Below are 121,896 nucleotides of genomic sequence, written 5' to 3'. Positions count from 1 at the left end.
GAGGATGTAGAAGGGGATGCAGATATAACTTTGCAGAAATACATTGTAATCTATGTCTGATTTTTTGATTTTTGTCATTTCTCTAAATATATTTTTGTATTACTGTCCATCCTGTTTGTGACACCACTTGTCTTGCTGTGCATACTGTTCATTGAACCCAGGGTAGGCAAGGGGCGAATTAAGAGGCTGGAAGGAAATTGGAAGAGCTGTAGGAACTGCAGACACGTTTATTCTCTTCTGGCTGGCACAAAAGCTGAGGTAGCAGACATACCACAACACAGCACAGCCACACACAACCTCTCTCCCGGCTGACGCAGCAGCCACGGCGGTATCCCCTCCCGGCCGACGCAGCAGCCACGGCGGTATCCCCTCCCGGCCGACGCAGCAGCCACGGCGGTATCCTCTCCCGGCCGACGCAGCAGCCACGGCGGTATCCTCTCCCGGCTGACGCAGCAGCCGTGGCGGTATCCTCTCCCGGCTGACGCAGCAGCCGTGGCGGTATCCTCTCCCGGCTGACGCAGCAGCCGTGGCGGTATCCTCTCCCGGCTGACGCAGCAGCCGTGGCGGTATCCCCTCCCGGCCGACGCAGCAGCCGTGGCGGTATCCTCTCCCGGCCGACGCAGCAGCCGTGGCGGTCTCCTCTCCCGGCCGACGCAGCAGCCGTGGCGGTCTCCTCTCCCGGCCGACGCAGCAGCCGTGGCGGTCTCCTCTCCCGGCCGACGCAGCAGCCGTGGCGGTCTCCTCTCCCGGCCGACGCAGCAGCCGTGGCGGTCTCCTCTCCCGGCCGACGCAGCAGCCGTGGCGGTCTCCTCTCCCGGCCGACGCAGCAGCCGTGGCGGTATCCTCTCCCGGCCGACGCAGCAGCCGTGGCGGTCTCCTCTCCCGGCCGACGCAGCAGCCTGAGCAGTAGACATCCTGCATTCTCTCCTCTCGGGGCTGACCCAGCGGACACGGCCCTGACACAGCAGTAATGCCACCGCTTTCTTAAGTGGAGCACATATATCCATACTGCCCACAAAAGCCGTGACCTAGTGCGTACCTCGTGATGCACATGCGCAGTGCTCTCCCAGTGGTTAAGATGAGTGATCTCAGCTGTTACATAATCATTATTTACAAAACGTGAGGCGGAGAGAGCCTGAATATGCCATCTTGGCTAATTTGTGGCTAATTTGTGGCTCTCTCCCCACAACTTCTCTACAGACTCCAATCCTTTTGGTGTTTGCTCTGGTTCATAGAAGGGTCCGTGTCATAGAAGTCAAAGGAGTCTAGGATAGTTGGAGCCATTCTGACAGACTGTCTGATGCCAGCTTGCTTCCCGGCAGGGCTTCTTCTACATCCTCCTCACCCTGTCTGGCACTGCTTTGCAAGAACTTACCTCTGTCCAGTCATCTTCTGTTAATTGCTCTGGTGTGATGTCTATTAGCTGTTGAATTTCTCCAAAATCCATATCTTGAAAGCCCTCCCTCTTTTTTTTTTTTTTTTTTTTGCCATGTGCATAAACTCTCTCATGACCTTGCTTGGCACTATCAGAAAATCCTGCGAAGTCATGTACAATATCTGAATATAGATTTCTCCAGCAGGAATTTGTTGTTTCAGACTCAAGGGTGTTCAGTTTTTACTGTAGCAACAATGGCATCTTCCACGGTGTAATCCTTCCTAGACTTCCACAATCGTCTATCAGAGTTCTCTTCTATAGTACTGAAAATCCTTTCCATAGATATTATAGCTATGGAAAATCCTTTCATAGATATCACAATGACCTTTACAGGTCATTATCACCCTCTGATCTAGGGCCTGAGCAAAGATACTGTTTTTAAGGGCAAGTAGGCAGCTTCAGTGCCTTCATTCTTGAACTCATGCAGTTTTGGGTGGCCAGAGACGTTGCCCAATATCAAAAGAACTTTAAAAATCAGTCCCTTTTGCTCAAGAGATATTTTCTGACTTTAGAGATAAAGCACCAATGGAACTACTTTAAAAAAAAAAGTGTTCCCATTGTCCTGACCTTCTTGTTGTCCAGGCTGAAGACTGCTGGCCGGTGTTTATCTTCTCCCTTAAAGGCTCAAGGATTAACAGCTTTATAGATAAGGGCTGAACTGATCATAAATCTTACTTCATTTGCACAAAGCAGTAAGTAAGTGTACGCCTTCCTGCCTCAAACCCTTCTCTCTTGCTTACTAATGAATCTCTTTTACGGCAATTTTTCCAGAAAAGGACAATTTTATCTGCATTAAAAACTTGTTCAGGCAGATACCCTTTCTTCTCAATAATTATCTTAATGTTATTTTGGAACTCATCAGCTGACTCTTGGTGTGCAGAAGTTTCTTCTGTTGAGTTTAGCTGCTCAGTCATGTCCGACTCTTTGTGACCCCATGGACTGCAGCACGTCAGGCTTCCCTATCCATCACCAACTCCTGGAGCTTGCTCAAACTCATGTCCATCTAGTCAGTGATGCCATCCAACCATCTCATCCTCTATCATCCCCTTCTCCTCCTGCCATCAATCTTTCCCAGCATCAGGGCCTTTTCCAATGAGTCAGTTCTTCACATCGGGTGGCCAAATATTGGAGTTTCAACTTCAACTGGGATCTTGCTCCTATTATCTTGACATTTTTAAAGGCAAACTTCTTTTCTAAAATTATCAAACCATCCTTTACTGGCATTAAATTAACCAGCTTTGGATCATTCATCTTTCTTTAGTTGTCATATAATGGCCTCATGTTAGTCTAGAGGTATGAATTTCTTATAGCAATCCTGTACCCACAAAAAAAAAGCTAATTTCATGGCTGCAGTCACTGTCTGTAGTGATTTTGGAGCCCAAGAAAATAAAACCTGTCACTGCTTCCACTTTTTTCCTATTTGTCATGAAGTGATGGGACCTAATGCCATGATTTTAGTTCTATGATGTAGTCCACCAGCAAGGACCATCAAAGAATGCTGACTAACAGTCAGAAGTGGGAAGAGACAAGGAGAATTCACAACTTTCACTGGGACACATTGATTTCACATTTTTAGTCTTCAGAACTGTCGGACAATAAGTTTCTGCTGTTTTAGGACACCCAGCTTGTGGTACTTTATTAAGACTTACTAGGAAATGAATACATCTATCTATATATTATACCATTACTATATAATTCACCTTTTATTATTCATATTGCTTACTAATGATCTATATCAGTCCACTGGTTCTCCCTCCCTCCTCACCAGAAGGCAAACATCAGACCAGAAGGGATCTTTCTCATTGCTGTATCCCAAATACCTAGAAGAGGTCTTGGTAGACAGCAGGTATTCCATAAATATCTGAATAGAATCATCCTCATACATGTTTCTTCATCAGTTAACAATTTTAGATGCTCTTTGTGCATTTGCCTTTGGGCTTTTGCTCTTTGGGCTTCCCTGGTGGCTCAGACAGTAAAGTGTCTGCCTCCAATGCAGGACACCTGGGTTCAATCCTGGATTGTGAAGATCCACTGGAGAAGGAAATGGCAACCTCTCCAGTACTCTTGCCTGGAAAATTCCATGGATGGAGGAACCTGGTAGGCTACAGTCCATGGGATCACAAAGAGTTGCACATGACTGAGCAACTTCACTTGTGCAGTCCTCAGCTCCCCCCACCCCCCATTTAGTGTTTTATTATCCACAATAATGGGCAACAGATCTAGCAGGAAAATTTAAATAATCATTAAAATTTAATTTACCATATTTTTCTTAATTGAATAATTTAAAATTATTGTTAAAATTTAGTGAGGGTGATGTTTCTAATTTCATCTCCATTTATTTTAGCCATGTTTTCTTTGTGGAGGTGTTAAAAAAGAGGCAATCAAGTCAAACACCAGGAGAGAAAAGGAAGAAAAGATAACCAACTCTTGAGCAATTGAGAGTAGACGGAGTAGTCTGACATCTGAGTTTATCTGAGATAAACTGAGTAGTTTATTTCACTAAGCAACTCTCCATGGAGGGAATTATTATTCACAATGCCTTCTAAAACCATTAATCCTCCTCTTAATGACTTCTATCTACTAATCCATTCAAACTTCTCAACTTTCAATTATTAAGAACATTCAGTCATTTCTGGTTAGGGAAGATAAATGGCTTCCTTAGAGTTCAATAGTTTAAGAGCTTCAATAGATTAAGATTAAATTAGTTAATCCTGTTTAACTAAACTCATCTATTAGGAACCATAAAATCTGTGGTTTGACTGATTATTGTACATTTGCTAAATAAGTTACTCTAACAGGATAAACCCACTCTTATGGCACAAAGTGAAGATGAACTAAAGAGTCTCTTGATGAAAGTGAAAGAGGAAAGTGAAAAAGTTGGCTTAAACTCAACATTCAGAAAACTAAGATCATGGCATCCTGGTCCATCACTTCATGGCAAATAGATGGGGAAACAGTGGAAACAGTGACAGACTTTATTTTCTTGGGCTCCAAAATCACTGCAGATGGTGACTGCAGCCATGAAATTAAAAGACGCTTGCTCCTTGGAAGAAAAGTTATGACCAACCTAGACAGCATATTAAAAAGCAGAGACATTGCCAACAAAGGTCCGTCTAGTCAAAGCTATGGTTTTTCCAGTAGTCATGTATGGATGTGAGAGTTGGACTATAAAGAAAGCTGAGAGCTGAAGAATTGATGTTTTTGAATTGTGGTGTTGGAGAAGATGTTTGAGAGTCCCTTGGACTGCAAGGAGATCCAACCAGTCCATCCTAAAGGAAATCAGTCCTGAATATTCATTGGAAGGACTGATGTTGAAGCTGAAACTCCAATACTTTGGCCACCTGATGTGAAGAACTGACTCATTGGAAAAGACCCTGATGCTGGGAAAGATTGAAGGTGGGAGGAGAAGGGGACAACAGAGGATGAGATGGCTGGATGGCATCACCGACTCAATGGACATGAGTTTGAATAAACTCCAGGAGTTGGTGATGGACAGGGAGGCCTGGCGTGCTGCAGTCCATGGGGTCGCAAAGAGTTGGACATGACTGAGTGACTGAACTGAACTGAACAGGATAAAATACTTTCCTATGTTTTTATGTTTGTCCTTATCAGTGAATTTTCCCCCTTTGGACACTAATGTTAAATTGATTGCCCTAATGAAAGTGAAAATAGCTATTTTTTTTAAATAAGAGGGCAGTCTTAAACTGAGACTTTTTGTTTTGGGTCTGGGGTGACAGTACAGTCTTGAATTTAGGCATTTAAAAGGGAAAGTGTTTTTTCTTTAATTTTTTAAAGATTTTTTTTAATGGCCATTTTTAAAATCTTTATTGAATATGTTACAATATTGCCTCCATTTTCTTGGCTTTTTTTGGTCACAAGGCACGTGGGATCTGAGGCTAGTGGTTGAACTCATACTCCCTCACTAGAAGGCAAAGTCTGCACCACTGGACCAATAGGGAAGTCCTGGGGGAAATATTTTAAATCACAAAAGCTTTCTTTTCCAAAAACAAACCTTGATATGCTGTACATAGTTTTACCACAAGCCCCGGAACACAGAAAAATGAAGATTTTGTTAGCAAGGGACATTCTTAGTAGGCAGAAAGAAGCAGAAGACTGTACAATAAGAAGGAGGAAAGAGAAAAGAAAAGTGAACCAAAGTTTTCTCTGCTATCATGTCAAAATTTAGGACAATCATATAACCCGAGAAAGATTAGAGGGAAGCTTAAAGGAGAAGGGCTTGTACCTAGTTTTGTGCTAGAAAACCTAGAAAGGAACTGAAAAGCAGATGTCTTTTGTCGCAACATGAGATGACATAACAGTGTGGATGGGGTGGCTTGTAGTGATTGACAGAGAATGCCCTGGAAACCCCAAGCTGCCTTGTTTCTAGGTGAGCTATGTGAGTGGTAGATTCAGCATCATAGTAATCCAAGTCCATGCCCCAACCACTAATGCTGAAGAAACTGAAGTAGAATGGCTCTGTGAAGACCTAAAATTCCATCTAGAACTAACCCCAAAAATAGGTGTCCTTTTCATTATAGGGGACTGGAATGCAAAAGGAGGAAGTCAAGAAGTATCTGGAGAAACAGGCAGGTTTGGCCTTATAGAACAAATGAAGCAGGGCAAAGGCTAACAGAGTTTTGCCAAGAGAATGCTCTGATCATAATATACATCCTCTTCCAACAACACAAGAGATAGCTCTACACATGGACATCACCAGATGTCAATGTTGAAATCAGATTGATTATATTCTTTGCAGCTGAAGATGGAGAAACTCTAAACAGTCAGAAGAACAAGACTGGAAGCTGACTGTGGCTCAGATCATGAACTCCTCATTGCAAAATTCAGATTTAAATTGAAGAAAGTAGGGAAAACCACTAGGAAGCATTACTATAAACAAGAGTAGTGGAGGTAATGGAATTCTAGCTGAGTTATTTAAAATCCTAAATGGTGATGCTATTGAAATGCTACACTCAATATGCCAGCAAATTTGGAAAAACTCAGCAGTGGCCACAGGACTACAAAAGGTCAGTTTTCATTCCAACCCCCAAAGAAGGGCAATACTAAGGAATATTCAAACTGCAGCACAACTGTGCTCATTTCACATGCTAGCAAGGTAATCCTTCAAGCTATGCTATAACAGTACATGAACTGAGAACTTCCAGATGTACAAATTGGACTTAGTAAAGGCAGAGAAGCCAGAAATCAAATTGCCAACATCTGCTGGATCACAGAAAAAGCAAGAGAAATCCAGAGAAACATTCTCTTTTGCTTCATTGACTATGTTAAAGCCTTTGACTGTGTGGATCACAACTGTGGAAAATTCTTAAAGAGATGGGAATATCAGACCACCTTACCTGCCTCCTGAGAAACCTGTATGCAGGTCAAAAAGCAACAGTTAGAAATATCAATAACCTCAGATAAGCAGATGATACCACCTTAGTGGCAGAAAGTAAAGAGGAACCTAAAGAGCTTCCTGATGGTGAAAGATAAAAGTGAAAAACCTGACTTAAAACCCAACATTAAAAAAACTATGATCATGGCATCAGTCCCATCACTTCATGGCAAATAGATGGGGAAACAATGGAAACATTGACAGACTTCATTTTCTTGGGCTCCAAAATCACTGCAGATGGTGACTGCAGCCATGAAATTAAAAGATGCTTGCTCCTTGGAAGAAAAACTGTGACAAACCTAGACAGGGTATTAAAAAGCAGAGACATTACTTTGCCAACAAAGGTCCATATAGTCAAAGCTATGGTTTTTGCAGTGGTCATATACACAAGTGAGAGTTGACCCATAAAGAAGGCTGAGTGCTAAAGAATTGATGCTTTCAAACTGTGGTGCTGGAGAAGACTTCTTGAGAGTCCCTTGGACAGCAGGAGTCAAACCAGTCAACCCTAAAGGAAATCAATCCTGAATACTCATTGGAAGGACTGATGCTGAAGCTGAACCATCAATACTTTGGACAACTGATACAAAAAGTCGACTCACTGGAAAAATGCAAAATAAGCACAACTCTTTCCCTGATGCTGGGAAAGATTGAGGGCAGGAGGAGAAGGGGTCAACAGAGGATGAGATGGTTGGATGGCATCATCGACTCAATGGACATGAGTTTGAGCAAACTCCAGGAGATAGTGAAGGACAGATAGCCTGGCATGCAGCAGTCTATGGGTTGCAAAGAGCTGGACACGACTTAGTGACTGAACAACAGCTAGGATAGTGAGGAATAAATTGATAACTTGAGCAATCATCAATTATAGGAAATAAATATTTTCCTGTCGAGGTTCCGAAACTGTACCCACTGTTGGCAATTAAATTTATGACTTAGGCCTATATCCAAGGGGGAATTCCTTAGTGACAAAGAATCCACCTGCCAATGCAGGAGATGGGGTTCCATCCATGGGTCGGGAAGGTCCCCTGGAGAATGAAATAGCAACCCATTCAGTATTCTTGTGTGGGAAATCCCATGGACAGAGGAGCATGTAGTCTCAAAGAGTCAGGCATGACTTAGTGACTAAACAAGAACAACAACATATATCTGTCATTTAGTTATGGTTTGTTGGGCATACTAAAACTTTTCTGTATTTTCAGAAGTAAAATATTAAGAAATCTGTGAAGTAAAGATTAAGACTAATAAATATTCCTTATATTTGAAATTAAATGTCTGAGGAAAAATAAGATTTTTTTTACCCAAAATTTTGAACAAAAAGCTATAATTTTTTTGTATGGTTAAATACAATTTTTATTTTAAGCAAGAACTAACAATTCATTGGTTTATAGACAAGCTGAAATGGAAGGTAATATAAATACTCTTTAAAATGAGATTACAGACTGGATTGACAATGACTTTATACAACTAAGTGGATTTATCTTATATAACACATTAAAATTATCTTCTATATATTATGAACTGACATCCTAATCCACAGCTCTTATACATAAAGTCCACATGTTAACAAAGTTTGTTGATTATAAATACATAGTTACTCTGAATATATTTTAGGTGATCACCACACTTTTTTTCTCCTTAGTAAACACTGAGAATTATGACAAATGCAGACAGTGTATAAGAGACCTTAAGTCAGCTTTGATCCCATTATTAAGAAATCCATACAGAATTGGATTAAGACAACAGGACATCATGCCTAGCAAGTGACATATGCAATACACCAACTTGAAATGTCTGTTTGAAATCAGGTTATCATTAAAATCGGTCACCACATGGAAAAGGTGTAGAGGCATCCAGCTCACTGCAAACACAATTATCAAGATAGTCAGTCTGTAGAAAACACTTCGAGATCTCTTTTTTATTCTCATGATAGACTGGTTTACTCTCATCTCATGAACATCTGAATTTTCTTCCGGTTTCACCTCAAAGCAGGTGGGCACCCCTGGTATGAACTTACTGGATGAAGGGAGCGGACTCTTCCTGGGGCCCGCGTGCTCCGGAAGCCTTCCGGGGTGGTTCTCCAGAGGCGGCCTAGCTGGGGCAGGCAGCACACAGGCTGTCTTCTTGCTGTACCGCCTTCTGTGCTTCCTGATGAAAGAGTAGCTCCACTTCTGGCTGCTGGGGAGCTTCACTTGGGGCCCACTCTTTTGGGAAGGATGGAGAGTTAAGTTGATCATCTCTTTTTCTTCCAGTTGGTTTTCTTTGTTGGACAATCCACAGCTTATACTCCTGCAGACACTAGTATGACTTACAGTTAGACAAACTAAGGGCAGAATATACTGAACAAGCAATAAAGAGATAGTGAAAGCAATTCGGTATGCATCAGATGGCCATGACTCGACACATAGATACCTGTTGCTCAGCAATGCCGAGCCAAAGGTCTCCTGAAGTTCCACGAGGCTGTGAAACACTGGGAGAGGAGAACACATTGCAAAACCCAGTGTCCAGACAGTGGCAATCAGGAAATAGCCATGGTTAGCCGTTAAATGATTAGATACAGGATGTTTTATCATATGATACCTGACAATGGCGATGGATATTAAAATTAAAGTGGAAACCAGAACCGTCACACATTGAAGGAAAGGCATAACGTGACACATGACCCTGCCAAACATCCACTGATCCAACAAGACCGAGGTCAGTGTGAAAGGTGAGCAGAATAGCACAACCAAGATATCGGAGAAGGCCAGGTTCCCTATGAGGAAGTTGACTGTAGTCTTCTGATTTCGCTTCCTCATGAGAGCCATCAAAATAAGTAGATTCCCCATAAAACCAAGAAGACTTACAAGTGTATAGAGTCCAATCAAAAAATACTGCAAGTCATCAACACTGCTTTTATAGTCATCCCAGACTGGGAAATCAGAATTCCGAATGGAAGCAGTATTGTTCTCACCAGCAAATGTCTTGTTATAATAATCCTTGAGCTCTGAATCCATATTATACTCCTGCTTGGAACAGAAAGACACTAGTTAGGAACTTAAAAAAAAAAAAAAGACAACTATAAATTAATCCATTGAGAAGGAAACAAATTTTACCATTTTCTCCTGTTATCTTATTAATTTACTAAGAAAGGTTAGTGAAGTCTTCACCTGGTACCAAGTACAGTGCAAATATCAGCCATAACAATTATAGTAGGTTTAAATCTGTCATCATCATTTCTATGATGTGCTGACTCATGTTAAAACAGTAGACCAAAAAAAAAAAAAAAAAAAGTAGGCCTTTTTTTTTCACTTCTGTAGGAAAAATGTAAGGGAAGGAAAAGGAAAATGTGGATAAGAACTTCAGGATATCTAGTTATAATAGCTAATTAATATTTTTGTCTAGTAGAGATACATGTTGTAGTCATATCTTAAACATTATCCTACATCATTCAAGTTCAAACTTAAATGTAACCTGCCTTAAACTATTCCTTGCTCTATTCAAATGGATATGATCTCCTTTGAATCCCCACATATTTCTGTTTAGAGTCTGATACTGTATGACACAATTTGCTTTGCACTGCAAGTATAATAAAAACCAGTTTATCTTATTTATGTATAAGCTATGGGGAGGCAGAACTGTCCTTTACTCACTGTGATATCGACCATAAAACATGGCACAGTAACTTCATCATGGCACTGTTAAGTAAATATATGTGGGAAAATGAAAAGTTCAAACCAGAATAATATCCCAAATATATCAAGTTCATAAAATCTTCAGATTTGAGCTTCTAAAGTGTAGATACACTATCTTAGGACTTACATGTACAGAGTAGGCACTCAATAAATGTTTATCATGTGATACTGTTGACTATGTGAACACAATCTTGACAGCAAAATCATCCTGTGATCAATTCTTAGTTCTCTGAGACCTGCAGATTATCATGAATTAAACCACTGACCAGCTAGCTGCTGGTATTTTTAAAAACAAAATTTACTTGCTTATTTTTAATTTAAAAATTGAAAATAGATTTCAACCTTAAAAAGACTGAATAACCTCATTTTGTTTAAGGAAGATATTACAGCATAAAGAAGTGATACTAATATAACATCCCATAAATTTTGTCACCACAAGGATATTAATAATATTAATACCACAATGATATTACTCATTTACTGTTACATATTACAGATTTGACATTATTGTCTAATGAAGTACACAATTGCCTATAATATATCAAGAAGAGGCAAAAGGAAAACCTTCCCCCCTTTAAAAAAGCAAGCACTTCCCATTTTTCTAAACAAGAATATCTTATAGAATACTCAGGATAGCAACAGTTCATTAATTCTGATGAGTATACCTTGTGACAGAAATCCTGATGTAGATAGATATAGACAGATGGATATATATTATATGGATATATATGGAGATACATGCCGGGAGAAATATCAATAACCTCAGATATGAAGATGACACCACCCTTATGGCAGAAAGTGAAGAGGAACTAAAAAGCCTCTTGATGACAGTGAAGGAGGAGAGTGAAAAAGTTGGCTTAAAGCTCAACATTCAGAAAACTAAGATCATGGCATCTGGTCCCATCACCTCATGGGAAATAGATGGGGAAACAGTGGAAACAGTGTCAGACTTTATTTTGGGGGGCTCCAAAATCACTGTGGATGGTGACTGCAGCCATGAAATTACAAGACACTTACTCCTTGGAAGGAAAGTCATGACCAACCTAGATAGTAAATTGAAAAGCAGAGACATTACTTTGCCAACAAAGTTCTGTCTAGTCAAGGCTATGGTTTTTCCAGTGGTCATGTATGGATGTGAGAGTTGGACTGTGAAGAAAGCTGAGCGCCGAAAAATTGATGCTTTTGAACTGTGGTGTTGGAGAAGACTCTTGAGAGTCCCTTGGACTATAAGGAGATCCAACCAGTCCATCCTAAAGGAGATCAGTCCTGGGTGTTCACTGGAAGGACTGATGCTGAAGCTGAAACTCCAATACTTTGGCCACCTCATGTGAAGAGTTGACTCATTGGAAAAGACCCTAATGCTGGGAAGGATTAGAGGCAGGAGGAGGAGGGGACAACAGAGGATTAGATGGCATCACCGGCTCGATGGACATGAGTTTGGGTGGACTCCGGGAGTTGGTGATGGACAGGGAGGCCTGCTGCAGTTCATGGGGTCACAAAGAGTCAGACATGACTGAGCGATTGAACTGAACTGAACTGAACTTATTTTAAAAAATCAGTGTATGTTTATCAATCTATTTCTAGATCTATAGTTGGGTAATTATGTTTAAAACTATAAAATACATACATATTTAAATTAATAGTAAACAATTATCTTCTATTTATAAGGGATATATAGATCCTGGGCCAGTAAATTTCCAAAGGACAAATCTTATTGTGCACATACCTTTGTCATAAATAACTTCTCAAGTAAACATACAACAATTTTAAAATAGCATGATATAAGCATTGTTGTACTATGAGAAATTTAAAAGTTTTTTTCACAACTTCTAAAACAGATTCTATATTATTAAATTTCTGAAGGCCAATTGCATTCCTTTAAAGATGTGTGAAAGTCACTCAGTCATGTCTGACTCTTTGTCCATGGAATTCTCCAGGCCAGAATACTGGAGTGGGTAGCCTTCCCTCCTCCAGGGTATCTTCCCAACCCAGGGATCAAACCCAGGTCTCCCACATTGCAGGCGATCCTTCACCAGCTGAGCCATCAGGGAAGCCCCTTTTAATGATAAATGAATTCAAATGTTCAGGATCTTATTCATTTATTCTTAGGTGTTAATCAATAATTTATGCTGATATTGTCTCAAGTTGAAAAAGATAACTGGTAGGTACGATAGTGACTCACCAGGCTTCCTGAATCATCCCACTCATCATATTCCCAGTCAGTGGCCTTCCTGCTGCTCCCCTGGACAGGTCCATGAGCTTCTAATCAATGAGCCTTCCTGCCTCATTTCCTGAGCTCCAGTGACCCCCTGGCTCTGTCTGGTTTCTTCACCATCCTATTTACACTCACAGTCTCTACAGGTTGCTTGTTACTATGAATCCTTTATACTCAGCTATTCGTCTCTGGATTCACTGTTTGAAAACAGTCCTTTTTAGCTGTGCATCAGTAGCTACTGATTGTCCCCCTTCGACCAAGGCAAGGGCAGAAGAGAAACTGGACAGTATACTCTACAAGGGCTTTGTGTTTTCTAGGGACATGTAATTGAAGGATAAAGCATCTGGAGAGTAACAATGACCGTCCCACATTTGAAGTAAGAGGAGAAGAAGCCCTACTGGTGATAACAGAAGAATGTGGTGTGAGTCTAAAATTCAGAGTGCCTCCAGTGATGGTCAGTTCTCTCTTTGCCACTCTGATGGTGAAAAGAGGAAATGTCTCAATTATTTTCATGATTTTAATGATGCTTAATAGAGTACGTTGTACATAGTCGATGCTAAATAAATATGCTACTTAATCAATTTACAAAAGTAGTTTAATTTTCTCAGCTTTAAAATAACAGAAATGAGTCATCCTGGGATTATGGGCAAATTTAGCATAGAGTATGACTATATGTGTATATATGTGTGCGCGTGTGTGCTTAGTCACGTCCAACTCTTTGCAACCCGGTGGACTGTAAACCGCCAGACTCCCCTGTCTGTGGAATTTTCCAGGCAAGAATACAGGAGTGGGTTGCCATTTTCTCTTCCACAGAATCTTCCTGCCTCAGGGATGGAACCTGGGTCTCCTGCATTGCAGGCAGATTCTTTACCATCTGAGCCACGCTTCTAGTATATGTGTATATGTAAACATACATACATACATATAGGGAATATATGTAAAAACATGTTGTATATATACAGTGTCTACAATAATATATGTATATATTCATGTATTAAATATATGCAGATATATTAATATATATTCATACATTGAATATTGAATGTCCATTTATATTCTATATTCATATATATTTACTATTCAATGTATGAATATATAGAACATTGAATATATATGCATGGATGTATGTATGTCTATTTACATATATACATATATCAGAACTACTGAAATTAGACAAGGTTTCAAAACGTCCCAAAATGAAATGAAGAGTACTTACATAGACAATTGTGATAATTTACCACGTTTCAACTTTAAAGTATGATCAGGCCTCATTATAAAATGAGTGCCTCACTTTATTTCACTTACAGTGTGTTTTTACAAATTAAAGGTTTGTGGCAACCCTGCATAGAGCAAGTGTATCAGCACCATTTTCCCAACAGCACACCCTTACTTTGTGTCTCTGTGTCACATCTGGTGATTCTCTTGATATTTTGAATTTTTCATGATTATTTGTTACGTTGATCTGTGATCAGTGACTGTTGATGTACTATTGTAATTGTTTTGGGACACCATGAACTGTATCCATATAAGATAACGACTTAATCCACACACATTGTGTCTGTTTTAATTGTTCCATTATCTGTTCCCCCATCTCTCTCCCTCTCCTCAGGCCTCCCTATTCTCTGAGACACAACAATATTGAAATTAGGCCAATTGTTAATTCTACAATGGCCTCTAAGCATTCAAGTGAAAGGAAGAGTTTCAAGTCTTTCACTTTAAATCTAAAGCTAGAAACCATGAAGCTTAGTAAACAAGGCATGCCAAAGGCCCAGATAGGCTGAAAGCTAGGCTTCTTATGCCAAATAGTTAGCCAATTTGTGAATGCAAAGGAAAAGTTCTTGAAGGAAATTAAAAGTGCTACTCCAGTTAAGACAGGAATGGTTAGTAAAGAAACTGCCTTATTGTAGATACAGAGGAAGTTTTAACGGATAAAAGATCAAACAAATGACATTCCCTTAAACCAAACCCTAATCCAGACCAAGGCTCTAACTCTCTTCAATTCTGTCAAGGCTCAGAGAGCTGAGGAAGCTGCAGAAGTGTCTAAAGCTCGCAGAGATGGTTTCATGAGGTTTAAGAAAAGAAACCTTCTCTATAACCTCAAAGTGCAAGGGGAAGCATCAAGTACTGATGTGGAAGCTGCAGCAAGTAACCCAGAAGAGCTAGCTCATATCAATAATGAAGGTGGTTGCACTCAACAGGTTTTCAATGTAGACAAAATAGTCTTATAGTGGAAGAAGATGCCATCTGGGACTTTCATAGCTAGAGAGGAGAAGTCAATGCCTGGCTTCAAAGCTTCAAAGGACAGGCTGACTCTCTTGTTAGGGGCTAATGCTCTAGTGACTTTAAATTGAGCCAATGCATGTTTATTATTCAGAGAATATTGGAGCCTTTAAGAATTCTGCTCATTCTACTCTATCTGTGCTTAATAAATGGAACAATAAAACATGTCTATTGACAACATGGCCTACCAGATTTTTTAAGCCTGCTGTTGAGATCTACTGCTCAGAAAAAAAAAAAAAAGTTCCTATCAAAATGTCACTGCACATTGACAATACAACTGGTCACCCAAAAGGTTGATGAGATGTAAGAGAATTCATGATGTTTCCATGCCTGCTAACATGACATCCATTCTGCAGCCCATGGATCAGAGTAATTTCAACTTTCAAGTCATTACTTAAGATAGAGAATTTTGTAAAGCTATAACTGCCATAGATAATGATTCCTCTGATGAATTTGGGCAAAGTCAATTGAAAAACTTCTAGAAGGTATTCACCATTTTAGATACCATTAAGAATATTTGTGATTTATGAGAAGAGTCGACATGTCAATATGAACAGGAGTTGGGAATAAGTTGATTTCAACCATCATGATGACTATGAGGAGTCGAGACTTCAGTGAAGGAGGTAACTGCAAATGTGGTGGAAATAGCAAGCAGAGCCTGAAGAACTAACTGAATTGTTATAATCTCATGATAAAACTTTAATGGGTGAGGAGTTGCTTCTTATGGATGAGCAAAGAAAGTGGTTTCTTCTGATGGAATCTACTCCTGGTGAAGATGCTGTGAAGATTGTTGAAATGACAACAAAGGATTTAGAATATTACATAAATTTAGTTGATAAAATAGCAGCAGGGTTGAGAGGACTGACTCCAACTTTGAAAGGAGTTCTACTGCAGGCAAAATACTATTAAACAGCATTGTTTGCCACAGAGAAATCACTCCTAAAAGATACAATTAATGGGGCAAATTTCATTGTGCCTTACTTTAAAAAACTGCCACAGTCACCCCAACCTTCTGCAACCATCAGTCCCCTGATCAGTCAGCAGCCACCAACACTGAGGTAAGACCCTTTACAGCAAAAAGTCTATGACTCACTGAAGGCTCAGATGATAGCATTTTTTTAAGCAATAGTGGATTTTTAATTAAGGTATGTACATTGTTTTGGGGCTCCCCAGATGATGCTAGTGGTAAAGACTTGCCTGCCAATATAGGAGACATAATAAGAGACACTGGGTTCAGAAGATTCCCTGGAGAAGGGCATGGCAACTCAGTCCAGTATTCTCTGTCCATGGGATGCTATCCATGGAAGTCTCCATGAGGCCCTTGGGATTCTGTTCATGGGATTCTCCATGGGGTTTAGAGAATCCCATGGACAGATGAGCCTGGTAGGCTATAGTCCATAGCCTTGCAAAGAGTTGGACACAACTGAAGCTACCTAGCATGCATGCATGCACATTATTTTATTAGATAAAATATTATTGCATGCTTAATAGACTACAGTGTAAACGTAAGTTTTATATACACTGGAAAATGAAACACTCATGTGACTTGCTTTGTTGTTATGGTCTGGAACCAAGTCTGCAATATGTCTGAGGTTTGCCCCAAAATATCTTCATTGATAAAGGCTATCATATAAGAACACAAAACTGAAAAGGTAAAAAATATTTACATTTTTACTTAAATGAAAAAGAAGTACATCAGGTTGTACAGTTGGTGGCTGGTACAATTCTATTATAATATATGCACATAAATATTGAACTCATTAAGGAAAAAACTAATGTCTCTGATTAGATGAAAGAAATGTCATCCTGAATATTCACTGGACATGACAAGACTGAAGGCAACACTTCTATCATTCTCTAAAAGACACTAATTTACACATAATTTAAAAGGAAGGCCTTTTTTGTTAATGAATAGCTAAGAAAGATCAGTTGTTCCTTTATTCATTCAATTAGCATTTATTGAACATCTAATATGCTAGGTGCTTTGCTAGGCTCCGGCAGAAGAAAGATAACTTATACAAGGTATGATGTGGAGAATATTCTGAGAGATTAATTAAAGATCTCTGATGAGTTGTTGGGAGAAGGCAATGGCAACCCTCTCCAGTACTCTTGCCTGGAAAATCCCATGGGTGGAGGAGCCTGGTAGGCTGCAGCCCATGGGATCGCGAAGAGTCAGACACGACTGAAGCGACTTAGCAGCAGCAGTAGCAGACGAGTTGTTGCAGACTACAGTTGTCTCATACATGAAAGACCCTCCATGAATGATGAATAAATGAAAGAAAGGCATTCTCCTGATGCCTTTTTTTCACTATAGCTTGAACACTTGTATTTCTGGGGAATCCTATGACTATTTGTACTTACTGATAAATTATCTTTTTTCCCTTATGCTTTCTCTCACCACACATTCATTCACTCATTTACCATTCATTTTTTTCATTTTATTTTGCTGTGACTATGTAGTTAAACCTTCTGTGCTCTTCCTGTAGCCCCACTCCACCCCAAGTACACACATAACACCTAAGATCACACTAGACACTAAAGGAACCTGATGTAAATGTTTTCTTGGATGGATAACTTCTCACAGCTAAATAATGGATATTGCAAATGAGAGACCGGGGCAAAGAGGGAATGTTAAACTGTTTCTTTCAAAGTGTCTCCTTGTAGTCTGGGAACATTTTGAACATCAGGAAAATTCTGTCTAATAAGATTCAAGTCTTCTGTTTCTTTACTTGAAAAATTTATAGTATAGGAATAACTTTAAAATGAAAGGTGAAAAAAAACATAGAGGGTTTCTTTCATTAAATTCATTCCCTAATTTCTCTTTCTTCCTGAAAAGCACAAGAAACAAGCCTATAATGGAAATGGAAATCTCTTTAAAAAGATCTGCTTTTCAACAAGTGTTGTAATGAATGTTGTACAATTTTATGCAGCATAAATGTTTTACAGATAATAAAAATATTAAATGTGAACTTCTCTTCATCTTAGATCACTAGAGAAATTATGAAATAAAGAATGTTTTTAAAATGAAATATTATGTTAGAAGATATCTGATTTTGACTGTGCGAAACCTTTTGTGGTGTCTAATTTTTGTTCACTCTTTTATACCTGGTTTTAACCCCCCTCCTCCGCTCAGAATTCCCAGGCTGAAACATCAAACTTTTATCCTCAGAGTAACAAGTGAAAGAAACAGAAGTTCCTGGTCTAACTGTGGTGACTTTTTTTAAAAAGCAGTATCTTGTAAAGACACTGCAACTTTGTTATATTGTAATTGTTTATAAAAATTGATCTATATGTGACACCAAGACAAATGGAATCTTGCGAATAGACTTTCAATATTTTAATACATAGTTCTTAAAAAGAATGGGAGGAGCTGCATGTAACTCAGAGGACATAGAAGGACTGAGCTTATACATTTAAATAAGGTTGCTTTGCTGTGATCTTTTCCTGCCTTATGGAAATACACATCTTTCTTCTCAAAAAGGTTACTAATCACACAAAAGAATAAAATACGTGCAATTTTTTCCCCTCTAGCAATGATAAAATATCACCTATTGCCTACTTTGCTGTGATCCTGGGACAATGGCTATATTTCACGTTCTCAAATATCCCCATGATCTACTTTTAAAGCCAGAATCTGCTAAAATGTGAATTGTAAAGAAATACTGTTCCGCTCAGCTGATAAACACGCAGGCACGAGCCACCCTCTCTCCCCATTTCTAATATCAGAGTTTCTTTTCTCTTGAGAAATCTGAAATTTAAAATTGCATCTGGGAGGCAAATTTCGCTGAGGGCGCCTTCGGTGATTTCCACGGTCTCCCAGCAAGTCTCTGGGCTTCCATCCAACAGGGTAGTTCGGTCCCTTTAAAAAGATAACTGAAAGGTCCGCAAGCTCCGGGATAAATTCCCAGCCTCGGAATTCGGGGCGCTGGGATGAGTTGGGATACCTGCCCCCTGAGCGCAGACCCGGGCGCGCCGCCTGGAGCCCTCCGGCACCCCAGCCCCGAATTTGCCTGGCTTCCCGGGCTCGCCCTCCCCCGAGCCGCGTCCTCCCTGCACCCGTGCCGGCGGGACCCTAGACACGCTCTGGCCGCTCAGCTCTGCTCACCCACGCCCCGGCCACCGGACTCGCACGCAACCGCTGCAGAATCCTCCCCTCTCCCTCCGCGCCCCAGAGGCGCTCGCTCCCAGCTCGGACCCCTGATCGCAACCCCGGCCCTACGGGCACCTCGGGGCGCCTCGGCTCCCAGGATCGCGGCCGTTCCTGCTCCCAGCGGCGGCAGGACTGGGGGCGCCAGAGGAAGCGACCGCTCCCGCCGAGCTCCCCGGCCCTGCTCCCCGAACACGCTCGGGGCGCCCCCTACCTTCGGATCGGCGGGGGAGAGGAGGCACCCCTGGGCACCCGGTCTCCGGGGTAGGGCCAGCCAAGGCCGTGCAGGGAGGTGGGGCTCGGGGCCGCCGTGGGCGCGGCAGCACCGTGGCTCGGGCTCCCCAGGAACTCTTCAAGGCCCAGGTTTTCTCCTTGCTAGAAAACAGGAAAATAATAAAAACCCAGAACAAGCAGAGCGCCGGTCTTTCTCGCACCTTCCAGAGTCAGGCGGGGAGGTGTCTGGGCGGGGGTCGCCTAACCTTCGCGGGCGCGGGGTTGCGGAGGCACCGGGCGGAGCAGGGCTGGCTTCTTCCCGGCGCAGCGCGGGCGACGCGTGGGCGCCAGGCGGGGAGGCTGCCGCCGAACCCTCGCTTCCACGGGCTGCGCCTGGCAGCTACAGACGACGCGGAGGGAAAGAGTTGTCACAGGTTAAAAAGACCAGACAAACAAAACTTGTCCTCCGTGTCTGCTCAACGTGATTTCCGTCCTCAAGATGTCCAAATCTGTATCCATCCAGTAGGTTTGCCTTATTTTTGGTTATCAGTTGTTAGGAGCCTACGGTTTCTCTGTGTGAGAGGGTGTGTGGGTGTGTGTGTGGGTGTGTGTGTGGGTGTGTGTGTGTGTGTGAGAGAGAGAGATTAGGGATGAACCGGTAATAAACCCTTGTGTTCCTATCCTTTGAAGTAAAAGTCATTTCTTTTAGGCTACCAGGTCTCCTCTGAGTTCTAAAGGCTGCTTCAGAGCTAATAATTACGAATGTGAAGATGTCGAAATAAAGAATCGCTGTTGGACTGGGGAATTGGTAACAATTTATTTATTTATTTTTTAACAATTTAGAATAAATGGACCACATGGCGGAATCACTAGGTCCCTGAAAGATACAGACAATAGGCTTGCCCATTCCTAGGTTGTTTTTATAGGAAGCAGATCCCCACCAGATGAAAATTTATGACCATAAGAATATAGACGCTGGACAGCTTGAAACCAGAAGGTTGATGATGCTTGAAACTTAATACTGATGGCAACCAATTCAAGAATCATGCATAAGCTGTTCACTCACCCAGCACCACTCCCTCTCACACTGCTTTTAAAACCCTCTCCCTGAAAGCCATCTAGAGTTTGATTTTGAGCTTCCCATTCTCCTTGCCCGGCACCCGCAATGAACACTGAACGTTCCTTCACTACAACCTCGTGTCGGTTGACTGGCGTCACTTGCGAGGGTGAGCAGAAGCAAGTTTTCTCTGTAACAGGGAGAGGGTCACATGCCTTTGACCACAGCTAGGTCTGAGAAGGGGTGTGCTTACTGCACATTTTAAAACTGAAAGCTGCTGTGTCCCAGTCACGGCATCCCATGTCTAGTGATGAGTGCAATCCCGTGGGAACGGCACTCTGAACTGGAGAGGACTGTATCCCCCGGGAGCAATGTTACTTGTAAATCTAATTTCTGGGGACAGTAAATATTAGTTATTACCCCAGAAGTTAGAGACAAAAATTCCAGTGCCCCCTTTCTGCTGACTTTTAGTATGTGATACTCAGGGGACCCCTACAGATTGTTGTTGCAGCATCCAGAGCCATCCAAGAGCTCAAGTATATAAACGTCCTGTTTCATTTGTCACTGTTTTAACACAACAGGCATTCTGAGAACACCCATAGGCCTGTGTGGTGAGTCAAAGGAAAGATGAAATTGTCAAGAAGCTATGCCTGGGGAGAAAAGAAAGGTTGGTTCTTAGACTTCCTTAACTCCAGCATCTATCTACACAGTATAGTGCCATAGCTGCCATATAAATTTCTACCCTTCTATCCTCTGTACAGTTACAGCACACGCCTACTTCTGGGGCACGTGGGCTTTAAAACAACTTCCAAATGAGGCCTCTTATGACTATTGTCTCGGAAGGGGGAATGTCCCCCCTCTCACTTTTGGAGTCCTTGTGGCTGGACTAATGATAAAATGGACACAAGCTGGATTAACAGGAGAAAAAGAAGCATATTTTAATTCATTTGCATGTTGCATGGAGAACTTGTAGAAATGAGACCTCAAAAGTGGCCAAAGCAGGCAGCTTTTACACTTTTTAGACAAACAATAAATTTGTGAGAAATTGACAGGACAAGGGAGTTTAGGCTTTGGGTGCTTAGTTAGTAAGCCATAAATAGAGTTTGCGCTTGGAGTAGTAAATACAAGAAATAAGGTGGTTTATTTATACAGGCCTCTCTGCCCAAATTTCTCACCTCTGGTGATAGAGGTGCCCTCCACAGGGAGGGGGAGGACCTGCCACAGGTGAGATTTAGTTCTTGCTTCCAGAGAGACAGAAAGAAGAGTCAGTGTCTCTCTCACACTGGTCATTTTTTTTTTTTAAGAATTTTTTTTGATGAGGACAATTTTTAAAGTCTATTGAATTTGTTATAATATTGCTTCTGTTTTATATTTTGGTTTTTTGACCAGGAGTCGTGCAGGATCCTAGCTCCCCCACCAGGGATCAAACCTGCACTCCCCTTAACCACTGGACCACCAGGGAAAGTCCCACATCAGTCATTCAAGTAACTTTAATCAGAGATAACAAGCATGCCATCTTGACATATTTTGAGGTGGCCCACCATAAGCCCTAACACTATCTTCTGAAAACAAATACATCTTGTCTATGCAATAAGCTTTTGTATTTTAAAAAGAAAATGGTATTTTGTTCTTTCCACAAATTTTGGTTTTTTCTTTTGATGATATGAACCTTTAGGTTGGAAGTAATTATTAGAATAAAAATAAAAGGGCAGCATGTCTTTGAGATTCAGATTGTGTTTAAGCCACCACTTCCGTTCTCACCACATGCACAAACATGCAAGCCTCAAAAAGAGAGTCAGAATTTCTTAGTTAAATACATATTTGCCATACATCATCAGAAATCTTTTCTTTTGAAGAAATCATCAATTTGTAAAATTTCAACAGTATGTTACATAAAGAAGAAAATATGAAGATAATTGTGTTTTATTTTCAAATTTCCCAGGAAGGATTCAAGATGAATCATTTTAATTCTGTAGAGTATAATAGTGTAATTTTGTTTCTATTTGATAGAGTGTTATTCAAACAGAGAAAGTATCAATACTACCCCTGGGAACAGATATAGTAATGCCCACCTCTGTTCCATGTATTTTTCCCACTCACCATTTGGAAAATGCTCATTTGGGAAATTAAGTTGGGTTTTATGTGTGTTACAAAATTAAACTGGCCATTTTCCAGTTCTCATGGTTCTTTATCAGTTATGGAAGGAAGCATATCTATAAAGGTAAAAGTTAAAATTGCTCGGGAACTCCTAAGACAAATTATTGAATAATAAAACACTCCAGACAATGCCTGGGGTAACTTTTCTCTGAGGAATGTCTGTTGTTTTTATCAAAGTTATTGCTGCTTTTTAATAACAACTACCATTTGTGGAGACTTGTTACTGAAGTGCTTTGATATAATCTCAAATGACATGTGATCTCAAACAGTTGTTACAGTGGAAGTAAATAAATGAAAGAAAATATTATTTTAGTTGTATTTTTTTCTCTGAGAATTTTTGTTATATTCATTAAGGGTAAATGTTTCTTTGTCCACTGTTTCTATCATGATAAATTTAAATCTTTAATTCTTAAAAAGGATGGAAAGGGCCATTTCTGTGTGTTAAAAAATGTTTTTATGACGCTTGCTGATGCATTGATTTCTTTGGAATCATAGTAGATTGTCATGTAATCAATATTCAGGACTTAAGATAAGGAACTAACTTGTAATTGTGAAATACATGCAATTTAACTAACGAAGACTAGTTTTTTTAAAGTTACTCCGAAGTATTTGCAAGCCTAGAGTCATTTTCTCGGGGAATTCAATTATAACTTTGACATGCTAAGAGGAAACTATAAACATTTCATAGTCTTCTGATGAGCACTGTGCTACTTAAGTAAGCAAAACTCTATCTTTCTTTTTGATGCCCTAATAATTAAAGCACTAAATATAAATCAGTGACTGATGCCAGTTTTTTTTCTTAAAGTAATCTTTCATGTTAAAAACACCTACATACTTACATATGACACACATTCATATAGTTATATAATCACATACCGCCTATGTATTTGTATACTCATTTGTCAAAATACCTGGATTGTAGCTAGGTTTACAGATTAATCATGTGGCTTTAAACATACAATTTTATCTTTTTAGTCTTTACTTTTTTTGTCTGTAAAACAAAATATTTTGACTAGCAGATCTGGAATTCCCTTTCATTAGGCAGGAAGTTAGCTAAGAGCAAGGCGAGGTGCCCCTTCAGCTAAACAGCTAAACATCCAATAGCCACCTAACTCCGCAGCCCCCGCCCCCCACCGAGCAATTTATTAGCCCTGCCCCTAAGATACCCCCATCAGTACTCCAAAATAGTCAGGAAGCTGGAAAAATTCCCCACAGGCCTTCTGGCAGGACTTTCCCTACTCTGGGACATGCCCACACTTCACACTATCATATACTAAAGTAACCTTCGGTGGCCATTGGATTTATTAACTGCTGATAAATATTCCATGAATATATACATCTAGTTATAACAGACTGAGTTATGGGAAGGACATGCTGCATATGCTGTTACATAACCTGCAGCTGTCAATCAAGACTGGATTAAGCAAACTGGCCATTGCCTTTAAATCTCTGTACCCCAGCTCTTCAGGGCCATTGCCTCCCTTGACGAGACCCAACTCGCTCTTGAGGTGTTCTTCTGTTCTTTCTTTCCTTATTGTCAATAAACTTTCTTGCAACAGGTAAGAACTTTGGTTTTTTGCATCCTTACGGAGAACCAAAGCCCATGGAGGAGGTCTCCACTAACACTTTGAGCCCTAAATACCTATGCCATTAACAAGCACACATTACAAATATATGGGTAGAAAAATAGCTTTTTTGGATCTGCAGAAAAATTTGATCATCATAAACATTATTTGTTTCCCCTTTATATTGGGTAAGGGGGAAGAAAAAGAAGAAAGAAATATTGTTGATAAAATTTCCTATTATTTTTGTACCTTCTCTACCCTGCAACTGGTAATAACTCTATAGTAATATTTAATTTATTCTTAAAAGTTGTGGTGTTTCTTAAAGCAAATTCTTCTATGTCTAATTACATTATTTAAGACTTTTATTACAAAAAATATAAAAAATGAGAACATGGATTCCTTTAGAGACAAAATATTCTATCAAGAAAATTCACAAATAGCTCATATATTCCTAGCTTTTGTAGGTTAAAATCCCTCACAAAAAGTGTTGATAAATATCACCTCAATATTATTTTAGAATAAATTTCCATTTCTTAGTGAATTTTCGTGGCTAAAATATTAAGTCTAGTTTTAAGTCTAAATATAGCTTTGTTATATTTAAGTGGAAATGAAAAGGAAATAGTTTATTTATTTATTTTTGGTATGTCAGTTTATTTTTAAGTCTTTAAAAAGGATGTTTAGAGAATGGTTCAAAGCATAAGCTCAGAATCAAAAGTGGACATGGTTGAATGATCTTCAAAAATGGATCTGTTACCATCTTCTTACTTTTATGCTCACGGATAATCCAGCTTTTAAAAGTATATTATTCAGCAAGTAGAAAAAGGTATGAGACATTTTTGTTACTAGACATTATATTCATTTTCAAAGCCAGCGAGGTCCGTTACTCAAGTCTACACTGCATGGGGAAAGCAGAATTCAACATTTAGGAAAATCAAAAAGTATAAGAAGAATCAAGAAGAGTCTAGTAATCATATGTAAAAAATGTATACATGTGTGGTTCATATGTATAAAAATGATAATAATCATCATAGGTACAAATGCTAAACATATTTTTTAATGTTTGAGATGAATAAATGGACTTGATTTGTGATGTTCATAATTTATATAGTCCTACCTACTTCTCATCCTTCAATTCCTCAACAAAACTGTTTTCAGTATCTTATGATACACCAGATATTATTCTAGACTCTAAGTTTTAAGAAGTGAAAAATAAAAAAGAGTTACTGCCTTCCAGAGATTACAGTATAGCTGTAGATCTGTGGAATATATAACTGTCTGCAATATATTGTGTTTGAAATAAACTCAGAGTGCAGTAGGAATAAAAATAGGAATATAAATACAAAATTCAGCCCAAGGGGGGAATCTGTAGAGATGGGAGATTGATCTAGGAGAGGGCTTTCTAGTCGAGAAGATACTTGAACTGAAGTTGAAGGAATTGGTGCAAGTTAAACCAGCAGATTCATGGGGTCTCAAAGAGTAGGACACGACTGAGTGACTGAACTGAACTGAATCGAACTGAAACCAGCAGAGGGAGGGGATGGGCAAGTAGGGAGTAGGGGAGAAAACAAAGGTGATAAACAGTGACAGAGACCTGAAGACAGCTCCGTTCAACCAAAGTTTGGGGAGGGGTCAGAGGATCACACTGAAAGTGTTTGTTCAAAAGAACACTGTTCGCACTTTTCTTGAAGGATCTGGAGAGCAACTAGATGATTTCAGCTGAGAAGTTTTATCACTGAACTGCTGTGACAGCAGCTGGTGGCAGAAGGACCATTCAGTAGAGAATTAACTAGAGTTTGATGGATATAAAAGAACACATTTGAGACACATCATGCTGTGAAATCAACAGCAATGTGCGACCAGTTGCCAACTGACCCATCGCGTTTGAGTCCAGTTGAATCTGAGTGTGGGTAAGAAAGGGAAATGCCAGGGATGACCCTCAGGTTCTGGCTTGAGGGGCAGAGATGATGGCACGGGTTTGGATCACGTCCACCAGCTGTGCAGCACGTCTGCCAAGGAGACCTGGGAGAGGTCTGCACTTTGCATGGAGGACAGGAGAGCCGTTGATGGCAGAGGGTATGATTATGCTTCAATGTGAAAAAATACAGATGAAGAGCTCTGTTAAATGTGGGCATTTCAGAGCTGGTCAGGGAGGAGACAGCAGCAGGGAAAGCATGGCGCACAAGTTTAATTTGGCTGGTCTTGAGCAGGCTTGCATGACAAGGAAGTTTCTCTCAGCAAGACACCTCCCAGGGATAGCAGTATAGACTACCACTCAGAAGGAGGATGGCACAAGGAGACCCCCAGGGAGAAGAAGAAAGTAGAGAGTGGTTTAGAGACATTTAGAAAATGCCACTTACTAGCAAGATGGGGAGACTTGGGTCAGAAAGCTCTGAAGGCAGCATCAGATGAGTGTGTTTCATCACCGCAGGATTGTCATTCATGTTTAGCAGATGTTGAGTGCAGTTTCTCAGAGCATATAAAGTAGGTAGGCTCTAAATAGCTAAAAATATATTTATTTGGACTCTATTAAAATAATTAGATGTGTGAGAATTTGAGATTGGTGCAGTCTGGCATTGCTGTCTTGGTCTGCTGTGAAGAAGTAAACAGTACGGGGACGATTTTAGGCTAATACTCAGGGGCCATCACTGGCTCATTGATATAACAGGATTCTAGGGAGAGAGACACCTAAGAAGGAGATGGAGATGCAAATCCTGGGGAAGAAGGATGACAAACAGCAAGTAAGGAAAGAGAACCACATGAAGTGTAGTTAGTAAAGTCAAAGGAGAATGAAAGTCCAGGACAGGATGGTCAAACGAGACAAATGCATCATAAAGAAAGTCTGAATTCGATCCCCTGGTGTAGTCATTGGTGACACAGGCAAAAGTAAGCTCCAGTGGGCCACTTGAGGCACAGTGAGAAGACTGGAGCGAAAGGCTTCATTCCTGGAGGAGTGGCCGAGACAGACAAGGCAGCTAGAGAATCTCTGACAAGGGCGGACAAGGGCGAGGAGTTGTCTTTGTTTTAAGCATTGACTCAAGAAAAGTGAGTTGCTGAACAAACTGGTGTTTTTGGTTATGCTACTGTTGTGTAACAAGCTTCTTAGAACTTAATAGGAAAACAACAACTCATGGGATCTATGCTCATGGATTAAGTCAGTCAGCATTCTCATCAGGAGAGGACATCAGCAATAGCTTGTCTGTGACATGGTATTTGGGGCATCATCTGGGAAAATTCAGTGGGTTGGTATGATTTAATGCCTGGAGTCTGGATCAACTAGGCTGGCCAACCCACTGCCAAAATAAGGGATGTGAAAGAGAATAAATACCCTATGGTAAACAGCATTATTTCCTTCTTTTTATGACTGAATCATATTGCCACCACATCTTTTTTATCCATTCATCTGTCAATGGGCATTTAGATTGCTTTTATGTCTTGGCTATTGTAAATGGTACTGCAATGAACATTGGGGTGCATGTATCTTTTTATATTAAGATTTTCTCCAGATACATGCCCAGGACTGAGATTGCAGGATCATCTGGTAACTCTATTTTTACAACATGGATGGACCTAGAGATGATTATACTAAGTGAAGAAAGGCAAACAGAGAAATCTGATGATACTACTTATATATGAATCTTAAAATTTATGCAGATGAATTTATTTAGAAATCAGAAATAGACTCACAGAAATAGAAAGTATATTTATGGTTACCAAAGGGGAAAGAGGAGGTAGGGACAAATTAGGAGTTTCAGATTAACATATACACACTATTTGACATAAAATAGATAATCCACAAGGATCTACCATATAGAACAAGGAACTATACTCAATGTTTTATAATAACCTGTAATGAAAAGAAGCTCTCTCTATGACTCTTTGCAACCCCATGGACTGTAGCCCGCCAGGCTCCTCTGTCCATGGGATTTCCCAGGCAAGAGTACTGGAGTGGGTTGCCATTTCCTTCTCCAGGGGATCTTCCTGACCCAGGGATTGAACCCAGGTCTCCTACATCTCCTGCACTGGCAGGCAAGTTCTTTACCACTAGTGCCACCTGGGAAGTGCTCATAAGGAAAATAATCTCTTTCTCTCTATATACACACATACATATAATTGAGGGCTTCCCTGACAGCTCAGTTGGTAAAGAATCCACCTGCAATACAGGAGATCCCGGTTTGATTCCTGGGTCGGGAAGATCCACTGGAGAAGGGATAGGTTACCCACTCCAGTATTCTTGGGCTTCCCTTGTGGCTCAGCTGGTAAAGAATCTGCCTGTAATGCGGGAGACCTGGGTTTGATCCCTGGGTTGAGACGATCCCCTGAAGAAGGGAAGGCTACCCACTCCAGTATCCTGGCCTGGCGAATTCCATGGACTGTATAATCCATGGGAGCGCAAAGAGTCAGACACGACTGAGTGGCTTTCACTTTCTTTTCTCCAACATATAACTGAATACTTTACTGTACACCTTAATCTAACACAACATAGTAAATCAACTCTACTTCAATTTGAAAATGGCCTAGTGGCTTTTACTCCCTTCAGAAAGAAGGGGGAGTCCGCTGAGGCTGAGGGTATGAGGTAGGAGGCTGGAGGAGACGGGTGATGAATTGAAATAGCTTCTAAGAGGAGAGGAATTGGGAGTACCCAAGCCTGAGAATTTCTGAGTATCATTTAAGGCTCAACTGAGATTTTGAACTTGTTGCAATGCTCTGCACAGTTGAGTTATTTCCTGCAATATACAATACTAGTGGAAAGTGGCAGCTATGCAATTTCCTAGGGTAAGAAGTGTTGGGTTATACCACAGACCATACTTGGATATTAATCTCATTCTAGATTTATTGATATGTGTACCTGAGGAAAGAAAAGCTATAGCTAGACCTTAACAAAGGGATGTATGAGGAATAGTTACCCTAGCAAAGTGATAGCCAGGAACATTTCATACCACCTCTGTGCCCATTTGTCATATTATTTAAATGCATATAAATGAATCTTTCTCCTATTTTGGGGAAAAACTGCCCAATCTCAAGATGGGAATTAGCTTTACTTCATGGGGCCAAGTCTGATCTTCTGATGTAATGTGTTGAGAAGGGGTCTAATGCCAAGCCTGAGGTTTCAGGGGTGGGGTGGGGTGCAGTGGTGTGGGTCGGGATAAACAGAGACCTTTGTCATGGACAATGGAAGGTCAGTGGTGGTGTTCATCCTAGCCCTTCTCTCTAGCTATACCTACTGCTGTTTGAAAGGAGATAGGAAGGGAGTGGTAGTAATTACAATAAAAAGTGATAGTAGTACAATGACAAAGCTCTTTTCATTATACCATGTAATACATACACAGCATTACACTTTTGTAAAATAACATTACACATTTGTTGAATGTTTAAAGAGTGTCTAACAGGACAAAATATGAAGAAGAATGTTCAAATATTTACTAAGTAATTTTAAGATCATTAAGATCATTGGCATATAGAGTCTATTCTGACAGAGTTTTATAACAAATGCTCTAAATTTGTAACCTACTTCCTTGAGTACATTCCCATTTCAAATCAAGAGCAAATCTATGACTAGTATTCGGTTTCTTCTATACTATGAAGAGAACTGAATTGTCTATATACTTGGATACTAACATTTTAATTAAATTAATTGTCACTTATTTCTGTTAATTCTCTCAAAAAAGTGATTGTATTGATCATTTGTACTAACCAATTTAGTCAAAGTTCTTTACCTACTATATTTTATTGGTTCAAAGATGAGGACTTTAAAAAATATTTTAATACTCTGAAATTTACAATTGATTATATGTCATTTCTTTACTAGAAGTGTTTTTTCTTTCTTGGTGGTCCATAAAATAGCATTGCAACTTACATTCTATGGCATCATAGATTCAAAGAAAAGCAGTAGGTAAGTCACAGAAAGAAGGAAAAAATGGCATCTAATAATTCATAGAATAATGAACTGATTCACCAACATACTTCATAGTAAATTCTATCCAAGTGGAATTTTTTTCTGAATGATGTTGTGATAATTCTCATGTATCAAGACCTAACAACATTTCAGGAACTTTAACCCTTATAGCCAAAATTCATCAAGCAGCCAATAAAGTAATTACAGTATATAAATTCCAGAGTGAATATAGTGACAGACTTTTATCCAGCCAAGGAGTGACTCATGGAATTTACAGCATCAGATCATAAAGCTCTTCCAATTTTTAAATGATAAAACCAAGATCTACAGAGGTTTAAGGTGTAGATCCTATGCTTCTGTTTAAATGGTAGAACAAGACTGGTGCCTGAGAGAACATGAGAATAAGTCACTAATTTAATTCTCCTAGTCATGATTTATAGATCTGGCTGCTGTGAAATTTCATAAGATGCAAAAAATTCTCTCTCTCTAGCACAGGTTAGTTTTACCTAGCTTTAATCTCAAGTAAGAAAGTATGCAATTGACAGTTCACTTAATAGTAGAAAGAAAAGAAGATCTTTGACACTCATGCTATTTAATCTTTTTGAGGAATTTAGATTGCTGTTTAACACATTTTCTGAGCAACTCATACTACTTTGCTTACTTCAGATCTTCTATAAGATTACATTATAAGAGGATCTTATTATACTGTGCTTATAAGTTTTTTATTTCACATATTGCAAAGAGTCTTTAGTAAATGATATTCCTAGAAAACTGTATAAGTCTGCCTTCATTCAGAGTTTCAAAACCTCCCTTTGTCTCACAAAATTTGAAGTGGAAAAAAGTCTTTGAGTCTAACAATTTTTCAAAGTTTGGTATTTGACATTAATGTCTCAAAAGTGCAGCTTTATAAATTGGCCTTGGTGGGGACACTTTATAAAAAAATTAAGAAGATGACTAAATACAATGCGCATTGTAATTTAGGCATTCTTGCTGACATGCTTTTATTAGTATTCCTGGAAAACATAGAAAAGAAAGTGTCTAATGACTCCAAATTATGTTCTTAAATCAAAAATATTTGCTGATATAGCAAATTGTTTACATAAAAATGTATTCTTTTTAGAGAATTAAATTATTTCATTTGTAATTCTTGCAGCAGAGTAAAAACAGCCAATTTTATGATAAGGAGCTGGGGTAAATTTGTTTCTGTGAACAGAATGTGGTTTAAGGGATGAAGTAAACAAGAGAGTGAATAGAAATCTAAATGAGTTATTTCTCTTTAAACAATTGAAACTCCTAAAGTGTCTTATATTTTCATCCTTAGCTTAGAAAAAAGAAAGTACATATGCCATTTCACTCTTCTTTAATCACTAGTGGGTGTTTAAAAAAAATATGATCACATGCATTGTTATAGTACATTTATTACCTGAGGGTGGTATTTAGATTCTTGGTCGTAACCCCTTTCCAACTTTATAAAAATACAGTGCTCAGTCATGTATGACTGCGCCCCATGGACTGTAGCTCACCAGGCTCCTCTATCCATGGAATTTTCCAGGCAAGATACTGGAGCAGGTTGCCATTTCCTACTTCAGGGGGTCTCAACCCAGGGATCTAACCCGTGTCCCTTCTCTCCTGCATTGGCAGGCGAATTCTTTACCATTAGGGCCACTTGAGAAGCCTCCTTATAAAACTATACCTAATTACAAATATTTTAGAAACCTTTTTTGAGTGGAAGGGACTACAGAGATTATGTACACTATTTATATAAATAATGAGATATAATTTCTATTGAACTTTAAATAGCATTTAATCAGTCTAACAACTAGAAAAATAAAACATTTTCCAACAAAGTTTAAGTAATTCCATTTGTCTTGGAATTTTGTTCTGTTTCTAGTTTGAAAGCAGACTGCAATCATAGTTGTTATAATAATAAAGCTTGTATGTATCTCCTAGGCAGCGTCCTGTATCTTTATTAGGAAGACTTTTTATTATTTAAAAGTTTGATTTGGAAGGAGTTGTAGCCATCTACATCAATAAACAGTGTGTGTGTGTGAGAGAGAGACAACTTTGGCTTTTCCAAGTCCACTAGAACTATGTAAAACACCTGAGATCATTGGATCACAATTAGCCTGAATCATCAGGTATCAGGATGGCTTTGCTCCATCAATGCACTCTATGTACATTCTATTATTTTACTCTTTCAGGGCGTTCCGCACGGTAGTAGCTTAAGTACCTAGGAAACTGCACTGACTGTTTCTGACCCGCAGGAGAATGTTTCATTTCTTATGCTCCCCGAAAGGAACAGCTCGATGCTGGGAACACATCTGACTCAACGCGTTATCCTAGCGGGAAAAAAAAAAAGAAAAAAAGAAAACCTTCAAAAAAGCCAGTCCATCTTATCTGAGATTTGGTACTTGTGCTTTTTAAAGGTCTTCTCTTTGTTCACTGTTAAAAAGGAAAAAAAAAAAAAAAAAAACACACTGGTCTGGCGTAAGAAACAGCCGAACATCACAAGGCGAGAGATACAGGAGCGGCTCAATCGGGATGGGCTTAGCGCCCGGAGCTGGGTTTCTCCCGGCTTCCCGCACAGCCTCAGCCGCGAGGTGGCACCGACCGCCAGCGACCGCGCGGGGCGAGACCTCAGCCCGGCACGGCGCCTCCCGGCCCGCCCCTCCGAGAGCGGAGCGCGCACCCCGGCCCGGGCGCGTGGACGGACAGTGCGCGCGGCTCTCCACGCTGCCTCTCGAATTCCCCGGGAGCCTCCGGCGAGACCGCGGAGAGGGTGCGGGGGGCTGCAGCGGACCCGGGCTGTCACGTGTCCGGCACTAGGTGGAGCTCAGCTTCAGGGGCGGCTCTTTGCTTCCCCACCGATCTTTAGGATTTGTGCCGGAGAATCACCCGCGATCTTTCCACTCCACTCCGCTCCCTTCCGCGGCCGTCCTTTTCGCTTTAATAAACGGGCCAAAAGACGGATCCAGCAGAGAGGGTAAGTTTCAAGTGTACACTTTTGAAGGGACTGACTTTTGAGAAATCTCTCACTGATGAGGTGAAGGACGAGAGAGGAAGGAAAGGCTTGCGAGTCCGAAATGGGGAGCCGCGGGCGCACACCTTCAGTTCGGTCCCGCGCAAGCGGGATGCTCCCTACCATCCGCTCCGTACCATCCGCCACCCGGGACCGCTGCGATGTGGGGCGGACGTCGGTGACCCAGGTTCTGTACGGGGTCCGCGTGCCCCTCCTGTGGCCGTGGTGAGACTGCGTCCCCCTTCCGTCGCTGTCTTTGACATCTTTCCCGAGCCTCCGCGGGGCGGCTACGCTGGGCTTTTGCGAAGGAACGCGGCGCTGGGACAGCAGGAGGAGGAGGGCTTGCGGGTCCGCCTCGGCCCCGCGTTCCGCTTCTGTCGGCGGGGAGCCGCCCCGGGCCGGGTGGGCGCCCACCGCGCTGCCTGGGTGGAGCCCTACCCCCCGGAGCCGCCTCTCGGGTCTGGCGCCGCACACTGAGAGACACCCTGTTCCCTACTTCCTAGTTTCTAGCATCCAACTCTTGAGCTCCTTTCACCCTGCTGGTGGTGGTGGAGCGCCACTGGGTAGGACATTGTGGATGAACTGGAGGTGGGGGTGGGCAAAGTGGTCCATTGGTCTCCAGGTAGACTGGAGAGGGGAGAATGTTTTAAGGACTGATGCCGGGTTCGATCTCTGGGTGGGTAAGATCGCCTGAGAAGGGAATGGCTGCTCACTCCTGTATTTTTGCCTGGAGAATTCAATGGACTGGGGAGCCTGGTGGGCTACAGTCCATGGGGTCGAAAAGAGTCGGATGGGACTGAACGACTGGCACTTCCACTTTTCACGCTGGGCCGGAGAGAACTGATTTGGACTCTGCTTCTTTGTTTCTGGTTGTTGTGGGCGTTTTCTGCTTCGCCAGTCTCATGGTTATTGGTAGAGACATCTCCAGACAAATGGATGGCGTGTGTTTGTGTGTGTGCGTGCATGCGTGTGTGTGTGTGAGTGTGGCAGAGAGGGAGGGGGTGGCAGTGTTAAGAACGAGGACAGTTTGGGGCAATTCACCTAGTTACACAATATGAGAAAGGTGGGCGCGTAAGCGTGTAGACAGGAATTTTGATTTAACACATCCCATTTGTTCTTTGATCTCTCCGGAAAATCTAGGGGAGGGGAAAGTGAGGGAATGTGTTTTGACATTCCTTTATTTTTTCTTTTTTAAAAATTTTCTTTTTTTAAAAGGCTTTCAGATTTGCCTTCCCACCAAGATCCCAGGGAAAGCATAACTTGCCAGGTGGCACACGGGCAGGGGAAGCCCAGAGCTTGCCTGGCTCTGCCTGAACGGAAAACCGCAGCAACAGTGTTGCTTCCCCGGTGAGAGGAGAGAGCTGTCTGCCGGGTTGCGTACCCATGACCAAAGACCTACTGCTTTTCGGTGGGTGACTACTGCTTTATTAGTCTTTCCTTATTGTTATAAGGCAGCTGTCTGTTGAGCAAGCCCTCCCAGAAAGGAATGAAGCAGAATTATGTAACTCATGTCCATGAACTAGCAGTAACTTTGGTTATTAACAAAGTTAATTGGGTAAGTAACAAGGCGGATTCTTCTTTTCCAGAAACTAGGGAGTTGAGCAGCCAGTTTTGAATAAATGATAAAATGTATCTGCAGCAGGTTATGACCAGAGAGCCGTTTTCTCAGGTTGTAACAGCTCTAGGAACAGCAAACTGTAAAGACCAGTACTCTAACTGGAATGGAGAAACATTTCCATTTGGAAAGGGGCTAATTTGCCAACTGGTAATATATGTAGTGTGTCTGTTTTGTCCCTAGGAGCACGACAGCTATATTGAGATTTAACAACCATTCATTTTTATTTTGCAGTGTCTTTAGGTCCCTACTTCATTTTAGAAGTGTATATTAGAATAATAAAGATTAAATCATTTTCTTTTTCAAAGACGATGTATGTAAATTCTCAATATTGTTATTTTTTGACAACTATCATCCTTGAGATTATGTTTAGGTAGGCTGAAAATACACATTTTATCTAATGCAGAACCATTTTACGCAAGTGCAATGACATGCACTTAGCCAAAGAGTCTTTTGAATACTCTAAAAAAATAGTTTTCATTTTCTATGTAGCTAAAGTAACTTCTACTTAATAAGAAAACTGCTATTCCTCAACAGGTATGTCTAGCAAATATAATTTCAAAGGGATATAAATTTTAAATATAAATTCAAAGATAATTTCAAAGGGATATAAATTTTAAATATAAATTCAAAGATAATTTCAAAGACTGGAGTTTCAGTAGATTTAGCCTAAATTCATCTGCAAGAAAGCTTTGTAGCCCATAAACTGTAATAATTTAATAAGTGTTTGCAGGAAGTCCCATATGTAGTGACTTTTGTCAAAGTCAAAATAAATTTTAACTTATATATAGATGTAAAATAGATATAAACTGTATTTTTCTTTGTTTTCACGGCAAACGTCTTGGTGCCTCCATTACCTGTTGCCTGGATTAATGCACTAGCCTCTAAATGAACCTACCTACTTCTTTCTCCTGCCTTAAGTCCTTGAAAACAACAGCTAGAGTAAGAATTTTAAAACACTATCATGGGACTTCATGTCTTTACCAGAGACTCTCCGGCGAGTCCTTCTCTCGTCTCAGAGACAAGCCGAAGACTGTCTGTGGAGACTCACTCTGCAGAGTCTGTTTCTCCTCTGCTTACCCTCCAACTACTGCCCCATAGTCCCTCACTTATTTGTCTCAATTCTCATCTACTCGCACCCACACACTCCGGTCATAAGGATTTTGGTTGTGTTTTCCACACAACCACACAATGGGCTGCCTCCCTGAGGCGTCTGCCTGGCTTCCTCCCTCACTGTGGAGTCTTGGCTCCTTTGCCAGTCAGACGCCTTCCAAGCCGCCCAGCAGCAATGCCCTCCCAACAGTCCCAGGTCCTCTGGTTTGCTGTTTTCTTCTCCACTGCACTTACTGCCATCTTGTGTACTATCTCCTTTACCGATTAATTTTTTCATGTCTTTCTCTGCCCATAAGACTAGAAACCCAGTAGGAAGCTCACTGTTGTTTCCATGAAAACCACGTCTGACACAGAATTGTGTCCAATAAATATTTCTTGGATGAATGAATTTTCTTTCAGAAACAATTCCTTTTTTTAATTTTTCACGAAGTGGGACATCCCCCACACCTGGCCTAGTAAAATGATTCTTTTAACTAGCATCCATTTTGCATATAAAAGGACTATGACAGTGTAGACAAGGAAGTCATCTCCATCTCAGCAAACAAAGAATCCTGGGCCGTCAAGCCACCAGCCCCTGCAGCTGCCCTGGACTGTGTGCTCTGAGGGTATTCACACAGGAAAGAACGGGACACTGACCCTAACAGTATTTCAGTGAGCCCAGACTCCTGTATCTTCCCATACATAGAAATGCATTAAATTCATTAACTTCAGATGTCTTATGTTCTTTAATTAACAGTAATATTTTGATGTTCCAACTACCTGGTTTTTGTTGCAAAAACTCTTATATATCCTGGCTCCTCCCTTACCTCTCTGGAGCAGTCCCTCAGAATGATCTGAGAGGGTGTCTACGGTGTGTCCACCAAATAAAACATAATTCTCAGCTTTTAGGTCATGCATTTTTTCCAGTCTACAATAGAATTCAGCTATTGATGTTAGTATTAACTCACATAAACGCTTACCATTCAAGTGTCTACTACTTCTTCAGTCATTTTTATTCTAAAGCTGATATTTGCAAGGTATTATGAAATACACATAATATCTACCTTCAAGAGATAATATCACAATTGAGAGCCACCAATTAAGATCCAAGGGTCTATACAGTGCTTTGAAAGGTGGGTAGATTTGGGAGGATGAAGAGGAGCAGCAGAGGCAACGATGCAGAAGCGATGGCGGGCCGGCGCCCTTGGCGGCTGTGAAGGGACTGTCCCTGCTGGGCAGGGCCTGCCCGGGGGGTTGTCAGGCCAGGAGTGAGGGGCAGGGCGTGCCCGGGGGGTTGTCAGGCCAGGAGTGAGGGGCAGGGCGTGCCCGGGGGGTTGTCAGGCCAGGAGTGAGGGTCAGGGCATGCCCCGTGGGGTTGTCAGGCCAGGAGTGAGGGTCAGGGTGTGCCTCATGGGGTTGTTAGACCAGCAGCGAGGGACAAGGCATGCCCCGGGGGGTTGTTAAACCAGGAGTGAGGGACAGGGCGTGCCCCGTGGGGTTGTCAGGCCAGGAGTGAGGGTCAGGGCGTGCCCCGTGGGGTTGTCAGGCCAGGAGTGAGGGTCAGGGCGTGCCCCGGGGGTTGTCAGGCCAGGAGTGAGGGTCAGGGTGTGCCCCGTGGGGTTTTCAGGCCAGCGATGAAGGACAGGGCGTGCCCCGTGGGGTTGTCAGGCCAGGAGTGAGGGTCAGGGCATGCCCCGTGGGGTTGTCAGGCCAGGAGTGAGGGTCAGGGTGTGCCTCATGGGGTTGTTAGACCAGCAGCGAGGGACAAGGCATGCCCCGGGGGGTTGTTAAACCAGGAGTGAGGGACAGGGCGTGCCCCGTGGGGTTGTCAGGCCAGGAGTGAGGGTCAGGGCATGCCCCGTGGGGTTGTCAGGCCAGGAGTGAGGGTCAGGGTGTGCCCCGTGGGGTTGTCAGGCCAGGAGTGAGGGTCAGGGTGTGCCCCGTGGGGTTTTCAGGCCATCGATGAAGGACAGGGCGTGCCCCGTGGGGTTGTCAGGCCAGGAGTGAGGGTCAGGGCATGCCCCGTGGGGTTTTCAGGCCAGGAGTGAGGGTCAGGGCATGCCCCGTGGGGTTTTCAGGCCAGGAGTGAGGGTCAGGGTGTGCCCCGTGGGATTGTTAGACCAGAGGTGAGGGGCGGGGTGGCAGTGTTCAGGTGTCTGGCCAGCCCAGGAAGCGCAGTGACCGCTGTGTCGCGTGTTTCACCGGGTCCTGTGTGCTGACAGGAGGCCGTGTGAAGTTAGCGGATGCAGTTTCCTGTCATGCTAGTTCTACCAGTAAAGAAAAATTCAGATAACTGAGCTGTAATGTTAGCTATCTTGCTAGCAACTTGACTCTGAAGTATGATGAGAGATTTCTTGAATTCCTAAGAGAGTAGCTTTGACGTGTATACACCACCATGTGTAAAACAGCTAATGGGAGGCTGCCCTATAGCACAGGGAGCTCAGCCTGCTGCTCTGTGATGATCTGGAGGTGTGGACGGGGCGGGGAGGCTCAAGGGGGCGAGAACATACGTATACATGTGACTGATTCACATTGTTGTGCGGCAGAAACCAGCTCAACATTGGAAAGCAATTATCCTCCAGTTAAAGCTTGTTTTTCTTGACTTCTTAAGTTCAGAATTTCCAAATAAGTTTTAGATTAGCACGTGCTTCCTCTCAGTTCATTTTCAGACACTGAGAGACACAGATATCCTCTCTCTTTGGTATACGTGAGAGAAAAGTGTGATACCAGGGAAGTTCAGGAGTCTTTCCAGGCTGCTGACAGAGGAGAGTTTCTATAACATTCACACTTTATATCATTCTACTGCCTTTCCTAGCCCTGATACTTTCATTCTCATTACATGGTAGCAACCTTTACTTTTACTCTTCCGTTTTATAAGCTGTGGTTTTATAACAGACAACACTTCATATTCTAGAAAGCAGAAGCACTCAAGGAAAGATTCAATAGTGGCACCACTTAAAAGGCAAAGGCATATTTTATTCATGAAATTTCTTATCTCCTTTTCAGTGGAAGTAAACCTGCATGATTTTCTTTATTGTTCTCACAGAAGAAAGAAAAGAACCACAATTCCCTTTCTTAACACAGGCACAATGACTTGTTAATTAACATAATAAACCCTATCTCCTATATTTACTTAGTAATCTAAGGGAAATCGGAGCTTTTTTTTTAAAAGGAGGTTTTATAAGGTCTACAAGACTGTGATTTGTTTTGTTGGTAAGAAAAGAGTATTCCTATTACAAAATGCTGTGAAAGATCAAAAGTACAACTAAAATTTACATCTTAGCCTTGTATCTGTATACAGTTTAGTGGGGAGGGAAGATATTTACATGAGTAGCACCTTAGAAATCCATAGAAAGCTTCTGACCTGTTAATAAAATTATTGAATCTTTAAGTCAGAAATAGCTTCAGACTTACCCCAGTTGAACCCCCTACACACCGTGAGAACTTTCCCAGCCTTTCTAGTAGCAATTACAAATTATGTGTGGGGAACAGTTTGCAGGCAGTTTGTTCCATTTGATTAAACTCTTGTTCCTCATAAAGATGTGAGATAGTTTTAATATAATCCACTTCCCTTTGTCCTACTTCTGACTTGAGTGGACATAACATTCTGAGCCAGAAGCCATGGACCCAATGCTGCCTATTCAGATGCGAGGAGATGTGTGTATGATTCCTAGGAAGTCTTTTCTGGATTAAACATCTTTTCTTTCAGCAGTCCTTCATAGGACAAACTTTCTTGGTGGCTCACTGAATTGATCATTTTCTTAAGGTACTTGTTCCAAAGAGTCCTCTCTAAAGAGCAGTTCAGTGTATGATGGGGCTATTGCTATTAATACAGTTTGATAAATTCTTTTTAGAATAAGAGAAAGAATTAGGTACAATTTTTTTGTTTTCTTTTGTTAGTTTCATATCTTTTTTATATGTTCTAACCTGTGCATTGTTCTTTTATACATTAATATTCCTACAATGTATAGGAATGCGCTGATGGTCCTTTATGTAAGACTTACAGGCAGGAGATTTATACATATTTTACTAACGTACAGGCCACTACATTTTCCTGAAACTCAATACGTAAGTACATTCAGTTAAAAGTATTAGTAGTTTTTTCAAATTGTTTGCACCATTTCTACTATTTAAAAAGATGCATATATAGAATACATTTTATTTCAGTGTCTTCACTTTAAATTTTACTACAAATGAGAACTTATTGCGACTGCCCTCAGTAAAATTAATAAAACAATTGGTCATTTTCTCTTTACAGATTGTTCAGTTCAAGGGAATGAAGAATTCAGAATAATTTTGATAAGTGGATTTTAATATAGAGAATAAAAATAAGTTGAGTCTTTGACCTGCTTTGAAGAAACATACTGTCCATTTGTCTAAAGTCATCTGTAACAGCCAAACCAGTCAAAATGAATTCAACATCATTTTCTCAGGTGGAAAATCATTCAATCTATTATAATTTTTCAGAGAAGAATTCCCGGTTTTTGGCTTTTGAAAATGATGATTGTCATCTGCCCTTGGCCATGATATTCACGTTAGCACTTGCTTATGGAGCTGTGATAATTCTTGGGGTCTCTGGAAACCTGGCTTTGATCATCATCATCTTGAAACAAAAAGAGATGAGAAATGTCACCAACATCCTGATTGTGAACCTTTCCTTCTCAGACTTGCTTGTGGCCATCATGTGTCTTCCCTTCACATTTGTCTACACGCTGATGGACCACTGGGTTTTTGGTGAGGCAATGTGCAAGTTGAACCCCTTTGTGCAGTGTGTTTCCATCACCGTGTCCATCTTCTCTCTGGTCCTTATTGCCGTGGAACGGCATCAGCTGATTATCAATCCTCGGGGTTGGAGACCAAGTAATAGACATGCATACGTAGGTATTGCTGTCATCTGGGTCCTTGCTGTGGCTTCTTCTCTGCCCTTCCTGATCTATCAAGTATTGACAGATGAGCCATTCCAAAATGTGACCCTTGATGCATTCAAGGACAAATACGTCTGCTTTGATAAATTTCCATCAGACTCTCACCGGCTGTCTTACACCACTCTCCTCTTGGTGCTGCAGTACTTTGGCCCACTCTGTTTTATATTTATTTGCTACTTCAAGGTAGGAAAACCCTTTCCCCTACCATTTTCATTTTTACCTTCTTTCCGCAGGAGTACTCATTCTATGAATGGTTCTATTTGAATTCTTTGTTTTTTCCCTCCTGTAGATATACGTACGCTTAAAAAGAAGAAACAGCATGATGGATAAGATGAGAGACAATAAGTACAGGTCCAGTGAAGCCAAAAGAATCAACATCATGCTGCTGTCTATAGTGGTGGCGTTTGCTGTCTGCTGGCTGCCTCTCACCATCTTCAACACTGTGTTTGACTGGAACCATCAGATCATTGCTACCTGCAACCATAATCTGTTGTTCCTTCTCTGCCACCTCACAGCCATGATCTCCACTTGTGTCAACCCCATATTTTATGGCTTCCTGAACAAAAATTTCCAGAGAGACCTGCAGTTCTTCTTTAACTTTTGTGATTTCCGGTCTCGGGATGACGACTATGAGACCATCGCCATGTCCACCATGCACACAGATGTTTCTAAGACATCTCTGAAGCAAGCAAGCCCAGTCACACTTAAGAAGATCCACACTGATGATAATGAAAAAATCTGAACCTGCCATAGCATTTGGTCCCAAATGATTGATATCTGCTTAAAAACAAGCACAACCCGAATGGACTTTGATTACCTGTTCTCTTTCGGAATGGGATTGAAATCATTTAAGAAGGCCAAGATTTTTTTGTGTTGCTTTTTACTGCTTTTGTAGTAGCTGTCATAGTTATATCTGGAACAAAATGTGTGGGCTTTAGAATCTTTTGGCAATAGCTTTGACCAGACATCTTTGAAGTGCTTTTTTGTAAACTTATGCATAGAGTAGAAAGGCTTTTATATTGTATTTATTAGAAAGAAATTTCTTTAATATGTTTGTATAAACTGACTTTAGAAGCACTGTACCCGATGTTCTCTCTCCACTGAGCCACTGGCTCTATGAGAGTGCTGATAGATCGGACAGTCCTGCTTAGATGAGATTGTCAATAGATTGGGCAGTCCTGTGTAGGATACACATCCCTTCAGGCTGTTACAGGTGACAGCTTGCAAAAGCAGCATTCAAGATGTGAATGCCTAGTCTGATGTCGTTCAGAAGTGACTTGCATTTTTTTTTGAAATTTTAAGACAGGATTTAGTTTGCTCCTAATTGATTATCACTTCAGATGAAAAAATGCATTTAAAAATACTCAGTGGTGAATATCATGGGTAGTTGGGTCAGCCACAAGAATTAAGTGGGAAACCAGTTTCCTAACCTCAAAACTATTTTGGTTCCTGACAACCAAAGGATTTTAGAGCTTAACAAGTAAATTAGTATTGCTGCATAGAGTTGAAATATATTTATTTGAATGAATAGTCAAGAGGCTTCCGTTCTTCATGGACTGTTCAGTGTTTGTCAAGCTTTCTGGCATAAATAAATATATATGTAACTTAAAAGCATTTATTTCCAGTTTATAATATAAATGACCACCAAGTGTATTTTCTATACATCAGTGCCTACATAGTTACTCATTTTTAATGTTCAATGGCCATATTTAAAAGGGCATCATGGTGTACAGTGTTGAAAGATTGTCCACCCTGTCTGGAAGGGGTAGATACCAGAAAACTGAGGCCACTTCCTGTAGCTTATGTTAACTTCTGTGAACTGTGTGCCTTGCGGAGTCTTACCAATCAGGCACTGTGTACCAAGGCTTTTTGTCACATAAATATATTGATACTTCATTTCATGTACCCTGTAAGCATGATTGAGCCTCAGAATCATTGGGAGGAGAGTTGTTTAAAAAAATAAGCGTATCTTTGATGTATTATACAAAATATTAAATGTCTCTGATTTTAGAAGGGCAGACATTTTCTTTACTAAAATTGTTTCTGCGTTTTCTGAATAGCCTCCTTTGTGTCTCCCTTTAGCTTCATTTCTTTTTCTTTTTTGGTCCCTTGTCTTCCCTCCTGTGAAGCATCCTCTATCTGCTTTTGCCAATAAAGCATTTTCTACCTTGTGGTATAACCCTTGGTGGTCCAGCCTCTCTCCCTGGCTTCCTGAAGCTTACTGAAGACAGTGACTGTTTTTATATGACTCTGAGTCCCAGTGTATTTAGCAAAGTGCAAGCAAGTACACAGAAGGTTTTTAAAAATTTTTCTGAAAAATGAATAAATAATGCTCCAAATCCTTCTTTCTCATTTATTATTGAATTGACTTTAACATGCTGAAATTTTACTGGACTCCTCCTAAGTTCATTTTTACCACGGAAGTGTTTTCTCTTTTATTATTATCATTTTCCTTTCTAAACTAACCAAAATGACATTTTAGAAACTTGCATGATTTGTCTTGAAAGACAAACATCAGCATTTTCATTGAATGTTAATATAATTATATAGTATTTATATAATATATAATTATATAATATAAAATATAAATATAGCCAAAGAATGACTTTTAGTTAACTGAAAAAAAATTCTAAAACCATCATTTAATGCATAATGAAAAGTATCATCTTTCCTTACCAAAACCTGGAATTTGAAACTAACTGGTGTTTTCTGCTTTGGGGTACAAATGGGAGATTTTGTCTTTGTCTACTTAGGTGCTATGGAAACAAATAGCTGCTTGAGACAGCCTGAATATGCAGGTGCTTTTTTGTTAGCACATTTGCTGAGATGCCATTTCTAGAATCTTCATTTAGCTATATAGGCTGCTCATTCTTTAGCTTTTCATAAATAATGAACTAAATACCAAATTCTTCTCTTTCATCCAAAGATGTCCATGAGCTAGCAGTAAAGTCTAGAATCAACCACAGATCCATTGTGATTCAAGAAGAAATAAACATTCACGTTAAATACAAAGCATTGAGTTTTCTTAAACTCAAGAACAAAAATCAATTGCTGGTTTAGTATAAGAACATAATTATAATGTAGCTTATAAAAATAGGAAGAAAATTATAATAACGAGGGTTTCAAACACTTAGCCTAAGCAACTGGTATATCAAGTACTTAAGTACCTGTGAGGTTGTGTGACTGGTGTGACCACTTCACAGAAGAGGCAACCGAAGCTCAAGTTGAAATATTTGAACCTCATCCACTGAGCAGCAGGTGCAGCAGGAGCCAGACTAAGGTCTGGCCAGTGCTATCAAACCCGTCAATGTGCTGAACCTATGATAGAGTTTTAGGAAGTGATTTCTCTTTCCCTCCTTACAAGCAACATTATTAAGGCATAACAATATCATTCACCTTCTTTCTTATTTCAGTTGCAGAAACGACTGACATGGAAGAGAGAAGAGAATATGGCCATGATGATTATTTGTATCCAGAATTCCCTTCTGAGAGAATTCCATTTAAAATAGAACTGGGTTATTCATACCACCTTTATTACTTTACTGTTGACTGGATACTGTCATTCCCTTCTCTACTCCACAAATTTCCAAGGATATATACATGCATGTACATTTTACCATACCTTCAAAATTTTATAGCCAAGTAAACATTTATTTTGACAAAGTATTTTTCCATGAACAGTAAAAGTGTCAGAAAGAAGTAAATTTAAGCTGGGGTCCCAGGGAAACTGGCCTTGTTCAGTGAGTTTAGAGGTAGTGCTAGGCCTTTTTTTTTTTTTACAGCCAGGATTACTTTTCTCAGAAATCAGAGATTCTCCTGGAATGTAGTTTCTCAGTGAAGCATGAATTCTTTCACAATCTCCCTATTTTCTTCATCTACTTATCCCTGTGGTCCATCAAACAACACATTACACATAAGACTTGGCGCCCAAGAGAGTGAGAGTATAGCTTTCTAGGGCAAATGGATTAGATTTCTCAAGTTTCATTTAATGATTCCTTTATTAATATATTTGTATGTGTGTACATGCAACACATTGTATGGATATGAATATATATATTAAACATAAATTTCTACAATGGGCTTATTTTCATTGCTATTTTTTAATTTCTAATAAAAATGATCACATACATAGCACTTATCACAAATCATTCTATAAAGTACCACTAATGCTTTCCGCACATATCTGAAGATAAAACTGAGGCATGGAGATGCTATGTAACTCATCAATGTTGCTCAGCTGGTAAATGACAGCCAGGATTCTAACCTAGGCAACTTGGCTTCTGACAGTGAGCCCTTGATCTACACCGAGGACGTTTCCCACATGCCAGATTCTGCGTGATTCCCCCACCTCTACATCCACTATCTTTCCATTCCTGACCTGTATCTCTAGTCCACACTGACCCTAATCCTAAACAACATCAGAAAGGTAAAAGTTAGATGTTTTCAAAGCCATCCTCTGAGAGCTCATACAAATTCCTAACTATGGTGATTCAAGCGCAGCTGCAGAGCTGACACAGCTCTCCCTCACCCAAGCATTATCAGTACAAACCTTCTTTCATTTTCTCCAGGTATTGCTCTCCTCTGCCCTCCTGAACGATACACCCCTAGTCTTCCTGGTCTCCCGGCTTGAGTCATCTTCTAGGATCATTTTATCAACAAGCAGGCCGAGTTGAAATTCAGCCTGACACCATCATATAGGGTCTCATGAGTGGAGTCTTGTGAGAAGGACTGTACCTACATGACTCCTTGATCTTGGATCTTGCCTGGGAGAGAATGTGAAGAACCGTCAATTAAAATCATTGACCAAGGGTGAACAGCATTTTATTAAACCTGTTTTTTTTTTTTATAAAATCCTCAATATTTTATACGGAAGCAGTTTTTTGATGGAACTTTACAACTGCTCCTTCACTAAGCAGAATTACATTATGAACTGTGACTTTTGACATATTTTTAGAGCACTTATATTTTATTATACTTTTATTCTTTTGTCAAAAGTAGCCTTGCCTAAAGTTCTGTTTGTTGTAGCATCAGAAATGAAAACTGTGAGGGTCATTTTGATTTCTGGGCAATCTTTCTCTTTATTGTTCATTGAGATATCATTGGCATACTATAAAATTAACTATTTAGAAGTACTTTCCAGTGGTCTTTTCTATATTCACAGAGTTGTGTAATCAATATCATTATATGATTCTAGTTTTTGTTCATCACTTCAAAAAGAAACCTTAACTTCTGGTCTCCAGCCTGGCAAGTAAGAAGCTTAAAAGTTGTCACCTCATCCTAAGAAGTAAAAAACCAAGCAAACTGAAAACCAGAAATTCTCTTTAGATCCATCAGAGAAGTGAGGTCACTGAACAGACTGCTGGACCCAAATTGAAGAGACAAGCAGATGCAGAGAATCACAAGTTACTGGAGAAGAAACTTCTATGGAAGCAGTACTGGGGCAAAAAATCTTGAACCCTAATGGAGACTTAGAGTGGACAGGCTTCCCTAGTAGTGGGCAGGGCTCAGCTGGTAAAGAATTTGCCTGCAATGTGGGAGACCTGGGTCCAATCCCAGGGTTGGGAAGATCCCCTGGAGAAGGGGATAGCCTTCTCTGGCCTGGAGAATTCCATGGGCTGTATAGTGCATGGGGTCACAGAGTCAGACACGACTGAGAAACTTTCACTTTAGATTGGACAAGTCTGAGGGTTAAAAACTCCATCTGGGAGGGGAGAGGTATGCTGTATTGTTTAGCTTCAGGAGCTTAACTGCATGCACCTTTACAGTGAATACTGGAGGAAAATCCTCTTGTGCTTCTAGCAGGAGGCAAGGAAGAGGAACCATTTTAAAATATGCCAGAGCATTCTATACTTCATAACAAGGCCTGCTCTTTAGGAGAATTATTTTATCAGAGCCTAACCTGCTGGACTTTTATCAGTCTAACTGGCCTGGGGGAAGGGTAACACACACTTCCAGTTACCTTTAGTCTCCCATAGTAGAGAAGGGATATATCCAACACCAGCCAAACGTAAGCACCTACCTCTCCTAAGAGGGGAAAACAACCTGAGATGAGCTCGTGAAGTCCACAGTTCAGAGACTCACTCAAAGAGTGAGACCTAATCTTAGGACAGTTGAGTACATTCCCTCTCCTCACAGTTTACCACTACATCATTAAAGGCTGTTTACCAGTTACTTTTACCCATAACGTCCAGTTGTTAAGAAAAAATTACGAAGCATACTCGAAGTCAAAAAACACAGTTTGAAGAGACAGTGCAAGCAACAGAGCCAGACTCAGACATGGCAAGAATATTGATATTGTCAGACTGGCATTCAAATTAACTTATTATGATGAATATACTAAGGGATCTAATGAATAAAATAGACATCATGCAAGAACAGATGGTCTATGTAAGCAGAGAGGTGGAAATTACAAGAAAGCTTAAAAAAGAATAGCCAGAGATCATTAACACTGTAGGAAAAATGAGGAACACCTTTAGAAGTTTCATTTCTAGACTGGACACAGCTGAGGAAAGCATCTCTAAGCTTGAGAGTACATCAATAGAAACGTCCAACATTGAAAAGCAAAGAGAAAAAAAGACAAAATAAGCAAGCAAACAAACCAAAAAATCAGAACAGAATATCCAGGAAATGTGGGACAATTACAAAAGGCATAACCTAAGTATAATGGAATACCCAAAACAGAACAAGAGAAAATGTAACAGAAGAAATATTTGGAACAATAATGAGGGAAAATTTCTTCAAAGTTAACGTCAGACACCAAACCACAGATCTGGGAACATGAAGAACACCAAGGAGGATAAATGGCAAGAAACACACACACGCACACAATACTATACCTAAGTACATCATATTCAAATTAAAAGTTCTTCCTGCTTTTAATTTGACTATGAGATAGGTCATAGAAAAAATGATATAGGTCATAAACTCAGGTCTGTATAAATAAAGGAAGATCAGCAGAGAAGTAGTAAGTGATTATAAAATAAAAGCCTTTGTTTTTCTTACTCTAACAAATAGCAGTTTGTTAAAAGTAGTAATAACAACAATAATAGCAATAATGTATATCTATATAAACATACAAAATCACTTACACAGTTGCAGTTATTATTTTATCTACATATGTAAACATACATGATTGAGTACATATCAATATATATCCTTATGCACAAACACATTTATGTATAAGTAAAGTGAGTGACAGCAATGTTACAAGGAACAGGAGGGAGGAATGAAGATTATTTTATTAACATCACATCAACAAAGGACCTAAAAAACACATGATCATTTCAATAGACGCCGGAAAGGTGTTTGATAAGATTCAACATCCATTCATGATAAAAAATTCTTACCAAACTGAATATGGAAGGAACATATCTCAACATAACAATAGCCAACGCAATATTCAATAGTGAAAAGCTGAAAGCCTTCTTGCTAAAATCTGGAACAAGACAAGGATACCAACTCTCACTACTTTTATTTAATATAGTACTGGAAGTGCTAGCCATAGCATTCAGACAAGAAAAAGAAATAAAGTTATCCAACTTGGAAGGGAAGAGGTAAAATTGTCATTATATGCTGATGGCATGATATTCAGAAAGACTTCAGGCTTTAGAAAACCCTAAAAACTTCACACAAAACTACTAGAACTGATAAATGAATTCAGCAAAGGTAGCAGGATACAAGATTAACATACAGAAATTGGTTATGGAACTTTATACCAACAATGAAATATCAGAAAGAGAAAGTAAAATGAAGATTGTTGTTATAAGATACTTGAGCTACTTACAAAGTGGATAGTGCTATTTGAGTGTGGACTTGGATTAGTTGTAAATGTATATTACAAACTCTAGGGCAATCATTTTGTAAAAGTTGTAAAATGTAGTATAAATAATACTCTAAGAAAAAAAGAGAAAACTGTCATACAGAATGCTAAATTAAATCCAGAAATGGCAGTAAAAGAGTGGAAGAATAAAATAAAGAATGAGAGAAGCAAATAGAAAACAGTAAAAAGTATATTAACTATATCAATAATCACTTTAAATGTCAGTGGTCTAAATATACTCATTAAAAAACAGAGATTGCTAGAACAAATGAAAAAAGAAAACAAGATCCAATTATATGTTTTCTACAAGAGACCAATTTTAAAAAGAAGGATAATTTAGGTTAAAAGTAAGAGAATGGTAACAAAAAACAAATGGGCTAAGGACTTGAATAGACATTTCTCTAAAGAGAAAATATCAACTAAAAATAATTAGCAATAAACACCTGAAAAGATGCTTATTATTACTAATCATTAGGAAAATATAAACCAAACCTGCAATAAATACTGCCTAATATCATTAGTATGGGTACTATAAAATAATAATGATAATAAAGTGCTGGCAAGCATGTGAAGAAATTGGAGTCCTTATGCACTATTAGTGAGAATATAAATAGCTGCTGTGGAAAACAGTGTGGTGGTTCCTAAACTAATTAGAAATAGAACTACTATATGATCCAGTATCCCATTAGTGGATATATACTCAAAAGAATTGAAAACAGGATCTAAAAAAAATTTGTACACTTATGTTTATAGCAGAATTACTCATAATAGCTAAATCATGGAAGCAATGCAAGTGTCCATTGACAGATGAATAGATAAGCAAAATGTGATACATATGTGTGTATGTGCGTGTGTGTGTGTATATATATATATGTATATAAAATGAACTATTATTCAACCTTGTAAAGGAAGGAAATTCTGACATGTGCTATGATATGTATGAACCTTGAAGACATAATGCTAAGTGAAATGAATCAGTCAAAAAGTACAAATACTGTGTGATTCCACTCATATGAGTTTAGAGTAATCAAAATCATAGACACAGAAAGTAGAATGGGCAGTTCCCTGGGCTGGGGGAGGAGGTAATTGGAAATTATCGTTTAATGGGTATAGAGTTTCAGTTTTGCAAGATGAAAAGAGTTCTGGTGATAGTGGTGAGGATTGCACAATAGTATGAGTGTACTTAATGGCATTAAACTGTACATGTAAAAGTGGCTCAGATGGTACATTTTATATTATGTGTATTTTATCACAATAAAAAAGTGGAGTAAAAGATGGAGGTGTGTACCATAAACCATACTGACACTAATCAAAAGAAAGCAGGCATAACTATATTAATTTCAAAACAGAGCATACATCAGAGTAAGGAAAGTTATGAGGGCTATGGAGAGGCATTTAATAATAATAATTATGCAACATGCATTTTACATAAAATAATACTATCTCCTAGAAGATCTAATGATCTTTGATGTTCACACACCTAACAAAGTATGTGAGGCAAAAATGTATAGAACTCCAAAGAGAAGCTATATATATTATTATAGTTGGATACTTAAAGACGCTTCTGTCAGCAATGGATAAATATGGTAGGCAAAAAATCATTTAGAACTTTGGTGAACTCAACAGCACCACCAGTCAACTGGATTAAATTGCCATCTATTAACTACTTTATCTAATAACAGCAGGCTACGCATTCTTTACAAGCTCACATAGAACATTCACCAAGATATACCACATTCTGCTGCTGCTGCTGCTAAATCGCTTCAGTCGTGTCCGACTCTGTGTGACCCCATTGACGGCAGCCCACCAGGCTCCACCGTCCCCGGGATTCTCCAGGCAAGAACACTGAAGTGAGTTGCCATTTCCTTCTCCAATGCATGAAAGTGAAAAGTGAAAAGTGAAAGTGAAGTCGCTCAGTCGTGTCCAACTCTTTGCGACCCCATGGACTGCAGCCCACTAGGCTCCTCTGTCCATGGAATTTTCCAGGCAAGAGTACTGGAGTGGGTTGCCATTACCTTCTCTGATACCACATTCTAGGCTATGCAAAAACAAGCAAAAAACCTTAGCAAATTTAAAACAACCGGAATTCATACAATGTCTGCTCTGAGATCAAAATAGAATTAAGCTAGACATCAACAGTAGAAACATAGCTGGAAAATTCCCAAATACTTGGAGGTTAAACAAAACAATTTGAAGTAACACACAAGTTAAAGAAGAAATATCAAAGAAAAAATATATGTATTGAAGTAAATGACAGTGAAAGTACAGCTTATCAAAATTTTTGGAATGCAGTAAAAGCAATGTTTACAGAAAAAAAATTATAACATTGAATGTATGTATTTAAAAAATAAGAAATATCTAAAATTAATAGTTTAAGCCTTCACCCTATGCAGTAGAAAAAGAAGGGAAAATAAATCCAAAATAAGCATAAGAACAAAAAATTAAAATTAGAGCAGAAATCAATGAAATTGAAAACAGGGAATCAATAGTGGAAGTAAATGAAGCTGAAAGTTCATTCTTTGAAAGCATTAATAAGGTTAGTAAGACTATAGTCAGGCTAAGTAAGAAAAAAAGAGAGGACACAAATTACTAATGTTAGAAATAAAAGAGATTGAATAGCTACAGATCTTACAGATGGTAAAAGGATAAAAAGAATATTATAAACAGTTCAATCCCACAAATTTGCTAACCTAGTTGAAATGGACAAATACTTGAAAAACACTATTAGTCAAAGCTCACCAAAGAAGAAATAGACAGTGTGAATATACCTATATCTATTAAAGAAATTGAATCAACAGTTAAAAATCTTTCAAAACAGAAAGGACCAGGCACAGATGAATTCACTAGTGAATTCTATTGAAAATTCAATTTAGAAATTACACTAAATCTATGCAATGTCTTTCAGAAGATAGGAGCAGAGAGAATCCCTTCTAATTAATTCTACAAAATTATCATTGTCAAATATCAAAATGAGACAAAGTCATTACAAGAAAAGAAAAGTACATATCAATATATCTTATGAAAATAGATTCAAAAATCTTAAAATATTTTAGCAAATTGAATCAAAGTATGAAAAGAACATTTCACCAGAATCAACTGGGTTTTACCACAAGTATGCAAGGCTGATTCAGTATTTAAAAATCAATTAATGTAATTTATTATCAATAGGATAAAAAAGTTAAGTATCATATCAATTGATATAGAAAAAGATATCTGACAATACCCAACACTTATTCACAATAAAAACTCAACAACTAGGAATAGAGATTTCTTCAGTTTAATAAAGAATATCTCATACAAACCTATAGTTAAAATCAAGCTTAATGATGAGAAACCTGAAGCCTTCTCATGTAGTTGTAGAAGAAGGCAAGGATGTTTCTTCTCACCACTTCTTTTTAACATAGTATTGGAAAAGAAAGTGCTAGTTGCTCAGTCGTGTCCCAGTCTTTGCAGCACCATGGACTATAGCCCACCAGGCTCATCTGTCCATGGGATTCTCCAGGCAAGAATACTACAGTGGGTTGACATTTCCTACTCTAGGGGCTCTCCTGACTCAGGGATTGAACACAGGTTTCTTGTATCTCCTGTATGGCAGGCAGATTCTTTACTGTCTGAGTTACAAGAGAAGACCCATTTATGTAGTATTGGAAGTCCTAGCTAAAGTGATAAGACAAGAAAAGGAAATTTATGGCATTATTGATTCAGTTCAGTTCAGTAGCTCAGTTGTGTTCGACTCTTTGTGACCCCATGGACTGTAGCAGACCAGGCCTCCCTGTCCATCACCAACTCCAGAGTTTACTCAAACTCATGTCCATTGAGTCGATGATGCCATTCAACCATCTCATCCTCTGTCATCTCCTTCTCCTCCTGCCCTCAATCTTTCCCAGCATCAGGGTCTTTTCCAATGAGTCAGTTCTTTGCATCAGGTAGCCAAAGTATTGGAGTTTCAGCTTCAGCATCAGTCCTTCCAATGAATATTCAGGACTGATTTCCTTTAGGATGGACTGATTGGATCTCCTTGCAGTATTGCGTTATTGATTGGGAAGGAAGAAATAGAGCTGTTTTTGTTTGCAGGTGATGTCATCATTTACATAGAAATACAAAAGAATCAATTAAAAAACCTTCGGAATCTAATAATCAGATGTGACAAGATTACAGTATATAAGGAAATGTACAAGTCAATTGCTTTCCTGTATATTAAGTTGGCCAAAAGAGATGTTCATTTTTTCCCATAAGATGGCTCTAGTAGTACATAGTTGTCTTTAAATTCAACAAAAAAAATTTTTGTTAGATTGTATTGTGACAACTATAATGCCAATATTAATTTTAAAAATCTTATCAAAAATGAGGAATTTTTGTGTGTTGTTGTTTTTCAGTTGCTCAGTTTTGTCTGACTATTTGAGACCCCATGAACTGCAGCACACCTGGCCTCCCTGTCCTTCACTACCTCCCAGAGTTTGCTCAGATTCATGTCCATTGAGTTGGTGATGCTATCTAATCATCTCATCCTCTGCCACTGTTCTCCTTTTGCCTTCAATCTTTCCCAGTATCAGGGTATTTTCTGAGGAGTCAGCTTTTCTCATCAAGTGGCCAAAGTATTGGAGCTTCAGCTTCAACATCAGTCCTTCCAATTAATATTCAGGGTTGATTTCCTTTACGGTTGACCACTTTGATCTCCTTACAGTCCAAGGAACTCTCAAGAGTCTTCTCCAGGACCACAATTTGGAAGAATCAGTTCTTTATGGTCTAATTCTCACATCCGTACATGACTACTGGAAAAACCATAGCTTTGACTATACAGACCTTTGCTGGCAAAGTGATGTCTCTGCTTTTCAACACACTGTCTAGGTTTTGTGATAGCTTTCCTTCCAAGGAGCAAGTGTTTTTTAATTTCATGGCTACAGTCACCATCTGCAGTGATTTTGGAGCCCAAGAAAAAAAATCTGTCACTGCTTCCACTTTTCCCCCTTCTGTTTGCCATAAAGTGATGGGACCACATGCTGTGATCTTAAGTTTTTTTGAATATTGCATTTTAAGCCAACTTTTTCACTCTCTTCTTTCACCCTCATCAAGAGGCTTTTTCATCAATTGAAAAGTTCCTCTTCATTTTCTGCCATGAGAGTGGTATCATCTGCAAATATAAGGCTGTTGATATTTCTCCCAGCAATCTTGATTCAAGCTTGTGCTTCATCCATCCCAGCATTTTGCATGATGTACTCTGCATATAAATTAAATAAGTAGGGTGACAATATACAGCCTTGATGTACTCCTTTCCCAATTTTGAACCAGTCAGTTGTTCCATGTAAGGTTCTAATTGTTGCTTCTTGACCCACATACAGATTTCTCAGGAGACAGGTAAGGTGGTCTGGTATTCCCATCTCTTTAAGAATTTTCCAAAAAAAAAAAAAAAAAAGAATTTTCCACAGTTTTTTGTGATCCACACAGTCAAAGGCTTTAGCATAGTCAATGAAGCAGAAGTAGATGTTTTTTTTCTGGAATTCTCTAGCTTTTTCTATGATCCATTGAATGTTAGCAATTTGATCTCTGGTTTCTCTGCCTTTTCTAAACCCACTTGTACATTTGGAAGTTCTTGGTTCAGGTACCACTGAAGCCTAGTTTGAAGGAATTCAAATATAGCTTTACAACTGTGAGAAATGAGTGCCATGGTAAGATAGTTTGTACATTGTTTGGCACTCCTCTTCTTTGGTATTGAAATGAAAACTGACTTTTTCCAGTCCTGTGGCCACTGTTGAGCTTTCCAAATTTGCTGGCATGTTGAGTGCAGCACTTTAATAGCATCATCTTTTAGGATTTTAAGCTCAGCTGGAATTCCATCACCTCCACTAGCTGTGTTTGTAGTGATGCTTCCTAAGCAGACATCACACTCTGGGATTTCTGGCTTTAGATGAGTGACCACACCGTAATGGCTATCTGTGTAATTAAAACCTTTTTTGTATAGTTCTTCTGTATGTTCTTGCTACCTCTTTTTAATCACTTCTGTTAGGTCCTTGCTGTTTCTGTCCTTTATTGTGCCCATCCTTGCATGAAATATTCCCTTGATATCTCCAATTTTCTTGAAGAGATCTCTAGTCTTTCCCATTCTATTGTTTTCCTTACTTCTTTATACTGTTCATTTAAGAAGTCTCTTATCTTTCCTTCCTATTCTTTGGAACTCTGCATTTAGTTGGATGTATCTTTCCCTTTCTCCCTTGCTTTTTGCTTCTCTTCTTTCTTCAGCTGTTTGTCAAGCCTATTCAGATAACCAGTTTTCCTTCTTACATTTCTTTTCATTTGTGTTGGCTTTGATCACCACCTCTTTTACAGTGTTACAAACCTCTGTTCATAGTTCTTCGCATACTCTCTCTACCTTTGAATCTGTTGATCACTTTCACTGTATAATCATGAGGGATTTTATTTAGGTCATACTTAAATGGCCTAGCATTTTTCCCTACTTTCTTCAATTTAAGCCTGAATTTTACAATTAGGAGCTGATTATCTGAATCACAGTCAGCTCCAGGTCTCATTTTTGCTAACTGTATATAGCTTCCATCTTTTGCTGCAAAGAATATAATCAGTCTGATTTTGGTATTGACCATTTGGTGATATCCATGTGTACAGCCATCTCTTCATTGTTGGAAAAGGGTGTTTGTTATGATGTGTGTTCTTTTGATGAAACTCTTTTATGTTTTGCCCTGCTTCATTTTGTACTCCAATGCCAAACTTGCCTACTACTCCAGGTATCTCTTGACTTCCCACTTTTGTATTCCAATCCCCTATGATGAAAAGAGGATCCAATCCTATTTGTATTCCAATCCCCTATATTAAAAAGCAGAGACATTACTTTGCCGACAAAGGTCCGTCTAGCCAAGGCTATGGTTTTTCCAGTTGTCTATGTATGGATGTGAGAGTTGGACTATAAAGAAAGCTGAGCACTGAAGAATTGATGCTTTTGAACTGTGGTGTTGGAGAAGACTCTTGAGAGTTTCTTGGACTGCAAGGAGATCAAACCAGTCCACCCTAAAGGAAATCAGTCCTGAATATTCATTGGAAGGACTGATGCTGAAGCTGAAACTCCAATACTTTGGCCACCTGATTCAAAGAGCTGACTCATTGGAAAAGACCCTGATGCCAGGAAAGATTGGAGGCAGGAGGAGAAGGGGATGACATAAGATGAGATTTTTGGATAGCATCACCGACTCAATGGACACGAGTTTGAGCAAACTCCGGGAGTTGGTGATGGACAGGGAAACCTAGAATGCTGCAGTCCATGGGGTCGCAAAGAGTTGGACATGTCTAAGCGATTGAGCTGAACTGACTGATGATGAAAAGGACATCTTATTTTTGGTGTTAGTTCTAAAAGGTCTTAGGTCTTCATAGAGTCATTCAACTTCAGCTTCTTCCTCATCAGTGGTTGGGGCATAGACTTGGATTACTGTGATGTTGAATGGTTTGCCTTGGAAATGAACCAAGATCATTCTGTCATTTTTGAGATTGTACCCAAGTACTGCATTTCAGACTCTTTTGTTGACTCCTGAGGGCTATATTTCTTCTGAGGGATTCTTGCCCATAGTAGCAGATATAAAGGTCATCTGAATTAATTTTGCCCATTTCTGTCCATTTTAGTTCACTGATTCCTGAGACATTGATGTGCATTCTTGCCATCTCTTGCTTGACCACATCCAATTTATCTTGATTCATGGGCCTAACATTCCAGGCTCCTATGCAATATTTTTATTTACAGCATTGGGCTTTACTTTCACTACCAGACACACCCACAACTCAGCATCATTTCTGCTTTGGCCCAGCCACTTCATTCTTTCTGGAGCTGTTAGTAATTGCCCTCCACTCATCCTCAGTAACATATTGGACACCTTCTGACCAGAGGTTCATCTTCCAGGGTCATATCCTTTTGCTTTTTCATACTGTTCATGGGGTTCAGCAGCAAGTGTACTGGAGTGGTTTGCCATTCCCTCCTCCAGTGGATCATGTTTTGTCAGAACTCTCCACTATGACCCATCTGTCTTGGGTGGTACACAAGTCCCTGTAATCCATGAAGGGGGAGTTTTTGTGCAGCCACTTTAATACTGAAGATGGAAGAAAAAAACAACATTTTTGCCATATTATGGTTTATTATTTCCAGAAATGTAAAAATGCAAGCTGAGACACAAAAAAATTTTATGTAGTATATAAAGATGGTGCTATGACTGATTGAACATGTCAAGAGTGGTTTGTGAAGTTTCATGCTGGTCATTTCTCATTGGACAATGCTCCACGGTCAAATAGACCAGAGGGAATTGATAGCAATCTAATCAAGACATTAACTGATAACAATCAGTTGGGAGATAGCTGATATACTCAAAATATCTAAATCGAGAGCTGAAATTAGCCCCAGCTTTTTTATGTTTCTCTCTTTGATGTTTGGGCTCCACATAAGTTAAGCAAAAACAGTTCTTCACTGTATTTCCACATGTGATTCTCTACTTAAATGTAGTGAAAACATTCTGTTTTTAAAACAAATTGTGATGGACAGTGAAAAGTGGATACTGTACAATAACAGAATGAAAGAGATCATGGGGCAAGCAAAATGAACCACCACCACCAACTCCACCAAAGGCTGGCTTTCATTCAAAGAAGGTGATGTTGTTTATATGCTGGAATTGGAAAGGAGTACTCTGGGAACCAAAGGGTTAGTTCCAACAAGTATTGCTCCCATTAGACCAACTGGAGGCAGCATTTGACAAAAAGCATCCAGAATTAGTCAACAGAAAATGGATAATCTTCCATTAGGAGACTGCAAGGCCTCGTGTTTCTTTGATGACCAGGCAAAAGTTGTTATAGTTTGGCTGGGAAGTTCTGATTCACTCACTGTATTCACCAGTCATTGAACCTTCAGATTTCCATTTATTTCAGTATTTACAAAATTCCCTCAATGGGAAAACATTTAATTCCATGGAACATAGTAAGAGAGACTGGGAACAGTTCTTTGCTCAAAAAAATAAAATGTTTTGGGAAGACAGCCATAAAGTTCTTCAGTAAGGTTCTTGGTGAATTTGAATATGAAAATTGTGTGTTTTATTTTTACTTAAAAAACTGAAGGAGCTTTCTGGCCAAATCTATATCCTATATAGGCTTTCCAGGTGGTGCAGTGGTAAAGAATATGCCTGCCAATGCAGAAGACATAAGAGAAGTGGGTTGGGAAGATCCCTTGGAGGAGGAAATGTCATCCCACTCCAGAATTCTTGCTGGGAGATTCCCATGGACTGAGGAGCCTGATGGGCTACAGTCTGTGGGGTCACAAAGAATCAGACAAAGCTGAGCGTCTGAGCAGCAGCAGTGTACCAGCAGTGAATAAGCAGAATTTGAAGTTAAAAACCCCATCCCCATTAGCTGTTGCTTCTTATGCCTTTATCCTCCTTCTTCTTTGGCAACCACTAGTTCAGTTTCTGTAAATATGAATTGCCAATTCCGGGCATTTCTTTAAATAAAATTATCCAATATGTGGTGTTTTTTTGACTTGACTAGCTTAGCATAATGTTTTCAAGGCTCATCCATGTTGCAACATATATCAATACTTTATTTCTTTTTTATTGCAAATAATATTCCAATATTTGGATATACCATATTTTGTTTACATATTCATATGTTGATGGACATTTGGGTTGTCTCCACTTCTTTGATTACTATGAATAATGCTGTTATGAACATGCATGTATAAGTTTTTGTGTATACATAAGTTTCCATTTTTTCTTGGATATGTACCTAAAGGTGAAATAGTTGGATCATCTGTTAACTCTATGTTTATCTTTTTGGGGAACTACCAAACTGTTTTCCAAAGCAGCTGCACATTTTACATCCCTACAGCAATGTATGAGTTTCCCAGTTTCTCCACTCTTGTCTGTCATTTTGATCATTGTCATGTAAAGTTTGTAAAGTGATGTCTCATTGTGATTTTGCTTTGTATTTTCTTAATGACTAATGTTGAGCATCTTTTCATGTGCTTAGTGAGAATTTATATTTCTTTCCTGAATGAAGGCTTATTCAAGTCTTTAGCCCATCTTTAAATTGAGTTATTTCTCTTTTTATCTTTGAGTTGTAAGAGTTCTTTATATATTCTGGATACTAGTCTTTTATCAGGTATTTGCTTTGCAAATATTTTCTCTCATTCTGTGAGTTGCTTTCTTAATTTAATAAAAAAAATGACATGAGTTACTTGAATTATCATCACAATCTTATTTCATTTTACAATAATTTCTTAAGGGGAGAAAAAGGTACAGAAAGCCAGAAGAGAGAAAATATTTGTGCACCTACTATGTTCCAAAAATTTTATATATGTTATCTCATTTGATCTTCACAAAATGTCTTCAAAGCAGCCTCTTTTATCCTTATTTCATAGATTAGGAACCTGAGGCTCAAAAAGATTAAATAACATTCCAAACTCACTTGAGTTCACAAAGAGCAATGCAGATATATAATTGCCTGTTTATCAATAACTCTAAGTCTTGTGCCAGTTCTAGTCTATCTGATTATCACCTCATTATCTAAAAATTTCTAAACTTGATCAGAAAAAAAATTATTCAGATGATTACCATTTGCCCTTAATGAGAAAATTTTGTACAATGCTTCAGTTATTACCAGTGAAAGCTTCAGTATTAATGTTCATATGCATTCACTTGACATCCCCTAGACACAGCGTCACAGATCTACAGTCTTGTACTGAAGTCAGCCTTTGCATTTGCATCTTATACTCCAAAGTGAGATAGAAGAGAAAAATTTGTTGATTAAAACTGTGTCCCTAGAGAATATTGCATTAAAATATGTATCAGATTCAGTCTTTTGTCACTCACTTTATTTGTACATGATCTGTGATATTATGGGTAAATGCATAAATTGATGTTCATAAAGATGATAGGATTGAAACCTATATTCATGTGATTGCAATGTTGATGGATTTTTCTTCCTTTCCATTCCTTTACATCAGTGAACAATTACTTTTTTCAATACAGTTTACTTATTTGCCCTGTTTTCCATGTAATTTTAGTTGAAAAATGAGTAAAAGCAATTAAGCAAAACATTGTGCTTTTCCCAAAAGACAAGCAAATAAAAGGTGTGACTGACTTGTTTTTCTTGATTTTGTTTTTATTTCTAAACTACATTTTACAGATTGTTGTGGTCCCTACTCCTTTATGTATATATATGTTCCTCTTGAGCCTTAGTATTCGATGACTTTTTTAAAAAAAATAATGAAATGACTGACCATCCATATCAAACATTTTCTCTAGTTCCATAAGTTTTGTTTTGTTTTGTCTCTTACTTCCTTTTGGAAGACTATTTTGGAGACTGCTTTATCTATCTATATATGCATTCCCCCTAAGTAATACCATATAAACTTTCATAATAATAGCTTCCAGATATGAAGCACTTATATGTTGGTTGGTTATCATAATTTATCTCTAACTCCTACTTCAGGTTTGTGTTATTGTTCCCATTAACACTGTTAGAGATTTCATGAACTAACCAAGGCCATGAGGCAGCAAGTGGTAAATTCTGATTTAGATACATCCAGATCCAAAGCCCATGAACTATGCTCTATAACATAACACAGTTTCCTTTTGGGGCATAGATTTTATCCCAAGACCTAACAGAGGGCAGGCGACAACCATAGAAATACAGCTTATGCAAAACTTCCAAGTCATCTCCTGCTATTGTCATTACCTACTGAAACAAGTACCACCTTTTTTTAAAATAAATTATTTTATTTATTATTGTCATTAGAGCTACACAATCAAAGTTGTCTTTTCACTGTCTGTGTTTTGTTAACATGAAATTAAACAGCAATTATAAGCAAAAGTTGGTTGCCTTGGGAACAATAATTGTATATTCAGTTTAACATAAATAAAAGAATATTTGACTTATGCAATTACATTATAAAAATTTTTTAGTTTCCAAAAGTGAAAATGATGTGTTCTATTTGAGCTTAAAGGGGGAATGTTTCAGTGCAACATCACTCCTTAAAGAAAAAGAGAAGTGATCTGGGATGTTTCTCCACTGCAACACCTGTTATAGGCAGTGCTTTGATAATTAGGTACACAAATTATATCAAAATCTTTTTATAGTGTTGATTTATTTTATTAGCACCAAAGCAACTTAGATTTTATAGACACATGGGATGTGCATAAAAAGTAATCTTTGCATTCAAGGAGTAATTTCTATTGAAATTTAATTCAGTTAAAAGAAAAGACAGGCAATGATTTTTGTGCACCAGTCTTTCTGGGCCTCTGAACTCTCATTTGCAAAATGAAGAGATTAGACTAAATAATATCTAAGATAGATACGTAAAAAAGTGAAAATCTATCGTTAAGTCGTGTCCTACTCTTTGTAACCCCATAGACAACAGTCCACCAAGGTTCTCTGTCCATGGGATTTCCCAGGCAAGAATACTGCAGTGGGTTGCCATTTCCTTCTCCAGGTGATCTTCCCAACCCAGGGATCAAACCCACATCTCCTGCTTGGCAGGCAAATTCTTTACCACTGAGCCACCAGGGAAGCCCCAAGTTAGACATAAACTCAAAAATTATGTGATCCCATTTAAATAAATCTATGAAAGGGTTAATAGAAAGGGAAGACCTGGTCAGGGACTGTTTGCAACACAATATTCTACCTGTAACAAACCCTATAAGAGGAGGTATCCTGAAAAATAAAGAGAGCAGAGTTTAGCAAAATAAGAGAGACAGCTGTGCTGTACATGAGCAGACTGTGAAGGATGAAGGGTGTGAGGCTGAAGTTGGCTGAGGGAGGCTGTGGTGGGGCTGATGAGGAGAATGCATCTATTCACAAAATACACAACAATTTTAAAGATCATTTACAGGATATTTTGCAACTGGGAACAGAATAAGACACTTAGAAATATATCTGGATATGGATGAAGTTGCTGAGAGGTAAGCAAGCTGACCCAACCATACTCAAGATGGAACTCAGAATTGATGGGTCTTATACGAAGCATAGGGTCACAGGAGCCAGGGACTGTGGTGAGGCTCAGGGAAATTGAGAAAATCTATGGCAAGTATTAAAAGGAAGATATGATCTGTCTTTCCAGTGAAAGACTTGAAATTTGAAAATATTCAATTATAAAGTAGTAATACAAAATGACAAAAAAAATAATAGCAATAAAATGATTTCATACTGAATGGAGGAAAATGGTTATGGACAAAGAAATCCTTTGTCATGAAGAGACTAGTAATAAAAGTTGTTTCATAGAGGCTACACCAATAGTTACCAATAGAGCATTTGTTGCCTCACAAGCCATAAATTAGATAATGTTACTATTTTACAGATGACAAAGCTGCAGTTCTCAGACTATAGAGCAACCCCCAAAGTCACAGTTAATAATTTGCAAAAGGTAAATTTAATTCCACATCTAGGTGACTCCAGAGCATGTTTACCAACACTGGATAACTACTTCTCATTCACAGCCAAATGGGAGTTTTTTAAAGTTACATACCTGGCTTTCAGCTTGAGCTCCTCCACACACAATGAGTCTCTTTCTTCTCAGTCTCAAGATATTATCGTTAGCCTGTATTTAACGCTGAATAAGAATACAAGAGAATTCAGAAAGAGAAAGACAAATACCATACAACATCCTTATCTGTAGAATCTAAAATATGACACAAATGAACTTACTTATGAAACAGAAACACACAGGCATAGAGAATAGACTTGAGGTTGCCAAGGGGCTGGGAGGGAAAGGAGGGGTGGACTGAGAGTTTGAGGTTTGCAGGTGCAAGCTCCTATGGATACAATGGATAAACACCTAGGCCCTACTTCACAGCACAGGGAACTATATTCAATACCCTGTCATAAACCAGAATGGAAAGGAATATGAGGAAGAATATATATGTGTAACAGACTTCTTGCTCAGTCGTGTCCGACTGTTTGCGACCCATGGACTGTAGCCCACCAGGCTCCTCCATCCATGAAATATTCTAGGCAAGAGTACTGAAGTGGGTTGCCATTTCCTTCTCCAGGGGATCTTCCTGATCCAAGGATCAAACCTGGGTCTCCCGCACTGCAGGCAGATGCTTTACTGTCTGAGTCACTGGGGAATCTATAAAAAAAAACTGAATCACTTTGTTGTATACCAGAACCTACCACAAGATTGTAAATCAACTCAACTTCAGTAAAATAAATTGAAAAAACAAGAGTACAAAACAATTTTGAAGAAAATGAAATATTTTTCAAGCAAATATCATCTTCCCTTTTATTTCTTTAGGGAAAATTGCACCTGAACATAATTAAATAATGTTTTAAAACTTTAAAAATCACATCTCAAAATTAGAATTTATAATAGCCATGATTAATACTCTAAATATGTCAGTATAAATAGAGTGCATTAGGAAAAAATCACCCAAATAAGAAAAATAGTAGGAAAATAAAATAAGCTAAAATTCCAGTAGCTGTATAATAGGGTTCACTTAATACACAATTGCACTCATCTCACATGCTAGTAAAGTAATGCTTAAAATTCTCCAAGCCAGGCTTCAGCAATACATGAACTGTGAACTTCCAGATGTTCAAGCTGGTTTTAGAAAAGGCAGAGGAACCAGAGATCAAATTGCCAATATCTGCTGGATCATCAAAAAAGCAAGAGAGTTCCAGAAAAACATCTATTTCTGCTTTATTGACTATACCAAAGCCTTTGACTGTGTGGATCACAATAAATTGTGGAAAATTCTGAGTGGGAATACCAGACCACCTGATCTGCCTCTTGAGAAACTTATACGCAGGTTAGGAAGCAACAGTTAGAACTGGACATGGAACAACAGACTGGTTCCAAATAGGAAAAGGAGTATGTCAAGGCTGTCTATTGTCACTCTGTTTATATAACTTCTATGCAGAATACATCATGAGAAACCCTGGGTTGAAAGAAGCACAAGCTGGAATCAATATTGCCTGGAGAAATGTCAATAACCTCAGAGATGCAGATGACTCTACCCTTATGGCAGAAAGTGAAGAGGAACTAAAAAGCCTCTTGATGAAAGTGAAAGAGGAGAGTGAAAAAGTTGGCCTAAAGCTCAACATTCAGAAAACTAAGATCATGGCATCTGGTCCCATCACTTCATGGGAAATAGATGGGGAAACAGTGGCTGACTTTATTTTGGGGGGCTCCAAAATCACTGCAGATGGTGATTGCAGTCATGAAATTAAAAGATGTTACTCCTTGGAAGGAAAGTTATGACCAACCTAGATAACATATTAAAAAATAGAGACATTACTTTGCCAGCAAAGGTCTGTCTAGTCAAGGCTATGGTTTTTCCAGCGGTCATGTATGGATGTGAGAGTTGGACTGTGAAGAAAGCTGAGCACTGAAAAATGGATGCTTTTGAACTGTGGTGTTGGAGAAGACTCTTGAGAGTTCCTTGGACTGCAAGGAGATCCAACCAGTCCATCCTAAAGGAGATCAGTCCTGGGTGTTCATTGGAAGGACTGATGTTGAAGCTGAAACTCCAATACTTTGGCCACCTCATGTGAAGAGTTGACTCATTGGAAAAGACCCTGATACTGGGAGGGATTGGGGGCAGGAGGAGAAGGGGATGACAGAGGATGAGATGGCTGGATGGCATCACCGACTCGATGGGCATGAGTTTGAGTAAACTCCGGGAATTGGTGATGGACAGGGAGGCCTGGCATGCTGCTATCATGGGGTCACAAAGAGTCGGACACGACTGAGTGACTGAACTGAACTGAATAGTTCTATTCACAATTTTCCTTTTGAGGAAATCACAAAGTTGGAGCTTTGAAAATATTTCAATTGCATTTGGTTTCTAAGTCATCTTAATGCTTCTTTTATTTATTTTTTATGCTTCCTGTAGTTTAGACATAATATTCTTTTGCAAGATAGCTTTACCTGAACAGTTTGACACAGTAGTAGTCTTGGCTGGAGACTGGGTAAGGAAGAAATAGCAGACTATGAAGTTAAGAATTTATATCCAACCTTTGTTTAGCAGAATACACTCATCTCACTATCAGTTTATCTGAGGAGCAAAAGACTGGATCTCAGAAGAAGATAGTAGCAGTTCAATACCATTCAAATGACATTTAATGAGTAGTCCCAATTATGCCAGGTTTTTTTTTTTCAGCTTTTTCCATTTATTTTTATTAGTTGGAGGCTAATTACTTTACATCATTACAGTAGTTTTTGTCATACATTGAAATGAAGGAAGATGCTGGCAATAAAACAAGACTGTCCTTATTCTTAACAGGCATTGAATTTGTGAGAGACATACCCAGAAATATATCTTTTTAACATGTAACAGATGGTGAGCATAAACCCAGATGTATTGTCATGGTTTTCTGGGAAGTACTTAAGTTAAAACTGAAGGAAGCTTCTTGAAGACACTTGAACCAAGCCTCAAAAGTGAGTTAGAGCAATAGCAGCATAAATCTGTCTACTGTGTGCCAGGAAGAATCACAAAGAATCTCCACTTGGCCAGGCTGTAGAGCATACAGCAAAATTATCAGGTACTTTTTGCTTCTTTTGCATATGCTAGGCATAATTTACTCACTTGAAAAAAGTTATCTTTATTTAACAATAAGAAGAATTATTTTAGTGGAGAAAGGAGTTAACATTAATCAAAAGACAAATCTAAATGAAGCCTAAGCTGTTTTTCACAGTACTGGAAAAATAACATATCCAAGAATCCTCTTTCTTTTGAATGTGCTAGTTCCGAGTCCAGTCATAGATGTGATGCTTCTTGGATACAGCTATCATCATGTGAGCAGCACTAGAACAGTGGTGGAGGATGAACCAAGTCTGAAGGTCTAATACATAATGTGGTAACTATAACTGAGAACACTGTAGTGAATAGTTAAACTTTGCTAAGAAAGAGGAGGTGATGGAATTGCAGCTGAGCTATTTCAAGTCTTAAAAGATGATGCTGTTAAAGCACTGCACTCAACAGGCCAGCAAATTGGGAAAACTCAGCAGTGGCCACAGGACTGGAAAACATCAGTTTTCATTCCAGTCCTAAAAAAGGCAATACCAAATAATGTTCAAACTACCACACAATTGCCTTCATCTCACACACTAGCGAAGTAATGCTCAAAATTCTCCAAGTGAGGCTTCAACAGTAGGTGAACTGAAAACTTTCAGATGTTCAAGCTGGATTTAGAAAAGGCAGAGGAACCAGAGATTCCAACAAATTGCCAACAAATTCCAACAAATTGCCAACACCTGTTGGATCATAGAAAAGCAAGAGAGTTCCAGAAAAACATCTACTTCTGCTTTATTGACTACGCCAAAGCCTTTGACTGTGTGGATCACAACAAATTGTGGAAAATTCTTAAAGAGATGGGAATACCAGACCACCTGACCTGCCTCCTGAGAAATCTGTATGCAGGTCAAGAAGCAGTAGTTAGAACTGGACATGAAACAATGGACTGATTCCAATTTGGGAAAGGAGTACATTGAGGTTGTGTACTGTCACCCTGTTTATTTAACTTATATGCAGAGTACGTAATGAGAAATGCTGGGCTGGATGAAGCAAAAGTTGGAATCAAGATTGCTGGGAGAAATATCAACCTCAGTTATGCACATAACACCACTCTTATGGCAGACAGTGATGAAGAACTAAAGAGCTTCTTGATGAAAGTGAAAGTGGAGAGGGGAAAAGCTGGCTTAAAATTCAACATTCAAAAAACTAACCTCATGGCATCGATTCCTATCACTTCCTGGCAAATAGATAGGAAAACAATGAAAACAAAGACAGACTTTGTTTACTTGGGCTCCAAAATCACTGCAGATGGTGACTGCAGCTGTGAAATTAAAAGATGCTTGTTCCTTGGAAGAAAAGCTAATGACAAACCTAAACAGCATATTAAAAAGCAGAGACATTACTTTGCCGACAATGGCCCGTCAAAGCTATGGTTTTTCCAGTAGTCATGTATGGAGGTGAGAGTTGGACCATAAAGAAAGCTGAGCACTAAAAAATTGATTCTTTTGAACTGTGGTGTTCGAGGAAACTCTTGAGAGTCACTTGGACAGCAAGGAAATCAAACCAATCAATTATAAAGGAAATTAATCCTGAATATTCATTGGAAGGACTGATGCTGAAGTTGAAGCTGAAGCTCCAACACTTTGGCCACCTGATGCAAAGAACTGACTCATTGGAAAAGACCCTGATGCTGGAAAAGATTGAGAGCAGGAGAAGGGGATGACAGAGGATGAGATGGTTGGATGGCATCACCAACTTGATGAACATGAGTTTGAGCAAGCCTCAGGAGATGATGAAGGACAGGGAAGCCTGGCGTGCTATAGTCCATATGGCCACAAAGAGTCGGACACAACTAAGTGACTGAACTGAACTGAAGAAAGTGGAACTTAAGTGTTCTGACAAGAAAAAAAGAAGAAAGTTAAATACGGGAGGTGATGGACGTGTAAGTTAATTTTATAGGGGATCTTCTCACAATGTGTACATATATCAAATCATCACATTGTACCATTTAAATATCTTAAACTTTGTCAACTATGCCTCATTAAAACTAGGGGGAGGTGTAGGGGACCCAAAGTGCTGATATCAAGATATTATATTAAAAATACTGTTAAGAACAGGGAAAACTTCTATAGAAAGATGGGCAAAATATTTAAACTTTACAAAAAAGGAAACTTAGTTATTACTAAATAAAATTCAGTGCCATTAGTAGTCAGGAAAATGTGAGTGAAAAGTACAATAGAATATCATTACACATCCATAAGATTGACTAATACGGGAATGGTGTGAGTTGTATACACTGCTGGCAGGACTGGAAATGGGTACAGCCACTTTGGAAAACTATTTGAGATTAGCTAATAAAGTTGAAAAACTGCATATTTGACCATCTTACAATTTTAGACTTCAGATAGAACGCTTGTGCATGTGGAGCAGAATACATTAGGTGTAAAAAGTGTCTGTAGCATCATTGCCCTTTAATTATCCAAACTAGAAGCAAACTGAATGTCCAATTAGAATGAATAATCTTAATATATTCATAGATCAGGACATTTTCTAGCAACAAAACTAGATAAGGTCTGTCTCCATTCCGAGTCTTTCCCAGGTAATACTGAATAAATGAAACTATTGTAGACAAGAAATCATACCTTTTGTATGGTTTCATCTGTATGAATATCAAAAAACCACAAAGTTAAACTACATTTTTAGGGCTGCACATATATTTGGGAAAACTATAAAACCAGGGCAATGGTTCTCAAATGGGCAGGAAAGCAGCAGACTCTGGAGAGGTACACAGTGACAGGGTGCAGAGTCCTTGGAGGCAGCACATTTCCTCATTCCGAGTGTCATCATTATAGTTATTCCTGATGCTTCTCAATTACAATTTCTATGGTGCAATTATGCTATATGTGTGTTCTATTTCACAATTTTGAAAAGACTTTCAAAAGACTGCTTAAGAAGAAATACCTCACACAAATGTCATCAAATTAAGCATAATAAGAATTTGGGATTAGGAATTGATAAGGAGAGAGCCTGTACTTGATTTACAGCTGAAATTATATACATATGTATAATTGTTAGCACCCATCAACAGCCTTACCTTTGTACTGCATGTAGTGGGATGTCGTTGGGGATTCTGGAGCTGCTTTTTTTCAGCTAAAATACAAATTTCAGACAATAATCTCTAGAAATCAGAGAATGACAATCAAGCGTTGCAGCTGCTGAAAGTAACAATGAGGCACCCACTGGCAAGACCAGGGGAGCAAGATTTTAATTAATGAGCATGTTTATCTAGATATGAATGATACTGCCACCACTTCCTGTGTCCAGAGTCTCTTATTAATATTTCTATGGGTAGTATATCTTTCTTCCAAGACCTCTCCTTTCTTTTTTTGTTGTCTTGGGTATTTAGAAAAGGACTGTGATTTACTTTATGACTGATTCTCACATGAATCTTTTCATAAGAGTCTGATAAAAAAGAATCAACCGATGGATTCTTATTAAAATGTAAAATATAAAAAACTATGGGCAACATGGCAACAGATTTGGTCATAAAACCAGGAGCACACAGTGTTAGGACTAAAGCATATTTACACATTAAATGAGAACATTATGAACGCACACGGAAAATAGAGCAATCATGACAATGTAAATGGAAACCACCCCTTATCTAATTTGACACTTACAAAATCCTTCACCCTTTACCATCTGGGAAAACAGAAAAGAACCAAATTGCAAACAAATAGGTGTGCTATTTCCCGCATGTTTAGGTTTTTTGTTTTACCAAGAGATGTACTATTCCCTTTCTAGTTCAGGTTCATGGGTTATGGTCCTAACAAACTAAACAGAAAATGATGACTTTTCTAAAATGAGAGCAGATTTTAGCTCTTTAACTGAGTGTAGCAGCCAACATCCATTTGTCATTTGACATCTGTCAAGTGTCTTACATATATTATTTCCTTTAATCCTCACAAAATTTTATAAGATAAGCAACACTACGCTCCCCACTTTATCAGGAAAGAAACTGAGGTTTAGAGATATTGAGTGTTTGGCACAAGGCAAGCCAATGCTCAGGGAAGCTGGAAGCTAATCCCAGAAGCCTGATTCCAGAGGCCACACTTTAAAGGTCATCACTGGGACAGTGCCCGGACAGCATCCTTAACAGCCTCAAGAAATGATGGCAGGTTTTAGAAGCACAAAATTTACTCAGAAGTTTATCCATGGAGAGTTTAGCATAGGCGATGAAGAATCAGAAACAGTTCTAGAAGTTTGCATTAACAGACTTTCCTTTGTAAATGCATCAAAAGCTTTATGTTGCCTTGTCTGTGACCCCCTTCCCCCACCGGCTATGTTCCCACATCTTGCTGTCACTGCACTTCTCACGTTATCTGGTCACATGATTATCTTTTACCTGTGTCTACTCGATCTTGAGAACAATTAAAGGAAGGAACTTTAAATTCTTATGTCCTCAGTACCTCACACAAGATCTGGAATATAGCAGACATGATAAGTAGTTCTAGAATCCAGCATTAAGCAATAATATACAGTAAATCCCCCATGCACAAATGATATTCATTCCAAGAGGGTGTTTGTTAAGTCCAACAAAGGTCGCTTAGGTATCCAACTGACACAGTCAGCTATATAAAACTGTATTGTCATAGGTTTATAATACTTTTCACACAATAATAATAAAAAGCAAACCAAAAAATTAAAGAAAACATATTTAATGCTACAGTACAGTACCCTGACAAGTACAGTAGTACAATACAATAGTGGGCACACTGGGGCTGGCACCCAGTGAACAGGCAAGAGAAGTTACTAACTGGAGGAGGTGGGAAATGGTAGAGCTGAAAGACCATCAACAATAGATGGAGGGCAAGCCGCAATTTTGCTCATGCCTGAAGCTGATGGGACACACATTTGCATCTTCAACAGCTTGCAACTTGAATGTTCATATGTAGAGGACTTACATTTGTTAAGCGCTATCGTGTGTCAGGGGCTATAAGGGATCATTCTTGTGTGTTATCTCATGTATTTCTCACAGAATTTAACAGGGTGAAATTCTTGTATTAGCCTTATCTTTAAGCAGTTAATTATAGGCTTAGATTTAACTATGAATAACTTGCTCAGGATCATATAGGTGATAAAAGTGAAGCCAGAATCCAGACTCAGAGCTGTCTAATTCTGGAGCCTTCCCTCTCAAACCCTGAACTGTCCTATTCTCATGTCTTAAAGTCAGTAGTATTTATTAGAAAAAAGTTAGTCATGCTCGTTACGTTCTCCGTTTTGTATGAGTTTATGGTAATCTTCTGGCTTCCCTTCTGACTCAGCTGGTAAAAAATCCACCTGCAATGCGGGAGACCTGGGTTCCATCCCTGGGTTGGGAAGATCCCCTGGAGAAGGAAAGGCTACCCACTCCAGTATTCTGGCCTGGAGAATTCCATGGAATGTATAGTCCATGGGGTCACAAAGAGTCAGACACGACTGAGTGACTTTCACTTTCACTTTCATGCTAATCTTCATTCTGAAGGTAAGTATGTAAAATATGCCTCTTGAAATATCTTTAATTTCCTGAATGGATGATTCCTTAAGAGTTAGACTCTTCAACCTGGTTGTAACCATCTTTTGTAATGGCATGTAGAAAGAAATTAGTGATGCTTCTTTCTAGAGGACAAAGATTGAAGAGCTGGTTGGTGAATGCACATCCCTGCTGACTGCACGTTAGATATACAAATGCAGTGGCACTGGATGACAGAAAACACAAATTATTCTTCTGAAATTCGATGCTTCACTTTTAGTAGTTCTGATTGTCCTCAAATACAATTTCAGCTTATTTAAAGAAACAAAGAATCATTCAAAGCACACTCTAATTTTTTAAAAAATAATACTACAGTTTGAGGAAAGAAGAAAATCTTCCCCATTAATCATCTGGAATATGATAAAACATTGAGAGGTCTGGTTTCATCTAAGACTGACCATATTTATTCAAGTTAATTTTTTCTATACAGTATGCTTTCTACTTTTTGTTAATGAGAAATTTAAGGAACATTATAAGAGCTGTGAGAACAATTTCACACTTCAAGCAAGAGCTTGGGGAAAACATCAAACCATGTATTTGAAATAGATACAAAAAAAGAAATCACTTGTCCTGGAACTTTTTCAAACTTCGGTCACAATAGTATGAAATTTTGAGAAATACAAAATAATTTTCTCTAAAGTGATACAATTCAAAAAACAATCCAAAGGAAATGTTCTCCAAGAATCGTATATCCATAGCAATTTATGGATTATGAGGTGCAATTATTCCTGCAAATAAAACCAGTGAAACTGTAAGGCTGTCAAACTACTAGGCCAAGATTTAATAAGAACTGCTGTTGTTTTTCCTTCCATTCTCCTTTATACTTCCCATTCAAACGACTGCAAGAAAATAGAACAAAATTAAAGACAGTCCTCAATTAGGAAGGATTAAATTAGGCAGGCAGAAAATTAAACCATGTACACTGGGAGGCGGTGAATCGCCTACGACTGGGATACTGAAGCAGAGCGCCAGCCCCCACGGACCAGGCCGTCAGGACAGGTGATGGTTACAGCCTTTTCCCAATCTATAGGTCTGTTTCTCATTCGCGCTCCTGGTTTGTGCCCTCCCTGTAGGAGATCCTCCTACCCTCCCTTGACTTTGTCTTTTAAAGGGCGGAATCTACTCTCGGGTCTTTGACTCCTTCTGGCCAGAAATCTCTCTGCTGGGTCCAGGAGCAACTCTGTCCAGAGGCAGTTTGACATAGAGCAGAGGATAAAGCCACCTTTGTACTTGTCCAGAGTTGGCCTACCCTGGTCTTTCTTCAGTCTCGATCCAGCTCTCTATTTATAGATGCAGCTGGTGAAAGTTGGGCTGGCATCCAAACCAAAGTCTGTCTCCAAACCTCATGTTTCTATTGCACCACACGTCAGCAATTATCCTAGATTTTCAGCAATCAGCAGCAGAATTTTAATTTATTTCTCCTGTCTCGGCATAGCTCAAAGCCTGAGGGGTACAAAGGTACAAAAGCCATGGCCAAGCCAGACTGTTATAGCCCAGAAGATTCTCTGATGCATCATCCAAGTTACCATGGATGCCCAAAAGTATCAGCTGTATCCTTTCAAAGAAATGAAACCGCATTCCTGCTGATAATATCCTGCACTATGGAATGCTGGCTGTGGAACTGAATTTGCATGCATCACCTGAATTGAAGACTCACAGAATTATTGAATTAAACAGAGAAAGTATCTTGGAAGATCTTGTACTTACAATTTACACTTTAAAGATGGAGACATGGAGGCTCAGCAGAGTCTGAGTTGGGTTGAGCTTGAGTTGGGTTTAGGGCTGCCGTGGGCCCTTCCTGCAATGTTATCCTTCACTCTAGGCTGTGGAGGGTTAGTAACCCTCTTTGTGTTGACAGGAACTGAGGCACCCCTTTTCCCAATGATAACAATAAGATGAATTTTCACAAAATCAGGGGTTACAGAGGAGAGTGCTCCAAGCAATCCTGAAGCAGATAAGATCACAGAGCACCTGCAGGAAAAAAGAATTGTAAATTGAGATTATGTAGAATTTGGAACACCTGTTCTGACTTTAGGACTAGTTCTACCATTTAAAAAATGTTTTAATTGAATTTCTAAATACTTTGCAGTAACTTTACCTATAAAAATAGGAGAAAATCTGACTGTTGGACAAATAAGGATATAACTTAGCTAGTGCTAAAAATACCTTCAGTTCAGTTCAGTTGCTCAGTTGTGTCTGACTCTTTGTGACCCCATGAATCACAGCACGCCAGGCCTCCCTGTCCATCACCAACTCCCGGAGTTTACTCAAACTCATGCCCATCAAGTCGGTGATGCCATCCAGCCATCTCATCCTCTGTTGTCCCCTTCTCCTCCTGCCCTCAATCTTTCCCCAGCATCAGGGTCTTTTCCAATGAGTCAACTCTTTGCATGAGGTGGCCAAAGTATTGGAGTTTGTGGCTTAGCTGGTAAAGAATCCACCTGCAATGTGGGAGACCTGGGTTCGATCCTGGGTTGGGAAGATCCCCTGGAGAAGGGAAAGGCTACCCACTCCAGCCCTCAATCAACATAGACAGTCTTTAAATGAATCAGTACACATGTTTTGAATGAATAATATCAGGCAAAGCAAAAGATCAACCCAATGTGGATGTTTAGGTACCTAAATGGTAAAAAAAAAAAAATGGCCTGAATTAATGAAAAAATATTTCTGACATATATTTAATTCACTTGTTTATGAAGTTTATATTGGAAATGAGTCAACATTGGATTCCTGATAGTGCTAAAAAAAAATAAGCATGTAGCAGCAGTGGCTCAGAGGTTAAAGGGTCTGCCTGCAATTGCAGGAGACCTGGGTTCGATCCCTGGGTTGGGAAGATCCCCTGGAGAAGGAAATGGCAGCCCACTCCAGTATTCTTGCCTGGAAAATCCCATGGACGGAGGAGCCTGGTGGGCTACAGTCCACGGTGTTGCAAAGAGTCGGACACGACTGAGCAACTTCACTTTCACTATGTTGATTGAATCATTTTGAGTGCTATAGAATGTGAGTAAAAATTTTTTCTTAATTGAAAAGGCAAAAGGCCTGATTTAAGAAATTTATAATTTTATAAAATCTAGCCTAAATAGATCATGATCCTTATGTCAAATCCGTAATGTTCATTTATTTAAGGACATTAGTATGTGCTTCTCATGGAACACTGGAGTTGGAAAAGACTATAGGAATTACCCAATTCATGCACCATACTAATAGATGACTGACTGAAGAGTGAATGATTTGCTCACTAAGGCCATCTTTATCATTGTAAACAATTCATAACCAGATTTGTTTTGACTGAGTTCAGAACTCAGTCCCACGTCTCACAGTCATGTGACTTTATTCTCTCTGTGCTTCAGTGTCTGTAACAAGAGGATCCTGACCGTGCAATTGTCAAGATTTTTCTGAGATATAATTATATTATAATTTTTTATTCTAAATATGCTAGATTTTAGATGAGATGGTTTTATACTTGAAAGTCTAGATATTCTTGGTTTATCAGTATTTCCCTGATGTGTCTTTTCTATGTTAGGAAACATTATTTAACATATTGTAACCAAACAGGACTCTATGAGGGTTTCCTGGGACAGGACTCCCAAACTATGTCCGTTGCCTGCCTCTTATCTGAAGAAAAACTTTAGCCTTCTGGGCCTTCCCTGAGTTCCAAACAGTGAATTTAATCAGAGAAGTGAGACAAGGTAGAAAGAAAGGAAAACAGTAAAGCAAAATAAAATTATAATGGTTTAACCATTAAACAAAGTCTTTAGTTCTCCCTCAAGGGCTGTAGATAATATTCTGGGCCGTGTCCTTTGAGCTGTTTTGTAGATACTGAAACTCCCACCAGATGTAAGTTAACTATATGCTGACCACAAGCACACGGACAGACTCCAGACTGGTTTGAACCAGAAGGGTTGATGATGGTGACTCCCAGTTACCTAACCAACAGACAATTAGAAAAATGTCCATGAGCTGATCACATACTCCACAGTCATCTTCCCTCACTGTCCTTAAAAACCTTTCCCTGAAAACCTTCAGGGAATTTAGCTTTATAAACACTAACACTGCCCCAGACTCCTTGCTTAGCACCTGCACCTAATTAGTTGCACTTTCATTCACCGCAACCTCGGTCAGTAGATTGGCTTTCCAGCACGTGGGCAAGTGGACCAAAGTTTGGCCTGGTAACAATAGGACACACCATTAACTCAAAATGGCATGTGTGTTGCAGTATTCATTGCTACAGCAGACACCCTGCTTCTATGTCTAGCATTCTCTCAGAAGCAATCTTCTCCTTGCTTTGGAGTGAGTTCATAACTTTTCCACAGAATTTTTATCCCCTCCAAGAGCTTCTAAAGTTCTTGCCCACCTGGAGGGGAAGGGCCCAAACCAGCTCCAGCCATTGCCCTTCTGAGGGTTCCAGTTAGCAGCTGTACTCAGGTAGCAGGAGAGTTGGCAGAGTCATCTCCACACTATAATCCTCATAGAATCTCCTAGTGATTTTGAAGAAGTGGGGAGGAAATTATTAATTCTTCAAATCCACTTTTCCTCTAGAAGACAGGAATTTAATCCTTACTCATCCAGTTGCTTAGAGGTCACACCTGACTCTTATTTTTTTCTCATCATATTTCAAATTCATCCTTATGGTCTATTACTTTACCTTTGTAAATCATCTCAAAGCTTACACTTTACCTTTCTGTCATTGTCTCTCTTCACCACTTTGTTGGGGCACCAGCCTCCGGGCAAGTTTTCCAGATTCTTTGTTGCTCTGGAATCTTCAATTTGTTTTCCACATAAGAGCTTGTAAGCATTTTTTACTTAAAAAAAAAAAAAAAACATCTCTCACATTTAGCCCCTATCTCTCTACAACCATATCTGGACACCTGGTGCAATTCCTCCTCACTCACTGTATTTTATTTGCGTGAATAAAACTGTCTAATTCAGTTTCTAGACCATTCGAAACTTTTCTCTTTCTCATCTAAGGGTTTCTGCTCATGCTGTTTCTTCCTTCTGGAGTGTTCTTCCCTAGGTTGTGATTATACTGGGTCTCTGCTCATTCACAGCTCTTGGTTGAATGTTTACCTGGGAAGGCCTTTTTTCATCATTCTAGGTTAGCCTTTTCTGCTAATTTTTAAACTGTTTCTTTCATAAAATTTTACATCTTGTGATTATTTCTTGGCTAATTTATTGTCTGTGTTTTGTTTGTTTATCTGTATGTTTTATGATAGCAAGGACCATGTATGCTTTGCTACCAAACACAGGATTAGTATTAATAAAGTTTTATTAAATAAGTAAATGTAGATTAAAAAAGATATTAAAAACACATACCGAACCCAAAGCATTAACCATCAGCAATAATTTCATTAAATACATTTACAACCCTCTTTTCTTTCCCTTCTTTCTCTGCCTCCCTCCAATGGGAGTGGTGGTAGAGGCGGTTTAGCTGCTAAGCTGTATCTGACTTAGGGTATTTGGGTATTTGGTCAGGGCTGGGTGCAAGATGTGGTAGTCTGGTCACCACCAGAGACCCAGACTGCCCCGATGCCTGTGTGAGCACCCACAGTGGCTGTCCCTACCCTGCTCAGACTCCCCCTCAGCTGTGAGCCAGCTGGGGTGAACACAGCGTGGTTCTGTCCTCAGCCGTGTGGAGTGCGATGTGGGGCAAGTGGGGCTGGAGCGTCCGCCCCGTTCAGGCTGGGCCATGGGCTGGGCAGTCGCAGGAAACCAGTCAGCCAGCCGTGTGGTTTCAACTTGCCCTCTCCCCCTGCCTCAGCTGCAGGCAAGCAAGCCTGTGCTCCTCACAGGTGGAGGCCAGGCCTCCCACAGACATCCTGCTCACCCAACCAACCAAGGATACTTGCCTTCCCGTGTTGGACCCCAGGGCTGGCAGGCCCAGTATGGCTTGAAACGCTCATGAGGGCCTCTGCGTAATCAATCTCAATTTCTTCCAAGTCCCCTCCCGGGGCACAGGTCCCGACCTAATCACTTCTCTTTCCTTTCTACCTGACTCTGTGTGTTCTACAGGAGTCTTTCTGTCAGTCTCCAGTTCATTTTCATTGAGAATTATCCCACCTTTTGATTTGTTTCTCAGGGGAGGTGCCCTCCATATCCTTCTATTCCACCATCACAATGTGAGTTTCCAACACTGACTATCTTAAAAGGAGAGAAATCATATGTAAATTTGGCTATAATATAAATAAATACCAACTACCATATGAAAGACATGTTAAATATCATGGAAATACAGACAGGATATGGAAATCTATGAAGGCAATATTAAAGACTATTTGATGTTTGAAGTGAAACTTAAGCTTGATATTCAGAGAAAGAGATGAAGGCATTTAAAAGCAAAAAATAGCTTTCACAGTAAAAGGTGATGAAAAAAATTCTATTAGGTGTATACAAGAGATAAAGCAGGTAGAACAATAGGATTAAAAGGGATATAAGGTAGTTCAGTTCAGTCAGTTCAGCCACTCAGTCGTGTCTGACTCTTTGTGACCCCATGGACTGCAGCACACCAGGCTTCCCTGTCCATCACCAATTCCCAGAGCTTGCTCAAACTCATGTCCATCAAGTCGGTGATGCCATCCAACCATCTCATCCTCTGTGTCCCCTTCTCCTCCTGCCTTCAGTCTTTCCCAGCATCAGGGTCTTTTTCAATTAGGCAGGTGGCCAAAATATTGGAGCTTCAGCATCAGTCCTTCCAATGAATATTCAGGACTGATTTCCTTTAGGATGGACTGGTTGGATCTCCTTGCTGTCCAAGGGACTCTCAAGAGTCTTCTCCAACACCACAGTTCAAAAGCATCAGTTTTTCCGTACTTAGCTTTCTTTATGGTCTGACTCTCACATCCATACATGACTACAGGAAAAGCCATAGCTTTGACTATATGAACCTTTGTCGGTAAAGTAACGTTCTGTTTTTCAATATGCTGTCTAGGTTTGTCATAGCTTTTCTTCCAAGGAGCAAGCATCTTTTAATTTCATGGCTGCAGTCACCATCTGCAGTGATTTTGGAGCCCAAGAAAATAAAGTCTGTCATTGTTTCCATTGTTTCCCCATCTACTTGCCATGAAGTGATGGGACTGATGCCATGATCTTAGTTTTCTGAATGTTGAGCTTTAAGCCAACTTTTTCACTCTCCTCTTTCACTTTCATCAAGAGGCTCTTTAGTTCTTCTTTGCTTTCTGATAAGAGTGGTGTTATGTGCATATCTGAGGTTATTGATATTTTTCCCTGCAATCTTGATTCCAGCTTGCACTTCATCCAGCCCAGCATTTCTTATGATGTACTCTGCATATAAGTTAAATAAGTAGGGTGACAATATACAGCCTTGATGTACTCCTTTCCCAGTTTTGAACCAGTTCATTGTTCCATGTCCAGTTCTAATTGTTGCTTCTTGACCTGCATACAGTTTCTCAGGAGGCAGGTGAGATGGTCTGTTTTTCCCATCTCCTTGAGAATTTTTCACAGTTTGTTGTGATCCACCCTGTCAGGGTTTGCACTTTGTTCGGTAGTTGAATCAAAACTATTTGTTGTTTTAATATGGATAGTAATATCTTCAACAAGAAGTATAAACCCCACAGGGGGAACTGGGCAAGAAAACATAGAATAGTAGTGTTATAAAATTGGCTTAAATTAGGATGGTGACAATGGGAATGGAAAATAATGGATGACAAATCTGGTCTTGAAATGATAAAGTCTGTGGAAATATCTCCAAGGATGCAGATGTCCCTGGCACCTCGTATGTAAATATTTTAGTGCAGGCAAAATTTTCGAGAAAGAGAGTCCATGGCTCTTATGAGAAATCTCAAAGGAGTCTCAAAGATGACAACTTTAAGGAGGCTAGCTTACTTACCCTAGTTCTCTCCTGTGGGACTACTTGGAAATACTTACCCACGGCTTTCATTTGTCTTTGATGCTTTGTCTGAATCATTCTGTAGAGTAAGACACTCAACCCAAATTAGCTACATTTTTAAAAAAGGTTTCTCAGCAAATGCAGTCCCAGGCTGTGTCATTTATATTCATTCATTTCCATTCAGAAGGGAGTACTTTTTCTCTTAGTAATCCTAGCTTTTGAATCTAAGGATAAGCATTCATATTCAGTGGATTAAATATACCCCCTCACCCTTTTAAACCAGCCTCCCTTTGACTAACAGAGATTTGTAAATTTTGTTCCAAGACTCTAAGAGAAGTTGCTTCTTAAAGGGCATATGCAAACACTGTTCACTCGTATACCCAGGTTATTTTTCTAATACCTAGATAGTAGATTCAAAGAGCAGGCTTACACACAAAGAAGTGCAGCACTTCAGATTTCTATTCTGAAGTGTATTTAACTCTTGTAGATTTTCAGGAATTGTTTCTTTTCCACTAAGTGGATTTAAGTTACTAGGACTTTCTTACCTTGTTTCCTAGGTGTGGATATTAACCATGAAGCCTGTTTTCTCACTCATGGAAGACATATTTTAGAAATGTGGGTATTGATTTGTTCTTGTAGGGTGTGCCAGACAGACAATTTCTCCTGCAAGACCCAAGCATGAATTCCCTTCAGCTTCTAGGAGCTGGTTGCTGACACATCTTGCCTTTGCAGATAACTGTTCCAGCCCTGCTCCACTTGTAGTGGAAGCAGATCACAGGCAAAGTGCCCTGCCCACATGGAGTCCTTGTCCCTCCTTCTACCACTCTCTGGGCACCCAGGACCTGGGAACCCCTGGTCAAACAGACTCAAGCTCGAATTCTTAGTAGACAGTTGGGTAATTATTATAATTATTCCATAAGTTTCTGCAACTGTGCTAGAAGAGGTATGAAAGTGTCCAGCAGCAAAACCAGTTGAGCTGTGGTTTAGGGTCCAGGCAACAAAAAGGCAATTAGTTTTTAGAAGAAACTCATTTATTATACTGAGACCAGTGAGGAATTTCTCTTAAGTTCCTCTTAAAAGCAACATGGTAAACCAGAAGAAACAATCATTATAACAACTTCCTTACAATTCCTTTAACAAGGAGCTCCCTAAGATTATTTCTTGCAGTGCTCCTCAATGAAAGTCAGGGGCACAGTGCAAAAGCAGGGTAAATAATAAGGGCAGTTTCACAAAAGCTTTTTATCTGGTGCAGGCACACAACTCTTAACTGGTCTGGTATACAATAAAAAAGATTACCTAGAGTAACAAATGAAATGCATATGCTTCAGAAATATTCCACAAATTCTACTTTTAAGAATAATCTTCTAAAGGATAGCCTATTTTAAATGTTCTTAAAATGAAGCCAAATGAACTGTGTAAGTACAACTTTATAAAAAGTAGGAGCAAATGTAAGTGTGCAAAAACCTTAAAAGAAGTGAAATAAAGGATTTGTTTCTATTTGAGTATTAAATATAAAAAAGGTCAGATTTGAAGACAAAGTTTTATCTCTATTAGAGAATTAGAGCTTTATGTCTATTAGAGAATTAGCTATAAAAATGTTTACATTGGCAACAAAGTAGTTCTCTCTCTAAATGTGAGTTTTAACTATAAAAAGAGTTATATTTATAAACAAATTTGTTAAGTTTTACCTCAAAATGTCTTTAAATTCTTAAAAACTGGAAGAATTTAGTTCACTTGACTTTTGTCTCATCATTTTTTTCCCTAGGACTGTTTGCAAAGTCTCCACATCTACTCTTGGACTTCTTCCATTCATTACACAAGCTCAGAGTCTTAGGAAACCCCACATTCCATAGTCTGGCCTGCATTGGCAACTGAAAAATGAATTTTCCTGGAAAGGATCAAACTATCTAATCTCTACCTGTAAAATGAAGAGCCTAAGAACCACAGCAACTTGTCAACTGCTAGAATTCATCATCCTCATTTAATACTATCCAGAAAAAGTGGAAACAGTGACAGATTTTGTTTTCTTGAGCTTCAATATCACTGTGGATGGTGACTACCACCATGAGATTAAAAGAAGTTTACTTATTCTTGGAAGGAAAGCTAAGACAAATGTTGACAGTGTATTAAAGAGCAGAGATATCACTTTGTCAACAAAGGTCTGGATAATCAAAGCTATGATTTTTCCAGTAGTTATGTACATATGAGAGAGTTGGACCATAAAGAAGGCTGAATGCTGAAGAACTGATTCTTTCAAATTGTGGTGCTAGAGAAGACTTTTGAGAGTCCCTTGGATTGCAAGGAGATCAAACCAGTCAATTCAAAAGGAAATCAATCCTGAATATTCATTGGATGGACTGATGCTGAAGTTGAAGCTGAAGCTCCAATACTTTGGCCACCTGATACAAAGAACTGACTCATTGGAAAATGAGTCTGATGCTGGAAAAGATTGAGAGCAGGAGATGGGGATGACAGAGAATGAGATGGTTGGATGGCATCACCAAATTGATGAACATGAGTTTGAGCAAGCCTCAGGAGACGGTGAAGGACAGGGAAGCCTGGCGTGCTATAGTCCATGGGGTCACAAAGAGTCGGACACAACTAAGAGACTGAACTGAACTGAAGAAAGTGGAACTTAAGTGTTCTGACAAGAAAAAAGAAGAAAGTTAAATACGGGAGGTGATGGACGTGTAAGTTAATTTTATGGGGGATCTTTTCACAATGTGTACATATATCAAATCATCACATTGTACCATTTAAATATCTTAAACTTTGTCAACTATACCTCAGTAAAACTGGGGGGGGGGGACCCAAAGTGCTGATATCAAGATATTATATTAAAAATACTGTTAAGAACAGGGAAAACTTCTATAGAAAGATGGGCAAAATACTTTACAAAAAAGAAAATTTAATTATTATTAAATAAATGAGGTATTCAGTGTCATTAGTAGTCAGGAAAATGTGAGTGAAAAGTACAATAGAATATCATTACACATCCATAAGATTGGCTAATACGGGAATGGTGTGAGTTGTATACACTGCTGGCAGGACTGGAAATGGGTACAGCCACTTTGGAAAACTATTTGAGATTAGCTAATAAAGTTGAAAAACTGCATATTTGACCATCCTACAATTTTAGACTTCAGATAGAATGCTTGTGCATGTGGAGCAGAATACATTAGGTGTAAAAAGTGTCTGTAGCATCATTGCCCTTTAATTATCCAAACTAGAAGCAAACTGAATGTCCAGTTAGAATGAATAATCTTAATATATTCATAGATCAGGACATTTTCTAGCAACAAAACTAAATAAGGTCTGTCTCCATTCCGAGTCTTTCCCAGGTAATACTGAATAAATGAAACTATTGTAGACAAGAAATCATACCTTTTGTATGGTTTCATCCGTATGAATATCAAAAAAACACAAAGTTAAACTACATTTTTAGGGCTGCACATATATTGGAAAAACTATAAAACCAGGGCAATGGTTCTCAAACGGGCAGGAAAGCAGCAGACTCTGGAGAGGCACACAGTGACAGGTGCAGAGTCCTTGGAGGCAGCACATTTCTTCATTCTGAGTGTTGTCATTATAATTATTCCTGATGCTTCTCAATTACAATTTCTATGTTGCAGTTATGCTATATGTGTGTTCTATTTCACAATTTTGAAAAGACTTTCAAAAGACTGCTTAAGAAGAAATACCTCACACAAATGTCATCAAATTGAGCATAATAAGAATTTGGGATTAGGAATTGATAAGGAGAGAGCCTGTACTTGATTTCCAGCTGAAATTGTGTACATATGCATAATCGTTAGCAATATTGTCTTAACAATATTCTCTTCAGTTCCAAAAAAGTTATGTCTTTTTTTTTCTTGAGTTTTATTCAGCCTATTTTCTTTTATTATTATCTATGGAGAATTCCATGGACAGAGGAGCCTGGTAGGGCTGCTGTCCATGGGGTCGCACAGAGTCGGACACGACTGAAGCAACTTAGCATAGCATAGCAAAATTGAATAACCTTAAATAATACAGCAAACATGTTTCAGCATATTAAAGACATTTCAGAGACTTTCTGGTCTTGAAAATTAAATACAAAATCATATTTTATTTCTCATATTATTGAATAAAGGCCCTTACCATCTGTTCCTCTTGAGACTCATTTCCTACCTCTTGGAAAGTGCCCTCTACTCCCCTATCACATAGCCAATCTCTTGCACATCTGTCCATGCACAGGGTATTCTTCCATCTCTGTTCTACCTGAAGCACTAGTCCGTGTTCATCCTTCAAGAAGCATATGCATTGCTTTCCCTAGGAAATCTTACTTGAACTCTGTTATCTTCATTTTTGTTTTTTACTTTTTATCTTATAATGGAGCATAAATGATTAACAATGTGTTAGTTTGGGGTGTACAACAAACTGATTCAGTTATACAATACATGTATTTATTCTTTTCCAAATTCCTTTCTCAGTTACAGAGTACTGAGCAGAGTCCCTGTGATATACAGGAGGCTCTCATTGGTTGTCTATTTTATACATAGTATCAGTTGTGTATAGGGGACTTCCCTGGAGGTGCTAGAGGTAGAAACAGTCCTCCCTGGGTCAGGAAGATGTCCTGGAGGAGGGCGTGCAACCCACTCCAGTATTCTTGCCCAGAGAATCCCACTGGCAGAGGACCCTGGCAGGCTACAGTCCATAGGGTCATAAAGAGTCAGTCACGGATGAAGCAACTTAGCATGCATGCACTCATCAATTGTATATATATGTCAGTCCCAACCTCCCAATTCATCCCACCCATCTTTTCCTCCTTGGTATCCATCCTTATATTTGTTCTATAAGGATGTGTGTGTTTCTGATTTAAAAATAAAATTGTCTATACCATTTTTCTGGATTCCACATACATGCATTAATATATTGGGCTGGCCAAAAAGTTCATTCAGATTTTTCCATAAGATGTTATGGAAAACTCAAATCAACCTTTTGGTCCACCCAGTACGATGTTTGTTTCTTTGTCTCTGACTTACTTCACTCTGTGCGACAGTCTATAGTCCCATCCACATGTCTGCAAACGGCACAGTTTTGTTCCTTTTTCTGTGGAGTAATATTCCATTGCATGTCTTTATCCATTCCTCTGCTGGGATATTTAGGTCACTTCCATGTCCTGGCTATTGTAAATACTGCTGCAACGAACATTTGGGTGCATGGATCTTTTGGAATTATGATTTTCTCTGGGTGTATGATCAGGAGTGAGATTGCTAAATCATCTGGTAGTTCTAACTTTACTTTTTAAAGGAACTTCCATGTTAATTTCCATAGCTATTGTGTTGATTTCTATTCCCAACAGTGTAATAGTGTTCTGTTTTCTCCACACCCTCTCCAGCATTTATTGTTTGTAGACATTTAATGATGGTCATTCTGACTGGTGTGAGATGATACCTCATTGTCATTTTGATTTGCATTTCTCTAACAGTGACGTTTCATGTGTTTCACGTGTTTGTTTCATGTGTTTGTTGGGCATCTGTGTATCTTCTTTGGAGAAATGTCTTTTTAGGAATTCTGCCCATTTTTTGATTGGATTATTTGCTTTTGATATTGAGATGCATGAGCCATTTGCATATTTTGGAGATTAATCTTTTGTCAGCTGCTTCATTTGCAAATACTTTCTCCCACTCTGAGAGTTGCGTTTTTGTCTTACGTAAGGTTTCCTTTGCTGTGCAAAAGCTTTTAAGTTTAATTAGATCCTACCTGTTTAGTTTTGTTTTTATTTTCATTACTCTAGAAGGTGGGTCAAAAAAGATTTTGCTGCCATTTATGTCAAAAAGTGTTCTTATGTTTTCATCTAAGAGTTTTACAGTGTCTTGCCTTGCATTTAGGTCTTTAATCAATTTTGAATTTATTTTTTGTGTATGGTGTTAAGGAACGTTCTAATTTCATTCTTTTACATGTAGCTGTCCAATTTTCCCAGCACCATTCATTAAAGAGACTGTCTTTTCTCCGTTGTATTGTACGCTACTGCCTCCTTTATCACAGGTTAAATGCCCACAGGTGCATGTGTTTGTCTCTAGGCTTTCTGTGCTGTTCCATTTCTGTTTTGTGCTAGTATCATGCTGTCTTCATTGCTGCAGGTTTGTAGTATAATCTGAGGTCAAAGAGCCTGATTCCTCTGGCTCCATTTTTCTTCCTCACTATTGCCTTGGCTATTCAGAGTCTTTTGTGTCTCCACATATATTGTAAATTTTTTGTTGTTCTAATTAAGGATTGCATTGAATCTGCGTATTGCTTTGGATAGTATAGCTGTTTCCATAATATTGACTCTTCCAGTTAAAGAACATGGTATATTTATCCATTTGTTTGTGTTGTCTTTGATCTTTTTTTTTCATCAGTATCTTATAGTTTTCTGAGTAGAGGTCTTTTGCCTCCTTGGGTAGTTTTACTCTTAGGTATTTATTCTTTTTGTTGCAGTGGTAAATGGGATTATTTCTTTAGTTTCTCTTTCTGAACTTTCATTGTTAGTGTATAGGAATGCAAGATATTTCTGTGTATTAATTTTGTATCTTGCAACTTTACTAAATTCATTGATTAGCTCTAGTAGTTTTCTGGTGGTGTCTTTAGGATTTTCTGTGTATAGTATCAGGTCATCGGTAAAGAGTGACGGTTTTACTATTCTTTTCCAATTTGGATTCCTTTTATTCCTTTTTCTTCTCACATTGCCATGACTAAGACTTCAAAAATGATGTTGAGTAATAGTGGCAAGATTGGATACCCTTGTCTTGTTCCTAATCTTAGAGAAAATGCCTTCAGTTTTTCACCATTGAGAATGATGTTTGCTGTATGGTGTTGTATATGGCCTTTATTATGTTGATGTAGGTTCCATCTATGCCCATTTTCTGAAGAGTTTCTTTTTTCATAAACAGGGTGTTGAATTTTGTCAAAAGCTTTTCTGCATCTACTGAGATGATCATATGGTTTTTATTCTTCAATTTGTTAATATGGTGTATCACATTGATTGATTTGTGTATATTGAAGAATCCTTGGATCCCTAGAATAGATTTCATTTGATCATGATATATGGCCTTTTTTAACATGCTGTTGGATTCAATTTGCTAGTATTTTGTGGCGGATTTTTGTATCCATGGTCATCAGTGATACTGGCATGTAATTTTCTGTTTTTGTGATGTCTTTGTCTGGTTTGGGTATCAGTGTGATAGTGGCCTTGTAGAATAAAAGTTTGTGATTGTTCCTTCTGCAATTTTTTTTGGAGGAGTTTGATAGAATAGGTGTTATCTCTTTGGAGAAGGAAATGGCAACCCACTCCAGTATTCTTGCCTAGAGAATCCTGTGGACAGAGGAGCCTGGTGGGCTGCTGTCCATAGGGTCACATAGAGTCAGACATGACTGAAGTGACTTAGCATGCATGCATGCATTGGAGAAGGAAATGGCAACCCACCCCAGTGTTCTTGCCTGGAGAATCAGACAGAGGAGCCTGGTGGGCTGCTGTCTGTGGGGTCGCACAGAGTCAGACACGACTGAAGTGACTCAGCAGCAGCAGCAGCAGCTTCTCTAAATGTTTGGAAGAATTTGCCTGTGGAACCACCTGGTCTTGGATTTTTGTTTGTTGGAAGATTTTTATTCACAGTTTTAATTTTATTGCTTGTGACTGATCTGTTCGTATTTTTTATTTCTTCTTGGTTCAGTCTTGGAAGGTTGTGCTTCTCTAAGAATTTGTCCATTTCTTCCAGGTTCTCCATTTTATTGCCGCATAGTTGTTTGTAGTAGTCTCTTATGATAGTGTTTCTGAGGCATCAATTGTAACTTCTCCTTCACTTCTAATTTTATTGATTTGAGTATTCTCCTCCCCCGTTTTTCTTCTTGATGAGCCTGGCTAAATGTTTATCTATTTTGCTTATCTTTTTAAAGAATGAGCTTTTTAATTTCACTGATCTTTGCTATTGTTTTCTTCATTTATATTTCGTTTACTTTTGCTGTGATCTTTATGATGTCTTCTGCTAGTTGTGGAGTTTTCTTTTCTTGTTGTTCTTTCTCTAGTTTCTTTAGGTGTAAGTTTAGGTCGTTTATTTGATATTTATCTAGTTTCTTGAAGTAGGATTGTATTGTCATAATCTTCCCTCTTAGAATTGTTTTTGCTGTATTCCATAGGTTTTGGGTCATCATGCTTTCATTATCATTTGTTTCTAGATATTTTTAAATTTACTCTTTTATTTCTTTAGTGATCTCTTGGTTATTTAGTAGCATATTCTTAAGCTCCCCATGTTTGTGTTTTTTACAGTTTTTCCACTGTCATTGAATTCTAATCTCATAGCATTGTGGTCAGAAAAGATGCTTGATAAGATTTCAATTTTCTTAAATTTACTGAGGCTTGATCTTGTGACCCAAGATGTGATCTATCCTGGAGATATTCCATGTGCACTTGAGAAGAAGGTATATTTTGTTAATTTAGGATGGAATTTCCTATAAATATCAATTAATTCTACCTGGTTTAATATGTTTATTGTGATTCATGTTTCCTTATTAATTTTCTCTCTGGGTTATCTGTTAATTGCTGTAAATGAGGTGCTAAAGTCCCTACTCTTACTGTGTTAATAAAAGCTTCCCTTTTTTGGCTGTTAACATTTGCATGATGTATTGAGGTGTTCCTATGTTAGGTACATAAATATTTACAATTTTTATATTTTCTTCAATTGATGCCTTGATCATTATATAGTGTCCTTCCTTGGTTATTGCAATAGTCTTTAGAGTCTATTTTGTCTGAAATGAGTATTGCTACTCCAGCTTTCTTTTGATTTCAATTTTCATGGAATCTCTTTTTCCATCCGCTCACTTTTCAGTGTGTATTCCTAGGTCTGAAGTGGATCTCTTGTAGACAGCATATATATATTAATTTTGTTTTCATATCCATTCATCCAGTCTGTGCCTTTTGGTTGGAGTATTTAATCTACTTGCATTTAAGGTAATTATTGATATGTGCGTGTGTGTGTATGCTTGTTCAGTTGCTTCATCTGTGTCCAACTCTGCAACCCCATGGACCGCAGCCCACCAGGCTCCTCTGTCCATGGGATATTCCCAGCAAGAATGCTAGAGTGGGTTGCCATGCCCTCCTCCAGGGAGGGGAACCTCTGGACCCAGGGGTTGAAACTGCATCTCTGTATCTCCTACATTTCAGGCAGATACTTTACCACTGAGCCACCGGGGAGGCCCCATTGATATGTATGTTACCACGAGCATTTTATTAATTATTTTAGGTTTTCTTTAGTAGATCTTTTTCTTCTCCTGTGTTTCCTGCCTGCAGAAATTCCTTTAGCATTTGTTGTAAAGCTGTTTCGGTGGTGCTAAATTTTCTTAGCTTTGCTTGTCTGTAACGCTCTTGATTCCTTCATCAAATCTGAGTGAGGCTTTTGCTGGATAGGGTAATCTTGGTTTTAGGTTTTTCTCTTTCATCACTTTAAATATATCCTGCCACTCCCTTCTATCCTGCAGTTTCTGCTAAAAAATCAGCTGAAAATCTTATGGGGATTCCCTTGTATGTTACTTATTGTTTTTCCTTTGCTGCTATTTGTAGTTTTTCTTTGTACTTAACTTTTGCTAGTTAGATTAATCTGTGTCTCAGCATGTTTCTCCTTGGGGGTTATCCTGTATGGTACTCTCTGCACTTCCTGGACCTGACTATTTCCCTTCCCATATTAAGGAAGTTTTCAACTATAGTATCTTCAAATATTTTCTCAAACCCTTCCTCTTCCTCCTCTTCTTCTGAGATACCTATAATTTGAATGTTGGTGTGTTTAATGTTGTCCCAGAGGCCTCTGAGCCTGTTCTCATTTCTTTTCACTCTTTCATTCTTTATTCTGCTCTATGGCTGTTATTTCTACCATTTTATCTTCCAGCTCACTGTTCTATGTTTCTGCCTCAGCTATTCTGCTATTGATTCTTTCTAGTGTATTTTTCATTTCAGTTATTGTGTTGTTTTTCATCACTGTTTGTTTTCTCTTTAGTTCTTCTAGGTCCTTGGTAAACATTTGTTGTATCTATTTGATTCACGCCTCATTTTATTTCCAGTCATTACTCTGAATTCTGTTTCAGGTAGATTGTATATTTCCTTTTCATTGACTTGGTCTTGTGAGTTTTTATCATGCTTCTTAGGCTGCAGCATATTTATATGTCACCTCATTTTGTCTAGTTTCCTGTGTTTGTGGCCTCCTTCCCCTGGCTGCAGGGCCATAACTCCTTCTGCTTCTGTTGTCTGCCCCCTGGTGGGTGAGGTTGACTCAGGGGTTCGTGAAGGCTTTCTGATGGGATGGACTGGTGCTTACACTCTGGTGGGTGGAGCTGTCTTTACCCTTCAATGGTTGGAGCCACATCTGGTGCTGTTTTGGGGGTGTCTGTGGGCTTAATATGACTCTACACTGTTTTACTGACCTGTGGGACTGTGTCCTCTTGCTGGTTGTTTGGCATGAGGTGTCCAGCACTGAAGCTTGCAGGCAGAGGGTGTAGCCAGGTCTCAGGGTCAAGATGGATACCTCTGGGAGAGCAAACACCAATTAATATTCCCTGAGCCTCTGATTTCTCTAGCAATCCAGCATCCCAGACTCAGAATTTCCACATTGGAAGCCCAGGGCAACTCCTGGCCAGGGTACCAAGAACCTGCAAGCCACATAGTGTGGCAAGAGGAAAAAGAAAGGACAAAAAAATGAAAACAGGCAAATGAAACCCAAGACAACTAACAATAACAAAAAACCCAGCAACAACAATACACACAAAGAAACAAAAGCAAAACAAACAAAAAAACAAAAAAAGAGGAAAACAGACAAACCAAGCCCAAGACAAATGATAAAACAATCCAAACATAAACAATGAAAAAAACAGAAAACAAAAAAAAAAATTAAAGAAATAAAAAAGAAGAGAACAAACAACAGAACTAAAAAATGAAAAGAATCAAGACTAAATTAACCAAAGCAAAAACAAAAACAGAAAGAAAACTAAAAAAGCAAAGAAAACATAAAACACAGAATAACAGTTTTAAAAGGCTGGTACACTGGGAAGACCCAGAGGGATGGAATGGGGAGGGAGGTGGGAGGGGGGATCGGGATGGGGAACACATGTAAATCCATGGCTGATTATGTCAATGTATGGCAAAAACCACTACAATATTGTAAAGTAGCTAGCCTTCAACTAATAAATAAATGAAAAAAAAATAAAAAAATAAAGAAACCCAAAGAACAAAAATTGGAAAAAAACAAAAAAGTACAGTAAAAATAGAAAAATAAAAAGAAATACATTACAAAAGCAATAAAACATAAAAACAATACCACCAACAAGGTAACAAAGTGAAATAAACACAAAAAGAATAACAGTAGTAATGATGTTTTCCCAGGACCTTCACTGTCAGTATCCTTGCTCCCTCAGTGAGCCACGCCCAATTCCCATCTTCCCAGGAGGCCCTCCAGTGCCTCTGGGTAGATCTCTGTGGGCACTCTGACCTGGCCCAAGTCCCACATATACTTGCCCCCAAGTCCGTAGCTGCGAAACCTAGACCAGTCTCGGTTAGGGAGCTTTCATGGTCTGTTTAGGTGTTCTGCAGACAGTGGGCTTGCCAAGCCGATGGTGGTGATTTAAACTGCAGCTTGCGCAGCTGCACAGAGACATGCCCTTTCCTCTTCCTTAGTCGCGGTGCTCCTGAGTCTCAGTTTTGGTTTGACCCCACCTCTGCATATGCACCACCCTCAGCGATTTGCTCCCCATCCGAGTGAGGAGGGCAAAAATAGCCTGACTGAGGCACACTTACTCCCTCGGGCTGGTGAGGGGTGTGGCATCTACGGCTGGGGTGTGCCTGAAGTCCCTTGCGGTGGGGACTGGAGGGCAGTTGTACCTGACTGGGGCATGCCTGCCCTGATGAGTGCCTTCCAGTGCCCGTGGAGGCAAGGGCTGGTGTGTGGAGCTGTGGCAGGCCCTCCTCTGGGTGCCCCTCGACAACGGTGCCTCACTCCCCAGGCAGGCCACACTTCCTCCATGGGTTTTCCTGGCCGTGGAGACTCTCACTCCCATCCCCTCTGTGCTATTTGCACAACAGACAGTGGTCCTCTCCCTGGATCTGCTCTCTTAACCCCACAATTTAGCAGTCAGCCCCTGCCAGCATTGGTGCCTTCCTGTCTCAGGCAGGAGAGGTCAGGACTGATTCCTGAGGAGGCTTTGGCATGGGTGGCATTCAGGACCCCAGAGCCTATGTGGGTGGAGGAGCCCTTGGCTTTGGCAGTGGGTAAGCCTGCTCAGGTGGGTGCTCCTCCCGATGCTGGCAGAGGCCAAAACTGGTGGTTGGAGAAGGGGGTTGCAGTAGTGGTCCTGGCCCTTCTGTATCACTCGACAATGGTACCTTGCTTCTGTACTGCCCTGGCCTTCAGAAAATTCCCCAGCTGTGGAACTCCTTACCCCCTTCCCTTCAGGATGCCTTTTCACAACCAATAGCCGTCCTCTCGCTGGGTCTGCTCTCCAAACCCTAGCCCAGCACCCAGCCCAGTTCTGCGCCAGGAGACACACAGTACAGTCTAGGCTGCACAGGGCTGCCGCATGGCCCGTGTACACAGTTCTCGCTTTGCTCTGCTTTCCACACACTGGTTCCTATATCCATCGACCCCTGCAGGTGTGTTTCTGTCCCAGCTGGCTTCCCCATCATGGGTTTTTTTTTTTCCTGAGTGCAGGCACATCTCCACCTTTGGGTTTTCTGTTTTGTCACGTCACAATACTAAATCTTGCAGTCTGGAGAACAACTTTTTTTTTTTTTTTTTAATCACATCTGAAGAATAATTCTTGCAAGCAAATTCTTGCCCTGATTCTTTTAACTCTGCTGGTGAGTAAGCCCTGACTAGAGCCTGGAGTTGATAATGTTGGAGTTTCCCCTCAGGCCATGGCCACACTGTTGAGGTTTTTGTAGTGACCTTGTTCTTCCCCCTCCCAGCTCTGGAAGAACCAGATATGGATGTGTGACCCCAGCTCTTCCTATTCTCTTGTCTCTCCCTCAACTTTGGAATCTGAATTAAACAATGTCAGTGATCCCAAGAGCATACACCTGGTAGCCTGACTGTTACCATGTGGAAGTTATCTTTGTCAACTTTCCTGGAATCTACTTAGACTAGTTTTCTATGAAACCAAAGATAATGAATGCCAATTTTGTATTTTACAATGGAAAAATGTATCAGAACATAGGTTAAGTTGGGTTCATAAGTATTAATTTTCCTGTAAAGTAAAGGGGAATAAAGAAATATCTCTTTGAACACGTGACCATGGAGAAGGATAAACTATTTCTGGCAAAAATACCCTAAGGATAAATTCTAAATTGAGAACTGTGGGTGGTTTTCTGGGAGCAAAGTATAACACATGGTGGGAACTTTTTGTATTTTTTTTCCTTTTTTTTTTTGCAAAAGATGTAGCTAATTGTTGTGCCTTATATGAAGCTATGTTAAGTAGATTGAAATATGCTTTCATGTCCTCTTATGTTTTCAGCCTTTCATATCCTCCACATTGTACCTTATTACTTTTATCTTTCATACTCCTTTCATCAGGAATTTCATCACGAATGAATATTCTAAATGCATACCATCTAGGAGGGAAAGAAAATGGTGTCAGAGGTTGCCTTGTTGCTCTTTATATGCACACAATTCAACACAGTGTCTATTTCGAGAAATTATCAAGTAAGACATAAACAAAGCTTTAAAAAATTGCTGACTGTTCAGAAGAAGGCATATAAATATCTAGAAAGTTAAGAAAGAATTAGATCATGTTTACAGTCCAGAAGTTGAATTGAACATCATAACGGGGTGATACAGTTCCTTAACCATCTCTGCACAGCTCTTATTTCTTTCCTCTGACACAAGGTACACAAATGGGACTGTTTTTTTTTTTTTTGGTGGAAAGACTGATGCTGAAGCTTAAATTCCAATACTTTGGCCACCTGATGCAAAGAACTGACTCATTGGAAAAGACACTGATGCTGGGAAAGATTGAAGGCGGGAGGAGAAGGGAACAATGGAGGATGAGATGGTTGGATGTCATCACTGACTCAATGGACATGAGTTTGAGTAGGCTCCAGGAGTTGCTGATAGACAGGGAGGTCTGGCGTGCTGCAGTCTCAAAGAGTGGGACACGACTGAGTGACTGAAGTGAACTGAACTGATGGGGCAAGGATACTCATTCTCTGGTTTTGATTCGAAACTTCTAATTTGACTGATTTGACACTCATTTTTTAAAATCTTATTTTCTGAAATTTCTATTCCATCTGATCCTGCAGTTTTCTGCCCATACCTTCTCCTCTGCATGGAGAGTTGGCTCTCCCAATTAGTTTGCTCTGCTTAAGGAAGCATCACAGGAAAGCTCCCCAAAAGTTAATGCCCTCAGTTTTTTTTCACAATTAAGTTTTATTACTTGCATTTGTTTCATTTTCCAGCATCTACATTTCCCTCCTTTTGTCCTTCACACAGTCAGCTTACTGAAACTAGTATTGCATGTGCATTATTAGGAAACACTGACACTAATAACTGGTTGATAATCATAAACAATGTCAAACAGTTAAATTCCCCCAAACTGCATATATTTTAAAAAAAACATTGTATGAGCTTTTATTTTCCTTAGAAGAAAAACCTATGTATTCACCTGATATCAAAACCCTTTTGAAAGGAGCACAATTTCTACTTAGGTCATGTACCATCTTTGGGTTCACTTGATATTGATATAAATAGAAGCTTGCAACCATTCTTCACCATTCTGGATAAACTTAGTTGGAAGAATAACAACAAATGCTGTTCGTCTAAAACAAAAATAGATGAGGCTTATTGGACACTCACACATGCCAGGCTCTCTTTTAAAAATCAAAACCTGCAATATCCTATTTAATTCTTATAAAAATCCTGTGTGATATGTTATCCCCAATTATCATCGTTGTTCTACACATGAGATTGCTGAAGCTAGAGAGCTTAAGCTTTCTGTATGCAAGATCACAGAGTTCAGGAGAAGCAGAAGTAGGAGCTAAGTTCAGTGCAGTTCAGTCACTCAGCTGTGTCTAACTCTTTGCAACCCCACAGATTGCAGCATTCCAGGCTTCCCTGTCCATCACCAACTCCTGGAGCTTCAGTTCAGTTCAGTTCAGTCGTTCGGTTGTGTCCGACTCTTTGCGACTGCGTGAATCTCAGCACACCTGGCCTCCCTGTCCATCACCAACTCCCAGAGTTTACTCAAACTCATGCCCATCGAGTCGGTGATGCCATCCAGCCATCTCATCCTCTGTTGTCTCCTTCTCCTCCTGCCCTCAATCTTTCCCAGCATCAGGGTCTTTTCCAGTGAGTCAACACTTTGCATGAGGTGGCCAAAGTATTGGTGTTTCAGCTTCACCATCAGTCCTTCCAATGAACACTCAGGACTGACCTGCTTTAGGAGGGACTGGTTGGATCTCCTTCAGTCCAAGGGACTCTCAAGAGGCTTCTCCAACACCACAGTTCAAAAGCATCAATTCTTCGGTGCTCAGCTTTCTTCACAGTCCAACTCTCACATCCATACATGACCACTTGAAAAACCATAGCCTTGACTAGACGACCTTCATTGATATAGTAATGTCTCTGCTTTTTAATATGCTATCTAGGTTGGTCATAACTTTCCTTCCAAGGAGTAAGAGTCTTTTAATTTCATGGCTGCAATCACCATCTGCAGTGATTTTGGAGCCCCCAAAAATAAAGTCTGACACTGTTTCTACTGTTTCCCCATCTATTTGCCATGAAGTGATGGGACCGGATGCCATGATCTTAGTTTTCTGAATGTTGAGCTTTAAGCCAACTTTTTCACTCTCCTCTTTCACTTTCATCAAGAGGCTCTTTAGTTCTTCTTCACTTTCTGTCATAAGGGTGGTATCATCTGCATATCTGAGGTTATTGATATTTCTCCTGGCAATCTTGATTCCAGCTTGTGCTTCCTCCAGCCCAGCATTTCTCATGATGTACTTTGCATATAAGTTAAATAAGCAGGGTGACAATATACATCCTTGACATACTCCTTTTCCTATTTGGAACCAATCTGTTGTTCCATGTTCTAATTGTTGCTTCCTGACCTGTATATAGGTTTCTCAAGAGGCAGGTCAGGTGGTCTGGTATGCCCATCTCTTTCAGAATTTTCCACAGTTTATTGTGATCCACACAATCAAAGACTTTGGCATAGTCAATAAAGCAGAAATATATGTTTTTCTGGAACTCTCTTGCTTTTTTGATGATCCAGTGGATGTTGGCAAATTGATCTCTGGTTCCTCTGCCTTTTCTAAAACCAGCTTGAACATCTGGAAGTTCACAATTCATGTATTGCTGAGGCCTGGCTTGGAGAATTTTGAGCATTACTTTACTAGCGTGTGAGATGAGTGCGGTAGTTTGAGCATTCTTTGGCATTGCCTTTCTTTGGGGATTGGAATGAAAAGTGACCTTTTCCAGTCCTGTGTCCACTGCTGAGTTTTCCAAATTTGCTGGCATAATGAGAGCAGCACTTTCACAGCATCATCATCCCAGAGCTTACTCAAACTCCTATCCATTGAGTTGGTGATGCCATCCAACCATCTCATCCTCTGTCATCCCCTTCTCCTCCCACCTTCAATCTTTCCCAGCATCAGGGTCTTTTCAAATGAATCAGTTCTTTGCATCAGGTGGCCAAAGTATTGGAGCTTCAGCTTCAGCATCAGTCCTTCCAATGAATATTCAGGACTGATTTCCTTTAGGATGGACTGGTTGGATCTCCCTGCTGTCCAAGGGACTCTCAAGAGTCTTCTCTAACCCCACAGTTCAAAAGCATCAATTCTTTGGTGCTCAGCTTTCTTTAGAGTCCAACCTATTCATACATGACTACTGGAAAAACCATAGCTTTGGCTAGATGGACCCTTGTTGGCAGCTAAACCAACCAGTTTAGTAGGAGCTAAACACACAGTTAATCCCAGAAAATATGCCCTTAGCCTCAATCCCACACTACCTGTATTGTGTTTAAATATGGCTACCAGAGGATTTATTCTGAGGATTTATTGCTTATATATGTTTGACTTCTAAAACTTTTTATTTTGGTTTCTTTGTGTCTATACTTTTTCAAAATTTTTAAATTGAAGTATAATTAATTTACAACATGTTGCTTTCAAGTGTATAGAAACTGATTCAGTTTTATATATATATATAGTTATTTGTAAATTTATATATATTTATATATTTATAAATAACTATATATATATAGCTATTTCTCATTGTAGGTTATTACAAGATATTCAGTATAGTTCCCTCTGCTATTCTGTAGGTCCTTGTTACTTATTTATTGTATATATAGTAATGTGTATATATTAATCCCAAATCCCTAATTTGTCTCTTCCCCTCTCACTATCCACTTTGATAACCATAATTTTGTTTTCTATGTCTGAGTCTGTTTCTTTTTTAAAAATTTATTTATTTTTAATTGGAGGATAGTTGCTTTACAATATTGTGTTGGTTTCTGCCATGTATCAACATGAATCAGCCATAGGTGTGCATATGTCCCCTCTCTCTTGAGCCTCCCTCCCACTTTCCACCCCATCCCACCCTGCTAGGTTTTCATAGAGCACCAGAGTTCTACAGCAGCTTTCCATTAGCTGTCTGTTTTACATATGGTAATGTATATATGTTTCTGTTTTGTATATAAGTTCATTTGTATTGGTTTTTAGATTCCACATATAAGTGGTATCACATGATATTTATCTTTCTCTGTGCCTTACTTCACTTACTATGATAATTTCTAGGTCCATTCATGTTGTTGCAAATGACAAAATTTCATTATTTTTATGGCTGAGTAATATTCCATTGTATATATGTACCACATCTTCTTTATCCATTCATCTGTTGATGGACATTTAGGTTGCTTCCATGTCTTGGCTATTGTGAATACCATTGCTATTAACATAGGAGTGCGTGTATCTTTTGAGTATGATGAAACTGATTCTTTTTTATGATTCTGTTTACTTAGTTTTTACATGTAGCTTACTTAGAGGTTATAAAAACATATAAGGTGTTTCATATGCAATGGGACAAGGAATAAGAAAAGGTTATGCTTGGATCAGGGATGCTTAAGTGCGTGTGTGAAACAGTCTGTGTGAAACACTACAAGGTCAGCTGTGGCGTCTCTTTCTCCATCCTGGACTCTCTAGACCCATTTATATGGTCCTCCTGGGCTCCTTCACATGGGTCTCATATTCTACTTTCTGCGACAGCTTCCACCTGCCTCCGCCTTGAACACAAACCCAAATCCACCTTTTCTTTTAGTTTTCCTTGTCTCAGTCAGTGGAACCACCAACTGCTGGAAGAAGGTGAGAAGTATCTTCATTTCCTTCCTCCTTTCCCCCAGACATTTCCTCTGAGAGATGCTCTTTCCTCTTTGTACTTCAGTGCATGTCTTACCTGAGACCCTGTCATGTGTTGATTAGTCATCCCTAAGAGCACCCTGAGCTTCCTTGGTGGCTCAGATTGTAAAGACTCTCCTGCAGTGCAGGAAACCTGGGTCAGGAAAGATCCCCTGGAGAAGGGATAGGCTACACACTCCAGTATTCTTGCCTGGAGAACTCCATGGACAGAGGAGCCTGGCAGGCTATCGTCCATGAGGTCACAGAGTCTGACATAACTGAACTAGCACTCTCACTTTCTTCTCACTTTCAAACAACAACAACAAAGAATACTTAGTTATCAATCCTAGTGCCTTCCAGAAAGCTACCAGATGAAGTTCCTAACATGCAAATCCCATCATGTTATTCATTCCCTTCATTTCTTAGTAGATGCTCAGACCTATAGAATTAAGTTCAGACTCCTGAAACCCTTTCAGGCTTACCTCCCTAAACATCCATACAACATAGCTTTCACTTCAATTTCAGCAAAGCACACTCAGTTTCTCATGAGGCCAAACATTCTGTGATTTTGTTATAATCCTATGGTTTCCAGCCCCTACTTAACTGGCTGGTGACTTCTGTTCTTCCCTCAGAACAAATCAATTATCATCTCCTTCTCGAAACACTTTCTTATCAAAACTTTATCTCCTTCAACTAAATTATACTCTTTCTTTGTGCTGATACTTTACTGCTGCACTTCTATTTACTTAGTTTATAGGTTATGGAATTAAACCATACTGTCTCTAATCGTCGTTTTTTTATGGTGTATATCTTCTCAGTGTGAGGCTGAAGAAGACAGAGTCTATGTCCATCATCTCTGGATCCTGGCACCTTGAATTGTGCCTGGCATGCTTTAAGTGCTCAATACATGTTTGTTGAATTGAACTAAAATTTTAACACATACCCTAAATGTGTGATTAACAATAAACAGAAATATTGTTGGCTGCCCTGAGCAATAAGAACAAAAGTGAAATGATAAAAAAATTGAATATTCAGAAAATGACATTCAGATGTCTGCTTGTCAGGGAAACCAAATACCTGATTAAAGAGTTGGAACTTTCAGCCCTACCTCCCTCCTCCAAGCAGGTGAGAGGGTGGAGACCGAGTTCAGTCATCAGTGGCCAGTGATTTAATCAGCTCTGCCTAAGTAGTGAAGTTGCTATAAGAAACCCAAAAGCATGGGGCTCAGAGAGCTTCCAAAGTGGTGAACATATGAAATTTCTAGGAGGGTGACTCTGCTGAAGAGGGCTTGGAAGCTCCTGCCCCTTCCCCCACGCCTTTTTTTTTTTTTTTTTTGGCATATCACATGAGATGTGGGATTCTGGTTCCCTGACCAGGGATCAAACCCATGTCCCCTGCATCAGAAACATGAAGTCTTAGCCATTGAACCACCAGGGAAATCCCATGAGTTAAATCCTTCTATAGTAAATGATTTTCCTGAGTGCCCTGAGCCACCTTAGAAACCCATCAGACCTAAGGAGGGGTCGTGTGAACTCTGGTCTATGATCAGTGTGTAAGATACACAGGTAACCCCTGGACTCACGCTTGCTCCTGAAACTAGAAAGGAGAGGCAGTCTTGTGGGACTGAACACTTGACCTGCAAGTCTGACACTGACTTCAGGTAGATAGTGCCAGGATTAACTCATATTGTAGGACACAGTGTCTGGGGAGTCAGAGAACTGATTAAAGAAAACCCACATGTTTGATGGTGTTCAGAAGTCTTGAGTCACCAAATGTCAAATACTCTGATTCTGGTTATATGAGGTACCTAGACTAAGTCAAATTCATAGAGATGTAAAGTAGAATGGTGTGTGCCAGGGGATGGGGGTGTGTGGTAGTGGAGAGTTGCCTAATAGATATAGAGTTTCAGTTAGGGAAGATGAAAACATTTCTGGAGATGGATGGTGGGGAAGGTTGTACAACAGTATGAAAGTACTTAATGTCACAGTACAGTACACTTTAAAAATGATTAAAATGGTACATTAAAAAATAAAGAAAATAGCTTTCAGGACTCGCTATGGCACTTTGCACATTAAATCTAACTGCCTCCATATTCTTTTTATGGATCTGTTCTAATTTATAATACAAGCGATGCTCAAAGATTTCTGATTATGGTACCTTCAGACATTATATCACCAAGATGCAAGTATTGCAATATATTTTATCTTCTATCACACATACCTATTATGTGTGTGTGCGTATATACAAATGCAACCCGGATTACATCAACTTGGAAGTAAAAATAGAATCACAGTTATTAGAAACCCATTTTCCTCTCTTCTCTAAACTGCTTTGCAGAAACCCTAGACTCCTCACAAATTCCTCCAAATAATTCTGGGAGATCTTGTGTAGTAGGTTCCCAAGTGTGCTGAATAAACTAGTACTTATGACTACCCAAGGTACTAGTCAGGTTTCTTCTCTCCTGCTCAGCTTTCCCTGACCATGCCTCTGCATCTGTCGATACCATCTCCGTTTTATTGGTCTTTGTGTTGAGCAAGATGATTTCTGTGCCAAGAGTAGTAATGTCCAAACTTCTCCCTCCAGAGAGAATGCTATCAAACCCAGCCTGGATTACCCAATGGGCAGGGTAAGCACACGGTTGGAGAACTAACAAAGAAAACTTTTGTAAATCACTCATTTACTATTCAAACATTTGGTGATTTAGCTTTTACAGTCAAATCATACTTTACTTAAATTTTCTTACATTTATTTAACAGTCTGTAATTATTACTTTATGTCTGTGTGGGAGAACAGCATAGTCTTTTGAGTCTCGCGTCTTCTAGAAATCTTAAGGCAGCCCTCCTTGACATTAGCACATGCTGGTGTCCGGCCAGCGCCGCCACTGCCCAGTGGGAACGGCATCAGTGTCCGCGCTTCTGGCCCCACCTCACATCTGAGGCCCAGACATGTGCTGGATGTTTCCCAGGTTTTTTTTTTTCTTCTTTGTATTCTATTTTTATTGCTACTCCCTTGATGTAAGACTCATGTATGAGTTCTTGGAGACTGAACGAAAAGTTATTCTGATAACAGTATTCAGAGCATCCTTCTCAGACTTTGGTCTTTTCCCTGATGATCCTTTTCCCTTGGGATTTCTCTTGTTTGTGGAGAGGAATCTTGGTGTTTCTAACTAGACTCTGGATAGATGTTTCCTCCTTCCCTGTCATTCCAGGTGGGTTTAATACAAGGCTCATGGGAGCTAGGGGCCTTCCCAGGTGGTGCTAGTGGTAAAGAACCCACCTGCCAATGCAGGAGATGTAAGAGATAGAGGAGCCTGGCGGACTACAGTCCACGTGGTCACAAAGAGTAGGACATGACTGAGCACACATGTGAGCACGGAGCTAGGCTTCGTATGGAGATGCTGGGCCACTAGTAAGTTCATAAATATTTTTCAGTGATACTTTTTGAAAAGAAAATAACATTTTCTTTTATTAAACTCAAGTTAACAGGACTATTCCTTATCCAGGAAATCTGTTTTAACTGAGGTGTTACTGTACCATTTTAATCTCGGAATTTTAAAATAAACATTTGAGGGCTTTAAAAGATATAAGAAACAAATCCTTACAAAAGATAAATTTAACTTGCATTAAAAATTATTAAAGGAGACAAGGCAGGTGAACAGTAAACACACTTTACTAAATACTTCATAAGGCAGACAGTCTCCATCCCCAGGCATCCAGACAACTGCAAGGGGAGAAGGCAGGAGCTTTTATAGGATAAAGAACAAGAAACAAGGAAGTAACTGTAGAGTTCAGAGTTGGCTGGACATTTGGGGATTGGCTGACTGGATGTGCTGTGTTTCTGGTCAAGAAGAGCAACTAGAAGGAACTGAAGTCACTTAAGTTTCAGTTTTGGATGAGGCGCCCAAAGTGGGAGTGGCTGCCTCTTGGGCCGAGACAATTATTTTGACACACTTCACATATTGCAGGTGTCTGAACTCTCCCTAGAGAGTCAGGGGCTGAGTAGGACTTGCAGAAGTCAACGGGTGCATACACAATCCTCACCTAATTATTCCACACTCAACATTCAGGTGGCCTCATCACAAGATTGGATGATAAGTGGGTAAGGATGAGAGGATTTCTCTGTCATCCTTACCTCAGAACATCCCCACGTTTTACAGGAGTTCATAGGGAGATTTTCAAAAAATATAACATTTTTTCTCATTTAAAAGCAAGAGAAGTGGCAATGACAGTGACAGTGGGAGCCAGATTCACTTTGATTCTTTCACCAGGCCATCTGTTATTCTCTTTGTCCTCAGTATGATGGAGTCTGTTGGGATCATTGAACAAGATAACTGAGAATAAGCAATACAGACTTCACTTCCCTAAATTGCTAAACTACGTAGTCTTATTGTTTGAGAAGTCATCTAGAAGTATAAAACTGAAACAAGCATAGAAAATTCAAGTAATTTTGTAATGGATCCTATATTGATTTGGGTAAAAGCTAAGCAGCTGTGACAGAAACAGAAAAATACAGTGGATTGAAATAAAAGATAATTTATTCCTCAATCACATAATAGCTCACACAGGTGAGCTGTCCAGAAGGCTCAGCATCTGCCTATTTGCTCTGCTCCTGTTTGATGTCTGCCACACCAGGTGGAACCACAGCTAGATCTGGTGGAGAAGACAGAATATTACCCAGAAATCTTAACTTTGCTTGCATGAAGAGACAGGATGAGCCTTGAGTTGCATTTGTCGTGGGAAGAGAGTGAGTTCTGTTAGTGGAAAGAAGAAAGAGTGTGGAATCTTGGGGGGGGGAGGGGCATACAGAGGGGCAGACAGAGGGCCAGTCTCCCAGGAAACTTCTCCCCTTCTTATGGTTTGTATATAGGATCCCTCAGCCCTTCCCTGGATATATAGAATGCTTCCCAGCTGCAAACTACAAGCCTTTCTCCCAGGCTTTTTTACAGTCATGTGAAGCTGTAAGTTCAAATTGATGAGGTAGGAAAGAATCTGAATCGGGCCATTTCCAGGTCATCTCACAGATATTTACACTGCCTACTCCCTTTTCTGCTGTCTAGAAAGTGGTGACAACTGAGGTGGAATCGAGAGATCGCAGAGTAAGAGGATGCTGAGATCACCTCCTCTCAAGAACACAGCAAAACGTTGGGTACATACAGGACAACTCTCTCTGAAATTGTCCAGGGACTAGCAGGACAGCTCTTTTACAATGAAGCCTATAAAGAACCACACAGAGTCTGATAAGAGGAAAAGAGAATCAAGTTGGTTAAAACCCTCACCCTTATCAGAAGGAGGATGTTACAAGATCAGAGATTCTCTGTGGGAAGTGAGAGATTCAAGCCACAGTTTAGACACCCCAGCCCTGTGGTCCAAAATTGGGAAAACAAGCCCCCTTGGCTTGTTTAAAAGCAGTGTGGCTTAGCAGAGGGCTGCAGGAAACTGAGATTCCACTTGTGAAGAGCACAGACACGCATTTGCTCAGTCCCAGTCACAGCACCGAGGAAGCAGTGAAAAGTGCTTGGTGTCCCAGCTGGCTTGCCAGGACACCCCAGCACGCACCCCCCAGCAAATACTGGGTTCCTACCCCAATCCTTTGCTCTAGTGCTGCTCCCCGTGAGGTGGAGGCTGCTGCTGCCAAAAGAGGGTGAACACCTGCAGGGATCAGAGCCCACTCTGTTCCGCAGAGAACCACAGCCCTGTCCCTGACTAGGGTGGAGGCAACCACTGCCAGTATATCACACCCCTGAGAGGGAGCACCTACCTCAGTAGCGTGGCTCCAACCCCTCCAGCCCCACCCAAGCCTCTAACTAAGACATACACACCAAGGAAAAAGCAAAATCAGCGCTGAAATGCAGCCCCAAGTCCTGGGGTCCAGGACAAAGCCCTAACCAAGGCAGAAACTGCCTTCATACCCTTGAGAAACCCAGCTTCCTGAAGCATCTCCTGCAGTCCCCTGGGCCTTGCCTTCACCCCCACCCCAACTAGAGCAGTAGCTTCTAGTGATCAGAGGAGAAGCCCTGGCTCACATTTAACTCTGGCTCTTACCCCTCCATCTCCAGCCCCACCTCCTACCAAGATACCCCAGCAGAAGACAGAGCCCCTCCTGACTTCAGATCCAGCTCTCCCACCTGAGCTACCAGGCACAAACAGATTGCATAGGGACATTCTTACACAGGACACGCCTTCAAGATGGGGACAGGCAACTGTTTCACCTAATTTCATAGAGACAGAGAAAGTTAAACAAAGAAGACAGAAGAATATGTTTAAAACAAAAGAACAAGAAGAAAACCCCTGGAAAAAATCTAATGATATAAAAAGAAACAATTTACCTGATAAATAAATACAAAGAAATAGTAATAAGACAATAGCTGAACTTAGAAAACAAATAGATGAACACAATGAGAATTTTAACAAAGAACTATAAAATATAAAAAAAGGATCAGTCAGACACAGAGAATAAGAAAACTGAAGTTAAAAATACAGTAGAAATAATCACAGCATGTGATACATAAGAATGCATAAATGAACTGGAATACAGAATAAGAAATCATCTAATCAGAACAGTAAGAAAAAAAACAAATTGTAAAAATTAGGATAGTATAAGGGACCTCTGCAACATCAAGCATGCCAACATTTGCATTATCAGAGTCCGAGAGGAGAAGAGAAAGAGAGAGAAGAAATTATATTTGGTGAAATCATGACTGAATCTTTGCTAAACCTGAAGAAGGAAACAAATATGCGGGTACTGGAAACACAGAATGTTCCAAACAAGATGAACCCAAACAGACCCACACAAAGACATATCATAATTAAAATGATACAAGTTAAAGTTAAAGAGAGAATTTTAAAGACAGCTATACCAAAGCAAAGGTGCTTCCCTGATAGCTCAGCTGGTAAAGAATCTGCCTGCAATGCAGGAGACCCCAGTTCAATTCCTGGGTCAGGAAGATCCACTGGAGAAGGGATAGGCTACTCACTCCAGTATTCTTGGGCTTCCCTTGTGGCTCAGCTGGTAAAGAATCTGCCTGCAATGTGGGAGACCTGGGTTCAATCCCTGGGTTGGAAAGATCCCCTGGAGAAGGGAAAGGCTACCCACTCCAGCATTCTGGTCTGGAGAATTCCATGGACTGTATAGTCCATGGGGTCAAAAAGAATTGGACACGAGCTGAGCGACTTTCACTTTCAGACTGCTGTCAAGTCGCTTCAGTCGTGTGCGACTCTGTGTGACCCCATAGACGGCAGCCCACCAGGCTCTGCCGTCCCTGGGATTCTCCAAGCAAGAATACTGGAGTGGGTTGCCATTTCCTTCTCAATTCATCAATAATAAACTGACCCTAAAGAAGGGTTAAAGAGTCTTCTTTAAGTTCAAAAAAAAGGCTATACCAAGAAATAAGAAATTAATGAAAGGGAAAAATCTAATGAGTAAAGGTAAATGTATACTAAAAGTTGTGGATCAACAATTCACATAAGATAATATGAAAGTTAAAAGACAAAAATTGTAAAATAAAGTATAACTAAAACAAGGAATATGTATAAACATAATAGATAAAAAGCTGCAAGGTATGTGAACAAACATATAAAACATGGGGGTGGTATAAGTATAGATATTTTATAATGGGATTGGACTTAAAGGACTATATTTTTGAAACAAGTAGATACCGGTATAAGTCAACATATATGACCACCATGGCAACCGCACATCAAAAATCTACCACAGATACACAAAATCTAGAGAAAAAGGAACACAAGCATACCATTAAAGAAAATAATCAAACTACAAGAAAAAAGATGAAAAGGACAAAACAGCAAATAAGAACTACAAAAACAACCAGAAAACAAGTAACAAAATATCAATAAATATTAATATATATTTATCTATAATCACTTTAAAGGTCAGTGGATTAAATTGTCTAATCAAAAGACATGGAGTGGTTGATTGGATAAAAAACAAGACCCATCTATATGCTGCTTGGAAAAAGAAAAAACAACTCACTTTAGAACTAAAGGCACACACAGATTGAAAGTGAGGGAATGGAAAAAGATGTTTCATGCAAATGGAAAATAAAAGAAAGCTGGGATAACAATACTCATATAAGAAAATGTTAACTTTTCTTGTAATGTAATGTAAATGTAAAATCATTCTTATGGCAGAAAGGGAAGAAGAACTAAAGAGCCTCTTGATGAAAGTAAAAGAGGAGAGTGAAAAAGCTGGCTTAAAACTCAACATTCAGAAAACTAAGATCATGGTATCTGGTCCCATTGCTTCATGGCAAATAAATGGGGAAACAATGGAAACTGACAGACTTTATTTTGGGGGCTCCAGAATCATTGTGGATGGTAACTGCAGCCATGAAATTAAAAGATGCTTGCTCTTTGGAAGAAAAGTTATGACCAACCTAGACAGCTTGTTAAAAAACAGACATTACTTTGCCAACAAAGGTCCATCTAGTCAAAGCTATGGTTTTTCCAGTAGTCATGTATGGATGTGAGAGTTGGACTATAAAGAAAGCTGAGTGCCAAAGAATTGATGCTTTTGAACTGTGGTGTTGGAGAAGACTCTTGAGAGTGCCCTTGGACAGCAAGGAGATCCAACCAGTCCATCCTAAAGGAAATCAGTCCTGAATATTCATTGGAAGGACTGATGCTGAAGCTGAAACTCCAATACTTTGGCCACCTGATATGAAGAACTGACTCACTGGAAAAGACCCTGATGCTGGGAAAGATTGAAGGTGGGAGGAGAAGGGGACGACAGAGGATGAGATGGTTGGATGGCATCACTGACTCAATGGACATGAGTTTGAGTAAACTCCGGGAGTTGGTGATGGACAGGGAGGCCTGGTGTGCTGCAGTCCATGGGGTCGCAAAGAGTCAGACACAACTGAGCAACTGAACTGAATGTAAATGTAATGTAATATAATTTAAATGTAAAAACCAAAGCCTAGGGACTTCCTTGATGGTCCTGTGGTTGAGAATTTGCCTTCCAACACAAGGCCATGGGTTTGATCCTTCTTTGGGGAACTAAGATGTCCCAGGCTGTGGGGCAACTAAGCCTGCATGCCACAGTTATAGAGAAACCCAATCACTGCAGTGAACAGCATACACAGACAAAAACAAGTAAATAGATAAGAGTCTATAGTAAAAGACAAATAATTTCACTATATAACGATAAAGGGACCAACAGAAGAAAATGACAAAACATTTACAACCATATACACAGAGTTGGACTGTGAAGAAAGCTGAGCACTGAAAAATTGATGCTTTTGAACTGTGGTGTTGGAGAAGACTCTTGAGAGTTCCTTGGACTGCAAGGAGATCCAACCAGTCCATCCTAAAGGAGATCAGTCCTGGGTGTTCATTGGAAGGACTGATGCTGAAGCTGAAATGCCAATACTTTGGCCACCTCATGCAAAGAGCTGACTCATTGGAAAAGACCCTGATGCTGGGAGGGATTGGGGGCAGGAGGAGAAGGGGACAACAGAGGATGAGATGGCTGGATGGCATCACCGACTCGATGGACATGAGTTTGAGTAAACTCTGGGAGTTGGTGATGGACAGGGAGGCCTGGCGTGCTGCGATTCATGGGGTCGCAAAGAGTTGGACACGACTGAGCAACTGAACTGAACTGAACTGAACACAGTACGGGGCTTCCCAGGTGGCGCTAGTGGTAAAGAACCCACCTGCCAATGCAGGAGACATAAGAGATGTGGGTTTGATCCCTGGGTCAGGAAGATCCCCTGGAGGAGGGCACAGCAACCCACTCCAGTATTCTTGCCTGGAGAATCCCATGGACAGAGGAGCCTGGAGGGCTGCAGTCCATGAGGTGGCACAGACTTGAACATAACTGAAGTGACTTAGCGCAGCATGCACTTAATACAGGTGTGCCTAAATATATAAAGAATATTAATAGATATAAAGGGAGACTCTCCTGGAGAAGGAAATGACAGCCACTCCATTATTCTTGCCTGGAGAATCCCATGAACAGAAGAGCCCGACAAGCCCCAGTCTATGGGGTTGCAAAGAGTCGGCCACAAAGAGTAGGACATTACTGAGCAACTAATACTTCAAAGGGAGAACAGCTTTGAATGAAGCTACAGATCTCTGCTCTGTCCTTTTCCAATTCCTGAGTCATCTGTGAGCCTAATAAAGTGTCTAAATATTTTGCGGTACCCTTGTTAAAGCAACTTAGTCTGTACTCTGAATAATGCAAATAATGCCAATCAAAAAGTATTTAAATAATTAAATACTTTTATTTATTTTAATAAAACAAGACTTTTAAGTGCCCAGTGCAATCTTGAATGCTATTACAGTCAGAAAGCAATTGTTTACCTATTTATTGGGTTGGCCATAGTTTGTTCAGGTTTTTCAATAAGACATTATGCAAAACTCAGATGAACTTTTTGGCCAACCCAATCTTAAGCAACCAGCAGACGAAGGCATGTCTGTCAAAAATTACTCAGAAAATGAAGCCTGTTCTGAAATTGGGCACTCTGATATTGTATTTGGGGAATTTGATTGGCTGGGCTGATGTCATACATACTTGATTCATACCTAAACCTTCCTTCGTTTCCCTTATAACTTGCTGCTCAGAGCTCTGAGGGTGCCTTAGGTTTGAGTTAAGTCTAGTTTATGATGTATGTTGTTGTTTAGTCCATAAGAAAGCCCTTATGATGTATTCCTACTTAGTAAACTTGGAATTGGAAGTTTCCTGTTAACCTTTATTTCTGGGTTGGTGCATATTTCTATAGGCATTAAATGACCTCTTGCTTGTGAGTTTCCCTTTGAGTCTGAGAGTAAATATAAATGTATTAGCCCTTGTTGTGACAAGGTCTTCAGTAGCTGAGTGTTTCAACTCCATTTTTCAGAGGGAATGACTCTTATCTCTATTAGTTTCTTTTTTCTTTGTCTGCAGTCGAAGAAAACCAAAAAGATTTGGTTTTTTGTTTGTTTTTACTAAACATATATCTATTTTTTAAAAAATTCTTTTCCCATTTATGTTGTACATAACATTGAGCAGAATTCCCTGTGCTATATAACAGGTACTTGTTGGTTAGCCACTTTATTTTTAACTGGAGGATAATTGTTTTCCAATGCTGCATTGGTTTCTGTTGTACAACAGTGTGAATCAGCTATAAGGACACATGTATCACCTCCTCTCGAGCCTCCCTCCAATGCCCCCATCCCACTCCTCTATTATTTTTCTATCTTTAGCATTGATAGAATGGAAACAAACATTATAAAGTAATATTCAGAGAGATACAGATGCAAATGACAGTACATTCCTGGACCATAGGTCACCAAAAGTATGGTCCATGAAACTATTCTCCAAGAGACTATGAGCATCAAAAATCAACACAGGGACTTGGCATTTATGGCATTTAACTTCTCTAAGCCTTACTTTCCCCTTGGACTAAAGGAGACAATTAATCTCGACTGCACATATCTCAGGGTAGTTATGAGGAAGAAATTACACAGTGTGAATTGTCCCAAGCTGCTCTAGTGAGAGATGTTCATGAAGTGTTATTATATATCCAGCAGGAGACCAGGGTAACTGAGAAAAATGAATACATGGTCCCCAACTGCACACAGACAAAAAGGGTTAAGAAAATTTAAAGGCTTTTGTTAGCTTCCCTTTAATCTTTCTATCTATCTAGACAGATCGATAAAGTTCTAGGAAGTATTTGATGTATTGAGGGTGAAAACTCCAATGGTCACACCTTCTCATGTTTGGGGATACAGGGCATACTCAAAATCAGCTGTCTGTCTGTTCATTTCTACCTTTCTATGACCACTTCTGCTTATTGACTTTTTTATTCTGATACTGTAGCTGACATGGAATCCCTGCAGGTCAAGTCTTATTTATTGTACTGAATGTGAAAAGTGAAGTCACTCGGTCGTGTCCGACTCTTTGTGACCCAACGGAGTATAGCCTGCTGGGCTCCTTCATCCACGGGATTTTCCAGGCAAGAATGCTGGAGTGGGTTGTCATTTCCTTCTCCAGGGGATCTTCCCAACCCAGGGATCGAACCGGGTCTCCTGCACTGCAGGCAGACTCTTTACTGCCTGAGCCACCAGGGAATCTGGTGAATTTATTGTACTAGTTTATATAAAATATCTAAACCATTGAAAAACCCTTTCTTGAAGTGCGTATTCTTTTGTCTCTTGTCTAACCTGCCCAGACAGCCCGATGGGTGTCTCCCATTGCAGAAGCGCCCTCCCCATGCAGAGTGGGGCTCGCGTGTGATGATGCAGAGGCTGGAGACCTGGCTCCTTCTCCTGGTCTGTCACTCGCTGGTGACACTGTCCCAGTCTCCAAGGTCCAGGTTTATCACATGGAAATGATAGATTCTACTATACTCTTCTTAAGGGGTCTTCCATTTCCAAGATTTTGCAAACATATTGACTGAACAAACAGCAATTAAGATAGTGGGATCTCAGTCCTCACCCTAGGCTAGAGCTTCAGATCTCCCACTTCTCATCTGTGTGACATTTGGTGAATGACTTACCTTTTATGGGTTCCCTTGTGGTTCAGCTGGTAAAGAATCTGCCTGCAACATGGGAGACTTGCGTTCGATCCCTGGGTTTGAAAGATCCCCTGGAGAAGCAAACAGTTATCCACTCCAGTATTCTGGCTTGGAGAATTCCATGGACCATGTAGTCCATGGGGTGGCAGAGTTGGACATGACTGAGCGGCTTTCACTTTACGTTTTATGTATCTCAACTATGGCATCAGGAAATGTTCCTAGAATGGTCCTGAAGAGGAACGAATGAGATGGTTTATGTAACTGGGGTCATGCATAGCCCAGGTAGGACTCATATAGCATTTACTTCTCCTGTACAGAATACATGATCCTTTATTTGATGTTCAACATATGCTAAAGAGCTCAGAAACCCAGCACAGCAAGACTCACAAGTTGTGGAAATACTCAACCATAGGCACAGCTGACTGCAAGTATCTTGTGTTTTAAACACACATCTACATAGTGTGCCTTATTGAAAATTCTATGAAATAGCTGTATATAACATATCCATATCTTAAGAATCATCGAATTATTTGACAACCATAAGTTTGAACTCCTAAGTTTGTTATGCTATATTCTCCTACTGTTTAGTGTCCCTCTTGGCAGGCTTTGTAATCTGTGTTCTTTTTTGGCATTGAGAGATACTTGTTTTGTTTTTAGCTCCATTTCTGTGAAACAGGCTGAAACCCAGAGTCCAACACTTTCCTCTGGAATTTTCCCAGGGGTATGTACAGGAGAAGTTCACATTATGTCCTTATATTAGTGAAGCAGTACAGAAGTCAACAATTTCAAAGTTAACCTTTTATTCACTAGGAGAGTAGTTTTTTATTGTCCTCTTTTTCCATTTATTTTCATGACCTGGACAAAGAAGAGAGAGAAAGACATGAAGGTGAGTGATCCTGAATCAGATGGGATGGAAAGAAAAAAGGACAGACTGGGGCAAAACCAAGGTAGCAAAGGGAAGTAAAACCCCGTGCGTTTTAATAACACTCATCACCTACCATTTTGAGCTCCAACTCCTGTGATGGGATCTAAGCTCTTCATTACTCAGAGCAGCACATATAGAATCAGCCAAATCCTGGTTGAAAGTTTCAAGCCTATTTTCCCCTCTAAGAAACTAATACTAAGAGAGAAATACTAAGACTGTCCCTAGCCTTCAGATATTTCAGATAATGGTGAAATGATCTGCTGCTATTTTCATTTACTGAGGAGACATTTACCAAAAAGTAACCCTGAGTCAAGTACTGAGCCTGACCCTGGTGGGGAAAGAAGGGGAGTGGGGGCAGAGGAGGAATTTCGGTCTGAGACACGTGTGAGACATGTGACAGGGGATACCTTAGAGTCTGGTGAAGAAGATGGATGTGCAATAACAATAATAGTAATGATACTAATAGTATTAATAATTACAACAATATAATAGCAAAGTGTTCATAATAATAGTAATAGCAGCAATAGTATTAATAGTAGTAATAGTAATACTGATGATATTGGTCATAATAATAGTAATGACGATAATGGTAATAATAGTAATGATGATGATAGTGATAACAGAAGACAGAGACCCTGGGGTGGTAGAAAAGAGCTGCCTGTGGTGACAGATTGTGGAAGAGTTTCTGATTGGTTTGCTGCTGCAAGTGAGTGAGTGACTGACAAGGGGCCCTGCCGTCTCTATCAGGGAGCATGCATGGCCCCCGCTCTTGGGAAGGGGCTGTTCAGTTGGAATCCCTTCGGTCTTCAACAGGGATTCCTAAGATCAGGCCGTGTTCGATCTACTATGGATGATAACAATAAAGTCCCTCCTTTTTCTGGTGAAAAGATAGGCTTAAATGTCAAGGACAAAATAGCTTTACAGACCATGTTGCAACAATCTCAGAGTCTTTCCAACAGATGAAATCATTGCTGCAAAACAATTAATCATACTTACCAGCCCTTGAGGGCTCGCTCCTACTCCAGGTCCTTACCCTCTCTTCACTAAGTTTCAGGGTAAAGGAAAATAATTTTAGGATGCACTTGAAAATAGGCCTTTTAAAGATTTATCTAAAGCATTGCCTCTGCCCTCTCAGAAAATACTTTAAATCTTTGACCAACCACTTTCCATATTTTTCCCTCCCCACACCAGGATATATATTTAAAATAACTTTTATTTACAAAACTGTATCTTAGCAACAGTGGTACAGCACAAGAGTGTGTTATCTAAAGCAAACCAATTCTGGCCATAAACTATACAAGAAAAGCAGCCAAATGTGATCAGTATAGTTCTCCTGTGATACCAAGAACCTGAGGTGTCACATGAGATTAAAGGCATATTTTTCAGATCCGAAATGATCCATTATTCATGTTTAATCTAAGGGATGGGCAACACTGTTTATTCCTAATTATAGAATCATAAAGTTTTAGTGCTGGAAGAGTTATTAAAGGCTGCTTAGTCCAGTCCTGTGACATTAAAATAGGGGAAAAAAAATAACGAAAAGAAAGATAACTTGATTTCTTCAAAGCACACAGCTGGCTAGTAACAGAGCTGGTTTAAGAAATCAGGCTTCCTGACTTTTGGTCCAGTAACTCCAGTAACCATTGTATGAGAACAGCTATTGTGTCTTTATTTCATATGGATCCATCTAAATTCCCACTTTGAAAATAGGCATCTGAATGAATTATTTCAAATGTATGAATATAGATTTGAAGAAGCTTCTTTTGTGTGAAAAAAATAAGCAAATGGTAATCTCAATTTGCATAATTCATAGCCCAATATTACTACCTAGGCAGAGATCATTGAAGTTAAGAACTTCCATACCAGTAAAATCTAGGCGACTCTTTGTGAACCATGATAAAATCTATTTGTATGTGCACATCTGAATTAAGAGAGATTTATCCAGTTTAGTGGAATGTAGTTACAAGTGTTTAGAATTGAACTCCTATGATATGAATCCCAGCTCTGCTTTCTAATTCCTAAAGTTGCTTTGGAAATTTACTTAACACTTCCATAAATCTAAAAAACTGGAGAAAAATTCATATTTATAGAAGCTTTGTGATCAGTTAGATAATTTATCCAAAGTGCTTATAACAGTTCCTGGCAAATAGCACATAAATATCTGTTAGCTATTTTAATTTGTAATTGTAAGGAAGTTATTTGGAGGATGCTAAATGTAAGTTCTGACCACACTGTCCTTTTTTTTGGTCTGAGAACCTATATTCAAATTTAAGCATATAGTTTTATTATCAAGGATGCTCTGAGTGCCCATTTCAAAAAACAATGGCAAACAGTTTTCACTCATTTCCTTTTTAAAAAAATTCCTTGATAAGCAATAGGTGTATTTTTAAGATGACTAACCAGGTTACAATCTGTGGTCTTAAAATAAAGAGAAAAAAATGACAAAAACACCTTTCATATGATTTAAGAATCTGTGAGCTTGACCCCAGAATATGATGTTCAAAAAACTAAACCAGCCAGCTTAAAAAATAAATACTGAAAGTTTAATTAAAAATAAGATATAAAAGAAACAGTTCCCTAGATGTTAAACTGTTTATTCTAAGTAAAAATAAGCCCAGTCACTCTTCAATTGCAACATCATTGCATTAAAAGGAATATTACATTTAATATTAAATATTTAAAAAGTATATTTTAAAATGGTGAAGTTTGGTAATAAAAATTATAACTAAATGTATGGAGCCTTAACACTTAATAGGTCCTGTTCTAAATGTTTCATGTGTATTAATTTGTTTAATCTTAACAATCTGATGAGGTGGTGTAATTTGTTAACACAATTATAATGACATCCATAGATAGCCAAACAGAGGGCTTGGGATTAATTCAAAGTGGAGTTGTTAAAGGTTTTATCTGAACTGACAATTTTATATTCTAATCAAAGTAACAATTAAAATTGTATAAGAAAGTATTGCTCTGATATCTTCTTTCATGCTCTCAGTTTCTAAAATGTAACATTCTCTCATGCTCAAAACCTCATTCTTAGTTTTGTTTCAAGTCTTACCCCTTAAAAAGAAAATATTCTGTTGCTTCCAATCTTTGTTCTATAAACTTTAAAAGACCCTTGGGCCAAAAGCAATAAATATTTTGTTTAATTTTCCTGCACCCTCAAAGGAGTATTAAATGAAAACTTTACATTTTTAGTCTTTATTAGTGCATGAAATAAGTAATCTCTTGCTATTTTCTTACATTTTCATAAGACCTGAAATCAAACATTAGTCTTCAGACTACAAGGCAGTCTATAAAATGAAGTGAAGGTTCAGGAAAGTAAGCAACATTTAGTGGTGTGCAGATATTTCTGTGCACTGATGCATTATTGATAAATCATTAAGAACTGTTGTAAAAACTATTGGGGTATTTAAAAATTATTACAAAAATTAAGATGGATATCTTTTACAGTTCTAAATGGAACATAGATAATAAATGAAGAAGATTTTTAACTAACTTATATTTATTTTTAACTAATATAAGCTTTTTTCTTTAAGCCTACATTGATATTTAAGAGTAAGAAGGAATGTGAAAAAAAGAAAAGGATTGTGTAATATTGTTTATATGGGGAATCTAGAAAAAATGGTGCAGATGAACTTATTTGCAATTAAGAAATAGAATCACAGATGTAGAAAACAAATTTATGGTTACCAGAGGGGAAAGGGGAGGGCAGGACGAAGTGAGAGATTTGGGATTGACACGTATGATAGATAACTGATGAGAACCGAAGTGTACCGGACAGGGAACTCCACTCAATGCTCTGTGGTGACCTACATGAGAAAGAAATCTAAAAATGTGCAGATACATGTGTACATATAGCTCATCTGGGTTTCCCCGGTGGCTCAGCGGTAAAGAATCCGCCTACAATGCGGGAAACCTGGGTTCGATCCCTGGGTCGGGAAGACTCCCTGGAGTAGGGCATGGAGCTCCCCGCCCCCCCCACCATCGCCCCAGTACTCCTGCATGTAGAATCCCACGTACAGAGGAGCCTGGCGGGCTATAGTCAGGGTCGCACAGAGGTGGACACGGCTGAGGCATACGCAGGGGCAACAGAGCTGATCACTTTCCGACGCCGCGGAAGCTGGCGCGGCATTGTGACGCAACCGCACTCCAATTAAAAAGTGGACAGGAGTGCTATAATCCCTTCAAAACCATACACGTCAGTGTTAGCTGCTACCCGTTAATACTGCATTGCCTCTAATCTGGGCCAGGTCAGCCAGTAACAATTATAAAGCTTACATTTGAGCACAGGGAATATATTTAATATTGTGTGATAAATCGTAATGGAAAAGAATACATATGTATATACCTATATAAATAATATATAACTGAATCACTATGCGGTACAGCAGAAGTTACCACATTGTAAATCAACTATCCTTCAGTAAAGAACAAAAAGATAAAAACTTTTCATTTGAATTGAAAAAAGCATGAACATTTTTAAAATATTTCTATGCGGGAGACCTGGGTTCGATCCCTGGGTCAGGAAGATCCTCTGGAGAAGGAATGGCAACCCACTCCAGTACTCTTGCCTGGAAAATCCCATGGATGGAAGAGCCTGGTAGGCTACAGTCCGTGGGGTCGCCAAGAGTCGGACATGACTGAGCGACTTCACTTTAACTTACTTTACCTTAATTAATTACTTATCTACTTAGAAGGAAGGTTCATAAATATTACACTCTTTAATGGATGATGCAAGTGAGGGACAAAATGGAAAACTGCTTCAAAGAAGCAATATCTAGTAGTAATGGAGCCAAATTAGGATGATAGGTATTCTTAATCCCATACCAAGGGTTTTACAGACAGTCGTGCTATCAGATCATATCCCATGTGTCCAGTTTCCTTCTCTTCCCTACCCCAAGTTATTCTGCAGAATGTCATGCTTCTGGCTAGGGATCAAACCTGGGTCTCCCACGTTTCAGGCAGATTCTTTGTCATCTGAGCCACCAGGAATGCACACTACCTCAACATTCCCTGATCATTACAGCTCTTTCCTTGACGTACAAACAAAAATGACCTTCAAAAATGATACTAAGGATTTTTGCTATAAATGTTTCTGTCCCTATCCTGGACCTGCTAAATGAGATTGTTAGAAGTGGGACATTTTAACAAGCTCCCCAGATGACGCTGACACACACTGAAGACAGCCAATAGCCAGTGGGATGAGGGCCAGTTCCACAGCTTGAAATCCAGGGCCTTCTAGTATGGCCTACACCTCAAACTACTCTGAGCTGCAATTCTCTCTGCTGGACTTGTGCTCCAGCAAAATCTTTCTAGTCAGAGCTCTCAGACTATACCTGTCCTTTCACCTCTCCGGGCCTTTTACTCACCCCTTCAGTCTGAAAAAAGTCTGTCTGCCTCCACCCATCTCCATCTACTTGGCAGACTAATCATTCTTTTTTTTTTTTAATGTACAACATGATAAATTTAATTAACAGTGCTATATGTTATACATGAACATGATTTATTATTTTTTTTCCATTTATTTTTATTAGTTGGAGGCTAATTACTTGACTAATCATTCTTGAGACCACATCAGACTGTTCCTATTTTCCCAGGTTTTCCTCCACACTTACAAGCAAAGTCAATCACTTCTGCTATGATGCCTTCTAAGAGCTCCTGAATTTATCCGTGTGTTTGCATCATGTGCAACCTGGTGGCCTCAGTTCCTAGATATGAAGGAAACAGTAAACATTTGATGAAAGAATAACAAAGTTTGCAGGGATGTGTTAGCTGTCACTACGATACTTCTGCAAATCACTTGGGTTGAAATCACATACGGACTATTCAGTTATAGAGGGCCATTATGTACAAATGATATCATTGCCATCAAAATATAAAACCATTACCTATGATATTCATGGTGATAGAATAAAAATGTCTTCCAAACAACCTTTAGTCAATGTCTATGCCAATTAAAACAATATCAGAAGTCTTTCTCTACCTTTTCCTTCTCTCTCCTTTTCTCCCTTTCTTTTTTTTTTTTTTTTTTCTTTCTGCCTTCCTTTTTCTCTTGGTATAGCCTCTCAGGGTTACAGATTGTTGCCTGTAGCATGAAAAAGCAGCTTCTACTGTTTCACTAACATTATAGAGGGATGAGACTATTTGGAAGTGTTGACCTCCCTGAAAGCCTTCAATTTTCATTCATTCTTTTGCTTTTACAAGTCAGATAACTATTTTCTGACCGGGATTATGTGAGTTTTCAATTCACTTCCTTTAGAATCTGATACTGGTTTCATAGTCATTACACTTTTAGGAAACTGTCTATGAAGTTCTAATAGACATTCAGCACTATATTTTGTATATTTCTCTTTTAGCCCAGAGCATTTTACACCTCAAGACTCCTAATTTTGAATTTTGAATGTGATATATGTGCAAAGAATTACAATATAAAAACCCCCAGAACCATTTATTATGAACATGTACTTGTTGGATACTATAGGCAGAAAAGTTAAATGGAGAACAAAATAAATGACAACAAAAACTATGGAGGAAAAGTGATAAAGTCCTGGGAAATACCTTTAGTTCTATGAGCATGAAGATGGCCAAGGGTATCATCCCAGAGAAGACACTGTTTACTTTTGCAACAGCAGATTTCTTATAATGTGGTAGAATGAAGGCAGAATTAAATAAATATAACAAAACATGCACAAAATATAGGAGAATGGCAGAGAGAGAGATAATACTGATTTGGAGAAATTCAGGAAGGCTACAAGGAGGAAGTTTTGTATTGAGAATGTATTTATTGAAGTATCATTGATTTACAATGCTTCAGTTCAGTTCAGTCGCTCAGTCGTGTCTGACTCTTTGTGACCCCATGAACCGCAGCACACCAGGCTTCACTGTCTATCACCAACTCCTGGAGTCCACCCAAAACTATGTCCATCGAGTCAGTGATTCCATCCAACCATCTCATCCTCTGTCGTCTCCTTCTCCTCCTGCCTTCAATCTTTCCCAGTGTTAGGGTCTTTTCAAATGAGTCAGCTGTTCTCATGAGGTGGCCAAAATATTGGAATTTCAGCTACAACATCAGTCCTTCCAATGAACACCCAGGACTGAACTCCTCTAGGATGGACTGGGTTGGATCTCCTTGCAGTCCAAGGGACTCTCAAGAGTCTTCTCCAACACCACAGTTCAAAAGCACCAATTCTTCAGCACTCAGCTTTCTTTATAGTCCAACTCTCACATCCATACATGACCACTGGAAAAACTGCAGCCTTGACTAGATGGACCTTTGTTGACAAAGTAATGTCTCTGCTTTTTAATATGCTGTCTAGGGTGGTCATAACCTTCCTTCCAAGGAAGTAATGTCTTTTTTTTTTTACTTGTCTTACTACAAGAAGTAAATGTCTTTTAATTTCATGGCCGCAGTCATCATCTGCAGTGATTTTGGAAACCCCAAAAATAAAGTCAGCCACTATTTCCACTGTTTCCCCATCTATTTGCCTTGAAGTGTTGGGACTGGATGCTGTGATCTTCGTTTTCTGCATGTTGAGCTTTAAGCCAACTTTTTCACTCTCCTCTTTCACTTTCATCAAGAGGCTCTTTTGTTCTACAGCAAAGTGATTCAGTTACACACATGTATATGTGTATATATATTCTTTTTCAGATTCTTCTCCATTATAGGTTATTACAAGATATTGAATATAGTTCCCCATGCTGTGCAGTAGATCCTTGTTGATTATCTATTTTGTATATGGTAGTACATATATATGTTAACCCCAAATTCCAATACATCCCTCCCATCATGTCCCCTTTGGAAGCCGTAAGTTTCTTTTCTATATCTGTGAGTCGGTATTATTTTGTTTTTAGATTCCACATATATGTGACACCATATGATATTTGTCTTTGTCTGGCTTACTTCACTTAGTATGATAATCTCTAGGTCCATCTATGTTGCTGCAAATGGCATTATTTCATTTTTTTTATGGCTGAGTAATATTCCATTGTATATATGTACCACATCTTCTTTATCCATTTCTCTGTGGATGGACATTTCAGTTGCTTCCATGTCTTGGCTATTATAAATAGTGCTACTATGAACACTGGGGTGCATGTATCTTTTTGAATTAGAGTTTTTGTCTTTTCCAGATATATGTCCAGGAGTGGAATTGCTGGGTGAGTTGAATATTTAAATAGGGACATGACTATAGGGAAGAACAGAGGAGAAGGGATCAGTGAAAGTTTAGGAATTTTATTTGAGGACCATATTTTGCCTGCATTAAAGTGCTGGAGATTCGTTTATAGGATAAATTGCCTTAGCGTGGCCTAGGATATTTGTAAAGTAAATTGACTACATTATTTCTTACTTTCCACAGAGTAGCAGAGGTTATGATTAGGCTAAGTTGACACATATCATAAAAGGTGAATCTAAAAGTGATCAAGGTATAAGGTTATAGTTCTATTAAGCAATACAACTAAATTACACATTATTTAGTTCCCTTGTTTCCTTCAAAAACAAACAAAAGAAAAAAATGCCCAGCTTTGATTTTTCCTGGAAAAATGAACTATTTATTGACTAGGCAGAAATAAAAATGGAAGTGTGTATAATTTATACATTTCACTGCTTTCTATAAATCTAGAAACAACCCTACTGATTGAAATTGCTGCCTTGTGAATACAAGGATATCTTGGATGGGTCAACATTTTCCCCTTCACAGTGCAGACACTGAGGCCATATATTTTTAGTGTGTGTTACTGCTCTTGGCAGCTGTGACCCTTCTCCATTTTCTGCACTGTTAAGTCAGCCTTCCCAGACTGCTGCATGCTCTGACTGGCTCTTCTACACCAACCATCAATACTATTGCTTCAGGTTGGTTTTGGCTTCATTGACATAATTAAACTCTAGCAATCACCCAAGTATTTCCAGTGCTTGTGATTTAGCTTTAGAAATGAGAACCCAGTGGAATTCTTTGTAAGGAAAAAAAGCATTTTAGGAAAAATTTTAGGAAAAACTATAAAAGAAATTTAAGAAGCTTGGATCTCAACAGAATTAAGTCCTGTTACCCATCTTTTGTTGTTGTTGTTGTTGGGGGGGGGGGGGTGTCGCACCTTGTGGCTTTCAGGATCTCAGTTTCCCAATCAGGGATTGAACCTGGTCTTCAGCAGTGAAAGCACAGAGTCTTACCTACTGGACAAGCAGGGTCCCATCCTATTCTTCCCAACAGGGCCATGTTTACAGTTTAATAAGTGTAGACTGAAAGAGCAGTGGTGATATTTGTAAGCAAAACAATTCCATTTAAAATATATAGGGTCTGTGAGTCTATAAGTAAAATGTGTTGAGGAAATGCTGTTAAGCAGTAAAGTCAAATTTGCAAAGGAATATGACAGAGCACATACAGAGCATTCTGTTTCTGAGTTACAGCAAACAAGACATTTTTGGGTGTACTCCTAGCGCCACCAGAGTGCATGTGACTTCAGGAGCCAGGTCATCTAACTTGAATAGGAATCGTGGGACCATCTGGACTGAAGTTTCAGTGAAAATTTGATTTTTAATAAGTACAATCTTTGCTTTTTAAGATTCTCTGTATTAATTCATTCATAACTGTCTCCCTGTTTTTCACGACTCAAGACTGAAATAGTCACTCACTAGAAAATATCACTGCAACTGATAACAGATACTTCAGAAGCTATGATTTATCTCTTGTTAATTCCTAAAGGAGTTATTCTTAATGAGACAGAACTGAGTTAACTTTTGTACTATGTCATTTTCATATGTGATTTTATATTTAAAAAATAAAATCTTTCAAGAACATGGTACATGTTTCCATCTGTTTTGTTGTCTTCAATTTCTTTCATCAGGGTCTTGTCATTTTCTGATCTTTCCTTGTTAGTATACAGAAATGTAAATAATTTCTATAATCTTCTATCCTGCAACTTTACTAAATTCATTGATGAATACTAGTAGTTTTCTCATAGCCTCTAGGATTTTTTCCATATTGTATCATGTTGTCTGCAAACAGTGAGTTTTGCTTCTTCTTTTACAATTTAGATTCCTTTCATTTGTTTTTCTTCTCTGATTGCTGTTGTTAGGATTTCCAAAAGTGTGTTGGATAAAAATGGCAAGAGTTGGCATCATTGTTCTTGAACTGGAACAATATTTTAAAAATCATCATTTTAAAATCAATGTTTTTAAAATGATCATAAAACCTAAGGCAATCTATAGTTTTAATGCAATCACCATCAAAATACCAATGACATTTTTCACAGAACCAGAGCAAATAATTTGAAATTTTGTATGGAAACACAGCTCCTTGGAAGAAAAGTTACAACCAACCTAGGCAGCATATTAAAAAGCAGAAATATTACTTTGCCAACAAAGGTCTGTCTAGTCAAAGCTATTGTTTTTCCAGTAGTCATGTATGGATGTGAGAGTTGGACTGTGAAGAAAGCTGAGTGCCGAAAAATTGATGCTTTTGAACTGTGGTGTTGAAGACTCTTGAGAGTCCCTTGGACTGCAAGGAGATCAAACCAGTCCATCCTAAAGGAAATCAGTCCTGAATATTTATTGGAAGGACTGATGCTGAAGCTGAAACTCCAATACTTTGGCCACCTGATGCAAAGAACTGATTCATTGGAAAAGACTCTGATGCTGGGAAAGATTGAAGGTGGGAGGAGAAGGGGATGACAGAGGATGAGATGGTTAGATGGCATCACCAACTCAATGGACATGAGTTTGAGTAAACTCTGGGAGTTGGTGATGGACAGGGAAGCCTGGTGTGCTACAGTCCCATGGGGTTGCAGAGTCAGACATGACTGAGTGACTGAACTGAACTGAACTGATGGAAATACAAAAGATCCCAAATAGCTAGAACAATCTTGAGGAAGAATAGAGCTGGTAGATTCAAGTTTCCAACTTAAGGCTATACTACAATGCTGCAACAACCAAAACTGTATGGTACTGGCACAAAGGCAAACAGAAAGATCAATAGAGCAGGCTAGAGAACCCAGAAATAAATCCATGAACTTATGGTCAATTTATCTACAACAAAGGAGGCAAGAATATGAATTGGAGAAAAAACAATCTCTTGAATAAATGGCCCTGGGAAAAGTGGACAGCTACATATGAAGGAATCAATTCTTTTATAGGTAGACCTAATTTAACCTAAAATTTTGTACAACAAAGGAAGCCATAAACAAAATGAAAAAAGCCATCTACAGAGTGGGAGAAAATATTTAGAAACTATGCAAGTGGCAGGGGATTAATTTGCAAAATATACAGCTTATAAAACTCAATATCATAAAAACTAATAATCAAAATGGGCAGAAAACCAAACTAGAAATTTCTCTAAGGAAGACACACAGATAGATAATAGGCACATGAAAAGATGCTCAACATTGCTAATTATTGCTGCTGCTGCTGCTGCTACTGCTAAGTCGTTTCAGTCATGTCCAACTCTGTGCAACCCCATAGACGGCAGCCCACCAGGCTCCCCCGTCCCTGGGATTCTCCAGGCAAGAACACTGGAGTGGGTTGCCATTTCCGTCTCCAATTTATGAAAGTGAAAAGTGAAAGTGAAAAGTGAAAGTGAAAAGTGAAAGTGAAAAGTGAAAGTGAAAAGTGAAAGTGAAGCCGCTCAATCGTGTGTCTGACTCTTAGCGACCCCATGGACTGCAGCCTACCAGGCTTCTCTACC

The 121,896-nt window shown here is 39.4% G+C and overlaps 2 protein-coding genes and 1 non-coding gene across 7 annotated transcripts; 1 reads left to right on the top strand and 2 right to left on the bottom strand.

The window, feature by feature from the left end:
- Window positions 1-8,166: 8,166 nt before the first annotated feature.
- NPY5R (neuropeptide Y receptor Y5) lies at window positions 8,167-20,042 on the bottom strand. 4 transcript variants are annotated; one of them, XR_011486628.1, is made up of 3 exons: window positions 19,620-20,042; window positions 19,355-19,515; window positions 15,789-18,852 (listed from the first exon to the last, which is right to left on the bottom strand). XR_011486628.1 is itself a non-coding variant. In XM_070464644.1 (2 exons), exon 2 carries the CDS (start codon window positions 9,818-9,820, stop codon window positions 8,480-8,482), a length of 1,341 nt encoding a protein of 446 aa, XP_070320745.1. In that variant the 5' UTR covers window positions 9,821-9,829; window positions 19,575-19,982; the 3' UTR covers window positions 8,167-8,479. The 4 variants fall into 4 exon arrangements, 3 of the variants coding, with proteins under 3 accessions (XP_070320745.1, XP_070320744.1, XP_020759039.2); XM_070464644.1 differs by lacking the exons at window positions 15,789-18,852; window positions 19,355-19,515 and adding an exon at window positions 8,167-9,829 and having other exon boundaries at window positions 19,575-19,982; XM_070464643.1 differs by lacking the exons at window positions 15,789-18,852; window positions 19,620-20,042 and adding an exon at window positions 8,167-9,832 and having other exon boundaries at window positions 19,355-19,438.
- Window positions 20,043-32,919: 12,877 nt separating this feature from the next.
- On the top strand, window positions 32,920-43,020 carry NPY1R (neuropeptide Y receptor Y1). Of its 2 annotated transcripts, XM_020903381.2 has the most exons (4): window positions 32,921-33,008; window positions 34,260-34,452; window positions 40,010-40,859; window positions 40,966-43,020. In XM_020903381.2, exons 3-4 carry the CDS (start codon window positions 40,161-40,163, stop codon window positions 41,416-41,418), a joined length of 1,152 nt encoding a protein of 383 aa, XP_020759040.1. In that variant the 5' UTR covers window positions 32,921-33,008; window positions 34,260-34,452; window positions 40,010-40,160; the 3' UTR covers window positions 41,419-43,020. The 2 variants fall into 2 exon arrangements, with proteins under 2 accessions (XP_020759041.1, XP_020759040.1); XM_020903382.2 differs by lacking the exon at window positions 34,260-34,452 and having other exon boundaries at window positions 32,920-33,008.
- A 314-nt stretch (window positions 43,021-43,334) lies between these two features.
- Window positions 43,335-70,335, bottom strand: LOC110143691 (uncharacterized). The gene is made up of 5 exons (XR_011486625.1): window positions 69,388-70,335; window positions 68,077-68,132; window positions 61,994-62,077; window positions 45,226-45,439; window positions 43,335-43,994 (listed from the first exon to the last, which is right to left on the bottom strand). It is a non-coding gene; the product is annotated as an uncharacterized protein (transcript).
- Window positions 70,336-121,896: the final 51,561 nt, after the last annotated feature.

The sequence above is a fragment of the Odocoileus virginianus genome, unplaced genomic scaffold (assembly GCF_023699985.2).
Source record: "Odocoileus virginianus isolate 20LAN1187 ecotype Illinois unplaced genomic scaffold, Ovbor_1.2 Unplaced_Contig_41, whole genome shotgun sequence".
Classification (NCBI taxonomy): Eukaryota; Metazoa; Chordata; class Mammalia; order Artiodactyla; family Cervidae; genus Odocoileus; species Odocoileus virginianus.
The sequence above is the reverse complement of the archived record's forward strand: the minus strand, read 5'-3'. Positions and strand labels throughout refer to the sequence as shown.

Excerpts from the sequence above, each read along its gene's own strand:
- NPY5R (XM_070464644.1), bottom strand. The coding sequence starts at position 9,820 with ATGGATTCAGAGCTCAAGGATTATTATAACAAGACATTTGCTGGTGAG.
- NPY1R (XM_020903382.2), top strand. The coding sequence starts at position 40,161 with ATGAATTCAACATCATTTTCTCAGGTGGAAAATCATTCAATCTATTAT. Across the intron at positions 40,860-40,965 it reads TATTTATTTGCTACTTCAAG|ATATACGTACGCTTAAAAAG; the intron begins GTAGGAAAACCC and ends TCCCTCCTGTAG.